General features: G+C 38.1%; 7 protein-coding genes across 28 annotated transcripts; 4 read left to right on the top strand and 3 right to left on the bottom strand.

Moving 5' to 3' along the window:
* Positions 1-24,036: 24,036 nt before the first annotated feature.
* On the top strand, positions 24,037-24,845 carry LOC117273343 (secreted RxLR effector protein 161-like). The gene is made up of 2 exons (XM_033652560.1): positions 24,037-24,239; positions 24,380-24,845. Exons 1-2 carry the CDS (start codon positions 24,037-24,039, stop codon positions 24,843-24,845), a joined length of 669 nt encoding a protein of 222 aa, XP_033508451.1.
* A 27,753-nt stretch (positions 24,846-52,598) lies between these two features.
* On the top strand, positions 52,599-53,757 carry LOC138907252 (uncharacterized). The gene is made up of 2 exons (XM_070197799.1): positions 52,599-53,094; positions 53,198-53,757. Exons 1-2 carry the CDS (start codon positions 52,599-52,601, stop codon positions 53,755-53,757), a joined length of 1,056 nt encoding a protein of 351 aa, XP_070053900.1.
* A 10,649-nt stretch (positions 53,758-64,406) lies between these two features.
* Positions 64,407-66,754, bottom strand: LOC104088641 (phytochrome A-associated F-box protein). Its single transcript, XM_009593349.4, has 2 exons — positions 65,893-66,754; positions 64,407-65,136 (listed from the first exon to the last, which is right to left on the bottom strand). Exons 1-2 carry the CDS (start codon positions 66,468-66,470, stop codon positions 64,713-64,715), a joined length of 1,002 nt encoding a protein of 333 aa, XP_009591644.1. The 5' UTR covers positions 66,471-66,754; the 3' UTR covers positions 64,407-64,712.
* Positions 66,755-68,030: 1,276 nt separating this feature from the next.
* Positions 68,031-73,872, bottom strand: LOC104088642 (serine/arginine-rich-splicing factor SR34). Of its 15 annotated transcripts, none has more exons than XR_011411881.1 (17): positions 73,711-73,867; positions 73,231-73,319; positions 72,873-72,938; positions 72,698-72,772; positions 72,489-72,603; positions 72,365-72,411; positions 72,195-72,252; positions 70,785-70,834; positions 70,609-70,665; positions 70,404-70,531; positions 70,220-70,318; positions 69,610-69,676; positions 69,390-69,522; positions 69,174-69,267; positions 68,690-69,088; positions 68,425-68,519; positions 68,031-68,337 (listed from the first exon to the last, which is right to left on the bottom strand). XR_011411881.1 is itself a non-coding variant. In XM_009593350.4 (14 exons), the coding sequence occupies exons 2-14, from the start codon at positions 73,312-73,314 to the stop codon at positions 68,334-68,336; spliced, it is 912 nt and encodes a 303-aa protein (XP_009591645.1). In that variant the 5' UTR covers positions 73,315-73,319; positions 73,711-73,872; the 3' UTR covers positions 68,031-68,333. The 15 variants fall into 15 exon arrangements, 6 of the variants coding, with proteins under 6 accessions (XP_009591645.1, XP_070044172.1, XP_070044176.1 ...); XR_004504932.2 differs by having other exon boundaries at positions 69,457-69,522; XR_011411877.1 differs by having other exon boundaries at positions 68,690-69,267.
* A 13,215-nt stretch (positions 73,873-87,087) lies between these two features.
* On the top strand, positions 87,088-89,112 carry LOC104088644 (mitochondrial zinc maintenance protein 1, mitochondrial). The gene is made up of 2 exons (XM_009593354.4): positions 87,088-87,424; positions 88,668-89,112. Exons 1-2 carry the CDS (start codon positions 87,175-87,177, stop codon positions 88,742-88,744), a joined length of 327 nt encoding a protein of 108 aa, XP_009591649.1. The 5' UTR covers positions 87,088-87,174; the 3' UTR covers positions 88,745-89,112.
* A 3,203-nt stretch (positions 89,113-92,315) lies between these two features.
* Positions 92,316-110,204, bottom strand: LOC117274828 (replication protein A 70 kDa DNA-binding subunit B-like). 8 transcript variants are annotated; one of them, XR_011411871.1, is made up of 11 exons: positions 109,954-110,195; positions 106,392-106,534; positions 99,722-99,829; positions 97,961-98,227; positions 97,754-97,844; positions 96,361-96,485; positions 96,203-96,281; positions 95,151-95,284; positions 94,658-95,056; positions 92,569-93,740; positions 92,316-92,479 (listed from the first exon to the last, which is right to left on the bottom strand). XR_011411871.1 is itself a non-coding variant. In XM_070188049.1 (5 exons), exons 1-5 carry the CDS (start codon positions 96,665-96,667, stop codon positions 93,721-93,723), a joined length of 693 nt encoding a protein of 230 aa, XP_070044150.1. In that variant the 5' UTR covers positions 96,668-97,736; the 3' UTR covers positions 93,394-93,720. The 8 variants fall into 8 exon arrangements, 4 of the variants coding, with proteins under 4 accessions (XP_070044150.1, XP_070044158.1, XP_070044160.1 ...); XR_011411865.1 differs by lacking the exons at positions 92,316-92,479; positions 97,754-97,844; positions 99,722-99,829 and having other exon boundaries at positions 93,394-93,740; positions 95,155-95,284; positions 106,392-106,451; positions 109,954-110,187; XR_011411864.1 differs by lacking the exons at positions 92,316-92,479; positions 97,754-97,844; positions 106,392-106,534; positions 109,954-110,195 and having other exon boundaries at positions 93,394-93,740; positions 95,155-95,284; positions 99,722-99,832.
* Positions 110,205-126,979: 16,775 nt separating this feature from the next.
* Positions 126,980-129,736, top strand: LOC104105903 (pentatricopeptide repeat-containing protein CRR2, chloroplastic). Its single transcript, XM_009614333.4, has one exon. It carries the CDS (start codon positions 127,302-127,304, stop codon positions 129,327-129,329), a length of 2,028 nt encoding a protein of 675 aa, XP_009612628.1. The 5' UTR covers positions 126,980-127,301; the 3' UTR covers positions 129,330-129,736.
* Positions 129,737-144,179: the final 14,443 nt, after the last annotated feature.

Genomic DNA, 144,179 nt, shown 5'->3' with positions numbered 1-144,179 from the left:
AATTTTCTTTATAGTTAAGTATGAACTTGACGGGGATGTAGATACTTATTGGATTTTTCATCATTATAAGGCCATTAATCACTTAGTTGAATTGGATAGTTCAGGCCTCGAAAGTTCAAGTTACCCACGACATTTGCTGGCAGCAAGTTTTAATTGTTAGGACAAATTATGATATAATTGGTTTTATAAGTGTTGATAACCTGTAAATCCTTATAGTTAAATCACACATTTCCTCCATAATAATATTCATTCCATAATTTCGGATTTACAATAAATCTCAAATTAGTTTAGAAAAAAAAAAATAACTCTTAAAATAGCTAGAAGAGCTTTACATGCGTTTAATGTGCTAGAATGCTTTAGGCGCACTCTTAATTAATTGAATCATCATAATTATGTATATGTTCGCGTGACATAATTATGATTCCCAAAATTAAAGGCAAAGTATGCATTCGCGCAACTTTGACAGAACAATCTTAAAAATAATAAAGTGTTATTAATTGTGTACACGTACGCGTGACATGATTCATAACACACCAAACAAAATGAATACACGTACGCGTGATTCGTTTCAAGATAATTCCATAATTACAAATAATCAAGAAATTAAAAGCGGTTTAAGATGAAAGTGCACAAAGTTCCCTAGAACATAAAATATCCAGAATTGGTTATGCCAAGTATAATTATTAAAAGCGACCGTGCTAAAATTACAAAATCCGGGAGTGCCTCACACCTTCCCCCGGGTTAACAGAATTCCTTACCCGGTCTTCTGTATTCGCGGACCATAATTCGGAGTCAAAACTTCCTTGATTTGGGATTTAAAAATAAACTGGTGGCTTGGGACACCATAAATTATTCCAAGTGGCGACTCTGATTAAATAAATAATCCTATTTCGAATAATGTTACTTAAATTAGAAAAACTCTCTTCTTCCCTATCCCTAGGGAAAAAGGAGGTGTGACAGCTCTAGCGACTCTGCTGGGGAAAAGAACCTAGAATTTTTGGTTCAGGGTTCAGAATTTGAGCTTGTAATGTGATTTATACTTGCCTTTATTGATTATATGATATTTGTGGGCCTAATGTGCTAATTGTTGCTTATTTACCGCTTTGATACTATTTGAACTGTATTAAATTGTCTTCTTACGCCTCCCTTCTGAGTCTTCTGAATTTATGATGTACACGTGCGCGTGGCCCACTTTTCTGTTAGAAGTCATACCAATTAGAACGAGGCTGGGTCAGTAACTAGGCCGGGTAGACTTTCGTGCTCCCGGTACATTACCCCCACCTCGGCTCGAGCTGTCTGCTTGGGTAAGCCAGGTCTAAAACACTAGCCTTATGATTTAAACCTAGAATAACATAGCCTCATGCCGGATCCCTAGTAGGAACGTTTGTTTGCATCATGTGCATTTGACTTTGGGGACTCAACACAGGGGTTGGGTCCGTCTAGGACAGGTGTACCCGAAATTACAAGACCATCCTGATGCATCTTATGTGCTACTTGTGCATTATGTTTGATTTGGCTTGTGCATGTTGACCGGTTTCTAAAATAAAATAAAAATATAAAAATATTGAGGGAAAACCAGAAAGAAGAAAATATGAGGGAGAAAATTTACCCGATTTTCGAAAAATTCAGTATTTAACCCCCAAAAAAAAAAGAAAAAAAAGAAAAAAAATAAAGTGTCATCCTATTCCTGAAATTTCTATGAACTACGCGGGTCTGATTCTCACCGGATGTGAGATACGTAGGCAACCTTCATAGGGTTCGGCCCCATTTTTATAAAATAACTAAAAAAAGAGAAAGAAATGTGTCTAGTGTTTTTTTTTATCAAAAAACAAATAAGCAGACCCAACTTCGGTTAATCCCAAATCGTTCCTGTCGGAATAGCCTTAGAACATCTTCAAAATTGTTGAAGGGCTGTTCTCGCAAGAACGGACGTGTCTGTCAATTAGGCATCACTTTTACCATAATGCCCTTCCCCGGCCCTAAAGCTATCCTTGAAAGTAAGAAGCGGCCATAGTTGCGAAAATAACCACCCTTTCTTTGGTCACAATTACAAAAATAGCCCCCCTTCTCGTTGATTTTTCTTAAAATTGAGTTATTTACAAAAAAAAATTGTTTTGCAAAAGGAGTGCATTGGTTCTGTCTCTTGAGACTAGTGTCAACCCTAACCTTAACCACCCACAGGTACAAAATGAGCACTGTCCAGAACACACCATTCACAGTTGTAGACGAGGCTCCACTTCAGCTTCAGATGTGGTGGTATGATTTAGGAGAAGATGGTCAGAAATGGGTCACCAAGCACTTGGGAGCCCTTACAGATATTATGAAAATTAAACCACGGGACGATTTGATTGAGGCACTAGTGACTTTTTGGGACCCCGTTCATAATGTCTTTCGCTTATCCGATTTTAAGCTAACTCCCACTTTAGAAGAGATAGCTGGATATTCTGGGTTTGGCAGGGATTTGAGAAACCAGGAGCTCATATTCCCAAGGGCTCTTTCTGTACACCGATTCTTCGATCTTCTGAACATCAGTAAGCAAATTAGAAAGACCAACGTAGACGAAGGGTGTTGTTCTTTCTACTTCTTGTACTCTAGGTTCGGGCAGCCAAATGGGTTTGAAATGCATGAAAAGGGCCTTAACAACAAGCAGAACAAAGACACATGGCAGATTCATCGTTGCTTCGCCTTCATAATGGCGTTTTTGGGAATTATGGTCTTCCCAAATGAGAAGCGGACAATTGATACCTGCATAGCCAGGGTTGTACAGGTCCTCACTACCAAAGAACATCACACTCTTGCCCCGATCATTCTATCAGACATTTATCGGGCGTTGACTTTGTGCAAGTCCGGGGCAAAATTCTTCGAAGGGTGCAATATTTTGTTACAAATGTGATTGATTGAGCATCTCCGACATCACCCCAAGTTCATGAGCTATGGTCCGAGCAAGGACAATTTCATTGAGAGTTACGAAGAAAGAGTAAAAGATTACAACTCTCCAGAAGGGGTGGAAGCCTGGATATCCCACCTAAGATCTTTAAATGCAAGTCAAATTGAGTGGACTTTGGGATGGCTCCCGATAAGAGAGGTGATACACATGTCGGCCCTAAAAAGTTATTTGCTGTTGTTGGGTTTGAGAAGTGTCCAGCCGTATGTGCCACACAGAGTTCTAAGACAGCTAGGAAGGTACCAAGTAGTACCTAAAGATGAAGATTTGAGTGTGCAAGTTATTGAGCTACACCCCGAAGCCCCACTCCCCGAAGCTTTAATCCAGCAAATTTGGAATGTTTGTCACTACTTGAAAGATGATACTCAGGTGCCAGATCCCGCGAGAGGTGAGGTAGATCCGGGTTATGCTATATGGTTTGGGAAGAGGTCTCACGTGGATGATGTGCCAGAGCCTAAAAGGCCCACAAAAAGGCCGTATGTTCAAGCATTTGATGATAAAATCCAAGAATGGTTGGCCTGGGGTGAACGGGAAAAGGGATACAAAACAACTATTCATGCCTTAGAAGAAAGGCTGAGAAACCTCAATTTTGAGAAAGACTTGCAAGAACAAGAAGCCGAAGGGGAAAAGAATAGTCTGATTCACAAAAATGAAGACCTTCGTGCTCAACTTCAACAGATGAAGAAAGCCTCTGAAGTGCCAGTGAGAAGTTGGAAAGACCAGAGAACCATTGCCAATCTGATGGAAAAGGTGCAAGATTATGATTCCCTCTTGGCAAAGACTGAAAAGGCATTGGACAAAGCCAAGGAAAAGATCGTACAGCTAAATGAGAAGGCTGAATCAAGTAAGGATCACCAAGTAACAAAATTTGAAGAAGAGAGGGCTCAATTCGAGAGAGAGAGAAGGCCCATTGGGTACGTTCAGAAGCTCAGCTCCATGCACAGTTGGAAGAAATGAGAAGGTACAATAGAGAATACCAGCATGCAGATTTTGATAGGGAGATGGCTCAGGCGAGACTCGAGCAGGCTAGACTTCGGGCTCAGTTGGAGTCAGCCTTAGATCGTGAGGGCCACATAAGGGAGATAGCCACCACTCGCCAGCAGCAGTTACAAGATCGAGACCAGAATTTCTAGTACTTCAAAGAGCAAGTCCATAATTTGGTTGTTTATACCGCTCAAAGTTATGTAAACTGCCAAGGGATGGATTATGAGAAGTTTTTGGAGCATGCACCTACTTTTGCCCGTCATCTTGCAGCAGAGTTAGAAAGGATGTACTGTTGCGACCAAACACACTCACGCAAGTATACGCGGTCGTCAAGTAATAAAGTGACTAAAAGTCGGATGTCGAACCCACGAGGACTTATGATTAACTATTAACTAAATTAGCCTATCTTAATTATCTAAATAAGAATTAAATCTAAAAATATTTTATTCTAACTAATTAAACAAGAAAAATATAAATAATAGACTTTGAACAGAGAAAGAGCAGATTTTAAGGATCTCAATGTAATGAAAACGATCTAGGGTTATGGGCTATCTAACAATCCTATTGTATTCTTCAATTGAATTGACCGACTAATTTATCTAGCTTATTGGTTGACAGGGTTAATGCTCATAAGAATCTGTCGAGTTCTTACTCGCCTATTCAAGCTAACCTAACGCCTATATGTCTATGGAGTTAGAATCAACAAGAACGCATTTATAATTCCTGTAAATCAACCAAGCAAGGCAATTAGGTATATGTCTATCCTAACTACGAATCCGTTCCCCGATGCCCGAGTTCAAGAACTTGCCCTACTCAATCCTATATGCAATATAGAATTCCCACTTTCGAGTTCAATTCTAGATTCGTAGATAATATTCAATTGGTGATCAATCAATTAAATAATTAAGTGCAAGATTGAATAAATAAACTAATATGATAAATCAAGAAGTCAAAATCAATATCCGAATAACAATAGTCATGAAAGAACCACAACCCTAGAACGTGAAGTTTAGCTCCACATAGACATGGTAGCCAAACAACAAATCATATAAAGAAACATAAAAATTACTAAGTTTGGTGGGAGAAAGATGGAACTTGATGAATTCCGGCCTCCACAGCTTTTTCCTGGCTTTTTCCCTCTTCCCAATATGTTAGATAACCTAAAAGAGGCGTTTTTAGCTTATATATTGCGTACAAAAGTCGTGGGCCAAAGCTCTCCTATTCCTAGTCCAATTCGGCTTCAGGGATTGATGCTAAGGTGGATGCGACGCATCCACCTTGTCCTCCATTTCAATTTTTCTTCTGCGAAGGTGGATGCGACGCATCCACCTTGTCCTCTATTTCTCAGCTTTGCACGCGATGGTGGACGCGACGCATCCAGCCTTCTCTTCTACTTCCCAGTTTCGCACGCGATGGCGGACGCGATGGCCCAACTTCACTGCTAAGGTTGCATGCAGGATTATGTTTTCCTAGGTTGGATGCGACGCATCCAACCCTTCTTCCTCTGGCTACACCACCTTTTCTTCATATTTTGCACTCCGAACACCTTAAATCGTCACACATAACTTAATTAGTCATCAAACCAATAATTACACCATGTTGGGTGTTTTAAAGATTAAATAACATCAAGAAGTGGTTAAAACATGGGCAAAGTAACATCAACACATATCGAAATATGCCAAACATCACTACCCCACACTTAAACCTTTGTTCGTCCTCGAACAAACCATCATATAGTAGACGAAACAAAATTAAGCTCTTATCATTCAAAGCACACTACATCTATGACCATGGTTATTTGCTACAATTAGGCTCTAGACTATGCATCACATACACTTCCCTTTACTTATGCCCTTCTTTAAACATATTCGAACAAAGACAACATGCTCACAACAACCCTAACCTCAAAAACCGACTCAATGTCACTATGTACTCATGGCTTGAACACCCAACATCATAGAGAAGTCTAATAACGTTACCTATCCCTCGTGAAACCATGTGCCCTCACAACAAGAACAAGAGAGCGAGTTCAATCCACACATTCGAATCTCATGATCAAATATATTTTAATGACTCACATATATCAAAGAAAATCGCTCACTCTCACAAAGAAGTCACATGCATGAAATTAGTACCATAGGCTTGCCCTTAATGTAAATCTCTACTAATGTAAGCTCGCTCGATCTAAAATCAATTAGGACTTTTTCATGGTTGTAATGTGGGCTAAGGGACGGGTAGGATATATTTAAGGAATAGTGACTCACCCTCCTAAGCACTTTAATACATCACAAAATTACTTTAAGCATTTTTTTTCTTCAACCCCACTTCAATTTCACAAACAATATCACCCCCAAAACAGTCCCTTTTTCTTTAAGCACTACTTTAATTCATACCCACTAGCAAGAATAAGACAACAATTTATTCCTCTATATTTTTCTTTCTTTTTTTTTTTCTTTTTTTTTTCTAGTGGCGTATTATTTTACAAAATAAGTGCACCCTTTTTTCTTTCATTGGTTCCACTCAAAAGTCACCCCACACTTAGTCCCTTCTTACTTCTTTTAGCGCTCATCTACAATTAAAGTGCTTTAAGAGGTAAAAGGATCAAAACAATGTTCAATTAAGAATAAAAAGGGTATAGGCTTGTAATGTGGGTACCAAATAAAAGGTCTACAGGCTCAAAAGGGTTAACTAGGGATAGATTCTATTTGTGATAAGCAATAAGCTCAAAAAGATCAAAGAAAGCCTAAAATCATTTTTCAAACCGAGCATCACCTAAAATTTCGCTTCAACTCACATACCGGGCAAGTTCTAGACACAAGTACAATACATGGACTACACAAAAACCTCACCCTCCTGGCACATGGCTCATTAAGGATGGTTACATTCCGACTCTCAAGTAATGCAAGTATTCACGGAGCCACGAGATATTAAGCATTAAGCGCAAAGTGAACACAAGTCAAGAAAATGAGAAATAGGCGCCACAAAACATGCTATCCATTTTAACAAGGCATCATCAATAATTTCAAATCATACAGAAGATACTACACATGCGAAAGTATAAATATGTTACTATCAAACAAGTCAAGGGCGCCTAGGTTCATCATTCTTGCTCCTTTTATTCCCTAAATTCCTAATCTACTCGGAAAGAAAAAAACTACCCGGTTCAAACTACATCCCATGGAAAAGAACCGAGGCACAAAGAAAAACCACAGGGGATTATTACTTCCTAAAGAAAGCTAAAAGATATATTTTGGATTTTTGTTTTGGACTTTAATCCCTCAAGAAAACTGTCTAGGAGATCAATCGTCGGGAAAAGTCCAATTTTTCATTTTTTTTTCCTTCACAAAAGCTACTACACTTAAGAATGAGTACTACAACTAAGCTAAAATAGCACAGAAACTTATCCAAACGATCTCCTCACCCCACACTTAAAATTTTGCAATGTCCTCAATGCACATTATAAATAATAAGAGGGTAAACGAGACTCCCTGGTAGGCCAAAGGCCGAAGCAATAGCGGCTCACGAGGTACTCAGACTTCCCCCAGGCATCGTCCTTTGTGTGGGCACCCCACACTTAGTCCTCACCATCTAGCTCGCTTTTGCACTCTTCTAATGGCTTTGCTTCCTATGCTCATAATCCTACAAAACAAAAATAAATACTACAAAATAATAAAAATAAAATAAAATAAAAAGTAAACAAAAATAAAAGAAAGCAGTAACGCTGGGTTGCCTCCCAACAAGCGCCTGATTTAACGTAGCGGCACGACGTGAACCACTTTTTGCCTCCACCTCGAACTTATGAATTGAGCCCCTAACATGGCATCCAGTTTGCGGCTATGCTCCAGTGGTGGGGCTACAAAGATAACCAGGCCAAGTAATAAATTTTTCACTCTACACTTCTCGGCCTTTAGATGAGGAATGTATTTTTTGCTTTTTGGCATGACAAATTCAAAAATATAGGCATCATGTTCCTCTTCCATTGACTCCTCCAAAGGCTTAGATGACTCGATTTCCATGTCATCATCCAAATACAATGTCGAAAAATGTTTAGAATGAGGACCAACACGCCCCAACTTTAGAATTGTATTACTATTTATATCCTCATATGTGCACACATTAGAGTCTTCAAATATAACATTATCTGCTACCTCGCATGGCTCTAGTGTACTTTTCTCAACATGGGCATCATCAACAGAAATATGCTCGAATGATTGGCTCTCCACTTTTAGCTCCTCAATTTGGCGTATAAGCTCCTTTTCAGCTTCTGACAACTCATTACTATTTTGTTGGGCGATAGACGCAACAACCTTTGCATTTAATTTATCTTGCAAGTCGTGAATAGTAGTGACAAATTTATAGATCCCTTGTCCCAGTTTAGATCTTCCCTCTATAAAGTGTCTCATCCCATCAGTAAGTTCCTCATGTTGAGCTTCATATATTTCTAACTTTTCAGCCTGTTCTGCCAGCCAAGTTTGGCTCAAAATCTCCTCTTTTTCAAAAATTTTCTCTTGCTGGTACTCGCTCTCTTCATTCAATTCTTCCATATTGGCCTTCATTCTTGTGATTGCTGCCCTCATTCTTTTCATATCTTTTTTGAGTTCATCCTGTTGCTCTGCTACTTGCCTCAGAATATCCCTAATATATGCATCAGGCTCCATATCCTGCACTTCATTGCCCCTATCAAACTCAGAAATATCATTAGAAAGATCATAATAAGGGCTCAGAGAAGGATGAACAAAATTAGGACAACCATCCCAATGGCCATCTTGACCACCACACATATTACAAATATTCCACTCAAAGGATTGAGATTGTGCGCACAACTCGCTCCTGGGAACATTCTGACAATTTTTCCACCAGTGGGGTCCTCCACAATATGGACAAGGATCATCAAAATAAGAATAACCATCATTCGAACAATTTTTATTCCAAGATGCCATGCTAAAATAAATAAAAAATACTAACTAAAATAAAATAATAAAAAAACATGAATAGATAAAAAAAATGTCTAATCTAGAAAAATAGCAAATTTCTAAGTCCCCGGCAACGGCGCCAAAAACTTGTTGCGACCAAACACACTCACGCAAGTATACGCGGTCGTCAAGTAATAAAGTGACTAAAAGTCGGATGTCGAACCCACGAGGACTTATGATTAACTATTAACTAAATTAGCCTATCTTAATTATCTAAACAAGAATTAAATCTAAAAATATTTTATTCTAACTAATTAAATAAGAAAAATATAAATAATAGACTTTGAACAGAGAAAGAGCAGATTTTAAGGATCTCAATGTAATGAAAACGATCTAGGGTTATGGGCTATCTAACAATCCTATTGTATTCTTCAATTGAATTGACCGACTAATTTATCTAGCTTATTGGTTGACAGGGTTAATGCTCATAAGAATCTGTCGAGTTCTTACTCGCCTATTCAAGCTAACCTAACGCCTATATGTCTATGGAGTTAGAATCAACAAGAACGCATTTATAATTCCTGTAAATCAACCAAGCAAGGCAATTAGGTATATGTCTATCCTAACTACGAATCCGTTCCCCGATGCCCGAGTTCAAAGAACTTGCCCTACTCAATCCTATATGCAATATAGAATTCCCACTTTCGAGTTCAATTCTAGATTCGTAGATAATATTCAATTGGTGATCAATCAATTAAATAATTAAGTGCAAGATTGAATAAATAAACTAATATGATAAATCAAGAAGTCAAAATCAATATCCGAATAACAATAGTCATGAAAGAACCACAACCCTAGAACGTGAAGTTTAGCTCCACATAGACATGGTAGCCAAACAACAAATCATATAAAGAAACATAAAAATTACTAAGTTTGGTGGGAGAAAGATGGAACTTGATGAATTCCGGCCTCCACAGCTTTTTCCTGGCTTTTTCCCTCTTCCCAATATGTTAGATAACCTAAAAGAGGCGTTTTTAGCTTATATATTGCGTACAAAAGTCGTGGGCCAAAGCTCTCCTATTCCTAGTCCAATTCGGCTTCAGGGATTGATGCTAAGGTGGATGCGACGCATCCACCTTGTCCTCCATTTCAATTTTTCTTCTGCGAAGGTGGATGCGACGCATCCACCTTGTCCTCTATTTCTCAGCTTTGCACGCGATGGTGGACGCGACGCATCCAGCCTTCTCTTCTACTTCCCAGTTTCGCACGCGATGGCGGACGCGATGGCCCAACTTCACTGCTAAGGTTACATGCAGGATTATGTTTTCCTAGGTTGGATGCAACGCATCCAACCCTTCTTCCTCTGGCTACACCACCTTTTCTTCATATTTTGCACTCCGAACACCTTAAATCGTCACACATAACTTAATTAGTCATCAAACCAATAATTACACCATGTTGGGTGTTTTAAAGATTAAATAACATCAAGAAGTGGTTAAAACATGGGCAAAGTAACATCAACACATATCGAAATATGCCAAACATCATGTACCGTACATTAGGGGGTCAACCAGGGCAAGCCCCACCATGAGCAGATGTTCCAGTGTTTGAAAGTAAGAAGATTGTGGAGTTGAATTATAGTCGTAGTTGTTAGAACTTTTCATGTAGTAGTTATGTTTTAGTTTGAGTCATTGTTGAATCTTTAAAATTGATGTCTTTTAGTCTTGTCAGAATTTGGTAAGTCATTTTCAATGTAATGTCCGTTCTATTATTGTATTATTTTGTTTTGTAAAAAAAAAAAAAAAAACACTACTATTATTGTTTTTCCCTGAACTACGTAATGGTCTGATTCATGCGGCGTCATGATACGTAGGCAATCCTCATCGGATGCGATCATAACCATAATTAATCAAAAAAAAATGTTAAATTCAAGATAAAAATAAACCAATAAATCAATAAGCCGGGATGAAACATAAAGCCTTCCAAGATCATTGTAGAAATGAAAATGGCATTAGGTGCATGACATATAATGTGTGATTAATATCTGCAAAATGCCTAACTCTAGCACGTTTGTTGTTTGTCATTTTAAAGATAAAGTAAAACAGAGGTGGTTGGTTTGTGGTTTAAACTGGCGACTCACCCTTACAACACGAGATCAAAAGGAAAAACTAGAATGGCAAACAACAGTGAGAATGAGTCAGATAATGATGATGTCCATGGACAATTGGTTGAACAAGGTTCAGGACTGGTTGAAGAAGTAAGAGTGTTGAAGCAACAATTGGCAGAGATGTACCAAGCCTGGGTGAATGGACAAGCACCGCCCTCACTACCCATAGGGGCTTCGGATAATCTTCATAATGCGTCAGTTGCCACTCAAGTGCCTATCTCTATAACAAGTAACCCATTGTACCAACCTGGATTCAGTCCGAGCATTAACCTTCCCACTATCCCCAGTACCTCCATTCCACGTCCTCCAATCGCACCTCTCAGAAATGACCCACCTACTATACCCATTGTCCATACTTTCACTGTCCCTCAACCGGCTCTTGCTGAAAAGTCCAATAATGATCCACAGCTGGATGCTCATGATGCCCAACATTACTCTCCAGAACTGACTTTAAAGGTTCCAGATTCATACAAGCACACTCCTCATAACGTGTTCCCAATTGAGATCGAAAAGCCCGAAAAGAATATGGAACAAGAGGAAATGACCAGAAAAATGAAGAGCTTGGAACAAACCATGAGAAACATACAGGGTTTGGGGGCCACAAGAGTGTTTCGTTTAATGATCTATGCATGTTTCCCCATGTTCATTTTCCACCCGGCTTCAAGACCCCCAAGTTTGACAAGTATGATGGGCATGGTGATCCCGTTGCCCATTTGAAGAGGTATTGTAACCAATTAAGGGGAGCGGGAGGCAAAGAAGAATTGCTCATGGCTTATTTTGGGGAAAGTTTGACAGGAATTGCTTCAGAGTGGTTCATAGATCAAGACATCTCTCACTGGCACGTTTGGAATGACATGGCTCAAGATTTTGTCCAACAGTTTCAGTACAATATTGATATAGTGCCAGACCACTCCTCTCTCGTCAACATAAAGAAGAAACCAACAGAAAGCTTCAGAGAAGAATATGCAATCAAGTGGAGAGAGCAGGCTGCTAGGGTCAAACCACCAATGAAAGAGGCAGAAATGATTGACTATTTTCTCCAAGCTCAGGATCCTGATTACCTCCATTATATGTTGGCCGCCATCGGTAAACCTTTTGCTGAGGCGATTAAGATTGGTGAAATAGTTGAGAATGGCATGAAGTTAGGCAAAATTGTGAGTCAGGCAGCCCGTAAGGCAACCACACAAGCAATTCAAAGCGGGTCAGGCAATTTCGGAAATCGGAAAAAGAAGGAGGAAGGATCCATGATGGCATCTGGGTTCGGGGAAGTTCAAAGAGGAATAGCTCCTTCTTACGTGCAACTCCAACAAGGACAATCCAATTTTCCTCAATATTATTATCCGCATCAAGGTCCCCGATACTCAGTTCCCCTGCAACAATACACAGTGTTTAATGCTCAGGCTTATGCTAAGCCTCCCAATCACCAACAATGGCGGGCACCGATTCCACAAGGTTCCCGTCAACTCCGGCCGAATTTTCAGGCACCATATAATCCTCGTCCCCGACAAGAATATGTGAGAGAACAGGAGCCAAAGAAAGAGTTCACCCCAATTGGAGAATCGTATACAAGCCTATTTCTAAAGTTGATGCAGTTGAAGTTGATTGAACCTATTATGCCGCGTTATGTGAATCCAAATTCAAAAGGTTTTGACTCAAATGCAAGATGTGAGTATCACTCTAACACCCAAGGGCATAATATTGAAAACTGTTGGACATTAAAGAAAGCCATTGAAAATTTGATTGAAGCAAAGGCAATTGTGGTAACAAACAATGAGGATACTCCTAATATCACAAACAATCCGCTCCCAACTCATGATAATACACATTTTATTGGGATGATTTCTGATGATCGGGATTATAAGCAGTCTGGCAAGACAGAGATGGTTGTTAGAACCATAGGGCCAGAACCAAAAGTGATAGTGAGCCCGCCGCAATTGGCACCGTTGATGGTGAAAGGCGCGAGTTCTAGTTTGAACTTGGCATGTTCTGAAAAAATGATTCTCTATGTTCCTGGAAGCACAAAAAAGGTTTAGGTTCAATTTGGTGGGCCAAAACTTTACATCCCCGGGGGCATTCAAAAGATCATTCCGAATAATAGTTTGAGGAATATAACAGAGCCAGTCGTGATCCGACCTGTTGCCCAACTCCTAGTGACAAACACAAAAGCTATTCCCTGGAATTATAACAAGACTGTCATGACATACAAAGAAAAAGAGATAGTTGAAGAAACATGTGAAATAGGGGGCTTGACCCGCTCTGGAAGGTGTTATTCACCAGAGGAATTTAGAAAAGCTAAGCAAGCCAGGGAAAGTCACTTGCCAGTGAAAGAACCCGTTGCAGAAAAAGAAGCGGAGGAATTCCTTAAGAAGATGAAATTGCAAGACTACTCAATCATTGACCAACTAAGGAAAACTCCTGCTCAGATATCTTTGTTATCTCTGCTTTTTCATTCAGAAGAGCATCGTCGTGTGTTGATCAAAACTTTGAACGAGGCATATGTCTCAGAAAAGACAACGGTGAATCAGCTAGAAAAAATGGCTGAAAGATTCTTTGAAGTAAATAGAATTACTTTCAGCGATGATGATTTGCCTGAGGAAGGGGCTGGCCACGATAGAGCTTTGCATCTTATGGTCAAATGTGAAGGGCACTACGTAAAATGAGTCATGATTGACGGAGGCTCAAGTGTAGATGTGTGTCCTCTTTCTACTCTACAACAGCTGAACATCGACAATAACAGAATTCGAACCAGTAATGTTAGCATCAGAGCTTTTGATGGTTCAAAAAGAGACACTATTGGGGAAATCGAACATCGGCCCGGTTGATTTTAACATTGTCTTTCAATTGTTAGATATGGAAACTTCTTATAATTTTCTTTTGGGAAGGCCGTGGATCCATATGGCCAGAGCTGTACCATCCACCCTACATCAAATGGTCAAATTCGAGTGTGACGGGCAAGAAATTATTGTTCATGGGGAGGACGACTCATCCGTCTATAAAGACCCATCCATTCCATATATATCGAGGCCAAGGAAGGATGTGAATCTATCATATATCAAGCATTTGAGGTGATTGAGGTGGACCAAGTGGAAGAAGGAAAACCAATTCTGCATCCTCGTCTTTCAGCCACATCTATGATGGTAGCTTCGCTGATGTTGAGGAACGACTATGAACCAAGAAAAGGATTGGGATCCTCTCTACAAGGAATTGTGAACCCCATTGCTCCATTTTCGAAGAAAAATACCTTTGGCTTGGGCTTTAAACCAACATCAGCTGACATAGACAGAGCCAAGGCCCGCAAAAAGAATGGTTGGAATCTGTCCAAACCAATCCCTCACATTGCCTACTCTTTTGTCAAGCCACAATTTGAAGAAGTCCAAAATCCTTCTACTCAGGATGACATTGACGGAGTTTGCCAGGGTCTCAAGGAGATGTTCTATGAGATCAATATGGTTCAAGTTGGGGAGGGCCCTAGCCGTGCAAGTGTTCAACTGATTGGTCCAGATACTTCACTCAGCAACTGGGAAGCAACTCCTCTTCCCATCAGGAAGGAGTCTGGGTAGCCTGTTTTGTTGTTTTTTTGGTATTTGGATTATTTTAAGGGTTGTAATCCAGATATTTTAGTTAAATTGCTTTGCTGTGATGTTAACCCTTCTATCCTTTCAAATTCAATGAAATGAAGTTCCATTTTCGTAGTAAAATTCTATCTTTTTTCCCCCCTAATTTTTGTTAATTTCTTATCATTTTCAGTTTCGATAATGCTGGCTTTAAATACATGACATGCACGCAGAATTCATGCCCAGATCTTAAAAAGCTGTTTAATCTCGAAATAATGAATTAAGAAGTTGAGTATGACGAAGATGAGGCTTTTAGAGAAATAAAAAGGGAATTGGATCAATTTGAGAATAAACCTAAGCCTAACTTAAATGAAACTGAGGCAATTAACCTGGGAAGTCCTGAAGAAACTAGAGAAACAAAAATAAGCATTCATTCTGAACAAAAGACGAGAGATGCCATAATTCAAGTTTTGTTTGAGTACAAAGATGTATTTGCTTGGTCGTATGATGACATGCCGGGTTTGAGTGCCGATTTAGTGGTCCATAAGCTTCCCACATATCCTAATTTTCCACCAATCCAGCAAAAACAAAGGAAGTTTAAGACAGATATGAGTGATAAGATTAAAGAAGAAATCACGAAGCAACTAAGTGCAAATGTGATCAGGGTCGTCCGATACACTACATGGTTAGCAAATGTTGTGCCAGTGCCAAAGAAGGATAGGAAAATCAGAGTTTGTGTTGACTATAGGGATTTAAACAAAGCAAGTCCAAAGGACAACTTTCCCTTACCCAACATTCATATCCTTGTTGATAATTGTGCTAAACATGAGATCCAATATTTTGTGGATTGTTATGCCGGATATCACCAAATTCTGATGGATGAAGAAGATGCAAAAAAAACCGCCTTCACAACTCCATGGGGAACTTATTGTTATAGGGTCATGCTATTCGGTTTGAAGAATGCAGGGGCAACTTACATGAGAGCCATGACTACCATGTTCCATGACATGATGCACAAAAAGATTGAAGTGTATGTTGATGATGTGATCATTAAGTCGAGAACACAAGCTGATCATGTGCAAGACTTGAAAAAGTTCTTTGAAAGGCTACGAAGGTACAATCTCAAACTCAATCCAGCCAAATGTGCATTTGGAGTTCCTTCTGGGAAGCTTTTGGGTTTTATAGTTAGTCGAAGAGGCATTGAGTTAGATCCCTCCAAGATAAAGACCATTCGAGAGCTGCCTCCCCCGAAGAACAAAACAGAAGTCATGAGTTTACTCGGGAGGTTGAATTACATCAGCAGGTTCATCGCGCAGCTTACAACCACATGTGAGCCTATTTTTAAGTTGTTGAAAAAGAACGCCGCTATCAAGTGGATAGATGAGTGCCAAGAAGCTTTTGATAAGATCAAGGAATATTTGTCAAATCCCCCTGTTTTGGTCCCGCCGGAACCTTGTAGGCCTCTGTTTTTATTTCTGTCAGTAATGGATAGTTCCTTTGGTTGTGTTCTGGGTCAACATGATGTCACAGGAAAAAGATAACAAGCAGTATATTATTTGAGCAAAAAGTTCACCACTTATGAGGCCAAATACACTCTTTTGGAAAGAACATGTTGCGCCTTAACCTGGGTCGTCCAGAAGCTTAGGCATTATCTTTTGGCCTATACAACTTACCTCATATCCCGAATGGATCCCTTGAAGTACATATTTCAGAAGCCGATGCCAACTGGCAAATTAGCAAAATGGCAAATCTTGCTCACAGAGTTTGATATTGTTTATGTCACTCGCACTTCCATGAAGGCACAAGCTTTGGCTGATCATCTGGTAGAAAACCCGATTGATGATAAGTATGAGTCTTTGAACACATATTTCCCAGATGAAGAGGTTAATTTAGTTGAAGAAGTAGTCCAAGATGACAGTCAAATTTGGAAACTATACTTTGATGGGACTGTCAACATCAAAGGCGTAGGGATTGGGACAATTCTGGTATCACCTACTGGGCAACATTACCCTGTTACGACGCGACTTCCTTTTTTTTTGTACAAATAACACAGCAGAATATGAAGCTTGCATCATGGGTCTGAACATGGCAATAAATCTAAATGTGCATGAATTGTTGGTGATGGGCCTAAGAATCTTCTTGATGTTCTTATTCGCAGCTTCAACAGCTCCATTAGCTTTGGGACTGTAAGGAGTAGAATTGCAATGCTCAATTTTAAATTGTTCACATACCTCCTTCATCAGATAACTATTCAAATTAGCAGCATTATCTGTAATAATGGTTTTTGGAATACCGAAACGACAGATAATGTTGGAGTGAACAAAGTCTACTACTGCTTTCTTGGTAACTTCTTTCAATGTAATAGCTTCCACCCATTTGGTGAAGTAATTAATTGTAACCAAGATGAATCTGTGCCCATTTGAAGCTTTTGGCTCGATTGGGCCAATGACGTCCATTCCCCAAGCAACAAAAGGCCAAGGAACCAACATAGGATACAACTCTGAAGGAGGCGAGTGTATCAAATCACTGTGAATCTGACACTGGTGGCACTTGCGAACAAAACAAAAGCAATCTCGTTCCATAGTAAGCCAATAATATCCTGCCCGAAGGATTTTCTTTGCTAGAACATATCCATTCATGTGCGGGCCACAAACTCCCAAATGCACCTCATTCATAATTATTTCAGCTTCTTTGGCATCCACACATCTCAACAAATTCAAATCCGAAGTTCTTTTGTATAGGATTTCCCCACTAAAAAAGAAACCATTAGAGAGTCGCCTAACAGTTCTCTTTTGATCCCTATTAGCATGTTCCAGATATTCTCTTGTTTTCAGAAACTGTTTAATATCACGATACCATGGCTCACCATCTGGTTCTGCTTCAATTGTATTGCAATAACCATGTTGATCCCGAATTTGAATTTCTAATGGGTCAATGTGAGTATTACCCGGATATGGAAGCATTGAGGCCAGGGTGGCCAAGGCATCAGCTAATTTATTGTGAAACCTGGGAATGTACCTGAATTCGATGGACTTGAACCTTTTGCTAAGATCCTCCACACATTGTCTATATGGAATGAGCTTGATCTCTCGAGTCTCCCAATCACCTTAAGCCTGCCGAATAAGCAAATCTGAATCTAAGATGATCCAAGGGTCTAGACAATAGCACGAGAAACTGCCTTTTGCTCTTTTGGGATACCGGACAACTGTCCGTACATCAGTTGGCGCAACGCCCTACTTATTGGTTTATGGAATTGAAGCGGTCATACCTGCTGAAATTGAGATTCCCTCTCTCCGAATCATTGTTGAAGCAGGGATTGAGGACACTGAATGGGTGAAGTCCCGATTGGAACAGTTGAATTTGATTGATGAAAAGCGTTTGGCGGCAGTTTATTTTGGTCAGTTATACCAACAAAGAATGGCACGCGCTTACAATAAGAAAGTGCGCCCAAGACAATTCGAGGTAGGACAACTTGTTTTGAAACTTATCTTTCCACACCAGGAAGAAGCAAAAGGAAAGTTCGCCCCAAATTGGCAAGGTCCTTACCTCGTCAAGAAAGTATTGTCAAAAAGAGCTCTACACTTGGTAGATATAGAAGGAAAGGTGACTGATATATCCTTCAATGCAGATGCGGTCAAGAGATATTATGTATGACATGGCTATGTTGGGGCATTCTTATATTTAGCATTCTCAGGTTGGGATGACGAAAGGCTATCATTCTCGCTACCCAAACACTGGTCAACCCTAGTTATCCCTTTGAAGCCTTGTTTATATTTCTTTGTTTTCCCCTCTTTTGGAACCAATGTACTAAAAAAAAAATCATCAAATTAAGTACATGTTATTTGAACTACGTTCGACCTGATTCCGAAAGGATACGTAGGCAGCTTCACTCTGGGGTTCGGTCACACCAAAACAAAAATCCACATTTTTCCAGTATTCAAAGAAACTGGGGCATGATTTTATTTTATTTTCGATGGTTGTTCCATCAAAATGGTTCCAAAAGTTGTAATTCAGTTGAATAGTTCTTTTTACCTTTCCCTGCTAAGACCTTCTTATCAACTTTCGAGAATGCTAAGTCAGTATACTATGGGTAAAGCTTCAGCCATTGAAGAGAGAAAAAATAAATGAGAGAGTCTTATTAGTGAAAACCTTCACGGGCACTATAAGGCAATTGTGAGTTAAAAGAAAGGCAAATGAGAGAGGTTAATTGGTGAAAACCCACAAAGGGCATCATTGATCGATTTAAGGCTTCGTATATCCCGACACAAGCATGGTCAAGGCAAAGAACTTAGTTTCAAAGTTAAGTTTACAATAGATTTTGAGAATTAGACGGTTCAAACGGATCAGGCATCCAGTCCAAAGTGCATGTCATGTTCATTGAAGTCAGCATATTCCTCCAGATAAGTCCTTTCTTATTTTATTTTATTTTATTTTATTTTTTTGTTTATTTTTTTATTTTTTCTTTTTTTCCCTAAAAGGGACACTTCTTGATTAAATCATAATACCTGTTAGTTCACCTTCTTATTTTCGTTCGCATTACCTTTTTGAGTCCCTTTCAGTCTAATTTTGTCAAAGCAAAGCAAAGAAAAGGCCGCAAAACTGGTTACAGTTTTCCCGTTATATAAAGCAAAGATTGCTGGGCATAAACCGTATGGGCAAAGGCATAAAGCCATCTGTGATTTTTCCTGACGAACAAAAGGCTTGAAGGACGAAACAATGCTTCAAGGTTCAACAAAAGTTACTCAGTTAAAAGTTATTTTGGGAGCAAGGTTGTTTGCATCATAAACACAAGTGGTGATAGGCGCAAAATAGTCTGGTTTTGATGTTGAGAAAGAAGATCTCCAGAAAGTAAAGACAGAATCTCCCGGCGATTTGTACGACCATCGATAGAGTCAACTTTTCTAACAAGTGTAATGGACTCGAGGTCAAGTCACCCAAGAAATCAAGGCCACAAACTGACCACCATTTTAAAACTAACGAATCTTTCTTTGTTCAGAACAGGAATATAACAATTTTAGGAAACAGTTCGTGAAAAGACAAACACCACCAAGTGAAGTTCTCAAATACTTGATTTCCTTCCAATATACATGTAATCATGTTATTTTTAGTTTCATCATAGGGAATCAATACCCTATCTTTACCTCAGGGTACTACATCCCCTGGTTGCATTTTTTATTGCTAACATAGGGTAGACATTCCCTAGTACCATCTCAGAGAGCCACATGCCTCATCGTTTTGCCAACATAGGGTACGACATTCCCTAGTAGCATCCCAGAGTGCCACGAGCCTCATCTTTTTGCCAACATAGGGTACGACATTCCCCAGTAGCATCCCAGAGTGCCACGAGCCTCATATTATCACAAACACAGGGTACTATATCCCCTGGTTACATTTTTGTGCCAACATAGGGTACAACATTCCCTAGTAGCATCTCAGAGAGCCACGAGCCTCATCTTATTTGCAACACAGGGTACTACATCCCCTGTCTGCATTACTTTCTGCCAACATAGGGTATGACATTCCCTAGTAGCATCCCAGAGTGCCAAGAGCCTCACCTTATTGCCAATACAGGGTACTACATCCCCTGGCTACCTTACTTTCTGCCAACATAGGGTACGACATTCCCTAGTAGCATCTTAGAGCGCCACGAGCCTCATCTTATTGTCAACATAGCCTTCCTTCTTATTAACATAGGGTACGACATCTTTTTTTCAATTCTTTATTCTGCAATAGCAAATATAATTTAATGAATTTTCAATAACTCACAAAAATTTCCTAGAGCAAACTGGGGCAGAAAAATTTTGTTCGTTTTGTTTGTTTCTGATGGCTTGCAGGTTTTTCTGCAAAGTACAGATTGGATGTGCAAGAAAAGACTCTATCTCTCGCCAGAGAAAGTGGAACGTTTGATCTCAATACCATCCGCAACCAGCTTTGACATAATGCATGCAGAGACATAGGATCTCAAGATCCATCTTCTCATCATCTGATCAAGAATCAAGCCTCGGAGAATATTTCATAATTTGTTACATCGAGAGCATCAAGTTTCAGTCTAAAGTCAATGAGGGAAGCAAGTCAAGAATCAAGACAAGACTCCAGATGACATTTAGATAGAAATTTTGTAACTCTTAGATTTCAAGAGTATGTAATTTTCTTTTTATTTTGATGTAATAGTAGGAACCGCGGATCTGAACCTCGATGGAACTTCACTCGACTCTCCCTCTAAGCATACTCCATCACTCTTCTTTCACTTGAACTACACGTGACCTGATTCCCTTATAACCCGGGATATGTAGGCTGCCTAAAACCAAGGCTCGGTCACATAACTTTCTTTTATCTTATTTTTTATTTTAAATAATAGTGAGGTCAAAAATCAGTCACGTTGTTCATTTTTCTTTGCCTGAAAACGCTTCATGTTTTCAAGCAAAGAGGGGCATGCTGTGAACACCTAATTTTTGACCACACCCAAATTCTATACTATTTAGTATAAATATTTCTTTTAGGTCTAATTTTGATATTTTAAACTTTTATCTTACTCTTAATAGGTTTTATTTGAAAAAAAAAAATTAAAAAAAAATACAAAAATATTCATATATATATATATATATATATATACGTTTTCTTTTAATTAGAATTGTAATAAGTAAGCTATAGAATTTTCTTAGTATCATTTAAAGTACGTGTAAATATTTAGTTTTCCTATATTATAAGAAATGTTGGTTAATCTTCTTATCTTTATAATTTAATTTATCATTTTAAAATTAAAAAAAACAAAAAAAAAAATCTCTGATTTATTATCTTTAAAAATTAAAAAAAAAAAAAAAGAAGCTCATTTGCACGTTTTTAAACTTCCCTCTCTCTCACGTCTCCTATCCACAACTAACCCCCACGATTCCCTCCTCCCAGCCCGATTACCCACTCTCTCACGTATTCCCCCCACATATCCATCCCACACCCCAACTTCCTCACATGATAGAGCACACACTTGCACTCTTTATTTGGAAGAACCCAAAAAACATAGTCCCTGCAAGTAACAGACACGATCACTTTCTCACAGACACTGTCTTACATAGACTCTATAAAATAACCCTTACACACATTATTTAAGGAGGAGGAGAAATCTGGGGAAAAAAAAAGGGTAGTAACCAAGGCAAGATTCAAAAGAAAAATTTGGTTGAGTTTTGAAGTTCCGGTTGTGGTTCTCTGTTGAAGTTCCAGTATCGTTTCTACTGTAGCTGAGTTTTGTATTTTGCTGGATTAATTTTCAAGCAAATTTTCGCCTAAAGGTCTGTTTCTTCAATTAGTTTTAGTTTTTGAATGCTTGGGTTATTTACTCTTCATAACTATGTGTGAATGAAGGTATAATTTTAGTTTATTTTAGTTTAATTGATTCTCTGTCTTCTTTGTGTTAGGATTAAAGTTTCTTTCATGTCTTTCTCGTTGATGTTTATCCTTAATTTAAAACAAAGTATCAGCTATTAAGTTTAGTCATTTCTTTAGTTTAGATCTTTGAAATTTGAGTAGATAACATTTCTCTATATGTATAACTTTAAAGATTTTTTGAATTCACTGTCTTACTTAGTTTAACTAGGAATATAAGTCATAAAATTAATTTGTGTAATACCATATCCGTAATTTTCCTCTTTTATTAGTAAAATAAATCTTTTGATGTATAATGGATAGATATGAAGAGAGTAGGACCATATGAGGTTTAGCTTGGACCTAAAATGAAGGTCCGTTAATCTGATTTTTTCTAATATTGAGTAGGTTTTTTTTTGAATTTAATTATTTTTTACTCTTCTAGTTCTTGCTAAGGTAGCCTAGTAATAATCACAAGAGGCCATATCATGCATTTTGGGCGAATATTTCTTTCATTAACATTCTGTTTGTGTAGCGTTAAATGTATTTACTTTAAATGTGAATGTTTGAGCTATATTTGTATCTTTACTTGCTGAATTTTCTTTATAGTTAAGTATGAACTTGACAGGGATGTAGATACTTATTGGATTTTTCATCATTATAAGGCCATTAATCACTTAGTTGAATTGGATAATTCAGGCCTCGAAAGTTCAAGTTACCCACGACATTTGGCTGGCAGCAAGTTTTAATTGTTAGGACAAATTATGATATAATTGGTTTTATAAGTGTTGGTAACCTATAAATCCTTATAGTTAAATCACACATTTCCTCCATAATAATATTCATTCCATAATTTTGGATTTACAATAAATCTCAAATTAGTTTAGAAAAAAAAATAACTCTTAAAATAGCTAGAAGAACTTTACACGCGTTTAATGCGCTAGAATGCTTTAGGTGCACTCTTAATTAATTGAATCATCATAATTATGTATATGTTCGCGTGACATAATTATGATTCCCAAAATTAAAGGCAAAGTATGCATTCGCGCAACTTTGACAGAACAATCTTAAAAATAATAATGTGTTATTAATTGTGTACACGTACGCGTAACATGATTCATGACACACCAAACAAAATGAATACACATACGCGTGATTCGTTTCAAGATAATTCCATAATTACAAATAATCAAGAAATTAAAAGCGGTTTAAGATGAAAGTGCACAAAGTTCCCTAGAACATAAAATATCCAGAATTGGTTATGCCAAGTATAATTATTAAAAGCGACCGTGCTAAAATTACGGAATCCGAGAGTGCCTCACACCTTCCCCCGGGTTAACAGAATTCCTTATCCGGTCTTCTGTATTCGCGGACCATAATTCGGAGTCAAAACTTCCTCGATTTGGGATTTAAAAATAAACTGGTGGCTTGGGACACCATAAATTATTTCAAGTGGCGACTCTGATTAAATAAATAATCTCATTTCGAATAATGTCACTTAAATTGAAAAAACTCTCTTCTTCCCTATCCCTAGGGAAAAAGGAGGTGTGACAGATAGTCCCAATTAAAGAGTTCAACCTAGAGATAGTAAAATCCGACTTGAGTATTTTATCAATTATTTTGTTCAATACCCATTTAGACTTGAGAATGCCAAATTAGTAAAATCACTCTCTTACTGAGAGGTACTGAGTGGGTATTTGAGTATTGATTATTATAATACACCCAGACCAACAAAATAAGCTTTAAAGTTTACAACCTGATAGGCAAACACCTAGGTGAAGGTCATAGCTCTGAGCCTTTTATATATTTGAAAACCATCCAAAAATAATATTCTCTAGTTTTATATCTTTAGAATTGTAATCCTTAACGTACTTTTAGAAGTAAAAACAAAACCATATTTGTGAAAGTGCAACCAAGATACTTCACGTGGTTTATCCAAATATATACCACTAATTCCATCTCAGCTCCCTGTAGATTCGATCTCGACTCCTTGTTGGGTATTATTATTACAATCGACCGTTTCACAATCCCGAATAGAGGTGTGACTTGGACGAGATCAGCTATGATGCATCACATTCAAGTCCTAGCTTATTTGTTAAAAAATAAGGAGACTTGCATATGGTTGTTCTTTTGTACGTGGATGTTATGATAATAACAGGAAATAATAAAGATGAAGTTGTTAGGCTTCAAGATGAGCTTTGCATAAGATTTGACATCAAGAAGTTGGGAGAGCTATACCATTTTCTTGGCTTAGAGGTGACAAACATGAACAAACAGATCTTTGTCACTCAAAAAGGATATGCCAAGAAACTTGTTGTCAGGTTTGGATTGAAGCAAATCAAAACATGTTCTACTCCTCTTGAGATAAGTACAAGGTTAAGGGAGACGAAGGCTCACTTCTTGCAGATCCCAAGCCTTTTCAAGCTCTTGTTGGAAGTCTCATGTATTTGACTATTACAAGGTCGGACATTGCCTTCTCGGTGGGATATGTCAGCAGATTTATGCAAAAGCCAAGAAAGCCTCACTTAGAAGCTGCAAAGAGGGTTCTAAAGTATATCAACTCAACATCAGACATGGTCTTGTTCTTCAAGAAAAAGAATAATTTGGTATTAGTTGGTTATACGGATGCTAATTTTGGTGGTGATTTGGATAACCGAATATCTACATCGGGCTATATTTTTTTCTATGGTGGAACAAGTGTTTCTTGTTGTAGCAAGAATCAAGACTCAATTTCCTTGTCAACCACGGAGGCGGAGTATAAAGCAGTCGTTCTTACTGCTCAAGAATGTGTATGGGTACAAAGACTTGCTGAAGACTTGCATCTACCTATATCAAAGCTAATTGTTATCTTTGGAGATAATCAAAGTGCCATCAAGCTTGCAAATAATCTAGTATTCCATGCAAGAACTAAACACATTGAGGTGTAACATCACTTTATTCGGGAAAAGGTTCTTGATGGAACTATCAATACTTTGGAAGTGCGAAGTCAGGAGAATATTGTTGATATATTCACCAAGTCACTTGCTAAAGCTTCATTCGAGTTCTTTCGTGACAAGCTTGGAGAAGTTTTCAAAAAAATCACTTTAAGGGGGGAGTGTGAGGAAAATAAAGAAAAGCTGATTTTTTTGTAAAAACATAGATTTATCTAGAATTTCCTAGTATAGTATCCTTAATATTTATCTAGTAAACACATCTAGATGTTCTAGAATGTTGTGGGAAGATAAGGTTATTTATTAGACATATCTAGATATTCTAGAGTATTGTGGGAAGATAAGGTTAACTAGATTTTTCATGTACATGTTCTAGAATATTATCTAGAACCATTCTTAGATAAGTATAATAGGGGAGGCCTTAGGCATTTATAACTAAGCCAAAAAAATCAAGAAAGTCTTCTTTCCTAAACAAAGTTCTCCTTTCCAAAACGTTCCTTCTCTTTTGAAAGCTTCCTCTTCCTTAGTTGAATCTTCCTATTTTAATTAACGATCTTAGGCTAGCAGAAGGTCTCCAAATTATACTTTTCTTCTGCTATTCTAAATCAATGTTCTAGGATTAAGTGATCCAGAGCATGCATTTAGGTATTTAATGAGAAAATGAGATAGAGGAAACCATTTTCATGAATATATATGGGTGGATTGCCATAAGCTTGCTTGAGATATTCTAATACTCCTTGCAGACCCAGATGTGTCACTGGATACTCAGTTTGAACAAAAATTGCCAATAAAAAATTAAATTAAGCTAAATAAGGTTAAGTGATTGTAGCTTGATGCATGTCATAAGCCTCACCTGACTTGGTGGAGAATCATCATCCGTATCTGCATAAATTCATAAAATTATGAAAACACAAAAAAAACATTGAAGTAATGTATATTTTATATCACTCTAATATATAAAGGAGAAAAAAATTGATTGGCATCAGCTTGGTAAAACATTGGTGTTAGTTTAGTTAGCAAGATTTTGCACCTATTTTAAAAGATTATCTTGATCACCAAGCTTAAGATGACTGTTATCCTTCAAATGTCAATTAAACAGATAAATTTATCTTTACCTAAAAAGCATTAGTCATTATTCTTACATATAATTTCAAATGCTCCATCAATGGTGTAGTCCCTGATTTTACTTTCCAAGCTGTTGGGGTTGTATTTGAAAGGAACTTTTTTATAATGATTCGATGCTATGAAGTCTATAGCCCCTTTAACTTGCGCAGATTCTTGTCTTATGAATTTGGGCGATCTAGAGTTAACATTCCTCTTTATTATATCAGGATAGTCTCCAAACATTAAGGAATTGGCAAATCTGCAGTGACAAAAGGAATGATACAGAACCAGATAAGCTGACCCATATTCTACATGACCTTAGAAGGCCGACGAGTATTCAGTTCATTAGTGTTGAAAGTATGAGATTGTGGAGATGTTAATAGGCCGATAAACTTTTGCATCTTACCAGCCTAGGTAGAATTCATAAACTTGTTGTACTGTAACTATATTAGCCATGATATTTGTATAAGGATGAGGCATATATGTAAAGAGATTTAATCCCACAAGACCATGTTGAGTTGACTGCATTAGAATATGCATACTATTAGCAATCATTTGGGGCTTGTAACACTAGTAATGTCTCATACAACATTCTATATGATGTTTAAAGGTGATACCATGTATTTTCTCCTGTAAAGTCTCACGGCAGCTGAATGGGCGAGCAGTATATTATGAGCTACTATGTATGGCACGGTTGAAGAGTTGCCTACGGAGTAGAGTAAAATTCAGAAAGGTGGAGAAAAATGATTTGGCGGTGAGATCCCATTATCATAAGCACCTATAGTGAATACATTAACTTCATTTAAGGTAGTCCAATACAAAACCCTATCACCAAATTCCTTTAAGCACACATCCGCATAGACAGTAAAGTCATTGCTAAAAGGAAAACATGAACAATTAGTATTTGTGCCCGGTCGTGGCGTCAATCATTTGATCGATGTTGGACAGTGGGAAGGAGACTTTCGGGCACGCCTTATTCCAGTCCTTATAATCTATACACATTCGAAACTTGTTATTCTTTTTCGGAACTACAATTACATTAGCTAGCCAGTCGGGATATTTTACCTTCCGGATTGAACCGATGTCAAGTAACCGAGTTACCTCTTCTTTAACAAACATGTTTCTAACCTCGGCTATTGGGCGTTTCTTCTGCCTTACCGGTGGGATGCTTGGGTCCAAGCTTAGCTTGTGTATGGCCACCTCTAGCGGGATACATATCATATCCGCGTGCGACCATACGAAACAATTAACATTAATTTTAAGAAAATTAATAAATCTTGACCTAAGCTCGGGGTTGAGTCATGTCCCCTAGTAAACTTTTCTCTATAGGAATTTTTCGAATAAAGCCAATTATTCGAGTTTTTCTACTGTGGACTTGGTCACATCTGTTTCTTCCAGTACCTAAAAATATCTTGGTACCTGGTGGGATTCCGACGACTCCTCCCCTTTGTCATCTTCGCTTGGTTCGGGAGTAGGCGTCGATTCCTGTAATTGCTATCTGTTTAGTTCCTTCCCTTTAATGTTGGAAACCGATACCGCATTCATTTCCCTTGCTTATGGTTGATCACCTCTTATTTGTTTGATTCCCTCAAGAGTCGGGAATTTCAGCAGTTGGTGATATGTTGATAGTACGGCCTTTATCTAATGTAACCATGGTTTGCCGAGAATTATGTTGTAGCCCATGTCGTTGTCCACCACTTCAAATAAGGTGGTCTTCATGACCCCTTCGACATTCATGGGCAGCAAGATCTCCCACCGGGTTGTCACACTTATTAAGTTGAACCCGACGACGAGCTTTGTTGCCAGAATGATGCTTTCGGTTAGTTTGGCTTGTTCCAACACTCTCCATTGAATGATGTTGAATGAACATCCTGGGTCAACCAAAATACGTTTAATCTTGAAATCTAGAACGTTAAGAGAAATTACCAGGGCATCATTCTACGGCAGAAAAAGTCCATCTGCGTCTTCTCCCCTAAAGGTGATGGCGTCTTCGGCGACTTCCCGGAGTGTCTTGCTATGAGTCACTAATACCTTTGTCTTCTTGGCTACCGAGAAAGTTACACCGTTGATCTCGTTTCCCCCGAAAATCATGTTGATAGTCGAGGAGGGTCAGGGTTCTGTGTTGTCCCGGTTGCAGCCGTAATTGTTCTTGGCTCGGTCGCTTAAGAATTTCCTGAGATGGTTGTTCTTCAACAACGGTACCACCTCCTCACGCAGGTGTCAACAGTACCATGATATTTGCATCATAAATTAGGATCCCTCTCACTGGGATCGGATCTGATCGGCCTCGGAAACTGTGCTTCCTTGATGTTTCTCATTGCCAATACCAGCTCCACTATGCTAACGTTGAAATTATACTCTAATAGCATAGTATAAGTATAATTCTTGGAACCCGATACCTCTTTGTCCTGCAACAACCTGCTGTTTCGACCGCGGTCAATTCTTCTATGGGGGTGAATCTATTCGCTAACCGAAACCCTTTGTTGCCTTGTACTTCGGCCCTTAGAAGGTCGCCAATTTGCATCAAAATCATCTTTAGATTTATCCCTTTTCTTTTGGTTGATGTCGGGACCGAGCTGATCATCTTCTATCCTTATATTTGATTCATAACGGCTATGGACATCCGCCCATGTGGTTGCTTGAAAATCGAGCAGACTTTCTTTCAACTTTCGGGAGGCGTCGAAGCTCCAAGGGTTCAACCTCTTAGTAAATGCCCTATTTGCCTATTCATATGGAACGGTCGGTAACAATATCCTTTCTTTCTGAAATCTGATCACGAACTCACGCAACAACTCGGATACTCAGTTTGAACAAAAATTGCCAATGAAAAATTAAATTAAGCTAAACAAGGCTAAGTGATTGTAGCTTGATGCATATCATAAGCCTCACCTGACTTGGTGGAGAATCATCATCTGTATCTGCATAAATTCATAAAGTTATTAAAAACACAACAAAACAAACATTGATGTAGTGCATTTTTTATATCACTCTAATATATAATGGAGAAAGAAACTGATTGGCATCAGCTTGGTAAAAAAATTGTGTTAGTTTAGTTAACAAGATTTTGTACCTATTTTAAAAGATTATCTTGATCACCAAGCTTAAGATGACTGTTATCTTTCAATCAAATTTCAATTAAACAGGTCAAATTATCTTTACCTAAAAAGCATTAGTCATTATTATTACATATAATTTCAAATGCTCCATCAACGGTGTAGTCCCTGATTTTACTTTATAAGCTACTGGGGTTGTCTTTGACATGAACTGTTTGATAATGGTTCCACGCTATGAAGTCTATAGCGCCTTTAACTTGCGCAGATTCTTGTCTTATGAATTTGGGCAATCTAGAGTTATTATTCCTCTTCATTATATCAGGATAGTCTCCAAACATTAAGGGAGTGGCAAACCTGCAGCGAAAAAAGGAATGATACTGAACCAGATAAGCTCACCCATGTTCTACATGACCTTAGAAGGTCGGCGAGTATTCAGTTCACTAGTGTTGAAAGTATGAGATTGTTGAGATGCTAATAGGCTGATAAACTTCTACATCTTACCAGCCTAGGTAGAATTCATAAACTTTGTACTGTAACTATATTAGCCATGCTATTTGTTTAACGATGAGGCCTATATGCAAAGAGATTTAATCCCACAAAACCATGTTGATTTTGACTGCATTAGAATATGCACATTATTAGAAACCATTTGGGGCTTGTAACACTAGTAATGTCTCATACAACATTTTATACGATGTTTAAAGGTGATACCATGTATTTGTTATTCCCGCCAATATTGCTGTATTTGTAAATAATAATTCTGCAAAATATAAGTTATCGTAATGAAACAGTAATTAATTCGAGCCCACTGAATTCACAGTGTTTCCTTAAGGAATTTAATCCCCTCCTAGTATCCAAGGTAATGGATTATTTCCTCCCAGGATAGAACGAATCACACACTGGTGTAGCGGTACTTCAAACCCCAGTGTTTCAGCAAACACAAAGTTCGGTAGCAAATCACACTTACAGTTGCTTTGTTTGAAGTTAAAACAATGCAGAACGAAGGAGTAGAAACTCAGAAAATCGTATGGAAATGCTGAGAGGAAGGAGTGCAATGTATAGCCAAATCTGTTGAGCGATTTCAGTTTGTGTCTTGTGTATTGTGTGTTGTGTGTCTTTCTTCAACAGCTACTGCACATATATATAGCAGCCAGTGTTGAAGAAGAACAATCGTCCACCCTCCATGGTGGAGCAAGCATTAGCTTGTTTGTGGAGCAAGCACATTCGTGGTGGGAAGAGCATTAGGTGGCTGCCTTGTGGTCAATACACGGATTGAAAAATATCTGTTACAAATGCGGATAATCTTACGTTAATATTTACTATTAACAAATAAATTTGATCCAAAAAATTAATCAATCAATCATTTGACCAAATCCAAATCCGAAGCCGAAGCCGTAGCCGTAGCCGAAGCCGAGCCGAGCGAGCGACGACGACGACGGCGCGAGGCTTGCTTTCTTCTTAACTCTTTAAGAGCTACAAGAAGAGCAATTATATATATACCCACCAAAAATGTCTTCCACTTCCAATATGGGACAATGTCTCATTGTTAAGAGGGGGAAACTTAAAATTTTACTCAAAATTTCATTTTCCCTCCATTTCCCATTCACCCTCATTTTAAGAATATTACATCTTAAATTAAAACCTCAACAATCCCCCACATGAATGGGGAATGGCTATATCATGGAAGTATGCATGGAAAAACTGTGTGATTTACAAGCAAGGATTAATCGCATCTGGATAAGTAGGTTTCCCTTTGAACTTTCCGTAGTAAACTTATGTCGGATATACTCGGTCAATCGGTAGATTTGATATCTTTGAACCGTCGATCTTTGGTGTATACCTAGACAATCATAAGTCACACAATCAACCCTTAACCGTCTTTGGTTCTCATTGTTGTGTTCGTTTCAGCCATGAACACCGCCTGGTTTCATAAGTGCGTAGAGAACTGGCCTTACAAAGTTCTCCTTGAAGCGGCTAACACTTCACACTTACATAGGTGATTTCTAAATGTGTCATCCTGTAGATACACTATTTGATATACCCCGTATCAAATTTAGAAATCATTAAAAAGCCTTAATACTTTATCCTTGGTACTGAACATTGTCTCATCACGAGAACGGACTAAAATTTTATTTGACAATGTTGAACCGTCATTAATGACTTTGTTTGATCTCCTTGAACCTAGATCTTGGGATCTCCAGTCTTCTAGGTAGAGTTACCGCCACAATGACTTGTTCTCGACCATAGCCCCATTCCCCTTGATGATTTCTCAACTACCTCTCTAGTTAGGCCTTTTGTAAGTGGATCCGATACATTATCACTTGACTTTACATAGTCAATCGTGATAATTCCTCTAGAGAGTAATTGCCTAACGGTTTTATGTCTTCGTCGTATATGACGAGATTTACCGTTATACATAACGCTCCCAGCCCTTCCAATTGCCGCTTGACTATCACAATGTATGCATATTGGTGCCAACGGTTTGGGCCAAAATGGAATGTCTTCCAAGAAATTCCGGAGCCATTCAGCTTCTTCACCGGCTTTATCTAAGGCTATGAATTCAGCCTCCATTGTAGAGCGGGCAATACATGTTTGTTTGGACGACTTCCAAGATATCGCTCCTCCACCAATAGTGAATACATATCCACTCGTGGACTTAGAATCAGTTGAACCGGTGATCCAATTTGCATCACAGTATCCCTCAATCACCGCAGGGAAATTACTGTAGTGCAATTCAAAGTTCTGGGTATGTTCTAAATATCCCAAAACTCGTTTCATTGCCATCCAATGAGATTGGCCTGGATTGCTCGTATATCGACTCAGTTTACTTATAGCACAAGCTATATCTGGTCGTGTACAATTCATGATATACATTAAGCATCCCAACACACGAGCATAATCCAATTGTGATATGCTTTGGCCTTTATTCTTTGCTAATGCAAGATTCACGTCAATTGGAGTCTTTGCAACTTTAAAGCCCAAGTGCTTGAATTTTTCAAGTACTGTCTTAATATAATGAGATTGTGACAATGCCAGACCTTGAGGAGTCTTATGGATCTTAATTCCCAGAATTAAATCAGCAACTCCCAAGTCTTTCATATCAAACTTGCTATTGAGCATACGCTTAGTAGCATTTATGTTGGCAATGTCATTACTCATTATCAGCATATCATCCATATATAAGCAAACAATGACTATATGAATTGGAACATTTTTAATGTACACACATTTATCACATTCATTTATCTTAAAACTATTTTACAACATTGTTTGGTCAAATTTCGCATGCCATTGTTTGGGTGCTTGTTTTAGTCCGTAAAGAGACTTAACAAGTCTACATACCTTCTTTTCTTTACCTGGAACCACAAACCCTTCAGGTTGTTCCATGTAAATTCTTCCTCCAACTCTCCATTTAAGAAGGCCGTCTTAACATCCATTTGATGAATTTCAAGACCATACACTGCAGCTAATGCTACTAACATCCGTATGGACGTAATTCTTGTAACTGGAGAGTATGTATCAAAATAGTCTAGACCTTCTCGTTGTCTATACCCTTTGACTACGAGTCTTGCCTTGAATTTATCAATAGTGCCATCATCTTTGATTTTTCTCTTAAAAATCCATTTAGAACCCAAAGGTTTATTTCCAGGAGGAAGATCAACCAATTCCTATGTATGGTTGTTCAATATGGATTCTATTTCACTATTGACTGCCTCTTTCCAAAATAATGATTCCGAAGAAATCATAGCTTCTTTAAATGTTTGAGGCTCATTTTCCAATAAGAAAGTCACAAAATCTGGTCCAAATGAAGTAGACGTTCTTTGACGTTTACTACGTCTTGGATCCTCCTGATTACATATACTTTCTTTTGTTTCTTCCTCCGAGGTCATTTAGATCCTTCACCAAACGACTCACATTCCTTTTTATACGGATATATATTTTCAAAAAACTCAGCATTATCTGATTCTATAACCGTATTATTATGAATGTCGGGATTTTCTGATTTATGAACCAGAAATCGATATGCTTTACTATTTGTCGCATATCCTATGAAAACACAATCAACGGTTTTCGGTCCTATCTTTACCCTTTTGGGTTTAGGAACTTGCACTTTTGCCAAACACCCCCACACTTTAAAATAATTCAAGTTGGGCTTCCTTCCTTTCCATTTTTCATATGGAATGGATTGTGTTTTGCTATGGGGCACTCGATTTAATATTCGATTAGCCGTAAGAATGGCTTCCCCCCACAAGTTCTGTGGCAAACCAGAACTTATCAACAACGCATTCATCATCTCCTTTAATGTGCGATTCTTTCTTTCCGCAATCCCATTAGATTGGGGCGTGTAAGGGGCTGTTGTTTGATGAATAATTCCATATTCTAAACATATTTCTTCAAAAGGAGATTCATATTCACCACCCCTATCACTTCTTATCATTTTTACTTTCTTGTTAAGTTGCGTTTCAACTTCATTTTTGTATTGCCTGAATGCGTCTATTGCTTCATCTTTACTATTCAGTAAGTAAACATAGCAATATCGAGTACCATCGTCAATAAAAGTTATGAAATACTTCTTTCCACCGCGAGATGGTATTGACTTCATGTCACAAATATCTGTGTGAATTAAGTCTAAAGGATTTGAATTCCTTTCAACTGACTTATAAGGATGTTTAACATACTTAGATTCCACACATGTTTGACATTTTGATTTTTCGCATTCAAACTTGGGCAGTACTTCCAAGTTAATCATTTTTCGCAAGGTTTTATAATTGACATGACCCAAACGTACATGCCATAAATCATTTGACTCAAGTAAGTAAGAAGAAGCTGAAATATTATTATTGTTTTCCACAACCATTACATTCAGATTGAAAAGGCCCTCGGTGAGGTAACCTTTTCCTACAAATATTTCATTCTTGCTAATGACAACCTTGTTGGACACAAAAATACACTTAAAATCGTGCTTAACAAGAAGTCCAGTAGAGACTAAATTCTTTCTCATTTCGGGAACATGAAGGACATTGTTCAAAGTCATGACCTTGCCAGAAGTCATTTTCAGAAATATCTTCCCATATCCTTCAACTTTTGCTGTTGAAGTATTTCCCATATAAATTGTCTCTCCGGGTCCAGCAGGAGCATAAGTAGCAAAAGCTTCTCTAACTGCACAAATATGGCGAGTGGCTCCTGAATCAAACCACCACAGTTTAGGATTTCCCACCAAGTTACATTCAGAAAGCATGGCACACAAGTTATCAACATCATCATGCTTTACTACCATGTTTGCTTGACCCCTTTTCTTGTCTTTCTTCAGAGCACGACACTCCGTAGATTTGTGTTCGGTTTTCCCACAGTTGTAGCAGTTTCCACTGAATCGCTTCTTGCTTGGGTTGTATTTCGGACCAGAAGCCTTCTTCCTCTTTTTGTTATCTTCAACAATATTTGCTCCCATTATTGTTGAATTTCCACGGCCTCTCCTTTCAGCAGCTTTATTGTCCTCTTCGATTCTCAACCGAACAATGAGATCTTCAAGGGACATTTCCTTTCGTTTGTGTTTCAAATAATTTTTGAAGTCCTTCCACAACGGAGGCAACTTCTCAATCATTGCTGCTACTTGGAATGCTTCGTTGATGACAAGACCTTCAGCAAGTAGATCATGAATAATCACTTGCAATTCCTGGACTTGGGTAATAACAGATTTGCTATCTACCATTTTGTAGTCCAAATATTTTGCGGCAACGAATTTCTTCATCCCGACATCTTCAGTTTTATATTTCTTTTCAAGCGCATTCCACAATTCTTTTGACGTCTCCACGCTACTATATACATTATACAGATTATCATCCAGTCCGCTAAGAATATAATTCTTGCATAAAAAATCAGAATACTTTCACGCTTCAATCACGAGAAAGCGTTCATTCTCTGGAGTTTTATCTGGCAGATCAGGAACATCTTCCTTGATGAACTTTTGTAGACATAACGTAGTTAAGTAGAAGAACATCTTCTGCTGCCAGCGCTTGAAATCAATCCCGGAAAATTTTTCGGGTTTTTCTGCCAGTGCCAATGCCGGTGTTCAGCTTGTCGATGCGTTGGCAGTCACCATCGGAACAGCTTGGTTTTCGCTTTCAATCGTCATTTTTTTTTCTGAAAAAAGAAATGACACAAACATACGTTTAATACACGTTTTCAAACTGGAGTAAAAATCACGTAGATTTTAATCTCCAACAAAATGCCACGAAGGCTTTACTCTCCAAAACGGGAGTACACAAAACCATAAAGGTTTTAGTTTGCAGAATAATAAGAATAACACAAATATAGAAATAAATATTAAATTCCTTAAGATTGTTATTCCCGCCAATATTGCTGTATTTGTAAATAATAATTCTGCAAAATATAAGTTATCATAATGAAACAGTAATTAATTCGAGCCCACTGAATTCACAGTGTTTCCTTAAGAAATTTAATCCCCTCCTAGTACCCAAGGTAATGGATTATTTCCTCCCGGGATAGAACGAATCACACACTGGTGTAGCGGTACTTCAAACCCCAGTATTTCAGCGAACACAACGTTTGGTAGCAAATTACACTTACAGTTGCTTTGTTTGAAGTTAAAACAATGCAGAACGAAGGAGTAGAAACTCAGAAAATCGTATGAAAATGCTTAGAGGAAGGAGTGCAATGTATAGCCAAATCTGTTGAGCGATTTCAGTTTGTGTCTTGTGTATTGTGTGTTGTGTGTCTTTCTTCAACAGCTGCTGCACATATATATAGCAGCCAGTGTTGAAGAAGAACAATCGTCCACCCTCCATGGTGGAGCAAGCATTAGCTTATTTGTGGAGCAAGCACATTCGTGGTGGGAAGAGCATTAGGCGGCTGCCTTGTGGTCAATACATGGATTGAAAAATATCTGTTACAAATGCGGATAATCTTACGTTAATATTTACTATTAATAAATAAATTTGGTCCAAAATATTAATCAATCAATCGATCATTTGACCAAATCCAAATCCAAATCCGAAGCCGAAGCCGAAGCCGTAGCCGAAGCCGAGCCGAGTGAGCGACGACGACGACGGCGCGAGGCTTGCTTTCTTCTTAACTCTTTAAGAGCTACAAGAAGAGCAATTATATATATACCCACCAAAAATCTTTTCCTCTTCTAATATGGGACAATGTCTCATTGTCAAGAGGGGAAAACTTAAAATTTTACTCAAAATTTTCATTTTCCCTCCATTTCCCATTCACCCTCATTTTAAGACTATTTCATCTTAAAAATAAAACCTCAACAGTATTTTCTTCTGTAAAGTCTCACGGCAGTTGAATGGGTGAGTAGTATATTATGAGCTACTATGTATGGCTCGGTTGAAGAGTTGTCAACGGAGTAGGGTAAAATTCAAAAAGGTGGAGAAAAATGATTTGGCGGTGATATCCCATTATCATAACCACCTATAGTGAATACATTGACTTCATTTAAGGTAGTCCAATACAAAACCCTATCAGCAAATTCCTTGAAGCACACATCTGCATAGGCAGTGAAGTCATCGCTAAAAGGAAAACATGAACAATTAGTATTTGTGTCTGGCCGTGGCGTCAATCATTTGATCGATGTTCGGTAGTGGGAATGAGACTTTCGGGCATGCCTTATTCAAGTCCTTATATATGCACATTCGAAACTTATTATTCTTTTTCGGAACTACAATTACATTAGCTAGCCAGTCGGGATACTTTACCTTCCGAATTGAACTGATGTCAAGAAACCGAGTTACCTCTTCTTTAACAAACATGTTTCTGACCTCGGCTATTGGTCACTTCTTCTGCCTTACCGGTGGGATGCTTGGGTCCAAGCTTAGCTTGTGCATGTCCACATCTAGCGGGATACATGTCATATCCGTGTGCTACCATACGAAATGATTAACATTAATTTTAAGGAAATTAATAAATCTTGACCTAAGCTTGGGGTTTAGTCCTGACCCCAAGTAAAAATTTTGCTCCAGGAATTTTTCGATCAAAGCCACTTGTTAGAGTTCTTCTGTCATGGACTTGGTCGCATCTGTTTCTTCCGGTACCTAAAAATATCTTTTTACCTGGTGGTATTCCGACGACTCCTCCCCTTTGTCATCTTCGCTTGGTTTGGGAGTAGGCGTCGATTCCTATAATTTTTAGGTGTTGAGTTCATTCCCTTTACTATTAGAAACTGATACCGCATTAATTTCCCTTGCTTCTGGTTGATCACCTCTTATTTGTTTGATTCCCTCTAGAGTCGGGAATTTCAGCAGTTGGTGATATGTTGATGGTACGGCCTTCATCTCATGTAACTATGGTCTGTAGAGAATTATGTTGTAGCTCATGTCGCCGTCCACCACTTCAAATAAGGTGTTATTCGTGACCCCTTCGGCATTCGTGGGTAGCAAGATCTACCCCCGGGTTGTCATACTCACTAAGTTTAACCCGACGAGGAGCTTTGTTGCCGGAATGATGCTTTCGGTTAGTTTGGCTTATTCTAGCACTCTCCATTGAATGATGTTGGCTGAACGTCCTGGGTCAACCAAAACATGTTTAATCTTGAAATCTAGAACGCTGAGAGAAATTACCAGGGCATCATTGTGCGGCAGAAGAAGTCCATCCGCGTCTTCTCACCTGAAGGTGATGTCGTCTTCGGCGACTTCCCGGAGTCTCTTGCTATGAGTCACTAATACCTTTGTCTTCTTGGCTACCGAGAAATTTACAATGTTGATCTAGTTTCCCCCGAAAATTATGTTGATAGTCGAGGAGGGTCTTCCCATATCTTTGAGGGATCTGCGTTGTCCCGGTTGTAGCCATAATTGTTCTTAGCTCGGTTGCTTAAGATCCTGAGATGGTCGTTCTTCAACAACGTTACCACCTCCTCACGCAGATGTCAACAGTCCCATGATATCCACACCATAAATTAGGATCCATCTCGCTGGGATTGGATCTGATTGGCCTCGGGAACCATGCTTCCTTGATGTTTCTCATTGCCGATACCAGCTCCACTACGCTAACATTGAAATTATACTCTAATAGCATAGGATAAGTGGAATCCTTGGAACCCGATACCTCTTTGTCCTGCAACGACCTATTACTTCGACCACAGTCAATTCTTCTATTGGGGCGAACCTATCCGTTAACCGAAACCCTTTGCTGCCTTGTTCTTTGGCCCTCTCGTAGGGCAAGAATCAGCCCTTAGAAGGTCGTCGATCTGCATAAAAATTATATTTAGATTTATCCCTGTTCTTTTCTCGATCTCGACCCTTGGTTGATGTCAGGACCGAGCTGATCATCTTTTTTCCTTATCTTTGATTCATAACGGTTATGGACATCCGCCCATGTGGTTGCTTGGAAATCGAGCAAACTTTCTTTCAGCTTTCGGGAGGCGTCAAAGCTCCTCGGGTTCAACCCCTTAGTAAATTCCCTAGTTGCCCATTCATCTGGCACAGTTGGTAACAACATCCTTTCTTTCTAGAATCTGATCACGAACTCACGCAGCAACTCGGACTCTCCTTACGAAATTATGAATATGTCTGCCTTTCGAGCATGGACCTTCTTGGTCTCAGCATGGGCCTTGATGAAAAAAAATTTGAGCATCTCAAGGAATCTATTGAATGTTCGGGTAGGAGTGAATACCATGTTAAGGCCCCCTTCATGAGGGTTTCTCCGAATTTCCTTAGCAGTTTGACTCAATCTCATGTTGGGCCAAGTCCTTTACTTTCACCGTCGTAGTTGAATTTGTAATATGCTCATGAGGGTTTGAAGTCCCATCATACTTTGGTATGTCTGGCATTTTAAAACGTTTCTGAATCAATTCTGGTGTTACGCTCATTTGAACAGTAATTGGGTGTACTTCTTCGAGTCCGGGCCTTTCAACATTGGTGGTACGCCTGGAATTTGGTCCAATCGAGCGTGAAACTCTTTCACGTTCTGATCCATCTGCTCGTTCATTTCCCTCATGAATCTCATGAGTTTAGTTTTGAAGAGATCGTTGTCATTACCGGATTCGTTGCTGATCCCCCCATCTCCGTCGAAGCCGACCTCGCCCTATCAACTCTTTAAGATGTTTATTTTGCAGGAGAGTTGGGAGGAACAAGGCCTTTTCCATTCGCGTTGTTGGAAGCGCCTGATAGTGCCTGCTTTAGTTTAGTCATGACCTGGTCTTGTCTTGAAAGATGGCCCATGATGGCCTTTTGCTGCTCTCTCAAAATCCTTACTTCTTTTTGCAATGTTCTCATCCTCTGCGTCATCAGGAGTTGTCTCCCGCACACGTCGGGGATATTGCTTGCCATGGACCAGAGTTGCTAAGTCTCCCTCATTGCGAGTGTCTCTCATTGAATCCTCATGTTAAGGAAGATTTTCTTGTGCTTCAAGGTTCTTTGTGATGTTGACATCATTAGTTGCCATTTTTTCCGATTTTTTCTATGAAACAAGAATCAAACAAGTTAGTAATAGATGCAAGGATTAACTCAATTACGCAGTTGTCTAAGCCCCCACGGTGGACGCCAAACTATTTACCCGTAAAATGGTAGAGTTGAATTTGTTGCGTGGTTTATAGGCAAACGAACTGATTTGGCCTAATAATGTAATCCCTTAAGATTAATAAGACCTCTTCCATCTACGAAGTAAGCAAAAACCACTCATGAAAATAATAATCACTCATGAAAACCAGACCTTGTATTTGTGGTATGCATCACAAGATACATCTGCCGTGGCTCCTCCATAAATACCTGAAAATTTAGTGTACTTGGTAAAATTTATGAACAGAGCAAGTATACTTGTCCATCCTGAACCATAATGATCCTTGAAAATAATATTTGCAAAGGAAAAAGAAAATATGTGAGGTAAAAGAAGATTTCGGTTACACCAAATTACAACACATAATGAACCCCACACCAGTAGGGCATATAATTCACAATTTGTTATTAATTATCTGGAAATTACATCAAAACTTACCGAAATGGGTAACAGAAAGCCACCTTTAGCCTCACAACTCTTATTAGTGACCAACATGGAATGATAGGAGTAGTTATCTCCATAGAATCTCCCAACAGAAGTAAACACATAAGTAGATTATAGAATCACGAAACTCACTCATAAATGGAGCACAATCGGAGGACTTGTTTCGATACTCAGAACCGAATCAAGTTAAGGAAATTATTCCTATATATTAAATCGAAGTCGTACCTGTAGACACCATCTGATGTAGCAACCTCCGCCATACCATAAAACAAATATAACAACGGCTGGGTCTCCACCTCTAAGACGCCTTCTACCCGCCTGTCCTCCACCCCTAACTGATCGTGTGGGTGGTGTAGTAACTGCAATGGGGAACGTAGCCTGAGTGCTTTGATGAAATATATCTCTCCCAAGTTTGAACTAATTTTCTCATTATGTGCCTGGTATCGCCGTATTCATAACAACCCCTTTGTAGGTTTGACTGCTCATATTGAGTCTGTGCCAGATAACTAGAATAACCATTTGTAGGAACTCATGTCGGTGGTGCAGTAAAAGAACTTACTGGAGCACCCCGGGTAATCCGATGTGCAGACTGGGCTGGCTGACTACCCTCCCCCCAGATCCCCCGCCATAATGATTTATACCTGCAGAGTAGAATCCACTGAATCCCCCAGAAAGACATCTTGGTCTCCTTAGTTTCCTTTTTTTTCACCCCAAACACGTTCTAATATTTTGGCAATTTCTACCACTAGCGAAAATGAAGTATTAGCCTGTAGCTCCCGAGTCGTACAAAATTTTACGGCTATAATTGGGTACTTCAATGAGTCTGTGGACTCGCTCTCTGGCTGTAGGAAGCAAAGTAGGAATATGACGGGCTAACTTATTGAACCTGATGGCATATTATGACACTGTCATGGTGACCTGACGCAACCGTTCAAACACTATGCGCCACGCATTACGGAGAGTCCGGGAATAAATTCTTTCAAAAGTGTTCTGAGAACTGAGCCAAGTGGGCGGTGTTGTATTGGCTGGTATGCCCTCTTCATAGGCTTGCCACGGACACCTGTGGAGAATTATCTCTCCCAAGACCAATTTCTTATTTTGTTATGTTGACTCAACACTGTTGAGCTGACCCATATCTTAACATACTCTTCGATTCTTCTCAGAGGTAACCCTTACCCCTATTTAAACACAACGATCACAAAAGTTGAGCTCCATACAGATAAATCTTGGCACGAACCACATAGTCCAGAATCTCGTCAACCACTGTACTTCCTCCGAAGCACCCCAAAATCTGCAACCATGACGTCCACGCTGAGTATACCTTCTGTAAATTTAAAGTTGTTTCTCTAACTACTTTGGTACTGAAGTATAGGATTACTAAGTAGGCGTACATACCGCAAGTCCCAACCTTATCCTCTACAAAATCTCAAGCCTTAAACATGTATAAATTTTGGGGAACCTTTCAGTACCACATATATACATTTCAGGCCAAAACTAATATAACACATAACCCCGCAATCCATCCATTGATAGTGGACTCCCCCACTCGACGCGAAGTCATAGTTCACCACGCCTGATGATCCATAATATAAGCCTTCACAACTCGTATAAATCAACCAGATGCCAAGGTCCGTTGCACTCCCCACATGATTCATTGGGTGGTCTCTCAATGCGCCCGCATCTTCAGTGGGAACCACACTTTGAGGCAATGTTTGAGCATCTCTGGCTCTCTCGTAGTCCATCTGGGCCATCATGAACCGTTGACGCACAACTGATATCGAATGCACAATGTCATACACTAGTGGATCCTAGTGATTTTTACTCTCATTTTGGAGACTAAAATCTTCGAATTTTCCACTCCTTGGTTGAGATTAAAATCTTTGTGACTTTATACTCAATTACGAGATCAAAATCTTAGTGATTATCTACTTGTTTAGTATTTGGTTTCAAGGTCAGTGAACGCCGATAGATCTACCTTGAGTCTCTGGATAGCGGGTCCAACAGCTAAAGTCTCGATCAACCTGAGCCGGTACCAAAATCTGCACAGAAAGTGCAGAGGGCAGTATCAGTACAACCGACCCCATGTACTGGAAAGTGTCGAGCCTAACCTCGACGAAGTAGTGACGAGGCTAAGGCAAGGCACCTATAAATCAACATGTGCAATTTAACAGTGTATATACAAATAAAAGTAATGAAGAGCTAAACAGGACACATCGGGAGGGGGAAACATGCTGGGGAAAATACGAGATAAAGAACTACAACAGAATGATAACTGGAACAGTCAATACACTATGAATCAACAGGAATAGTGAGTACAGTAAACAAAAAAGGCACGGCATCACCCTTCATTCTTTTACTCTCAATCTCACCATAAAAATAATAGAAACGGCACGGCATCACCCTTCGTGCATTAACTCTCATATCATGGCACGGAATCACCCTTCGTGCATTAACACTCACAATATGGTACGGCATCACCCTTCGTGCATTAACACTCACAATATGGCATGGCATCACCCTTCGTGCATTAACACTCACAATATGGCACGGCATCACCCTTCGTGCATTAACACTCAAAATATGGCACGGCATCACCCTTCGTGCATTAACACTCTCCCTTACCATAATGCAATGCATAAACAACAACAGGGAGATAGAATAACAAGTACAAGCCTTACTTCAACATTTGGTTCCACAATATCAATCTCAACTTTGAAATAAATACTCGATTATCACCAGAAAATCCGTAAAGATGATAAGAACGATCAATTTAATAACACTAGTATAAACACGTAGTAATTAGGCATAGGAAAAAGACAATATAAGAAAAATGGGAGAAACTAGGAAAACATGTAAATTGGCGTCGTATAAGTACTCGTCACCTCACATATACGCCGCTCACATGAATTTCACATAACAAATAGTCTAAGGTTCCTAATTCCCTCCAGTCAAAGTTAGACACAGCACTTACCTTGTTCCGAAGGCCACTTAATTCTCAATCAAAGCTTTTCCTCTAGAATTCACCTCCAAACTACTCGCATCTATTCAAATATGACTCAATAATATCAAATATTGCTAAAGGAATCAATTATATTGCATAAATTAAATTTCCCAAATTTTCCTCTAAAAAGTCGAAAATCGACCCCGGGCCCACTTGGTCAAAACCCGAGGTTCGGACCAAAATCCATTTACCCATTCACCCCCGAGCCTGGATATATAATTGGTTTTGGAATCCGACCTCAATTTGAGGTCTAAATTTCCAAATTTTCGAAATCCCTAGTTTCTACCCAAAACCCATAATTCCACCACGAAAACCAGAGATTTTAGGTTGAAATCTTGAAAAATGTAGTGAAAGATTGAAAGAAACTAGTTTAGAATCACTTACCTATGATTAGGGGAAGAAATGGTCTTTGGAAAATTGCCTCTTGTGTTTTAGGTTTTGAAGATTTGGGAAATGAATCAAAAATCTCGTCCAAAAGTCATTTTGATCAGCTGCAGATGACGTATTTGCGACCTGAGCTTCGCAATTGCGAAGTTCGCAAATGCGAGAAAGGTATCGCAAATATCAACCTGTCGTATTTCTGCTTCTGTCGCAAATGCAAACATTTTTTTCACAAAAGCGGAACCGGGATCGCAATTGCGACCCCTTTCTTCGCAAATGCAAAAAAACCCTTCCCAGACCAACTTCGCAAATGCGAAGGAGTCTTCGCAATTGCGAAGACTGTATGGCCCAGCTACTCTTCGAAATTGCGATGAGTAGCTCGCAATTGCAACACTGTCAGACTTTGCAATTGCGAACTCTGGTCTCGCAATTGCGAGATTCGAGGCCAACACTAGAGCTGGAACACCAGCAACATTTCTAAGTCCAAATTTCACTCTGTAGCCTATCCGAAATCCACCTAAGCCCCGGGGCTCCAAACCAAACATGCACACAAGTCCAAATACATCATACGAACTTTCTCGCGTGATCAAATCGCTAAAATAAACTACGAATTTAGCACCAAATCGAATGAAATTCTCAAGAACACTTTAAAATTTCTAGTTTCTCAACTAGACGTCTGAATCACGTCAAACCAACTCCGTTTCTCACCAAATTTCTCAGACAAGTCTTAAATATTATAATGAACCTGTAACGGGCACCGGAACCAAAATACGGACCAGGTACTAACAATTCCAAATATTAATCAATTCTTAAAAACTATTAAATTTCAGACCTATAATTTTCATCAAAAATTCATAACTCGAGTTAGGGACCTCCGAATTCGATTCCGGGCATACGCCTAGGTCCCATATTTCGATACGGACCCATCGAACTGTCAAAACACGTATCTGGGCCCATTTACCAAAAATGTTGACTGAAGTCAACTAAAATTAACTATTAAAGCAAAAATTCTTATTTTTATCAATTTTTAGCATAAAAGCTTTCCTGAAACACGCCCGGACTGCGCATGCAAATCGAGGAAGGTAAAAATGATATTTTTAAGGCTTAAGAGCGCATAATCTAGTTCCAAAACATAAGATGATCTTTTGGGTCATTACATTCTCCACCTCTAAAATATTCGTTCGTCCTCGAACGGACATAGAAAAGTACCTAGGCTACTGAAAAGGTGGAGATATCTACTCTGCATATCGGACTCAGACTCCCAAGTGGCTGCCTCAACAGGCTGACCTATCCACTGCACTAGAACTGAAGGGTAACTCTTTGATCTTAACTGGCGAACTTGCCGATCTAGAATAGCTATCGGCTCATCCTCATAAGTCAAATCTTTGTCCAATTGAACTGAGCTGAAATCTAACACATGGGACGGATCACCATGATATTTTGGAAGCATGGATACATGAAACACCGGATGAACCGCTGATAAACTAGGTGGTAATGCAAGCCTGTAGGCTACTTCCCCCACCCTTTCAAGAATTTCGAAGGGTCCTATATACCTAGGGCTCAACTTGCCCTTCTTTCCGAACCTCATTACACCTTTCATAGGTGAAACCTGAAGCAATACTCTTTCTCCAACCATGAGTGCAATATTACGAACTTTACGGTCGGCATAACTCTTTTTCCTACACTGAGTTGTGCGAAGTCGATCTTGAATAACCTTGACCTTATCCAAGGCATCCTATACCAAATCGGTACCTAACAACCGAGCCTCTCCCGGTTCAAACCATCCAACTGGCGAACGGCATCGCCTCCCGTATAATGCCTCATATGGAGCCATATGAATGCTTGACTGATAGCTATTATTATAAGCAAACTCCACAAGTGGCAAGAATTGATCCCAAGAACCTCCAAAGTCTATAACACAAGCGCGAAGCATATCTTCCAATATCTGAATAGTGCGTTCTAACTGTCCGTCTGTCTGTGGATGAAATATTGTACTCAACTCAACCCGTGTGTCTAACTCACACTGTACAGCCCTCCAAAAGTGTGAAGTGAACTGCGTACCTTGATCAGAAATGATAGACATGGGCACACCGTAAAGACGGACGATCTCACGAATGTAAATCTCTGCCAACCGCTCCGAAGAATAGGTAACTGCCACAGGAATGAAGTGCGCTGACTTGGTCGGCTTGTCCACAATGACCCAAACTGCATTGAACTTCCTCTAAGTCTGTGGGAGTCCAACAACAAAATCCATAGTGATACGCTCCCACTTCCACTCGGGAATCTCTATCTTCTGAAGCAAACCTCCAGGTCTCTGATGCTCACACTTTACCTGCTGGCAATTTAGACACCGAGCTACAAATGCAATTATGTCTTTCTTCATTCACCTCCACCAATAATGCTGCCGCAAGTCCTGATACATCTTGGCGGTGCCCGGATGAATAGAGTACCGGGAACTGTGGGCCTTCTCAAGAATCAACTCACAAAGTCCATCCACATTAGGCACTCAAATATGACCCTGCATCCTCAAAACTCTGTCATCTTTAACAGTAACCTGCTTGGCACCACTGTGCCGCATTGTGTCTTTAAGGACAAGTAAATGAGGATCATCATACTGCCGATCTCTGATGCGCTCAAACAAGGAAGACCGAGCAACTGTACAAGCTAGAACACGGCTGGGCTCAGAAACATCCAACCTCACGAGTTGATTGGCCAAGGCCTGAACATCCAATGCAAGAGGCCTCTCACCAATTGGAATATATGCAAGGCTACCCATACTAGCTGACTTTCTACTCAAAGTATTGTCCACCACATTGGCCTTCCCGGGGTGATACAATATGGTGATATCATAGTCTTTCAATAGCTCCAACCACCTTCTCTGCCTCAAATTGAGCTCCTTCTATTTGAACAGATACTACAAGCCCCGATGATCCGTGAATACCTCACATGGCACAACATAAAGATAGTGCCTCCAAATCTGCAGCGCGTGAACAATGGCTGCCAGCTCTAGATCATGAACAGGGTAATTCTTCTCGTGAACCTTCAGCTTCCATGAAGCATATGCAATAACCTTGCCACCCTGCCTCAATACCGCACCTAGACCAATACGAGATGCGTCACAATATACTGTATAAGATCCTAAACCTGTGGGTAACACCAATACCGGTGTCATAGTCAAAGTTGTCTTGAGCTTTTGGAAGCTCGCCTCACACTCGTCTGACCACCTGGACGGGACACCCTTCTGGGTCAACCTGGTCAACGAGTCTACTATGGATGAAAACCCTTCCACGAATCGACGGTAGTAGCCCGCCAAACCCAAGAAACTACGGATCTATGTAGGTGATGTGGGTTTAGGAAAGTTCTGAACTGCCTCAATCTTCTTAGGATCCACCTTTATGCCTTAAACCGATACAACATGCCCTAAAAAAGCAACTGAGTCTAATCAAAACTCACATTTTTAAAATTTGGCATATAACTGATTATTCTTCAAAGTCTGAAGCACACTCCAAAGATGCTGCCAATGCTCCTCTCGACTGCTGGAGTAAATCAAGATATCATCAATGAATACAACCACAAAAGAACCCAAATAGGGCTTGGACTCCCGATTCATCAAATCCATAAGTGTCATTGGGGCGTTGGTAAGCCCAAATGATATTACTAGGAATTCGAAATGCCCATACTGAATCCGAAAAGCTGTCTTATATACATCAGATGCCCTAATCTTCAACTGGTGGTAACCAGACCTCATAATTATTTACCCGAATTAACGATTCACATTTAACGCCATCTGGGCAGGCACATATCTCGCAGGTTAAAACTCAATAATTACAACACAAATTTGGCAAGTATGCACAGAGAATTTCATACAAGAATTTTCAATTAGGCCTAACAGGCATGACTTCCCATTATTGCTATAGTACAACTTTAATTTCACAAGCGAGAACTTAAACACAAGAATTTTCCTCACAAGGATCTCGTCCTTATATAACTTCCACCACAGCTCGCAGCTCGCAGCCTGGTTTAAACATATCAATTTATATTAAACTGCGATGATCTCGTCCTCAGTTCTGAATCACAAGTAATATAGACATCATGCCAATCAGATATTTCCATTTTCTTCTTTTAAATAATCTCGGTTACACAAAATTACAACACATAATGAACCACACACCGGAAGGGCATATAATTCATAATTTGTTATTAATTATCTGGAAATTACATCAAAACTTATCGAAATGGGTAACAGAAAGCCACCTTTAGCCTCACAGCTCTTATTAGTGACCAACATGGAATGATACGAGTAGTTATCTCCATAGAATCTCCCAACAGGAGTAAACACATAAGTAGATTATAGAATCATGAAGCTCACTCATAAGTGGAGCACAATAGAAGGACTCGTTTCTATACTAAGAACCGGTTCAAGTTAAGGAAATTATGCCGTTATATTAAATCAAAATTGTACATGTAATGACACCATCTGATGTAGCAACCTCCGCCATACCATAAAACAAATATAACAATGGTTGGGTCTCCACCTCTAAGACGCCTTCTACCCGCCTATCCTCCACCCCTAACTGATCGTGTGGGTGGTGTAGTAACTTCAATAGGGCACGTAGCCTAAGTGCTTTAATAAAATATATCTCTCCCAAGTTTAGGACAATTTTCTCATGATGTGCCTGGTATCGCCGTATTCAAAACAACCCCTTTGTAGGTTTGGCTGTTCATATTAAGTATGTGCCAGATAACTGGAATAACCATTTGTAGGAACTCATGTCGGTGGTGAAGTAAAAGAACTTACTAGAGCACCCCGGGTAATTCGATGTGCGGACTGGGCTGGCCGACTGCCCGAGCCCCTGCTATAATGATTAACCTGCAGAGCACCATAATAATTTATACCTGCATAGTAGAATCCATTGAATCCCCCAGAACCTCGAGACGTCTTGGTCTCCTTAGTTTCCTTTTTTTTCACACCGAACACGTTCTAAAATCTTGGCAATTTCTACCACTAGCAGAAATGAAGTATTAGCATGTAGCTCCCGAGTCGTACAAAAGTTTACGATTATAATTGGGTCCTTCAATGAGTCTGTGGACTCGCTCTCTGGCTGTAGGAAGCAAAGTAGGAATATGAAGAGCTAACTTATTCAACCTGATGGCATATTATGCCACCGTCATGGTGATCTGACGCAACCGTTCAAACACTATGTGCCACGCATTACGGAGAGTCCGATAACAAACTCTTTCAAAAGTGTTTCTGAGAACTGAGCCAAGTGGGCGGTGTTGCATTGGCTGGTCTTCCCTCTTCATAGGCTAGCGACGGACACCTGTGGAGAATTATCTCTCCCAAGGCCAATTTCTTCTTTTGTTATGCTGACTCAACACTATTGAGCTCACCCATTTCTTAACATACTCTTCGATCTTTCTCAGAGGTAACCCTTACCCCTATTTATACACAACAATCACAAAAGTAGAGCTCCATACAGACAAATCTTGGCACGAACCACATAGTCCAGAATCTCGTCAACCACTGTACTTTCTTCGAAGCACCCCAAAATTCGTAACCATGACGTCCACGCTGAGTAGACCTTCTGTAAATTTAAAGTTGTTTCTCTAACTACTTTGGTACTGAAGTATAGGATTATTAAGTAAGCGGACATACCGCAAGTACCAACCTTATCCTATACAAAATCTCAGGCCTTAAACATGTGTAAATTTTGGGGAACCTTTCAGTACCACATATATAGATTTCAGGCCAAAACTGATATAACACATGACCCCGCAATCCATCCATTGATAGTGGACTCCCCCACTCGACGCGAAGTCATAGTTCACCATACCCGATTATCCATAATATTAACCTTCACAGCTCGTATAAATCTACCAGATGCCAAGGTCCGTTGTACCCCCCCCTCCCTCCCCACATGATTCACTGGGTGGTCTCTCAATGCGCCCGCATCTTTAGTGGGGACCACACATTGAGGCAATGTTTGAGCATCTATGGCTCTCTCGTAGTCCATCTGCGGCATCATGAACCGTTGACGCACAACTGATACCGAATGCGCAATGTCATACACGAGTGGATCCTAGTGATATTTACTCTCATTTTGGAGACTAAAATCTTCGAATTTCCACTCCTTGGTTGAGATTAAAGTCTTTGTGACTTTATACTCAATTACGAGATAAAAATCTTAGTGATTTTCTACTTGTTTAGTATTCGGTTTGAAGATGTCACGACCCGAAATTCTCACCATCGGGACCGTGATGGCGCCTAACATTTCACTTGATGAGCAAGCCAACGTTAGAGAATCATTTAAACCAATCCTTATTCCATTCAGTAAATAACATCAATTAGCTAAGATAAATTATAGTGAGTGCGGAATAATATAAAGAAACTGCATTAATTACTACCACCCGGATCTGGAGTCACAATTCACGAGCATTCTAGAATTTACTACAAGAAATAGTCTGAAAGAAATACATCTGTTTGAATAAAAGAAATACTAAAACATAAAAGATGGATGGGGACTTCAAGGTCTATGAACGCCGACAGATCTACCTTGAGTCTTCGGATAGCGGGTCCAACAGTTAAAGTCTCGATTAACCCGAGCCGGTACCAAAATCTGCACAGAAAGTGCAGAGTGCAATATTAGTACAACCGACCCCATGTACTGGTAAGTGTCGAGCCTAACCTCGAAGAAGTAGTGACGAGGCTAAAGCAAGGCACCTACAAATCAACATGTGCAATTTAACAGTGTATATACAAATAACAGTAATGAAGAGTTAAACAGGACACATCGGGAGGGGGAAACATGCTAAGGAAAATACGAGATAAAGAACTATAGCAGAATGATAACTGGAACAGTCAATACACTATGAATCAACAAGAATAGTGAGTACAGTAAAGGAAAAATGCCAGACATCACCCTTCGTGCTTTTACTCTCAATCTCACCATAAAAACAATAGAAACGGCACGGCATCACCCTTCGTGCATTAACTCTCATATCATGGCACGGCATCACCCTTCGTGCATTAACACTCACAATATGGCACGGTATCACCCTTCGTGCATTAACACTCATAATATGGCACGGCATCACCCTTTGTGCATTAACACTCACAATATGGCACGGCATCACCCTTCGTACATTAACACTCACAATATGGCACGGCATAACCCTACGTGCATTAACACTCTCCCTTACCATAATGCAATGCATAAATAACAACAGGGAGATAGAATAACAAGTACAAGCCTTATTTCAACATTTGGTTCCACAATATCAATCTCAACTTTGAAATAAATACTCGATTATCACCAGAAAATCCGTAAACATGATAAGAACGATCAATTAAATAACACTAGTATAAACACATAGTAATTAGGCATAGGAAAAAGACAATATAAGAAAAATGGGAGAAACTGGGAAAATATGTAAATTGGCGACGCATAAGTACTCGTCACCTCATATATACGCTGCTCACATGAATTTCACATAACAAATAGTCTAAAGTTCCTAATTCCCTCAAGTCAAAGTTTGACACAACACTTACCTTGCTCCGAAGGTCACTTAATTCTCAATCACAGCTTTTCCTCTAGAATTCACCTCCAAACCACTCGCATCTATTCAAATATGACTCAATAATATCAAATATTGCTAAAGGAATCAATTATATTGCATAAATTAAATTTTCCAAATTTTTCTCCAAAAAGTCAAAAATTGACCCCGGAGCCCGCTTGGTCAAAACCCGAGGTTCAAACCAAAATCTATTTACCCATTCACCCCCGAGCCCAAATATATAATTGGTTTTGGAATCCGACCTCAATTTGAGGTCTAAATCCCCAAATTTCCAAAATCCCTAGTTTCTACCCAAAACCCCTAATTCCACCACAAAAATCATAGATTTTAGGTTGAAATCTTGAAAAATGTAGTGAAAGATTGAAAGAAACTAGTTTAGAATCACTTACCTATGATTTGGGGAAGAAATGGTCTTTGAAAAATCGCCTCTTGTGTTTTAGGTTTTGAAGATTTGGGAAATGAATCAAAAATCCCGTCCAAAAGTCATTTTGATCAGTTGTAGATGTCGCATTTGTGACCTGAGCTTCGCAATTGCGAAGCTCGCAAATGCGAGAAAGGTATCGCAAATGCGAACCTGTCACATTTCTGCTTCTGTAGCAAATGCAAATATCTTGTTCGCAAAAGCAGAACTGGGATCGCAATTGCGACCCCTTTCTTCGCAAATGCGAAGAACCCCTTCCCCAGACCAACTTCGCAAATACGAAGGAGTCTTCGCAATTGCGAAGACTGTATGGCCCAGCTACTCTTCGCAATTGTGATGAGTAGCTCGCAATTGCAACACTGTCAGGCTTCGCAATTGCGAACTCTGGTCTCGCAATTGCGAGATCCGAGGCCAACACTAGAGCTGGAACACTAGCAACATTTCTAAGTCCAAATTTCACTCCGTAGCCTATCCGAAACTCACCCGAGCCCACGGGGCTCCAAACCAAACATGCACACAAGTCCAAATACATCATACGAACTTGCTTGCGTGATCAAATCACCAAAATAACACCTAGAACTATGAATTTAGCACCAAATCGAATGAAATTCTCAAGAACACTTTAAAATTTATATTTTCTCAACTGGACGTCTGAATCACGTCAAACCAACTCTGTTTCTCACAAAATTTCACAGACAAGTCTTAAATATTATAATGAACCAGTAACGGGCTCCGAAACCAAAATACGGTCCTGGTACTAACAATGCCAAACATCAATCAATTCTTAAAGACCATTAAATTTCAGACTTTTAATTTTAATTAAAAATTTATAACTCGAGCTAGGGACCTCCGAATTCGATTCCGGGCATACGCTCAGGTCTCATATTTTGATACGGACCCACCGAGACCGTCAAAACACGGATAGGGGTCCGTTTACCAAAAATGTTGACTGAAGTCAACTAAAATTAACTTTTAAGGCAAAAATTCTTATTTTCATCAATTTTCAACATAAAAGCTTTCCGAAAACACTCCCGGACTGGGCACGCAAATCTAGGAGGGTAAAAATGAGATTTTTAAGGCTTAAGAGCGCAGAATCGAGTTCCAAAACATAAGATGACATTTTGGGTCATCACAGAAGATATAAAATCTTCACCATGGTATTTAATCTGTTTCTGTTAAAGTTTATTCGGTTCGAAGATTTTAAATATTTCACCGTTAATTAATCTTTTGTTTATGTTTTGTGACTAAGAGAAATGACAGAAATAGTAACCCCCGTGGTTGGCTCAACGAGCAATGTTGCTTCTTCCAGTCGTTCTGTGCCAGCACCGGCTCCGGCGAAAAAGCCTATAAAATTTTCCGGGATTGATTTCAAACGTTGTCAACAAAAGATGTTATTTTATTTGACTACTTTGAATCTACAGAAGTTCATCAAGGAAGACGTTCCGGTTCTTCCAGAATCAACTCCTGAGAATGAACGTTTTATTGTGACTGAGGCATGGAAGCACTCAGATTTCTTATGCAAGAATTATATTCTTAGCGGACTGGAGGATGATCTTTACAACGTCTATAGTAATGTACAAACTTTGAAAGAACTATGGGATGCATTGGAAAAGAAGTATAAAACTGAGGATACCGGATTGAAGAAGTTTGTTGCAGCCAAATTTTTAGATTATAAGATAGTAGACAGCAAGCCTGTCATTACCCAAGTTCAAGAGTTGCAAGTTATAATTCATGATCTCCTTGCTGAAGGTATAATCCGAATTAATGTTTTTTGTTGAAAGTATTAATTTTGTTACTAATTATGAATTTTTCATTGAAAGTTTGGTCATCAATGAGGCATTTCAAGTTGCAGCAATGATTGAGAAGTTGCCTTCTTTATGGAGGGACTTTAAGAACTACTTGAAACACAAGATAAAGGAGATGAAACTCAAAGATCTCATCGATCAATTGAGGATCGAAGAGGACAATAAAGCTGCAGAAAAGAAGACACGTGGAAACTCAACAATTATGGGAGCAAATATTGTTGAGACTGCGCCAACTAATCCGAAAAAGAGGAAGAAGTCTTCTGGACCAAAGAACTATCGCAGCAAGAAGATATTCAAGAAAAACTGCCACAACTGTGGAAAGCCTGTACACAAGGCTGTAGAATGTCGAACTCCAAAGAAAGAGAAGAAAAAGGGTCAAGCAAATATGGTTGAAACAAATGATGATATTGATGACTTGTGCGCTATGTTGTCTGAACGCAACTTAATGGGAAATCCTAATGAGTGGTGGATTGATTCTAGAGCCACCCGCCATATTTGTGTTGTTAGAGAAGCATTTGCTTCATATGCTCATGTTGGACCTGAGAGACCATTTTTATGGGAAATTCTGCAACGGCCAAAATTGAAGGTTATGGAAAGATATTCCTGAAGATGACATCTAGCAAGATGGTGACTCTGAACAATGTTTTTCATGTTCCTGAAATAAGGAAGAACGTAGTTTCTATTTCACTTCACGTCAAGAACCGGTTTATGTGTGTTTTTGTTTCAGACAAAGTTGTATTAAGTAAGAACAAGATATACTTAGGAAAAGGTCACCTTACTAAGGGCCTTTTCAAACATAATGTAATGGTTGTTGACAATAATAAAATTTCAGCTTCTTCTTACTTACTTGAGTCAAATGATTTATAGCATATACGTTTGGGACATGTCAATTATAAAACCTTACGAAAAATGATCAATTTGGAAGTATTGCCTAAGTTTGAGTGCAACAAATTAAAATGTCAAATATGTGTGGAATATAAGTATGTTAAACATCATTATAAGTCAGTTGAAAGGAATTCAAATCCTTTAGACTTTATTTCACACAGATATTTACGACATGAATTCAATACCATCTCGCGGTGGTAAGAAATATTTCATAACTTTTATTGACGACAGTACTAGATATTGCTATATTTACTTACTTAATAGTAAAGTTGAAGCAATAGATGCATTCAAATAATACAAAAATGAAGTTGAAAAGCAACTTAACAAGAAAATCAAAATGATAAGAAGTGATAGGGGTGGTGAATACGAATCTCCTTTCGAAGATTTAGAATATAGAATTATTTATCAAACAACGGCCCCATACACGCCCCAATCCAATTGGATTATGGAAAGAAAGAATCAATCATTAAAGAAGATGATGAATATTTTGTTGATAAGTTCTGGTTTGTCATAGAACTTGAGGGGGGAAGCCATTATTATGGCTAATCGGATACTAAACCGGGTACCCCATAACAAAATGTAATCCATTCCATATGAAAAATGTAAAGGAAGGAAGCCCAACTTGAATTATTTTAAAGTGTGGGAGTGTTTGACAAAAGTACAAGTTCCTAAATCCAAAAGGGTAAAGATAGGACCGAAAACCATTGATTGAATTTTCATAGGATATACAATCAATAGTAAAGCATATCGATTTCTGGTTCATAAATCAGAAAATTCCGACATTCATAATAATACGGTTATAGAATCAGATAATATTGAATTCTTCAAAAACAAATATCCGTATAAAAAGGAATGTAAGTCGATTGGTGAAATATCTAAACGACCTCGGGGAGAAACAAAAGAAAGTATGTCTAATCAGGAGGATCCAAAACGTAGTAAACGTTAAAGAACGTCAACTTCATATGGACCAGATTTTGTGACTTTCTTATTGAAAAATGAGTCTCGAACCTTTAAAGAAGTTATGTCTTCTTCCGAATTATTATTTTGGAAAGAGGCGGTCAATAGTAAAATAGAATCCATACTGAATAACTATACATGGGAATTGGTTGAACTTCCTCCCGGCAATAAACCGTTGGGTTCAAAATAGATTTGTATGAGAAAAAAAAAAGATGATGGCACTATTGATAAATATAAGGCAAGACTTGTGCTCAAAGGGTATAGACAACAAGAAGGTCTTGACTATTTTGATACACACACTCCAGTTACAAGAATTACGTCCATACGGACATTAGTACCATTAGTGGTGGTATATGGTCATGAAATTCATCAAATGGATGTTAAAACGACCTTCTAAAATGGAGATTTGGAGAAAGAAATTTATATGGAACAAACTGAAGGGTTTGTGGTTCCATGTAAAGAAAAAAAGGTATGTGGACTTCTTAAGTCACTTTACGGACTAAAACAAACACCCAAACAATGGCATACAAAATTTGACCATATTGTCAAATGGTTTTGCGATAAATGAATGTGATAAATATGTATACATTAAAAATGTTCCAAATCACATAGTCATTATTTGCTTATATGTGGATGATATGCTGATAATGAGTAATGATATTGCCCACATAAATGCGACTAAGTGTATGCTAACTAGCAAATTTGATATGAAAGACTTGGGAGTTGCCGATTTAATTCTGGATATTAAGATCCATAAGAGTCCTCAAGGTCTGGCACTGTCTCAATCTCATTACATTAAAACAGTACTTGAAAAATTCAAGCACTTAGATGTTAAAATTGCAAAGACTCCAATTGAAGTAAATCTTGCACTTGCAAAGAACAAAGGCCTTGCATATCATAATTGGATTATACTCGTGTGTTGGGAGGTTTAATGTATATCATGAATTGTACTCGACCAAATATAGCTTGTGCTATAAGTAAATTAAGTCTATACGCGAGTAATCCAGGTCAATCTCATTAGATGGCGATGAAACGAGTTTTGGGATATTCAAAACATACTCAAGACTTTGCTTTGCAATACAGTAAATATCTTGCGGTGATTGAGGGATATTGTAATGCAAATTGGATCACCAATTCAACTAATTCTAAGTCCACAAGTAGATATGTATTTATTATTGATGGAGGGACGGTATCTTGAAAGTCGTCCAAACAAACTTGTATTGCCCGCTCTACAATGGAGGCTGAGTTCATAGCCTTAGATAAAGTTGGTGAAGAAGATGAATGGCTCCGAAATTTCTTGGAAGATATTCCATTATGACCCAAACTGTTGGTACCAATATGCATACACTGCGATAGTTAAGCGGCAATTGGAAGGGTTGGGAGCGTTATGTATAACGGTAAATCTCGTCATATACGACGAAGGCATAAAACCGTTAGGCAGCTACTCTCTAGCGGGATTATCACAATTGACTATTAAAGTCAAGTGATAATGTTTCGGATCCACTTACAAAAGGCCTAACTAGAGAGGTAATTGAAAGATCATCGAGGGGAATTGGACTATGGCCGAGGACAAGTCATTGTGGCAGTAACTCTACCTAGAATACCGGAAATCCCAAGATCTAGGTTCAAGGAGATCAAACAAAGTCATTAATGACGGTTCAACATGGGCAACTAAAATTTTGGTATATTCTCGTGATGAGAGAATATTCAGTACCAAAGATAAAGTATTAAGGATTATTAATGGTTTCTAAATTTGATACGGGGTATAACAAATAGTGTATCTACGGGATGACACGTTTAGGAATCACCTATGTAAGTGTGAAGTGTTAGCCGCTTCAAGGAAAATTTTGCAAGGCCAGTTCTCTATGCACTTATGGAACCAGACGGTGTTCATGGCTGAAACGACGGTTAAGAGTTGATTGTGTGACTTATAGTTGTCTAGGTATATACCAAAGTTCGACAGTTCAAAGATATCAAATCTACCAATTGACCGATTATATCCGACATAAATTAACTACGAAAAGTTCAAAGGGAAACCTACTTATCCAGATGCGATTAATCCTTGCCTGTAAATCACACAGTGTTTCATGCATATTTCCGTGAGATAGAAATTCCCCATTCATGTGGGGGATTGTTGGGTTTAAGCTTGTTATAGCTTAAAATAGAGTGAATGAAAAATGGAGGAAAAAATGAAAAATTTAAATTTTCCTCTTTAACAAAGAGACATTGTATTGGAGGAGGAAAAGAGTTTCGATGGGTATATATATAATTGTACTTCTTTAAACTCTTAAAGAATTGAGAAGAAGGCAAACATCGCGTTGTCGTCGTCGTCGTCGCTCGGCTCGGCTTCAGTTTCGGCTTCGGTCAAATGATTTGATTGATTATTTTTTTGGACCAAATTTATTTGTTAATATTAAGATTAACGTAATATTATTTTAATCTAAATTAGCCTTTTTTGTAATAGAATTTAAATTTGACAGTTTGCGTAAATGGTCGTTTTATAAAATATCCATTTTGAGTTGCAGCCTTTAAATGAAGAGTTGCAACTCTTCGGTATTACCCAGCTTTTTGGCTATAAATATATGATCTTTCCCAAAGATTTTTCTTACTAAAATTCTGATTTCTCCTTCTTCTTGCTGCATTGTTTTTAACAGAAAGAAAGCAGTAAGTGAGATTTGCTACCGATCTTTGAGTTCGTTGGTCACTGGAGTTTGAAGTACCGCTACACCAGTGAGGGTAATCCGTTCTATCCTGAGAGAAAATAATTCAAAACCTCGGGTACTAGAAGGGGATTAAGTTCTTTAAGAAAACACTGTGAATTCAGTGGTCTCGGATTAATTTTCTGTTTCTTCTACATTTCTGCTTTTACTTTGCTTCTGGTTCTTTGAATATATTTTCGAGTACATATTATTAACAAGCTTAAGGAACTTAATTTTTTTCTGTATTCATCTTATATTCTATTTGTGGGAGACTAAATCCTAGTGATTTTTACTCTCATTTTGGAAACTAAAATCTTCGAATTTTCTACTTTTTGGTTGAGATTAAAGTCTTTGTGACTTTCTACTCAATTACGAGATTAAAATCTTTGTGATTTTCTACTTGTTTTGTATTCGGTTTGAAGATATAACGTCTTCACCGTATTATTTAATCTGTTTCTGTTAAAGTTTATTCGATTCGAAGATTTTAAATACTTCACTGTTAATTAATTTTTTATTTACGTATTTGCTTTTTCCAGAATACTACAAGGCAAAGTCGAAAAATTATCAAGATTGATAACGAATTTATATCCACACAAATATTATGGCAGGTTTCAGATCATAAGTTTCAAACGTTTTACAGCTCCACAAATGTTATGGCTTATTTAATACTACATATCTCTAAAGTCTCTCTTTTATTATTAAAGTTTATTTTAAGTCAAATTAAGACAATCTTTTTAAAACGGAGAGCACATAAACCAAAGCAACCAGTATAAGCAACCAGTATTTGTTATTTTATTTATTTTCTAGAGAAAACATGTAATATTTCATAATTGCACGGTTCTTGCTTTAATCAATAAACTATTTAACACAAATCAATGTCGAAAAGCACAAGGTTGATGCGATGGTATCAATGAAACGCATCAGTACCATCGCCAAAAGTTGGGCCATTAAGGACGAAGTTTGCTCCACTTCTGATCCGTTCCCAAAATTCTTTTAGGCTTTCAGTCACAACAAAAAAAAAATTATATATATATATATATATATATATATATATATATATATATATATATATATTTTATTGACTATATATACGAGTATTTTCTTCTCATTTGTCTAAACCTTGATAAATACATATACTGGTGAAGGATAACTGGTAGGGGTGTCAATGATTCGGCCCGACCGATTATTTTATAAAATTTGTATTATGTTAATTTTTCGGTTATTTTTTTTATGTATAACCAAAATTAGACTTTTAGAAACAGTACCAATCATGTCGGTTTCTCTTCGATATCGGTACGATTCGGTTAATTTTCTGAATTGTAACACCCCGAAAAAATTTTTAAGTATTCTAAGACAATCTGCGTAGGCTACGCAGCCAGCCTACGCAGTTCATTTTCTTATAAACAGGGGAGGTTCGGGGAGAGAGAAAAACATAACAATTTTGGCTAAGTTTTGGGTTCTAGAGAAAAGGTGGAGCATCCTCAACCCAAATACACATCAAAGGTAAGTTTTATGATATTTTTATAATGGATTAACACTAGTTAATGGTAGTATTAACATCTACATGGATTGAAATTCATAGGGATTTCTCTAATCTTCAAGAATCATTCAAAAGTCAAAAGGGTTCAAGTTAGGGTTTGAGCTACAAGAGGCAAATTCTCCACCCTACACTTAAATACAACTATGGATTAAGTATTTGGGATGTATTGTGAAGTAGAAAGTACCAATTGGTTGAAGAATTATGATAATCCTTGAAATGGGTATTGTGAGTTAGGGTTCTTGAATGGAGAAGAAGATGAATAGTGAATTTTTGAATCTTGTTAGGATGGTTGGTGATTCTAGTGCTTCAATGGCTTAATAATGATTAACTATTGAATCATATAACCTAGATTGGGGCTTAAAGGCTAAGGATGAAATCTATTACGGATAAAAGGGATATGCATGGGTGAATTGGGCTTGTTGAAGACTTTAATTGAAGATTTGAGGGTCGAGTTGATGTCGGAATTTGGTAAAATTTGTATGGTTGGACTCGTGGTTGGATGGGCGTTCATATTTTGTAACTTTTGTCAAGTTCCGAGACGTGTTCCCCACAGGCGATTTTTGGATGAAATTTTGGGTTTTTATGAAAAAATTATATTTTCATATGGAACTAATTCCTACAATTTTTATTGACTGAATCGAATTATTTGTGGCTAGATTCGAGGCGTTTGGAGGCCAATTTACGAGGCAAAAGCATAGCAGAATAGGAAATTACACAGGTTGAGGTAAGTAACAGTTTTAAATCTGATCCTAAGGGTATGAAACCCCGAATTATTGTATTATGTGAGTATTCTGGAGGTGACGCACATGCTAGGTGACGGGCGTGAGGGCGTGCACCATAGGAATTGGGACTTGGTCCATTCCGCAAAACTGTAGAGTTGTATAACTTGTTGGTAGCTATATGATCTCCATGTGTTATAGATATTTGACTGCAAATTATGTTATAAACCATGTTTAAGTTATATGTTGGTCGTGTACATGTTGAACTACCTGCGTAATGGTTGTTTTGTACTCAGTCACAATTTACTTGTTTATTTTATCTCAGTCTCTATTGTTCATTATTGATGTATCATATCATTGTTGTTTGGGCTGATTTCATGATTATTGAGAGCCCGAGAGACTGGAGAGATTTGTGACTGAGTGAGGCCGAGGGCCTGATTGTGAGATATTATATTATAGCACGTGAGTTGTCCGTGCAGTGAGTTATTCGTGCGGGATATTATAGCACGTGAGTTGTCCGTACAGCGCATGAGTTGTCCGTGTGGATCCTTGTATTATACTATAGCACGTGAGTTATCTGTGCGGATCCAGATATTTATACTATGGCATGTGAGTTGTCCGTGCAGCATGTGAGTTGTCTATGCGGATCCAGATATTTATACTATGGCACGTGAGTTGTCCGTGCAGCACGTGAGTTATCCATGCAGATTATAGTGCTTGGGTTGTAGGAGCCCCTCCGGAGTCTGTATACCCCCAGTGAGCGCGGGTACCCAGTAAGTGTGAATGCTGAGGGCTGAGAGCCGAGTGGTTGAGCTGTTGTGACGAGTTGAGTATCTGTTGCCCTGAGAGGCTGTACTTGTTTTTCATTTGTTGTTGCACTTAGTTGCTATCTGTCATTGATGTGAAATTATCTAAAAGATTTTATATCCGGATTACATGAACTTGAACTGTATAAAACTGATTTGACTTAAACTTTTGGAATTGAAAGCATGTCTACTCTCTGCTGGAATTACTGAAAATGAACTATAACTGTGTAGCTCGTCATTATCTTTAGTTCCTTATTTATTATTGTTACTTGCTGAGTTGGTTGTACTCATACTACATCCTGCACTTCGTGTGCAGATCCAGGTATTTCCGGACATAACGGGTGTTGATTCTCTCACACGGTTGATTTTTTGGAGATTTAGAGGTAGATGTCGTGTTTCGCAAACCTTGTCTCTCCTTCCCTATCTCCTTGTTACTGTATTTGGTCGCATACTATCATAGACCGTATTTTTCAAACTTGTATTCATATTAGATGCTCATGTACTCAGTGACACCAGGTTTTGGGGAGTATTCGTATCAGTATTTGTGGGATTTTGTATTGTATTTAAATATTATGTTTTTCAAACTTAAAGAAAATCGGGGATTATTGATGTTATCGGCTTGCCTAGTTTTGAGATAGGCGCCATCACGACAGGTCAAATTTTGGGTCGTGACAGGTATTTTTTTAAATTTCATTTAAAAGTCACTAAGAGAAGCATAATAAAATAAAATACGTACTTTTATATGACTTAGCTAAACTCTCTAGACATTTTTACTATTTAAAGAGTGATGAATTAAGAAAACATGAAAGATGGTCAGAGTATAGATCCATCAACTATTCTACAGCAATGCAAAAGAAACTAAGAAAAGAAAATATAAATCACACGACTGAAAAAATATTAAGCAAGTTGGGACTCAAAAATAAAGTCTATAGAAGATTAAATATTTAAAAATATAAATTTAAATCATACGAAAGGAAACATATTCAATATATTATAGTTTGCTACTCTCGCTAGAATACGTTGTGTATTGCTAGTGAATATGCTAAAAATAGTTTAATTTTAATAAAAGTAGTATAATAGGTTTGAGAATTAGGATTTTGAATCAGTTACTTATTGGCTTGTAACCGTTTTCATAATTTCAAGGCCCAAGAAAAAATTTAATGATTTATTATTTTTAAACTTTAATATATAAATATATATTTTTTATGTAAATTTATTCGGTACGGTTCGGTATTTTTCGATTTATTTTTATAAAATAAAAAATCAACCCTAATTATCGGTACGGTTATAGATTTATATAAAAATCTACGGTTTTATTAAAAGAAACCTAAAAATCGTTTCGATACGGTACAGTTCGGTCGGTTTAGTCGATTTTTAAATATCTACTGACACCCCTAATAACTGGTAACCAACAGAATAGTCAAGGTGTATACAAACTTGTGTGAACACACTACCAAGACTAAAGAAAAAACTTGAACAGCATTAGATGGAGTTTCTTACAAGCACCACAAGAATGGCAAAACATGAAATTGCTTCTGCTATTTATATCTATACTTCGCCAATTTGTTCATTGTAAATTTATAAATCTGTACTCTACTACTATGTACTGGAATGCACTTGTAATCATCTCATTTTTCTTTTATTTTTTTAATTCAAACTTTCTTTGCCTAATAATCCAAGAAAGTGAAAAATAAAATTATATCCCTAGTAGATAAATAAATACTTTGCATATTTTCTTTTTTATAAATAAATATTTAGTTTTATATTACAATTAATTTTTTAAAAAAAAATTTCATATAAAAACATTCATCAACATATGTTTCTTTTAAAATATAAAGTGATGGACTGGTTATGAGGGTATATTTGTAAACAAATAATTCTTTAAGAAATTGTGCAATGTTTTAATACATCAAACCAAACAATAGATAAGAAATATGTCAGCATAACTAATGTCAGTATAACTAATGCAAGTCACCCTATTCCGCATTATTCTTATGCACTCTACCAAACGACCCCAAGGCCACTACATGAAAGAATCTCAAGTAGGATCAATTTATAAGCAAGTGTGCTTTTCGAAAATATCTTAAATGGATTTGGCCTTATTAAGTTGGCAGAATAGCCTGGGAGGCCCCTGTATTTGTCCAGTTTTGTCATGCCAATGTTCGTACTTACAAGTTTGCCAACCAAACCCATCTACCCTTAAAATCTGAGCATTTTAATTCTCGCTCATCCTATGTGGTATTTTTTACTGAAGTGCGTATTCTACACTCGTTTAAGGAGCGTGAGGCCTATTAAAAAGGTACCAATAGCCATTTTTTGGTTGTCATCTTCTTCCCGATTGTTCAACCTCCATTGTTGAACAAAGGAGGTGAGCTTTTCTTCTTTGCTTCTCTCTCTATCTCTCTCTCTCTCTCCAACATTTTCTGTCCAATTTTTTTCTCTCTCTTCAATATTTTCTGTCCAATTCTTTCTCCCCTCCCATATCTTCTTTGTTCGTTTCTTCCCTCGAATCTGAAACTTTATCATGAATTTAAAATCCTCTGGCCAATAATTCAGTTCTCTTTTAAAATTCAATTATATGCCCTTTTTGTAGAAGGAAAACTCATCAAACTATTAAAAATACCAACAAACCAAAAAAAGGGTCAACCGAAAAATTCTCAAAAATCACCACACCTCAAAATTAACCCATAAAGGATTTTGAAGCACAAATTATACATCTTTTACCAATTAATACTTTAAAAGATTAGAGCTTTTTAAGAAAATTTAACCCCCAATTTTAAAAATCAAACAAGGCAAGATTTTTTTCCTAAATCAGTAATAATAATAATAATAATAATAATAATAATAATAATAATAATAATAATAATAATAATAATAATAATAATAATAATAATAATAATAACAAATTATTCCCCCATTTTCGAGCTGGACAAAAAATGGACCACCGAACTTCTTCTCCGCCACCTAATGCCTTCAGCCATGGAAATGGACCACCGAAATTCTTCTCCCACTTTTCGATCTGGAAAAAAAATTTACTCGATTTCTTTTCTTTATTCATTTTAATTTTATTTCGATAATATAAAATGGGAAGAATTGGAAGGGGAGAGGAGGAAGAACATGAAGAGAGAGAAGCGAGATGGGCAGGAGGAAGAACATGAGGGGAGAGAGAAAAATCAATGAGGGAGGTGATTAGGAGATTAATGTTTGAATTTTATTTTTAATTTTAATTTTTAATTTTTGATTTTAATTATTTTTAATCTACCATGTGACATGATATCTACTTATTGTTATTTTTTTACGTGGCAACCAACGTGGAGGAGATTGTATTACACGCAATGGAGATTGTATTACACGCACTGGCAGCCTTCTGTCATAAGCATTTATTATACACGGTTTGAAGGAGTGTAAGTGTTCAATTGATAAATTGTTAAGTTTGAGGAATGGCAAAGCGGCGCAAGTAAGCGGCACAAGTAAGTGACATTTAGGCCATTCTGCCTATTAAGTTTCCTAAGAATAGCATTTTGTGTAATGAGAATAACTGACGATAGCAATGTGATCTTTAAATCAAATCTGAAAATAATTCCAAAGCGCGACCGACCAGGTCAAGTTGAGAGAGGTTTACTGAATGTCTCAGAACCACAGGCCACAGCTATTCAATACTAGGATTCACGCCTTCACTATAAGTAGAAGAATCAAATGAAGAGAAACTCATACAAATATAAATACTCCACCTACAAACTCTACAACAACAAACCCACTAAATTCCCACGACAGGGGTCTGGTCCACCTACAAACTTTCTATTGAAAATATGGCAAATTACTATTGAAAGCAATCACAACATACATAAAATCCAAATAAATCAACCAGCCTAAAATGGCAAAAGAATAATCAAATGCCACTCACAAAAACAAGAAACTATCAAATTCATGTTAACACAGATTAGCCCGTAATTGAGTCAGGTATACAATGGCCAGTCAGTCCATGCTCCAGAAACATGGCCATTCTCACAGACATAAGCTCGAACAACTGGTTCCCCATCATCATGGAACCCAAAATACCTCCTCAAACAGAACGCCGAATGCAGATCCCACGTCTGGTTCGACGAGCAAAACGCGCAATTCAGATCAATCTTCTTCCTGTTACCATCGTTTATCGTCCTCCAAACCCTCGACTGCTTGAAATTCTTGAAAATCCCCCGAAATAGCATGTAATTCCTCTTCTCCTCAATGTGAATACAACCAGGCCAATCACATATGTACAAGCAATCCCCTTTAAATCTACTTGCTAGTAGCTTATTCCCCTGCTCACGGCTCAAGTTCCATACCCCGGATGCCAAATGAGAACAAAGCGATCTATATATTTTCCGCCTCTTAGAAACCCTGAATTCAGCCAAAGGAAATTAACAATTATTTACACATAGAATCAATACGTATATACGCAATTTGTTCTAGTTTATATGATACTATTTTTTTATGGTAAAACTTTACCTGCACGCAATGCTAACACCAAATCATAAATTTTGGCTTCAAAACTAGATTCAAATTGTCCCATTATTTCAACTTCAAACTTGAAACATAGATTGAAGTTTGAAAAAACAAGTTTTAGGAGCTTTTCAAGTTTTCGACTTTTCGCTCATGAATCATGATATAGGCGAAATCAAGATTTGAAATTTATAGAATCTGAACTTACCATCGAACTCATAACTCGTCTTAGTTATTGGATTCACAATTAAATATTTATACACATTTAATGGATTTCCTAATATAAATACATGATCTAAGCAAAAGCTACTAAGTTAGTCTGAATCTGTACCTAATACTCTAGCTTCGTCCCTAGTCACGGAACTTTAACTTTATATTCATGTGCAAACACAACTTCAACTTTCAAATGCATCTTTCTACTTCAACTTCAAATACTACTTTTTTTCCCGAATCTCAACCAAATCATATTCAAACATCTATTGTCACACAATTATGTAATGTTTAACATCGCAAATTTCAAAAGCCTTCACTGTTTTTCTTAAACTACAAGCAAATCAAACTATGTCACATATTGAGGGAGTAACAAATTGCATCCAGTAACTAAATTGCATATCTAACCAATAATTTGATGTAAAGACTGAGTAAAATTTTTACCTTGAGGGGGTCACAACTACGTTTTGGGGCGGCTCCACGACCTCAGGCTGATTTGGGGTTGATTCAGAAGCATCATAAACAGTATCAAACATAAGATCGTCAAACAAAGACCAACCACAATCAGTTACTACTTCACCAGAATCAATTTGGTTATTACTCGACGAAGGCATTGGCTGAGACTGTAAACTACTACCGGATTGGGCCAAGGCCCGATCTAGGTAACTCTCATCTGGGCCGAGCTCACGTTCGAGCCCAAAATCGGAATTCTCCAAAAGAACACCAGCTTGGTGAAGACCAGGGCAGCATACGGCTAGCTTGTAAAGTGAAGCCCAGACCACAGGTGGGGTGGTTGAAGTAGAAGATGGTGTGCTAAGGAGATCGGAAACAACTGAAGAAATGGTCAAAGAGCATTTGGATTTGTAGCAGATATTGTGAATCATAGAAGAAAATTTTGTAGAAACGCAAGATAAACGAGCCCAGTTTCTTGGGTCATCTTCTAGCTTGTAAAATATGTTGAGAACAAGATCATCTGAGAGTTTTGAGAAAAACCCATCAGAGTACATACTCGTGTTAGACATTTGAAGGTGTTTAAACCAAGATCTGAGTCGTATATAATGATTAAAGATAGAATTTATTATCACTTGTTCATATATTTAAGAGGGGAAATTTTATCCAGAAGGAGGAATTGTAATTGTGATTGGGAAGAGAGTTGAGAGGAAATGGTTTTGTATATGTGGCGGTGGTTGTAGAAAAAGGCAAAGGGGTAGTTTTGGTGTGCAGCGGTGAAGGCTTTTTGGCAGTTTGTGGAGCAGTGGAGGATGACTTTCAGTGCCTGGTTTGTTAGTTGTTTATCAAGATTCCTTATATGAAAATTTTAGATATATATTATATACTTGGTCGGTTTTGAATTACGTGTATGAATCCCATTCTTTTTTCACTTTATTTTGATCCAAATTACAAGTCTACTAAATATTATTTTATAGGTTTTCAAAGAAATTTATTTTATATTGGTTTGGCGACATAAAAATAAAAGTATGTTGCTTTTTACTAACAAATGGAGTATCAAATAAACCATGTTTCAACTTTGCTCATAATAGTAGTCTTAATAGTAAGTTAAAAGTGGAGAAGGAAATTTAACCAATTTGAAGGGGACCTTGTTTCTAATTTTACCCTTTCCTTCAATATATGCTGGAGTACTAGCCTACTACTACTATTTGCCAGGATCCATATGAGACTGACATTAAATGAAAAATCGCTTCAGACATACACAAACAACTGCAGATCTTTCAAATTTCCCATCGTTCTAAATAATGGTGGATAGAATTATATGGTGGATTAGCCGAAAAAGTGCAGATAACACTGCTATTAGAAAAAGAGGAAAAGAAAACTAAGCCACATACTGACATGGGGAGGACCTACTTTCTCCAGTATTCAACATTGCACTTGTATGGTTCCCAATTGGGCCAACATCTCACTAATTCTCGTCCACACAAAGATGAGGCCCCTCAAGAAATGGCCACACATATATTATATTCTCTTCGCTGTTTTAGATGAAACAACTGTTTTAGGGACAAACGTATCTTTATATATTCCCATTTGCCAACACAAGATCATATAGTTTGCCTCCCCTGTATCATTTGAGTATGCTCTTTTAATTCTTGAAATTTCAGTTCTTGGAAATCTTAGTTTTGGGAAAAGGTTGTGTGAAAATCAGCTTTACTTTCTTTCATAAACCAAGAAATAGGATTTCCTATTGTTTTCAAATGGAGTAACATTTTTTATTTGATTTTGAAAACCAAAATATGTGTTTCAATCCATCGTTGCTGTCGAAAAATTTTCTAACCAAACGTGGCTGATCAGGCCAGTAATAGTACTTCACTTGAATAGAAAAGTATCGAGATGAAATCAAGTTTTTCTTTGTCAAAATTCAAGCCTGATCATAAGGAAGAATTACTCAAAGCTACTTTAAATAGTATTTTGTAACTTCATTTTCAAATCATTTTTAAACTTCCAACTCAAATGTTATCCCAATGCATATTTGAAGAATTGTGATAAAAAAAATTGTTGGCCACATATAAATAGTACAAGTGCTTCTAAAAATGAACACCACGGACCCAATTTGACGAACAAGGACAATCTGCAAATCAAGGAAATTCATAATGTGAATGTGAAAAAGGAAATTAGTTCCATCTCTTACCATCACGCAGCTAGAAAGCCTATTAAGTTCTACTATAATATTGCAGTCTTTACCAAGTCTTAAGAGATACCAAGTTCAGTATAACAATTATTATCGTCTGGCGTTCAATAATACAGAAATCCTTTAATGTAAGCAGAACAACACTCTTTCGGGCACTTGGACTCCCCGACTATGCAGCTAATCTTCCGGGCATGATGGAACTCGCAATCACAGCAACCCAAGTCAAGAGATGACTCCAACAATCTTAACTGTCAAATAGCAAAACTTCCAATAAAATATCCATCCAATCACTAAAATGATCAAACATAACATATCACAAGGATCAGAAGTAAGACCTGGATAAACCTCTGCTCCGACTACGACTCCGGCTCCTGCTCTGGCTTTGGCTGGGACTGCGTCTTTTTGGACTTTTACTCAAACGTTTTGGGCGCTGCAATTAACCAGTTGAGAAAAAACAAAGAAATGTAGCCAAAGAAAAGAGATTCCAATTTAAAAAGGCCAGGTATGCCAAAAACAACGACATAGTAAGACAAGACGGATGATCCCGACATGTTTGATTTTGAGGTATCCAGTTCACTTCAAAACAGAGATTTAACTTACAGATGGTGCTGGCGATCTGGACCTTGATGGAGATCTGCAAAATTTCCAGAAAGAACTTAATTTAATATCCCAGTCCTGCCACTTAACAATTCCTCCAACTGCCTCGATTCCACTTCCACATCAGCATGACCATTATCAAAGTAACATTGTGGGCAGAATCCAGAGTGGAAAATATGGCATGTATGAAGCAATGCAATTTAGCCAGTTAAGATTTAAGTAATAGTTCAAATTTGTGCAGTCAAAGAGACCAATAACCAGGAATGAAAAGAATGAACTAGAGTCTTTCTTCACTTTGGTAGAAAATGCATCTACCACAAATAGGTGGTGATCCAAATTCAGGTGGCAGTTAGTTCCCCAGTCCAGCTCCACCATAGAATCCATGATCTTCATGATCCCAATCTAGCACCCACGGAACATTTCACGATGCTCATTAGATCAGAGACATCATAAAGGACCCAAAGTTGCCATCTAGAAAACATCGTACCTCCACAACCAAAAAGAGTTGCAGGCAAGACCATATGCATATCCACTCAAGATCCTAATATGCAAATCCACAAACTGCCGCATATATCCAACATCTATAAAAACAAACAAGGTGACTTTTCATACTTATAAAGGAAATGACAATGCAGTACGTTTTCCCTACAACACAGTTCCAAATTGAATTAAAGGAAATGAACCAACTATCCCCTCAAAACACCTTTTATATTTCTTTTTTGCTCAGCCCCAAACCTTTTAAATTTCTAGTTTTGCTTGAACAGACATACACTATCATAGTGACCAGTCTCTATTGAATGGTTGCACATTGAATTGGCGAGCAGAGTAAGAAAATCCTGAAATAGCAGGAAATAAATGAATATGAATTCTATTTTCATAGGGGCAAGAAAAAGGAAAAAGTTTAACATCTGTAATGTTCGTACTCATTTGGTTCATTCTAATGGTTTGCTAATGCCATTGCAAGCACTAAACCCCCCTCTAAAATCCTGCCTGAAGCAGAAGAAAATAACACAAATGTAACTATTCATTCCCACCAGAGTATGCAAAACTACACATTACCATGAAATGCAACCTTTGCAAAAAATTTGGCCTACGGGCTACGACAACTTACCATTCACCCGATGTACCACCATTTGACAAATTACCAGAAGACTCATACTGATACTGAAAGGACTATATAACTCAAATACTTAAAAGTGGATTCGGCAGTTTTATGCATGACATGCGAGACAACAGCTTCTCGCTGCTATATTTTTCAGAAAGACAAAAGGAGAGGCCACTGAGAACCAATTAAGCAAAGAAGACTAGAGCATCAAGAGTCAATATCAAGGTGAGTTTTTCAGTGAGCACATCAAACTAACAGGATAGAAGATAAAGGGCAAAGTGTATCACACTGCAAGAGCACTTTAGATTCAAAGATCTTACATCAACGACAATTCCAGTGTAAAAGAACTTGAGAAAATTGGAAATATTCTAATCAACAAATAATGAATAAAAGACTTGCAAGAAAAGAAAGGGTTAGCAGAATATTACCTTGAGATAGAACGTCCTTTTGACCCAGAACGGGACCGAGAAGAGACGGACCTTGAACGAGATCTTGAGCGCCTTGAAGATTTAGCTTTAGGAGATTTGCTGCTATGGAAAAGATACCAATAAGGCCCATAATTGCATTAAAGTAAACCACTAGTCCAAACATAAATGTGTAATGTGTTATGACCTTTTGCTCCTGCTACGACCGACACTTCTACTTCGGCTACGGCTTCTACTGCCACTCTTTCCTCTGGAGTAAGAACGGCTGCGGCTTCGACTGCGGCTTTGGCTGCGGCTGTGGTCATATTCCTTAACCTACAAGAAGTAGGTTTCTAGAATAACCAAAAGAAGGCATCAAACGGTATAATTCAAGTAATAGAAATGTGTCATACCCGAATTGTTGAACGAGAAAAGGCATTCCGAAACTCAGAGTCATCAAGCTTTTTGATCTATACATATGAAAAGATATTAGCTGCACCTCTTAGTCATATAATGGTATATCAAATATTATGAACAGCATCAAGGTTAAGGAAACCAAAAAAAGGGAAAAGAAAAGCAGATGACTTACAGCATATTTCATGTCATTGTAGTTTGTATAATCCACAATACCAGTAGTCCCTGAAAGTCCAATCAAATTTCCGACATCAGAATAAGTTACAAAATAGAAATGACACAGTAATATGAAAATCAATATGCTTCCTACAGACTGAACGGAATTTCAGACCACCTATTATATCATTAATCTGATATATGGAATGTGATTAATAATTTCACTAACAATCACATCCTCCTCGGGACGAGTTATCCTGTCCTCTGTAGAATCACCAAAAAACGGCTCAACCAAGTTACTCAGCTTTTAGCATGTCGAAGATGGCCAACTCTTTCACATTATCAAGCATAGCAAGCACCAAACTCACGAGTATTGGAAGACAGTACAAATTTTGTCTAGACAAAGGAAGATATATCAGCTTATATAAGAGGTAACAATAGAGAGGGAGACTTGAAAACCCAAATTATGAATCCATAGTTCTTTTCTCTGTATTTTTCCAAGTTCATTGGATGTACCGAGAACCCACAGTTTTTTTTTTATGACCGAGAAATCCGTCTGGGGCCGATCCTTTGGACCAACCGCAGCCTTCGAAACTCGGTGGATAATGGGCCCGCCCCTCTACCCTTCTCCACTTAAATACCAGGCTTTTGCTTTGCATGGTGTGGGGGCTTGAACCTGTGACCTAAGACACAAATCTACCACCCTTTGCCACTTGAGCTAGGCCCTGGGGGCAAAACTCAAAAGGGATGAACCCACAGTTATACTTATCAAAGTTCTACACATCAAAAGAATGATACTAATAATCAGCAACAGTATGCTTGCCCTTAATGTTCTACTCGATTATGAACTCATTACTCTATGATAAAAAGAAAATTGTATCCTTAACCAATTGCTATGACATGTAAACCACAATGAGCAGGAAGAGGAATACTGTGTCAGTGTAAAATTCTCCATATTTTGGTCTTTTTCCAAATCATATCAGTACAATGGTTGTGCATATCATAGTTCTCTTCTCTGTATTTTTCCAAGTTCATTGGATGTACCGAGGTATGAACCCACAGTTATACTTATCAAAGTTCTACACATCAAATGAATGATACTAGTAATCAGCAACAATATGCTTGCCCTTAATGTTCTACTCGATTATGAGCTCATTACTCTATGATAAAAAGAAAATTGTATCCTTAACCAATTGCTATGACATGTAAACCACAATGAGCGGGAAGGGGAATACTGTGTAGTGTAAAATTCTCCATATTTTGGTCTTTTTCCAAATCATATCAGTACAATGGCTGTGCATATCATTGTAGGTTCCCATGAGAAACTCATTGCTTTGTGTGTCATCGTAGGTCCCCATTGCACATGGAGCAGTTCTTGGCAATTTAAAGAGAGAAAAGTGAATCTAGCTTTAGCTGCTTATAATCTTACCCCTCCGTTCACGGAAAACTTGGGAGAAACAAACATCCCCAGCTCGACGCATGTGATCCTACATAAGAAACACAGGTTACGAATATTCAAAAATTAAAGGACAAAGTTGAGGGGAAAAGGAGGATCTCGGTATGGTCCCTATATTCACAACTCAAAAGACACCAACTCACCTTGAGATCCTGCCACGACGCTGAATGGGGTAATCCTGTAATCTTCACTGAAAAGCAACAAAAAATATCAAACAACACAAAATGCAATGCAATGTACTACAATATACAAAACCATGAGGCACACCTCGATAATCAGAACGTCTGGACACTCCACCACGGTGACCACGACCACCACCACCGTCGCCACCACCATAACGATCGTTTGACGACTGACCACGTCCGCCATGTGCAAGCTCAACCTGCCAGTATGAGCAATTTTAATAGAATCAGCATCCAACAAGGAAGCAACTAGTGAGTTTGTTTAGACAATAAGCTAATACACATTTGACCAACCCTCAGACGGTGCCCATCAAAATCATAGCCATCACGACCACGAATAGCATCTTCAGCATCACGAACTTCTTCAAACTGTTAAAGTTTGCCACCAATATAAAGGTCAGAGTAGCTAAAAGGGCGTAGGCAGGCTGATTTAACGAAATATATTGGAACCAAGGCAGCTCAAACTCACCTCAACAAAAGCATAACCAGGGGGTCTTGGTGGAATTTTCAGCTCAATATGTGCTATTGGGCCATACTGCACTCACACATCAAAGAGTTTATAAGTTTCTATGAGCTGAAATCTTAAAAATTGCGGCAGCAAAATTACACACATACACAAGCATTCCGAAGCGTACAACAATAACAATGATACTCCACAATCCCAAACTAGTTGGGTTTCGCTGTAATGAATTCCCTATATACATTCTACTCTATTTGGGCCCACTTTACTCAAATGCTTAATTTTGTTTTATTGTATTGTTTTCTTTTTGTCTTTAAGCATTATGAAATCACATCCAATAATGTAGGAATCCAAGTAGAGCATGCACCTTATAAAACAGATCTTCCACTTCACGCTCACGAATATCGCCGGGAAGATTGCCAACATAAAGTGTCCTACTCGATCGACTCATTGTCCCTGAAAAAGAAAACTACATTCCCAGTAAAACCAAATATTCTGCCAGAAACACACAAACACAAAAGGCCTAACAGACAAGAATAAGAAACAAGCACCTCTTGCATCTAATTGAAACTAACATCAATTTAGACAATTCATACATTCTTTGCAGGGACAAAAAGGGAACAGGTAAAAGAGAAAAACTTTTACACTCTTGTAATTATTCAGTTGCAAAACAACTTCAATCACAAAAACATAGCTTGATCGACAGGAACAAGACACAACGTAACTTCGCACTAACTGACATTAATTTATACAATCCCAACACTCTTTGCATTGACAAGAAGGGAAATCGGAAAGGATATAAAATTAGAACAACCTGTTTTATGTGAATATATGTAACCGAACATACCTCAGAAGATCGAGAGCAGACTAAGCTACAATCCACAGCGCAGAAGCGAGAAATGTTTGAAGATTAGGGTTTTAAGGATTAAAGGAGGGTGGGATACAGTGAAGCGATATTAGCGTGCTCCTGAGTAAGCATTTTGCATTTCACTCCTTCATGTTTATTGTTTTAACAGTTCCACCCTTGTAGTAACCCAAATAAATGATTATAAGAATCTACTCATATTCATATTTATACCAATTTACCTAACCCACTTGTTAGATTAAACTGGTAATGTTACTAATTACCAAACCAATGTATTTACTAAATTTAAAAAAATAAATATTAGTTAACTATAGTTAAATGATAAAAGAGTATGCAATAGACTTATGTTCTTTTATTGTTGGTTTTGTAAACACGAATTGCGGTAAGTTTTTACTATAAATAAATATTTTTTTGTTTTAATTTGCCTAGTATAGTTTGTCTATGTACTAAATCTATTCAAGAGTCTGATCTTAAATATGTCATAATATTATTTTGATTATAAAAGCTTGAAATATATAAATATATTAATTTTTTTATTAGATAAGAAAATAGTATTTAATAAAGTAAATTAGTATGAGTATATTTTTACAAGAGAAAAAATCTAAAATCATACATTATCTTTGGTTTTACACTTAAAATCATACATATTTTTTCACATGAAGCACCAATAATCCATTTATTTTAATAAAATAGTGCACTTTTAGTCGTAACCCAAACACCATTAGTTTTTTAACGGAAACCTCTTTATTCCCTGCAACGGATTACCTACCAGTCTTCCTGTCGTTTTTTGCCAAGAGAGTAATACCAGGAAGGAGCTAAATTATTTGAAAACCAAGTTGACTTTTGGAAAATTCGAGATATTGCCGAGGTTTTCTTCGCAAAGTTTCATCATATTTTCAATAACAGTTCTCACCTGATTTTCGAGCTCTTTGACTGTAATCAACCTTCTTTTAATTTTATTTTTCTCTAGCGTGCAGCGTCGCTTGAACCAAGAGCTTATCAAGATTGATAGATATCATCAGCTTTGTATACTATTTTAATATGAGTTTTGCCGACAAACTTCTTCCAGTGCTTGTTGTTGCTTTGAGTTTTTGCGGCATCCTCTATAGCTAGGAAAGCATTGAGGTTTTTAACTTTTTTTCACCAGATGTTCAAGCTCTTCCTTTGCACCGGCAATTAGCTTCACGTTTTAACTTATTGTCTGCAACAGGTTTTCCAATAAAAGATTCAGCACTGCACTTATTATCTTTCTTTCTTTTGGGTAAGCAAGAATATAAATGAAATACTAGATAGTTTCTCAGCTCTTAGACTTTCTTTAGATATATATAGTTGTTATTCATTTGGAGGGAACAAAAATTATGTGACAGGCCTCTATAAAAAAACTAACGGTGTTTAGAGTTACGATTAGGGGTGTTCGTGGTTCGGTTTAGGTCGATTTTTTCTTAAAAAGAAACCAAACCAAGTAAGTTGGTTTTTTAAATATTAGAACCAAACCAAACCAATTAAGCCGGTTTTTTATCGATTCGGTTTTTGTCGGTTTTTTTGGTTATTTATCGGGTTTTTTCTTAAATATGAGATATACACTACCAAACGCATATTCCGGCGACTATATTTTCAACGTAACACTATCAAATTAATTGCTCTTTGAGAAATCTATCATTTACCAAGATATATTGATGAATAATTTAAGTACTCAATTAAAAATCGATTATTTTTGACATGAAATAAATTCTTGTACTTAGCAAAAGAAAACTACCAATCAAACTAGAATGTAAATACAAGAAATTATATTATTATAATAGCAAATAACTAGACTAAAAATAATGACTAATATATACCGTAAAATTTTAAAAATTTTATATAAAAATATACATATATATAGGTGTAATAATAAATTTAAATAGCTACTTTTATAGTCAGTTTGGTTCGGTTTTTTCGGTTATCTTTTTATTAAAACTAAAACCAAACCAAATTTGATTGGTTTTTAAAATTCAAAACCAAAACCAAACCAAATCTAAAAAGTATCTTTTTTTCGATTTGGTTCGATTTCGGATTTTTATGAATACCCCTAGTTATTATTAAAAGTGCACCACTTTGTTAAAGTAAATGGACTATTAGTGCTCTGTGTGAAAGAATATGTATGATTTTGAGTCTAAAGTCGAAAATAATGTATGATTTTGAGCTTTTTATCATTTTTATGAGTACTATAAAAGTTTAAGTTATATCAACTGAAAATATAAAAAATATTTACATTATCACGTAACTTAAAAAAGTAAATAGAAATCACTTAATTTAATAATCACATTGATGTAATATAAACAATTGATAAATAACATGTCATAAAAATTCTGATTGTGTGTGGGTAAAATCGGGGATAACTTTACCCCCAATTTTATGATAAAGAAACGAGAAGACAGTGCAGTCCGATGTAGCATCGGGTAAAGCCGGGGGATCCCACATATCAGAGTCCGGGGAGGACGAATGGTGCGCCAAGAATCCTACATGGCCAAACATGGGAAGAATCGAGTTCAAGCAAAGTGAAGAACCAAGGCTAAAGGAAAGACGGTTAGAAAAGACAAACGAGGGGCCGAAATATCCACCCTCAACCGGATATTATGGCACAAATCTCGCCCAATATTAACTGTGTATCACGATTTACTAGAAGAAAAAGATTTTTACCTTATTTAGATTTGTACTAGGATTGAAACTCCCTCACTATATAAAGGGGAGAACCCTTTCATTTTCAACCACTGTTTGCACGCATATGAAAGCAATAAGGTTTATTTTAGTTCTCTAACTATTGTCCAAAGTGTTTTTCAACTGCTTATTTATTTAGTTGCAGCCGAGATGGTCTCGAGGGCTTGATCGGAACCAATTTTCAGTATTCAACTTAAAGTCAGGCTCAATTACCCATCGCGTTTGATTTGATCGTTATATTTTCCTTTAATTCAATTATTTGTTATTGTTAGATCATCCATGTTAAATTAAATCAAGTATCCTTTAAATCGCGTACAAATTTAATTGTTACTCATTTTAAGGGTAAACAGTTTGACGCTCGCTGTGGGGCTAAGGATAATAATGGTGATTTAATATGAATCTCTGTAACACACCTTATTTTACACTTGTTCTTTGAAGTTTGATTTCAGGTCCATTCAAAATTTTAAATTCTCAGTCTGCTCACTTGAACGTTGACACCGAGTCAGTCCACCACGGTGAAAATAATAACATAGTACCAAGCAATGGCATGCCCTCTATTGATCCTAACGGTGTCCCAATCGTTGACCCAATCGATGCCAACTCACAAGTTGCCATCAATATCAACCTGTCAAACTGATCCCAAAAATAGCATTTGCAGGGCACCCCGGCTATCAGCTCGAGAAGTGCCCGAAAGGGAAGGTGATGGAGTTAGCTTACGATTGATTTTTGAAATGCTATAAGATTAGCAAGTAACAATAGCACAACTGCAGAGTCAAAATCATGCACAAAACATGGCCGAAACCGAACGCATTAGAGAAGATGCTCGGAGAGACGAACAGATTGTCACAGAACCAGATGAGTTCGAACCCGGTGAGACTTCCGAGGTGATGAAAATGCTTGAAGGACTAACGAAACGGGTGGAGTTTGGCGAAAAGAAGATAGAGGCAAATGGCAAGAAGGTGGAGACTTACGATTCAAGGGTCGATCATATCCCGGGAGCGCCTCTAATATTAAAAGGACCGGATTCCGAAAAGTTCATTCAGAAACCTTTCCCCCTTAGTGGAGCACCAAAGCTAATTTTGAAGAGGTTACGAATGCCCGATATTCCCAAATGTAATGGGACCACAGATCCAAACGAGCATGTAACCTCTTACATGTGCGCAATAAAAAAGAATGACCTAGAAGACGACGAGATCGAGTCGGTGTTGCTGAAGTAATTTGGGGAAACCTTATCCAAATGAGCAATGATATGGTATCATGACTTACCTCCAAATTCTAATGATTCATTTGACGACGTTATCAAGGGTGATACGAGGAAATCAAACCTCTTCAAAGTCAAGCAAAGGGACAACGAGATGCTTAGGGAGTTCGTGTTGAGGTTCCAGATGGAACAGATGGACATGCCCCAGTTGTAGATGACTGGGTCGTTCAAACGTTTACTCAAGGACTCAAGCCCTGAAGTTCCGTTGCTTCTTAATAATTGAAGCAAAACTCGGTAGAGTACCTAGCGGTTACTTGGGCCGATGTTCACAACAGGTACCAATCAAAGATAAGAGTCGAGGACGATCGGTTGGGGGCTCCCTTAGGGTTTGTTTACCCCAATAAAGTGAACTACATGTCTAAAAGAATTGTGGATCAGGAGCCAAGGCCACCCCGAGATCGATACCAGCCATACAGCTAGAAAAAGCGACCAAGGTTCTAGCAATCGAGGTCTGATGAGTAAGAATGGTTTCGACAGATCACTCAGGGGCAGAGAAGTCCCGAGACTATCAGAATATAACTTTAACGTGGATGCAACGAGTATAGTATCGGCCATCGGCCACATCAAGGAGACTAAATGGCCACGGCAACTCTAGTCTGATCCCGCACAAAGGGATCACAGCTTGATATGTAAATACCATGGTACTCACGGTCATAAGACCGAGGATTGTTGAAATATAAGGGAAGAAGTGTCTCGTCTATTCAGCAATGGGCATCTTCGAGAATTCCTAAGTAAGCGATCCAAAAATCATTTCAAGAACAAGGAAACAAATTAAGCAGGAAGAACCTCAACATGTTATCAATGTGATCATTGAGGGAGTAGATGTCCCACATGGGGCAATGATAAAATGCACCAAAGTTTATATCACAAGGGGAAAATGCACTCGGGACTATGTTCTGGAGGGGTCCATCTTGTTCAGCGATGAGGGCGCCGAGGGCATGATTCAACCTCATAACGATGCATTGGTAATATCCGTATTTATTAATAAATCTCGAGTTAAGCGTGTGTTAATTGATCTAAAAAGCTCGCCCAACATCATCCGATGGAGAGTCGTGGAACAACTGGGTTATTGGACCAAATTGTACCGGTAGTACGAGTATTGAACGGGTTCAACGTGGAATGAGAGACAACGAAGGGTGAAACACCCCTACCGGTAAACATGGCTAGGATCGCCCAGGTAACAAAATTATATTCAATCGAGGGGGGCATGAGATATAATGCCTTGTTCGGGAGGCCATGGGTCCACAGTATGAGAGCAGTGCCTTTGACCTTACATCAGGCATTGAAGTTTCCCACCCTAGGCGGAATCAAAATAGTCTACGGGGAACAACCGGCCGCAAAGGCAATGTTCATTGTCGAGGAAGTGATCCCAGTGCCCGCAATCACAACATCACAAGGTGAGGTACTGTTGAAGAGAAAGGCACCAAATAGCAATCACCGGTCCTTACCCCGACCGGGCCGGAGAAACAAGAGGAACAATTAACAAATAAGGAAGATAATTTTTGGGTCCCGAGATCCTTCATAGTAACTGATGATACCGATGCCTCCAAATCGACGATCGAGGAACTGGAATAGGTCATACTAATCGAGTATATGGACCTAAGTGACCAAGAGAAAACTTCTTTTATAACTAAATTCGGCACCTATTGTTATAACATTATGCTTTTCAAATTAAAAAATGTCGGTGTCGCATATCAACGCCTAGTTAACCGAATGTCCAAGGAACAAATAGAAAAATCAATGAAGATTTATATTGACGATATGTTAGTTAAGTCCCTGCGAGCAGAGGACCATTTGAAACATTTGCAGGAAACCTTCGACATACTGAGGAAATACAATATGAAGCTGAAACCAGAGAAGTGTGCCTTCGGAGTCAGCCCAGGCAAGTTCCTCATTTTCATGGTGTCTAACCGAGGAATAAAGATCAACCATGATAAGATAAAAACCATAGAAGATATTACCATAGTTGACAACGCCAAGGTGGTACAGAGACTGACCGGGCGAATAGTCACACTGGGTCAGTTTAGTTCGAGATCATCGTATAGAAGCCACCGATTTTTCTCATTACTAAAGACGAAGAATGACTTCTTTTGGACCTAAAAATGTCAATAGGCTTTAGAAGAACTCAAACGATACCTATCAAGCCCTCATTTGTTGCACGCCCCGAAGCCGAACGAGCAGTTATACCTCTATTTGGCAGTCTCTGAGATCGCGGTAAGTGGTGTCCTGGTCCGAGAAGAAGAAGGTACGCAGTTTCTTATCTATTATGTTAGTAGAACCTTAGGTGATGCCGAAATGAGGTATCCGCACTTAGAGAAATTAGCGCTCACCTTATTAAGCACATCTAGGAAACTAAAACCGTACTTTCAGTGTCACTCCATATGTGTCGTGACCTTGCACCCGCTAAGGAATGTTATGCATAAACTCGAGCTCTCGGGTCAACTTGCAAAATGGGTTGTAGAAGTTAGCGGGTACAATATTGACTACAGACCCTGAACTGCTATAAAGCCTCAGATTTTAGCAGACTTAGTGGCCAACTTTAACCCGGCCTTGGTCGAGAAAGAATTATTACTTGCCTCGAGGGCTAGCTCGGTGGTCTGGACCCTATTCACAGATGTAACTTCTAACACGAAAGGGTCCGAGTTGGGAATCATATTAAAACCACATACGAGTAATGTAATAAGGCAGTCTATTAGAATTGTGAAATTAACTAACAACGAAGCCGAATATGAGGCTATGATTGCAGGTCTAGAACTGGCTGAGAGACTAGGGGCTAAGTGATTGAAGCCAAGCACGACTCTCTCCTCGTTGTTAACTAAGTTAAAGGGACATTTTAAGTAAAGGAAGACCGGATGCGGAGATACTTGGATAATTTGCAAGTAACATTACATCAATTCAAGAAATGGACATTACAACATGTACCCCGAGATCAGAATAATGAGGCCGATGCATTGGCTAATCTAGGGTCGTCAGTCGACTCCGATGAATTCAATTCCGGAGCGGTGGTGCAATTGATGAACTCGGTGATATAGGAAGGTCACGCCGAGGTAAACTCAACAAGCTTGACTTGGGATTGGAGAAATAAATACATAGACTACCTTCAGAAAGGGAAATTACCATCGGATCCCAAAGAATCAAGGGTCATGCGAACTAAGGCTGTCAGGTTTAGCTTGGTTAGAGGAAAACTATAACGAAAATCGTTCTTCAGATCGTTAGTAAGATGCTTGGGTCCCCGGGAGACCGACTACATGATGAGGGAAGTCCACGAGGGTACTTGCGGAAACCATTCGGGAGCAGAATTCTTGGTTTGAAAATTGATCAGGACCGGTTATTACTGGGACGAGATGGAAAATGATGCGAACGACTTTGTTCAAAAGTGTAACGAATGTAAAAGGCATGCCCCGATGATCTACCAACCGGGAGAGATGTTTCACCCGGTCCTTTCCCCTTGGTCGTTCATGAAATATGGAATGGACACCGTGGGTCCCTTGCATGGGCACCCGACAAAGCCATTACATCTTACTTATGACCAATTACTTCTACAAGTGGGTTAAAGCGCAAGAATTTGAGAAAGTTAGGGAAAAGAAGGTCATCGACTTCATCTGGGATTATATAATATATCGGTTCAGGGTACCGACCGAGATCACGTGTCACAACGGGAGGCAATTCATCGGTGACAAGATTAATAAGTTTTTAGAAGATCACAAAATTATAAAGATTTTATCAACACGTTACCACCCAAGGTGGAACGGTCAAGCGGAGTCAACAAACAAAACTATACTGCAGAACCTAAAGAAGAGATTGACCGACTCAAAATGAAAATAGAAAGAAATTTTGCCCGAGGTCCTATAGAACAATTTCGAAGTCGAGCAGTGGTGAAACACTGTTCTCTCTAATCTACGGCGCAGAAGCTTTGATACCAGTAGAGGTAGGAGAACCGAGCCCGAGGTTCTAATATGCTATGGAGGCGTCAAACGACGAGGCCATAACCACGAGCTTAAATTTAGCAGACGAAAGATGAGAAGTTGCCCTAGTCCAGTTAGTGGCCCAAAAGCAACGAATGGGGATATACTATAACCGAAGGGAAAACCTTCGACATTTTCAAGTCGGGAACTTTGTATTGAGGAAAGTTACACTGCATACCAAGAACCCGAATGACGAAAAACTAGGCTGGAACTAGGAAGGACCGTATAGAGTCACCGGTATAACCGGGAAAGACTCATACCAGCTTGAGTCCGGGAATGGCACACTTAAAGCGATACTACCGCTAAGGTATGAACACAATCATCTATGTAGTTTATTACGCTTTGAACTAACCCATGCATGTACTCAGTCAGAGTCAAATCTAAGGATTAGGTATGAAAGCACGTGTTGCACGATTTTTCCCTTGGACCGGTTTTTTTTCGAAATGGATTTTACGGTAAGGTTTTTAGCGAGGCAACCGTAAGCGTGCTACCCTAGTTTTGAAGACCGATCTAAGACCGAGGACTGCAGATCGTCCATATAATATCAATTGTATTCGATCCCTCAAAATTTAGTCTCGGATACTAGGGGGCCATCACACCCTAAGTAAAGAACCGAAGTCCTAAGTTCGAAAATTTAGAAGGCATTCTTATTCGATATTGAAAGACAAGGCTTGAATATTAGGATTAATTGTAAGGGTCAAACGGTCAAACGAACCGTGCCCGCACAACTTATTCTCACTATGGCAGGTAGCTTTTGTACCATCGAATATTTACAAGATATTCAAAGTAATAAAAGAAATTTACCTTCTATGTTCCATCGGTTCACATTTGCACAAGTAATATTATCGTTAAGTTACTTAGAATAAATATTGGGTTCAAAACCCTTAAGCCTGCGGGCCTCTCCGAATCGGGGACTGCTATCCGGCGATAAGATCAGTAAATTTAGGTTCTTAGATCCCGGAGGCACCGATCCTACTAGGCAGGGTCTAAACATAAACGGCTATGGCAAACTTAAACGGCTCGGAGTTGTCCGAGTCCGTAATTAAAAAGTAAGGTCCTTACATATTATAATCCACAAAAAGATTTCTTTATATCCGATCAAGTTACTCGGTCTCGAATTACGACTATGAAAAGAGCCACATTCGACAAAGTATAATTGTGTCCGGTTAAAACATTCAAAAATTTTAACGAAGACTTTATTTTTTATCGGGTCCTCCGAAGTCAAAGCAACTCGGAGTTATTACTTAATCCAGACCTCATCCGGGCTTTGGGGGAATGAACAATTTAAGTAATGTCAAATTCTATGCTAAGGCATCGATGGCATATTGTGAAGTCCAAAACACAAGTAGTAAGTCTTAAAATAAGTAAATGCAGAAAAAAGGTACACAATGTATAACCATATATATATATATATATACACACACACACCAAAAGGTATTTATAAAGGCACTATGAAACAGACCCAAAGTACAAAATATGCGGGTTCAAGGAAGAACAAAAAATAAACTAAGGCATTTCCTGCCTAGTCTTCGTCAGAGCCCAACTCGCTGCCTGAACCATCGGGCTGGTATCTCGCTCTGGCCTCAGCATCAAGCCTCTTCGATCTCAACTGCTAGGTCAATCCCCCGGGCATGGATCCTCTCAAGGGTCTCTCTCCGAGACAGCCACTTCACGTACTCGACCTTCGTTATTACACGAGACTCAACTACCTCCACACTGTTCTTGTATTGGGCCAATATGTCCTGAACTTCGAAGGCCTCATTCGAAGACACGTCCAATTTGGACTTCATCATGGTGTATTCTTGGTCGAGAGCATCCCCTTCTGTAATGGCCGAGTCAAGTTGAGTACGGAGCTTTTCATTTAGCCGAGACCATTTGTCAGCTTTTTCTCTCATCACCCGGAGTTGTACTCTGGTTGATGCCAAATCTTCTTTGGTGGCATCCCCCTCCGAGGCTAGGAGGTCCATTTTGCTCTTTGGCCGAGGCTTTGACCTCATCCATCTCGGCCCTAAGCTGGTCGATCAGGTCTATCTTCTCTTGGACTTGCAAGGTTACGGCGTTAACACTTGCGCTTAACCTCTCGTTATCAATTTCAAACACCCTTACCTTTTCAACTAGAAGGGCGTGTTCCTATTTCACATTTGAGGCCTCATTTTGAGCTTTTTCCAGCTCGACTTGGAGGATGGAGTGGTCCGTGAGGACTTTATCTTTTTGCTCACAAAGAGCTTTGTACATGTCCTTTTACCGGACCTGCTCCTTGAGCTCGAACTCGAGGTGACTCACCTCCATTCGGGACCGGTGAAAGCTCTCATGATGAAGCACCAAGGCCTGATGCATAAAAGAAGAAAAATCGATAAGATCCGCTAAGGAAAAATAAACTCTTTGAAGATGTGATGGGGAGAAAGTATACCCCGTTCAGCGCATTTTGTGCCTTGTTGAAGAGGCTTGGCCCATCTACCTTGTTCATTTTCGCTTGGTCCTCTTCGGTTACCAAGAAACAAAGGTAACTGGCCACACCGACAGGCCCGGATAGCATCTTAGTATCCGTCGGTACTGTGAACATGACTATCTTCTTCCGGTCAGGGTCCACACTCGGGACAGGGAACTGCTTCACGAGCTTTGGGCTCGAACTCGGCCTACCTGACCCGATAACACATCCCTTTTTGGGATCTCCGGATGGCCAAAACTGGAGTAGTCTTTCAGGATGCCGACGTCTACGCCTTCGAAAAATAAATTGAGGGCTTCGTCCGTAGCCCGTGACACCTCGGTCGATTTTTTTGTAACGACCTGAGCCTTATCGAAAAGAGGTTCCGTGTGAGATGATGACTTCAGAGTGTCAATGACGTCGGTGGACTCTTTTGGAATCGAAATAGCTTCTTGAGGAGCAGTGGCCACATGTTCCTCCTCGGGCTCCCGAGTTGAGGAGGATTCAGATTTATGATCACCCCTTCTAAGGGTGCCAGCTCTTGTGCGGTGTCGATCGGCTCGTGGACGACGAACTCTATGTCATCATCCTCAAGGTAGTCCCTGAGCCGATAAAGAGAGTCAGGATCCGGGACCCTGACACGAGTAATTCTTTTGGTACTCTTTCTGACCCTGACCACGAGCCTCTTCTTCTTGGCCTCGGTGGGAGCGTCCGAGGAGTCAGAGGACCTTTTCTTCTTTTGTTTTTTCTCCTCCTTCTTCGTAGTAGCCTCGGCAGTAGGTTATACCAAAGCGGATATTTTTTCAGGTGGGGATGAGGACACAACCTCGGTAATTGCCCGAAGTTCGGTGGTATTGGGCAAACCTATGAAAGGAAACGACTTGGTCAAAATCACAAAGTAAAAGGGGATTTCAATAGGGAGAAGGGGGGCACTCACCATGAGAACGAGCCTCACATTTGCCTTTGGAAAGCTTGCGCCACTCGCGCTCGGAATATGTAAGTTATTTGCAGATACCCTCGATCCACTCCCTAAAACAGGGGACTACATTGGGGACTCGGGCGACAACTGCATATCAGAAAAAACGAGTAATAAGAAAGAAGAGTAAATTCAAAACGTTATTTTGACAATTTAAGAGGAGATAGACTTACATGTTGAGTTCCACTTCTTAGTGAACGACAAGAACCCGAAAAGAATGAGATCTTCAGTCTTTATCCGAACAAACCTCTCCTGACAGCCTCAGTCCCTTTCCTCATCGATGCTAGAGAAGGGAGCCTTCTTTGCCCGTCGGGCAAGCTTGATTAACCCTTCGAAAGATTCAGGGGCTGTAGACACAGAGCAAATAGTCGATCGTAAATCGGGGCTCCTCCATGTTGTTAGCACCTCCAAAAGGATGGGTGGATCTACCCGAGACAGATCTCGTACCTCTTACAAAAGTCAAGGACCAATTTGTCTATCGGATCGAGCGTGAAGGGATACATATAAACGATTAATTATCCCTCCACGTGAGTCGTAATATCCTCATCAGGACCAGGAATGACTACGTTTTTGCCTTCCCATTTGCAATCCTCCCAGACCACTTGGAGCATTTTCTCGGTGATGGAGCAGATATACCTTCACGCCTGCTCACCTCGAACTCCTTGTTTGGATGCTTTTTCGACCTTAAAGTCGTTATCTATGGAGCAGCCCCCGGGGATAAGCTCTTTAAGAAGAGGTTTCGAGGCTGCTACCGGAAGGGTCGCCTCGGTATCTGCTGTCGGGGTAGATGTTGAAAGAGCAGTATTTTGAGGCACCGATTTTGAGGTTTTTGCCATCTTGATATCAGAATATTAAGGCTTAAAGGTTGATATGGAGGTTTGAAGATTGATATGAAGATTTGAAGATCTAGTTTGAAGATTTAAAGGCATAGTATGAAGATTTGAAGACTAAAGATGAAGAAATGAAGACGTGGAGAACAATTTGTGAAGATTTGAGGGAGTGATGGACAAGTAAAAAAATCGAGAATAACTCAAGAAGATTCGAAATTGGGAAGTAAAAAAAGTGAAAAGAGGAAACCAGAGCTTTTATAGGAAGGAAATAATGAATGCGTGACGTTTCGCATTCGATGCCTACCGAGGATGGTCAACCGGCGGCTGACACGTGTCTGAAGTCAGAACGACGCGACTGATGGGATGTTTCGGTGACTTGTCAACTCACTTGTGGCGTACGGAGGAAGGAACTAGAGTCAGTTAATCACTTCTCGTTGTTTCTATAAATCTACTATCCGAAAAGTGAGGGAGTTATCTCTGTACGGGTAAAATCGGGGATAAAGTTACCCCCAATTTTTCGATAAAAAATGAGAAGACAACACTGACTGATGTAGCCTCGGGTAAAGCCGAGGGCTCCCTATAGATCAGAGTCTGGGGAGGACGAATGGTGCGCCAAGAATCAGACATGGCCAAACATGGGAAGAATCGAGTTCAAGCAAAGTGAAGAACCGAGGCTAAAGGAAAGACGGTTAGAAAGGACAAACAAGGGGCCGAAATATCCGCCCTCAACCGGATATTACGACACAAATCTCGCCCGATATCAATTGCTTATCACGATTTACTAGAAGAGAAAGACTTTTACTTTATTTAGACTTGTACTAGGATTGAAACTCCTCCGCTATATAAATGGGAGAACCTTTTCATTTTTCAATCACTGTTGGCACGCATATGAAAGTAATAAAGTTTATTTTTATTCTCTAACTATTGTCCAAAGTGTTTTTCAGCTACTTATTTATTTAGTTGTAACCAAGTCCGTCTCGAGTACTTGATCGGAACCAATTTTTAGTGTTCATCTTAAAGCGAGGCTCAATTACCTATCGCGTTTGGTTTGATCGTTTTATTTTCCTTTAATTCAATTAGTTGTTATTCTTAGATTATTCGTGTTAAATTAAATTAGTTATCCTTTAAACCGCATACAAATTCATTTTAAGGGTAAAGATTGATGTTAAAAGATTTACACTTATCAATTCATATAAATTAAATCTCTTATACATAAACATTTCTCTAATTCAGGGAGAAATTATAGTCGCGGGGTTATCAATTAAGCTCACTGAGACAACGGAGAGAGGAAAATGGCGAGCGGGAGAGCAGTTGAAGCACTTCGAGCCTACAGATCAGTGCTGAAGGCCACTCGGAAAACCTTCGCCGGCGACGGTTTCATGCTCCAAAAATCCGCCGCCGAGGTCAGAAATAAGTTCGAGGAGAATCGTCACGTGACATCGGAGGCCGACATTCAGCGGCTGTTGGATGACGCACGTGATGCCTCTGAGTTCATCTCCACCATGATCGTCCAAGCCAAATCCAGCCCCTCTGGTGCTTTCGGTAAAAAAATTATGCTCTTCTTCATTGCCCCATTATCTTAATCCGATACATCACTGCATTTATAAATTTCCTGCGCTATTATTTTTCCCCATTTCTGGATCATACGGAGTACTGAATTGGCACACACCAGGTGTTTGTTTTATTGCTGCAAAGGCATTTTTCTTGATGACAATCTTACAAGATGAGAATACCTAGGAGAACTTATTTTAATGACCTGATGCAAATCTGAGGGACAATATGTTAATTATTAGAGCTCATTTCAACGTGTTCCTAGTCTTCGTAAGTTGTATGACTGCTTACAACTTTCACAACCAGTTAAATTGCACAATTGTAAAGAACAAGCTCGAACCATAGTTAACCATTATTCAAATGGTATCTTTTTGTTGCAATCTCGGTGACCTTTGGGTTAAGTAATCCAAATAACTATAACCTGGAGAATTCTGTTTTGAACAACCAAAATGACCACAGTAACATTCCATGAAAGAATGTGATTGTTGTCAATTGTTTTAAAAAAAATAGGCTAGTACGGTGCAGCTAAACATTAGAGGCTGAGCCAGCGCCTAACTGCAGACTCTCTGAATGTTGGTTCTTCATAACAGTTCCTAGGCACTAATCGATAGTGTCCATGTGCACACTCTGAAGTTTTAGCGCTTGGGCATTCTCTAATGCGTTTGAATCCTTATTCCTTAACAGTGCCTAGGCGCTAGTTATTTGGGGCCTAGATGCTTGATGCTTCGAATATGCAATTCTTTTAAAGATCTTTCACACACAACAATATCAAAAGGTATTTTCATTAAGACATATCTGCTTGTAATGACATGACCATTCAGTAGTGTGTTGTGAACTTGTTGTTGAGACACATCTCTTTGAAATTGTCTAATTGGTGGTCTAAAATATGTAAGTTAAGCTTTAATAAATGATTTTGTCAACTTGTGATTAAGTCCAAGTACCACAACCTTCAAGCATGAGCCTTGGGAACTTTTCGATATCACAAATGAAAAACTCAATCATTATATAGTCAAGATGAATAACATTCTAAAATTGACAATTCATTAAATCTTGAATTCTTACTTTATTTTCGTTTACCATGCAAATTTCCTTAATATCGTAATGAATATCAGCTTACACTAATTGAAAGTATGTTCTGTATCAGCTAAGTTCCATGATATTCTGTTATGTTTCTGTGGATCGATTAACTTCTGCAGCTTTTTACACAAATTAATTGGAATGTTGTTTGATGTAGTGGTGAAGCCTGAGAAAGAACATGCGGGGGCAACGCTCGAGATTCCTTCTGAAGAGATTTTGAAAAAGTCCGTTTGAGCATATTAAGGGAGGATGCGGAGAGCATTTAGACTGCTGTATGGGCATTTTATCTTTCATAAACCGTGAGTTTGTCTTTGAGGTATCTTCACTTGGAAGTTTCTTGGAGATTCTGCTTTCTCTAAGGTCTTCGAATATCAGTTTTTTCCTTCGTTGTTAGATTTAGGCCATAATTGTTGGATATTGCATCTCTCCATCTCTTTCTCTTGTGTCGCCACAACCACTTTAGAAAGCAAGCAGATGTCCAACTTTGCTTAAACGTGGTTATATTGATAAATGATTGAAGTTAGCTGGGCTAATTATGACCTTTGTTTTTATTTTGACAGTGTAAAATATTTGCACAATGAGTGTAATATGCCTTGCTCCAATAGTGTAGAAATCCTCTTTCCACCAACTAACGCGCAGTGTGAACAAATACCTATAATTGACCTTTAGGCGATCCACTTGTGCAAGTATTTTTGTTTGATCAGCTGATAAACTTGAGATAGAATAGTAACCCAAAGACTGCTCAAATCTTTTGTTTAATGGAACCGCGAACATATATTCTTAGAACTTTTACGGGGACATCACTTACATTCACCTTGTAAAGATGATCTGTTGACAAGCTCCTACTTTCGTACAGTTCGTTTTTAAATTATATGATTGTAAATAATTTTTATATGCCAGCAGATAAGCTCTAGAGAAAACTAGTGTCCCAAAAGATTACTCCATTGTTGGCCACAAATACACAAATTGTTAGAGCTTGTACAGGAACATTGGTGCCATTCGCCTTTACAGATGATCATGTTGACAAGATCCCAGCGCTTTAGTTCATCGGCATGGGTAGTACAGAGCGAGATGTGTAGTAGGTACATGCCACGAATATGAACCTGGTCGTTGAACTAAGTTTAGAATTCAAGTAAAGAACATAGTGTTAGATTATGTAGTTGGAGAGACTTTAGCCAGCCAACAATGCCAAATAGCCTCTACTGGTGTTCAGATCTCGTTCGCAAAAGCATAGTGTTAGATTATGCATAGACAAGAACCATATGTGCTGTGGAATAAATGGCTTGAAATTTTCTCTATGTTTGTCCATCTTACGTCCTGGACATTGTAAGAAGGCAAGCTTCATCAGGTGTGAAACTTGGGACCTTCCCATGCTTTGGCATTTGCTAAGCATCATTTATATTTCATTAAGTCCATGAACCGATTTATCTCATGTTCTGATATTTGGATCTGCTAGCTCTGGGTTTCCAAGCTTTTCCGGAAATATTCTCAAACCAAAGCCTTTTCTTTTTTGGTCTTTTAGAAGCCAAACAAGAATGTTTTTGGGTTTTAGAAAATTTCCCAAAACATGTCTTACCCCATGCCTATAGTGACCGCTTAAAACTAGTGAAATTTACGTGGCTATACTATAATAGAAACTTATTTACCACTTTTCTTTAGGTTCCTTAAAAATTATATTCTCTATCTATATTTACTATTTATATACAAAACCTTAATAAAGAGAGCATCCTTAAAACTAGGATGTAACTAATACAGCCCTTCCTCTCCCCTCCCCCACGTCACCCCCCCCCCCCCCCCCACTCTCATGTATATCAGTTATGCAGCCCCTAAAATCACGTTTTATCCCATTTTCAAAAAGATTTTGAAATATTTATCTCTTTCATACAAATTAATCCAAATCTCATCCTCTTCACACAAATTCATCGACATTATCTCTAAAATTGCAGTAGCAAAGAGTTTTCCATTGACAATCATTAAAAAGTTTCGAAACTTTGAATTCAACATTTGGGTTTTATGAATTTGTGATTTGTTTGGATTGGCTGCTCTTGCAAACGATTGAGAATATAACTTGGAGTTTATATCTCAATTATGAGGGAGATTGGTTAAGTTTAGAGTTATTTTTAGGTAAAATTTCATATTGAAACTCGAAGAAGAAAAGTTTCTGAATTGTATCACGATTGTATGATAATTGTATCATAATTGTATCACAATTGTATCAAAGTTGTATTTGACTTGTATATGATATATCATCAATATGTAAAATAATACCTAATACAATACTAATACAATTATAATACAATATTGTATCATAATTTAAGTTTAGAGTTGTGATTGAAACTTGAAGAAGATGAAGATCAGAATTGTATCACGATTGTATCATAATTGTTGCATAAATTGTATCATAAATATATGATAATTGTATACCGTGATGAACAATTGTAAGTTTGTGACCAATTTCACATTTCGATTGTGTATGAGCCATTATCCTATTAGTAATAATTTTGCTAGAGTTTAACAATTTTTGAATTGTTGAAGAAACTTGTAGCAATTGATTTTTTTTTTTTTTTTGTCATCTTCTATGTCGTGTGTATAGATTTCTAACTGCAAAGAAAAGGTATCTTTTTGGTATCTATTATGGAAATCAGTTATGTATTATTGGATTTGTTAGATTAAGTATCACTTTCCTAACATTATAAGGATAATAGGAACATAGAATATGTAGTATGACATTATATCTAGTATTTGAAGGTTCCAACCAAAATCATTCAACAACTGAAGCAAAATTGCCAACTTCTTGTTGAAGACGTGCAACTATCGAAAAAATTAGGACACATGAAATGAGCAGAAGTGTGAAAAAAGGAAAGGATATAATTGAATCCCTTAATTGAAGGTATTAATCATGGGATAAGAGCTTTTTAAGGGGCAATGTATACAATTTGTAAGAAAAATCTAGATACTTTTTGAAAACTACAAAGCCTAGAGAAAATAATTTAATAAGTTCCTATCATAGTGTATATATAAGAAAAACTCCCTTAAAACTAATTAAAATGAAGTACAGGATTGTCCTATGCTTTAAGTGGGCGTTTGGAAAGAATTGTAAAATTCCGGAAAAATATGAAAAAGAATTCAAGTGAAAATGGTATTTGAAAATTAGATTTGTGTTTGGATATAAAAATTAGAGTTGTGTTTGGACATGAATATAATTTTAGGTTATTTTTGAATTTTTGTGAGTGATTTGAGTGAAAATTTTGAAAACAGCATTTTGGAGTTTTTTAAATTTTTAAAAAATTCGAAAATTCATTTTCAAGTGAAAATAGAAAATTTTCCGGCCAAACACTGATTTCGAAAAAAGTAAAAAACATTTCATGGCCAAACGGGATCTTAAATAAAATCTCGTAAAAATGAGTAGTTTTGCAATAATAGTTTAATAGTTTTTTTTAAAGGTAGAGTAGTTTGAGGTATCAATAAGATAAACATGGGACATCATTTCAATGAAAAATGAATTAAAATTTTTGGAACAAAATAATCGAGTTGCAACGAGAATTGAACGTGATACTTACTAGTATATAGTGTAGACTAGTGGGAATACTTCATAAAAATAGCAACTTACATTAATTTGTAAAGAAAATAAATTATTTTCTGTTGGGAGCAACTTGCATTTTGATCAATTATGTATTGAGATATATGAGTTGATTTGTTAAACATTATGGTATCTCAGACGAAGAGCGTCGTGATCACTTTAATTTATCCTTTGGATGGCAGTAAGTTTGTTTCGATTTAGTCTTAGAAAGTTGGATATATAGCATAGCGAAAAAAATAAATTCAAGCCAAAAAAGAGGTCATATTTACTGCTAGTCTTTCAACCCACTATTTACATCAGTTACAACACCAATATGTTTTACCGGCTAACAAAAATATAAATGTACATGCCAGTAAGTTACACAAAGCGAAGTGCATGGTCCATATTTTCTGCAATATTGGAAACAAAAGGACGTCAGAAACAACAAGTGGCAACATGTTTGGTAGCTGAAAAAAGTAGGGGTTGTCCTTTGCATTACATGTCAAACACAAGCTAGCGATCTTCAAACACGTATGTACATAGCAGGAGAAGACGTATGTACATGCATTTTACAAGAGTTATAACACCCCGCGAACAAAACAGACGTAAAATCTACAATGATGCCTTTTTTCGTCAGCTAAAAACTTTTATCAGTGAATCACAATTTATATTGAAAAATATGTTACATAATCTTAGTCAATTATACCAGTACAAAGGAAATAAAAGTGCAATGTAGAAAGTATAAATCAATTCAAGCACAAGAATGTCTTAGAAAACCTGTACATATAAAGTAGTACTAAAAAGTGTAACAATACTGAAATGAACAAAATAAGTCCGCCAATGCAACAATTATGTAATATATTATCATAGGAACTTAGAGAATTTTTTTTCTATCAATGAACACTAGAATATTACTGATGTTTAATGAAAGGCAGTGCACTTGAAATTTAGCTAACAATGGGTTGTCAACATTATCAACACAATAATGTATGCTAATCAGCAGGCAGATTAGGAGTCGCATGAAACTATTACTTTCTCTGTCTGTTCTTTTTGGATTGGCTGCTGGAGGACGTTCTTTGGAGAGAATGAATGTGAGCGAATTAGAGCTTATGAATGAATATAGAATGGAATGGAATATGCAATAGCCTTTTTTTTTATAATTATTTAAAGTTTCTTTTGAGTTGTTTGTGCTAACTATAATCTGCTACTCTTACGTCAATAACAAGCTCCTAAAAGTTTATCACCTTTAAGTATGGAAAAAAGTAATGAAAAAATAGAAATAAAGTTTATTAACCTTCATTTTTTCTGTGTGTGGGGGGGGGGGGGGGGGGGCTCCAGTTCAGTTTGTTGCCTCTTGGTAGAAGAGCCACCTTCTGTAGTTAACTCGTTCTTCAGCTCTTTTCTGGGTGTAACTTGTTCCACATTCGAGTGACTGCTGTCTTCATTTTCTATCTCTTTCTTCAGCTCAACATTTTCCAATTTAGTGTTACGGCTCTCTCCAATTTCTTCAGAGGCGACTGGTGCGGGCAATTGAAATAAATTTTCCTTCACAGAGTAGGACACGATGAACAACCGCATGTCAGAAGTTCTAGAAAATATTTGTCTCAGTTGTATCTTGAAGAGTTTATGAGGAAGACATTATCGAACATGTTCAAGAGGTAATGGTTGTTCCTGCAGGAGAGAAAAAGATAAATTTAACACATCGAGATAGTGGTCAAAAATAATATACTCTGAATTAAATTGGATGTTTTAAGCCTATAAAGTACTTCGGATGCAGAGGCCTCAAGCTTCTATAGCCTTTAACTATCTTTTCATTAATGATGAATTTAAGAAGCCAATTGTAATATTTAAGCGACCTAAAGGAGATATTTTAGTTTTCGACAGGCATGTGGAAATGGAGGTATAAGCAGACATAATCAGTACTTTAGTAAGAAAATTATTGACAAGCTCTCTGCATCGACAGTAACTAACATTGCCAAGCAGTACAAGTCGGATGATGAACCAACAAAGCAATAATGAATAGTCGGGTAACAACTTAGGGTTAGTCAATTAACAAGAATGCATTGCTGGGAACAAAAAAGTACGTAGTTGTGTAAGGTAACATAAGTCAACATCATTTTGCCTAATACAAGCAAACAAAATCTCATTTTTTCATCGTTTTGATGCTCTTCTTGTCTCTCACTCTTTGTTTTTTCTCTCCTTTTTCATCTCCAAAGAAATAATCAAGAACTCATCTTTAGGTTGTAATTTTCAGTTACCAGTGAGATTTAATCGAAGAATTTTCAAAGGGTTAATGTTAATGTCCTTTCAAAACACTTTCTTGAATTTTTAGAAGGGAGAATAAAGACATTTAAGAAGAATGGTTTGTTCTAATCACACTTGAGAAAGTATTGGATGATTTGCAGTTCTGTTTTTTTAGTGTTGGTGTCTGGTCCAATTTGCGTGCAGGTCAATTAATTAATTGAGATATCAGTTATCTCCTACAAAGGCAAACATCAAGGAAGACATAATTGGAAAAATTAAGAGTAAATTTGTTTTCACGATATCATAGTTTTAAAAAGTTTCTCCTATCGCCATCAACAAAGTACCTTAACTGAGATTATTTCACAGATATATGCGGCGGTCATATCAAGAAATTTCTCTCCTAATTCGCCTAATAATGTTGCAACAGCTGATCCACTGCCATCTGTCATTACAACCTCAAAGCGAGCCCTAATATGCAATTAATTTACGTTATTTGATTTTCATAAAGCCAATGACAGAAACCTTTTTTTGTTTGAAGATGTCGAACAAACATATTTTATTAAGTTCGTAGTCGAAGCCGCAATACCGGATGTTAACATCGTACGTTGCTTGCAGCTCGCACAATGAATAATTTTTGGCGAATGAGTTCTGTACTGCCGCCCGCAGTGGGAACACAGTAATTCATAGAAATCTTGGTCGTGAGTCGGCAGTGATAATTTACCTTCCACGTAAAAGAGTTGTATCTGTGAAAGAGGGAGATAGAAGTAGATTTATTGAGTTGGGACAAAAATACTAAAGTACTCTATATGTACACATATTAACATGCATGAAATACACATACGTGAGGTTGTGACTGGATATCAGCAATTGGGACAGTATCATTGTGTTCTGCCGCAGGCACCAGAGACCAATCAACCGCCAAAGAATTTTGCTGACTGTATCTCATCAATCTTGGTCGGTTGTCTCTGACCCTGTACGTGTATAGAGGCATTTCAATGGCAACAAAATGTGAGGTAGATTTAAAATGATACAAAAAGGTTGTGACAAACTTTAAAAACGTAGGAAAAAGTAGGAATAGGCTGTTTCAGTGACAAATTATTGTGCAGATTACACCAATAACACGGAAAATGAACAGAAAGTACCCAAAAAAAAAATTACATCTTTTATTTGACCACAGTTATAATGCATATAACATAATTTTTCAACTGGCCAGAGCTCCAACACATAGTACATATATGGTATGTGGACATATAGTGTAGACAAATTGTAAGAATACAGATAAGAAAATATGATTATTAGCCTCAGTGACTGCAGCAGTTCCTGTTCGAAGAATAAGTTAATTTTGCAGAAATCTAGTCAACATTGAACAATGATATCACCTTATTTGTCATATTGTAGAGCAACTATCCCCAACAACCAACGCGGTGCAGTGCTATTTCATAGCTGATCAAAGGGATGCCAGTAAATATCGAAAGCTCATACAAGTACTGGTTGTTCTTACGAATGTTACATATACCATACCAAAATACTCATTGAATATGAGGGCAAAGTCACACATCCCCAAGTAATTATTTTGGTGAGAAAATTTGCATATAAGCTCTAAGATTGTAAACTCATAATGTTATATTGTAAAATGAGATGCAATGTAGTTCAAAACCATTTCAATGAAGATACACTTATATCAAGTTGTTATAAACTTGTAATTAACTGAGAAAATCTTTGAACTTATAGCTTGCTAAGTATGTCCCTTTTTTTGAGAAGAAGGGAAACACAGTAGTACAGTAGGGAATTGCATATGTTGGACCATCTAGTTTTACCCGCACATGTTTAGTTTGCATGAACTGATTAACGAAATATAAAATTTGATTATATCAACATTTGTTCCATACCAGTTTAGAAGTCTTCCAACTTGAGGATATGGTGAATTTATCAGTATGACCGAGTTGTACCTTGTCGACAATGATAATCCTATATGACACATTATGTTGATAAAGAATTCACAATAGACCTCTTGCAGTACTAAAAAAAAGTGTAATGTTTTCCATACCAGCATAGTTGGTTCGCGTAATTCGTTTTGCTACAATTATTGGATATTCAGCAACCTGTGCAGCGAGGATGCTTCCATCAGCGTCGGCGAAGTCTTCCCACAGCGTAAGGATAGTAGGCCTCATACTATAGTAAAAGAAATGGACAATAAGTGACACTACCCAATAAAAAAAATACAAGTCTAACAATGTCAACAAGAGTAATAAAGCTATAAGAAGTAAGTAACATGTTTGCGCAGGAGAGCGAAGGTTGGCAGAAGAGTTTTTTAAATGATGCATCTTGCGTGTCTGAGCAAACAAATGCAGCATGACCTATACAGTTTTTTTCGGTTTGGAACTAATGACTTCTGGAGTATGTAGTTGTCACTGTATTTTCTAAAATCTACGCAGCGAATTCATAGTAAAAATATATATTTTAGGGCCCAAAAAAGAGAACAAATAATTACCTGATAGATTGCCGAGTATAAGGATTGAGAAGAGAATTTTTCTGGCTATATAGGAACTTAAGAACTTATCTAAATATTTTTTCATATGTTAATATATTGCACTTTATCATTCTTTGTTAAGTTTTTTTTGTCAACCAAATTTCTACAAAAAGTTGTAACTGACGTAGAAGAGGAAATATTGGAGCATTTGAAGAAATGAGACACGTTTATCTAATATATTAGAGTTAGCTGTGCATTAAAATCTTTTCCAATGGATGATCTTCTAAAATGAGTAACAAACTTTCTTAACACATATTATATATGAATCATGTTTTAGCTACAAAAATGACATGGACAATAGAAAAGGAGGAGTTTTGATCTCCCACTGAGTAATGAAGTCTTCTTGACTAAGATGTGTCAGATGATAGCAGTCAATGTTTACATTAAAAAAGGCAGCAATGGACACATTAAAATAAACAGTGATAGACACATTTCAGACTTCTTTGCATTCTTTTCTCGTGAGCAGTGCTGGATTTTACCTAGGCCAATATACAAAATAAAAATTTGTACTAAACCATGGTGATCACTGAAATGTTGTAGTTCAAAATGTCAAGACAAAAAAGCTGGATTATGTCTGAAAGCCTATACAATTTCTTTTTGGAGATCTTATGCCTTATTCTATTCATAGAATGATTAAATTTGTTGAACAAAACGGTAAGGCAAATGGCATAGATCAATCTCAAGGTGCAATACTTCCTGCCAACTTTAGTCGAAGAAGGTGACACCGATGAGGAGATGGCTGAGATTATAATCTCATGACATTATAACTTCTTAATTGAAGGTATCTAACCAAAGTAATCAAGTGAATAAGACGACATCGTCATACAGTATCTGGCTATATATTTGTAGCAATGTTTTTTTGCAAGCTGTAGCGAAAGTAATAAAGTAAATAGAGTGCCAACAGACTTACTCGGTATTCATTACGATGATTTCACTACACTTGTTACTATTAGCGCCAGCATACTTTATCGAGCCACAATTCACCACAATGGCAATTATGTCTGTTTAGTGGACATTGCAAGCGGCTTATAATTTAAACCAATATATACAGTCTCAGAATGTAAGGATACAAATAAATTTAGTTGTCAGAGGGTTCTACGCGTGAAATAATGGTTACCGATCGTTGTTGCTCGTGCAAATATGCAAAGGGTACAATATTGAACCTCGTCGGCGGTGGGAGCGGTGGGTCTTGTATGTTATCATCTTTCACCTCCTCGACGACAGTAAATTTGTCAATAACCCATTCAAAACGGTTGATAGGTACTCCGTAGGGTAAAGGAACCCTCACTTTTGAGGTAGATATCAAGTAAGTGGAAAGCAGGGTAAGCTTGTCTGCATACTTTTCTATGTCTTCCCCGTACAGAACATCGACTACTTGCTCTTCCTGCATTTTGATAGAATGATGACTTACTCAACTACTCTTGCAGAAGTGTATCCATATAAACATATGGGGACATACAAATGCAAAATATTGAAATATTAAAATAGTAAACAAGTACAGTATGAGCAGCCTCAAACTCATGAAACACAATTGATAACTAATCTATACAGGAATTGCAATTTGTAGAGCGCTACCAAAAAAGGGGCCCGAGGAGGAATATTAGTCAGTCATAAAGCATAGCTAAAATTGTTTCATACCATTGACCTAAAGTCAGCTCGACTCTTTGAACTAAAGAATGTCCCATTCTCAAATGTAGATCTCATTCAACAAAACTAAAGAGAATCCACTGTGTTGCATCACAAAATCTGGAAAATAATTATATATGTCTAAAACGTTTAAATGAGAGAAGAAACTGACTCGGGAAACTTTTTGTGACAACCCCAAAAAATCTATAAGTTTTAGCCAGTAGCGGATCCAGGATTTTATGCAAGCAGGTTCAATTTTAGAAGTATATAAATTTAATCGTAAAATAATAGTTGTCAAGTGGGTTCAAATAAAATATTTATGCAAAATTTAAACAGCTTTAATCCTAATTTATACATATACACAGTATTATTTTTTTTGTGAAGCGGATTCAGTTGAACCCGCTAGCCACTGCTCGGGTCCGCCACTGGTTTTAGCTACTTCTGTTATGAGGCCAATATTTGTACAATGATACTACAAATCAAAATAAGTCCCATAAGAGACGATTATTGTTCAATATATTGTGTAGCTACAACACAACGGAACAAGTGAGCATACAAACATAGAGCAGCTACAATGATATTTCTTTAGATCTACATTTTCGCTCGATATATTAATTGGTGCAAAGTGCCTAACTATATTGTTTATACCAATATACGGAGAGATGCAAAAAACACACATGTAAAAAATGGTAAGCATGCATAAAATTCAAATGATATGATGACACATGCAGTAATTATTTTCAAAAAGGCTTCCTAAAATCCAAACCGGTAGCTCCCAGAATGTATAAAATTTAGTAGAACTGGTTAGTCATGTTAGTAGCTAAAAATAATTATATGTAAATGAAGGAAAATTTCGAACGGGGCAAGTGCATAAAGTAATGCAAAAATATCCTTTTAGACAAATCAAGGGTTAAATGGGCGGAAGTAATTAATCCAAAACAGAAACGCAAAAATTTGGTAATCCAAAGAGGCTGGGCAAGAAAATATCAAGCATGAGTGAATGGTAAATGCGTAAAATCTGACTTCAGAGAGCTCTTATAATATTTACTTCTTAACATATAGTTTGCGCAAGGAGAAATAAAAAACTGTATGATAACTTAAGGTGATAAGTTTCTTTCTTTAGTTTAAATTAAAAAATAATGGTGATGGCAATTATATTTCACACAGTAGAAGAAGAAATAGCACGGTAGAGAGAAAATTATATTTTCGTCTTGGACAACAGCAATCTGGAATCGGGTCTTTCCATCTTTACTTTTCCTTGGCCGAGGTTTCTCAATGAATTGTACTTTTGAGGTCCACTCTTTTGTTTGTGGAGTGATCTTATCTATGGTTAGTCTGTACTCCATATGTTCTGTACACTCTGCATTGGAAAAGAAGAAGAAGAACAAAAAATAATAAATCATCATTTACTGAAAGATATGTTGAGGTTTTATTTTAAGATGTAATATTCTTAAAATGAGGATGAATGGGAAATGGAGGGAAAATAAAATTTTGAGTAAAATTTTAAGTTTTTCCCTCTTAACAATGAGACATTGTCCCATATTGGAAGTGGAAGACATTTTTGGTGGGTATATATATAATTGCTCTTCTTGTAGCTCTTAAAGAGTTAAGAAGAAAGCAAGCCTCGCGCCGTCGTCGTCGTCGCTCGCTCGGCTCGGCTTCGGCTACGGCTTCGGCTTCGTTTTTTGGACCAAATTTATTTGTTAATAGTAAATATTAACGTAAGATTATCCGTATTTGTAAACGGATATTTTCCAATCCGTGTATTGATAATTTGGCAGCCGGATAATGGTCTTCCCACCATGAAGTGCTTGCTCCACAAACATGAAGTGCTTGCTCCACAAACATGTAATGCTTGCTCCACCATGAAGGGTGGACGTTTGGTCTTGCACTCCTTCTTGGCTGCTATATATATGAGCAGCAAATGTTGAAGAAAGATACTAAACTCAACATACAATTCGCTCAACAAATTGGCTATACATTGCATTCCTTCCTCTCAGAACTTCCATACGTTTTTCTGAGTATATACTCCTTCGTTCTGCATTGTTTTTAACTTCAAACAAAGCAACTGTAAGTGTGATTTGCTACCGAACTTTGTGTTCGCCGAAACACTGGGGTTTGAAGTACCGCTACACCAGTGTGTTATTCGTTCTATCCTGGGAGGAAATAATCCATAACCTTGGGTACTAGGAGGGGATTAAATTCCTTAAGGAAACACTGTGAATTCAGTGGGCTCGAATTTATTATTATTGTTTCATTACGTTAACTTATATTTTGCAGAATTAATATTTACAAATACAGCAATATTGACCGGGAATAACAAGATAAACTATAGACACCGACAGATAGTAAAATAGAAGAACTGTTAGGACGCTATTTCTGTATAAAGTACACGCCATGACAATTAGAACACGAATTTGGCACCATGAGTTACAAAAGACCATTTATAGTAGTCTTACTGTACTAAACACTCACGTTGTGTAAACATTTATATTTTTTTAAAAGATAAGATTACTGCTTGTCTAAAAACATTTCTGGGATCTTCCTAGACTGCAAAAATTACATATAGGAATCATTTTCTACCAGCATATGCGTATGTTTCTTAGCTCTTGTCCCCTACAGAGAAGTGTCACTTTTGCGGATATTACTTATTAATATTAACGGCATGTACCAGATCTGCACCCAAGTGTCTCTGTATGACCATGTTAGCCAATATTACAGCCCATTGTTGTTTTGTCTTGGGTCAAAACAATCATGTACAGAGAAGATATCCTCTCTAGTCTGCATCACTTCAGTGAATGCATTCTGATTGCTACGAACCAGATTGCATATCAGTAGTATTTTGTATCAGCTTCATCATAGTTTTTTTTAGCTAGGATACTGTGTGCTCTAGTTGCAATATCCTCATAAAATGCCCTTTTCAATAATTTCATTGTACACAATATTTTCTGTGCAGTGATCATCATAGTTACCTGGTATAGTGGGTCGAATTAGCACTTTCGCACAGTTCGAACTCTTTGCTCTACACAAAGCAACATAAAGTTGATCGTGTGAAAAAACAAGTTCTCACAAATAAATTTCAACAAAATCCAATGTCTGACCTTGTACTTTATTTATTATCATGGCGAAGCACAATCTTACAGGAAATTGTGTCCTTTTAAATGGGACAGGCATTTTTTTCGTCCTGGGATGATAGTAAGGGTATTCTTGGGATAAACACTTGTGTATTTTTCAAGTCACCCACTGAAATATTGGCGCTAATGACATGCGATTTAAAGTAGCAGCAAGTCAAACGTGTACAGTTACATAAACCCTCACACGGATTTAAATTTCGTAATAATATAATTGGACAATTCTTTTTCAATGTTAATTTGTATGGCGGCAGACCAACTGGATTTAAAGTATGCAGTAAATCTTCATATTGTGATTGATCAGTAGGTTCAATGGTTTCATCAATGCAAACAAAATTTTTTACTTCCTCTGGAAAGCGAGCAACAAACATGTCGTTAATCTCATAAACAAAATCATTCTTAGTTGTTAGGATAACACGGGAGCTTGTGCAGGATGAGGAAGAAAAAATATATGCAAATCTGGATAAGTTATCGCGAACAGTTTATCCAAAGATTCCTTTTCAGTTGTGTAAGGAATGATGAAGGATGCTGGAATTTCAATCTTATTTGTTGAGGTCACTTTTTCTTTTCCATTTCCTACTCTCAACAAATAATTACAAAATGAAGGATCATCTTTTGCTCTCATATTTTCAAATAACCGCAACCTTTCAAGTTCTTTCCAGATATGAAAATATAGTAAACTTTCATTAATGAAATCTTCTTTTTCTCTGTTTTAAACTACCGGAAGTGTTTGTCTGAAGTCACCTCCAAAAACTACAACCTTCCCACCAAATAGGATCGTTGAATCTATTAAGTCCTTTAAAAGTAAATCAAGCAGTTCGATCATTCTTTTTTTCGCCATAGATACTTCGTCCCATATGATTAATTTTGCATCCTGAATCAAACATGCTAGTGAGCTTTGTTTGCTGATGTTGCATGTGACATTCTCGTCAATATTTATTGGAATTTTAAAACGTGAATGTACAGTTCGTCCACCGGGAAGTATAGAAGCAGCTACACCAGAAGTGGCAGTTGCCAATGCTATATATCCCGGACTGTCAATAAAGAATGCTCCCGCTTTGTTTGCAAAAATTCTCTATGTAATTATATTGTACGCTTTGAGTTGATCTTCATTCAACTTTTTGTGTAGTAGTATATCCTCTTCAGTGACAGTGATGGTCCTTTCATATATACCTCTTTTGCGTCTTTTGCAACTATAGAAGACCTTATTGTTTCTGGAATGAGATGATATTCATTTATGTCGCCACCCATAGAGTGCCATATGTCGTTAATATGGTTTATAACCATGTATCGTATGTCTCTTTTGTGAATATTAGGTAACAACCTATAATCCTCGGACATGTGCTCTTCAAACTTCTCCCAAAGTTGTCTCGGGTTAGTTGAATTGCAATAGATCAATAATATAGCAAATAAACGTCTCAAACTGTATGACATTTGGTAACTTGCTGCTTTAGACATGCATTCTGTCAAACTATTATCACTCTGTAGCAATCCGCATTTTTCCACAGATTCTCTAAAACTGCTGCAGCGTTCTCCGTTAACAGTTAGTAAATTCCTATATGATTTTGGTCCTCTAATATTCATTACTCACATTCTAAGATAGTACTGCTCTCCTTCTGTTGGATGACATGTTACTACACGACCAATAGCACATTGTTTTTTTCCGGCGCATCCACATTTTGTCCGTAGCAGACCAAACAAAATGTTCGGGGAATTCTCGGTATAATAGGTTGAGTTCTCCGGCGTCTGTGTTTGTTCTATTCATTTCAAAAAATTGTGTTAACATCATCTGCTTAATCATCAGATTATTTATAAGTGTATCTATATTTGCGTTGCTTTTAAATGAAATAAATTATTGTCCTTTAAGGTGAAGCTGAAGAGGGCATACACTCGGGGACATTTCACTAATAGCGAAACCGTACAACCGCCACATAGCTTCCGGAGGCAAGACCCATCTAACAGACTGAAATTCTTTTATCTCGTCTATTACTTCTGTGTTTGTGTCCTTATTGTGTACAAAAAATACAATCTTATCATGTCATTTACATATATACTTATAAAGATACTTAACGACCTTAATATCAGAACATATCTCAACATTCACATGGCAATCAAATTTTCCAAGCAAAAAAGGATTATATGGAACAACCCATGAGTTATCCAAGTATCGTTCTCTTATTTTTACTACCAGTCCTGTATTGCGTCTTCTATAAATTGGATAAGATTCTGTTCCTTTTGATGTCTGATCCGCAAAGCTTTTTGGGTATTTGAATTTACAGTAACCCTTTTTCTTCATACAAGAATTTGTTGGGTTTAAATTACCGCACAGACCATGCATCATATATTTAAGAACAAGTGAATATAAATCTGGTTCTGCTTTTTCATCAGGTATTTCTGCACTAATAATATTATCGTAGGCCTCTAGAGTAAGTAACTTGTATTCATTAGTTAATATTATAAGAAAATGGGCATGAGGTAAACCTCGCTTTTGGAACTCTACAGTATACATAAAAGTTGCAACTTTCCCAAAGATATTTCGCTTTAGTATATCCTTTTTGAATTCTTCTATTTTCGCTCTAAATACTCGGCTGATCAAATCAGGCCTGTTATGTGCCTCATCAGTTGAGATTAAATGTTCCTTTATTTCCATCCAGGAAGGATTACATATCATTGTTATAAATAAATCAGGTCTACCGAGATGCTGCACGAGCGCAATAGCATCTATGTACCGTTGATGCATATCCCGGGGCCCTCCAATAAAAGAACTTGGAAGGAAAGTTTGTTTCCCGATATTAGAAGCATCATGTTCTCCTAATCGCAAAATGTCAAGAAGTCCTTGTAACATAGCCATTCTAAACAAATCTTGATTGAATACTGCGAAATCCAACCTTTGAGTTTCAAGTTTAATGTACTCATCAACTGAATACTGCTGAAATATTCTTCCAGTATGCAATATTTCATCTTAATCATCGTTTCTCATTTGTAGTTTGTAACAATATTACTCACGGACAGAAATTGTATCCCTTCGTCGCTGTCCTTTTTTTAGAATTTCAGCTTCCATTTCATGATATCCGTCAAGGGAGGTAACGTTTCATATGCTTGGTACTTCTTCGTGTTACGCAATTATTGCGTATGCATGGCAATTTGCTGGGAGCTTCTTAATACCACAATGCCATCCACTTTGTCCTAGCGGAAACAATAGGGAATATTGCAGTGCATCATAACATCCATAGTAGTAATTCACTATTTGTGTTCGATTAGTGTGAGGGTAACTTTGAATATGTGGTGCATTAAAGGCTGCACCGACATTTTCCTCGGTCCATATTGCTGCAATTTCAGATGAAGTTGGCAAATTATATACTCTTTGGTCCAAGTCTAAGTCACATTTGAGAGCTATATAGAAATCTCGTAGGTTCGGTATATGTACCAAAGATACATTTGAGAGCTATATAGAAATCTCGTAGGTTCGGTATATGTACCAAAGATTGCAAAAACACAGAGTATGGGTTTATTGATAATATATCTATCAATTCCTTCACTACCGATTCATGTACTCTCTAAGAACATGGCATCTTATGTGTCAGCGCATTGCTATTATCATAGAAATATAATTGTATGTTTCTTGGTTTGTCATCGGTAGGGTGCAAATTATTTATCCAATGGTACATCTTTCCTTGTACTCTGAAGGTGTAAATACCGGAGTTTCTTTTTGCTAGATCTTTGTCATACTTTATACCAAGTGACGTGAATGCAAAAAGATTATTATATGTTCTAATGTATGTTCGAAAGTGCTTAGATGCCACACTATTTCCAAGATATAGATTATGCAATTTCACAGGTATTTGATGAGAAGTTAACTTTACTATCCCAGTAAGACAACAGAATGCAGGAGGTTCATATTCAAATCTTTTTGCTGAGCAAAATTTGCAGATTGGAACTTTTTGAAGCGAAACATAGTTTGAATGCAACCGACTGATGTTTGGAGTAAACTTTGTGGTTGTTGTACCATCTGTATATTCAAAATGGATCGTTAAGACTAAGGCAAAGCAAAAGCAGTCATGACTGCTAATGGGAGACCAAAAATTGAACAGACCTTTGGGTGTAACTATGTTGTAGACTTTGTTATGTAGTTCATTGGATACAATTGACGTTGAACCTAAAACAAAGGTAGGTGGTCTTTAGATGGAACTAAATAGTGGCAGCTATTTTAAAAGCGAGCAAAGAAGGTGGCATACTCACCTTTTTCATAGACAGAGAATGGACGTGTTTCATCTCTTTCTTTACCAGCCATTGTTCCAATCAAGGGAACAATAGTTATATTCTCCGAATGCGTATGTCTCTTTGACTCTTGGTATTTTAGTCGACGTTGTAGCAGTAACTTTTGCTTTTTCTCTACAGCCATCTCTTTATATTTTTCACGTTGACTAACATTTATATCTGTCTCTGAGAGGGGACGTTTAGTTTTTTGTGTATGATCCATCAGAGTCGTAGTTTGTACTCCTAAATGAAGTTTTGCAAACTATCACACAACCCTTTAGCAAGATATCAATTTCTATTAGCGAGTATGTGGAAGCACAAAAAGATACTTCACCTTGATATATACAGCACCCGCTGTGAGCACCAACAACGGCTATCGTCAAACAACATTACAGATAGACACAATACCACAACTTGTAGAAACAAAATTAGTGCACAACATTAACGGTTAGCAGTACAATGGGCAGGAGAAACAGAGAATGTATTAATAGGAGCCTGCGTTTACAAATATATAAAGATAAGATAGTTGGTTACCTGTAAGCACGTTGAGCAACTCTTTTTGTCGTACCAAATGTAACAGAAGCGTCAGTAGTTCTTCAAAGAAAGAAATAAGTTGCAGTCATGGCCAGCATCAAGTTCAACACAGTGTGCATTGAAAATACTCGCAAAAATATTCTCTACAGAAAGTGTAATGTGACTGTCTTAAAATGAATGGTAAAGACAAGAAAGAAGATCATTGTAGTAGGCTCTATTACCATACCAAATATGTGAATCTGCAGTAAAAGAAAGTAATGAAGAAACTAAAAGTTGTGATTTATTCTACTATTTCATGCGCATCAAGTGAATGTTACTTGCTGTTATTTCGTTCGAAATATCTTCCCCTTCAACTTAAGAAGACAATGTCCACCGATTAACTATGGCACTGAAGTTGTTTCCATACAATATCCTACTGCCAATATGTTTTCTCATTTTAAATAAATAATTAGATGGTGATAATGACTGATAGACCTATTTCCACTTTTATTAATATTTCTAAATCATAAGAAGAAATGGCACGAGCTAAGCCAAAATGGATTAGTACACATCCAAAGCCTAATTAGGTAACAACGGTCAATCATAACGAAAAGATAAATATCACAAGTTGTGGTCATTGATCTAGCACACAATGATGAATCATTGTTTAAACCTATAAAGGCTAAACTATTAGCTCAACTTGAGCTCTTGCAACACCAACCAAGTTACTTTTGAGACGTGACATTAATGAGCAAAATGCTTTGTTCTTTTGTTATACCTCAATTATTTCTTCAATGATTGAAATATTGAAATTGTACAGTATAAACAGTTTAAGATGCAAGTTGCTCTCTCTGTTACAACACAAAGGGTTTTGAAAGTGAATCAACCTTGCTGGCTTCAATACATTATTTTAGCATGATGAAGTCCTACTGTAGAGGGACACTTCTCCTAATCCTAAACGGCTGAGTATTGCGAAAGAATATGAACATCTAGTTCAAGACCTTAGGACAGTGCGTAAAGTAGCCGAGGATCATTTACACTCATTTAAAACCCTTACACAATCGATGATGGATAAATGTAGTATTCTCTGACGCCCTTAAATTTGATTTTCTTTTTGCTGCCTTTTATTTTTTGTTTTGAGTATAGAGAGAGAGGAGGATGCTCAACGGGAGTGGACATTGAGTAGCCATAGACATTTTAGGCTCTTCATATGAGGCTAATTATTTGAAGCCTCTTGTACAGGTAAATGAATTGTTATCATTGTAAACTGTAGCGGTATGATGAAGAATTTTAATTTTTGATTAATATATCCTGCTACTAAATATCTAATTGCAGGATACGGTATGAGTAAAACTCTAATGGCAATAACACTTTCAAGATGAAGCCCACAGATCAAAACAAAGCTGGAGCAGTTGAACCCCATATCAACTTGCTTCAGAAATAAACAGAAGACTTCAGTTACACATATTAACCCAAGTTGTCCTCGGGGTGTTGGTTTACCGATGTGGACACAACGGCAGAGGTATAGATAAGGTGGACGTTACAGGTTTGAACTCTGCCAGTAATAAAGAGCCTGGTATTTTTATGCGGGAAGGCTGTATTGTCTTGAGTTTTAAACCGATGGGCCAACTAAGTCTCAAAGAATTCCTCGAGTAAAAAAAAAATTAAGCCTAAAGACTGTAAACTTTTTCACCCCATGATTCAAGAATCTTTATTCTCCCAGTAAGATAAGCAACTTTTCTCTTCGATTGCTTCTTCACTTAATAAAATTTAACCTTCTGCAACCTGTGCTAAGTAGAGATTGTAAAATTTCTTCATTATTTTCTAGAAGAGCTTTGCTGATCCTCTTAGATCGCAAAAATCACTGAAAATGCAGAAGTTTCACCTTTTCTCGCACAAACTCCCTCTCACTACCACAACTCCAAAAAGCAAAACTCAAAAGAGATAGAAAGTAATCAATTATGAAATTATATGGGGACAAGACCAGTAAAAAGTATCGGAAGACTAAAGATAACATATATGTACCGATAAACAAAGCAAAGTAACTGTTGAACCATATTTACTGCTAAGCTGAAGGTTTTTCTTGTGGCAAAGAAATTGAATGTACTATAGAAGCACATAAGAATTTCTTTTACATGCTAACAGTGCTGTAACTAAAGATACAAATTCGGTTGTTTTATTCTTTGGCATAAAATTATCGAGTTGTTTATGGTTAAAACTAAAATAATTTAACAATAGTAATAATATAAAGACATATACTTCATATTTAACATGCATCAAGACTGCAAATTAGAGAGTACTATTAATAACTCGACCTTAAAAATTCAAATTCTGCAACAAAGGGTCAATGCTGACCATCATTACTGAAATTGAAATAACAAGATTAGGCTAAATAACTTGTTGATAAACATATAAGATTGTTGGAGCCAATTTTGATAGGGCTAGATCTATTCCTGCTTTTACTGATATATCTAATCCGTAAGAAGTGCAACAAAATAAGTTAAGATAGATTAGTATTTAGATAGTAAGTCTTAATGAAAACGTAAGTTTAGACAGTTGATACATCACTAAAAGTTTTCCCTGCTTATTTTCTCTAGTGGTTCCTTTTGGAAGCATATGGAGTCCGTTCGAAAGATTATTTCAATTCCTTATTGAGAATCAAATAAACTCTATCTAATACGAACCGAAGGTAAAAGAAAAAAAAGAAAACTTGATATAGCATTGCGAGTGTTCAGTGAGTGACAACTCGAATTTACAAAGAAATTCCCACAAGACTATAGTAGGTTCAAACATAACCGTAACAATAAAATAGTTCACAATTTGATAAAAGGGAAGACTGTTTTCTCAGACCAAAGAATCAAAAAACAAGTAGAGGAAGGGAAGACTAAAGTCTTTCCCATTAACAAGTTCCATAACCAAGTGACTTCAACACACAACAACTTGAGCAAGTCTGATTTTCTTATTGTAATTAAATCCACCGAAGGGAAAAACAGAGCAACTTACTTGTATAGTCCTTTATGTATTTCTATCAAAAAAAGATAGTAAGTACTTCTAATAAAGATACTTTTTCAATTAACTCAGGCACACAAACGAGTACGTTCCCTAAAATCTTATTAACTACTACTCCATAAACACTTTATTTCTACTTTAATGCATTAGTTTCGGTCTGCCATGCGAGTTCTTCTAATTATATAAATAGAGTTATAATGTTTGTTTCTTCGTAATCTGTTGACTTTGCTCATCAAACAATCACCTTTAGTTAACACGATAGTTTTTAACCCTTTAACTTTTATAACTAGTAATTAGTAAACATCAGACAAGTAAAAAATTCAACAAGTTGTCTAAACTAATCTCAAAATTATAAATCAAACAAAGTAATAACCTGTGAGTAAATGAGCACAGAGACGAAAAGGTGAATAGTGGAGAAGCGGAGCTAGAAATATGGAGAGAAAACCCAAGCAGAACAAAGTTTAATCCAGAATTTATTCAGCTGTCATAGCTAAACAGTTCCATAAAGTGTCAAATATAACCTTAAAAGTGAAAATCAGATTTGCCAAAAAAGAGGGCATCGAAGTAATCTAACCTGAAGAGATAATGTTAACCCAAAATATATCGTTGATCCCATGAAAACCTGAAGAGATAATGTTTAACCCCCAAAATTTATTGTTGATCCCCATCAAACACAAGTGTTGGCAAGCTAAGAAAACAACTCAAATCAGCAAAATCAAGAGGAGCTTGATGTTACACGTTTGAGAAAAGAAAGAGCCGCGTATTATCCTAGAGAAGAGAGCCTGAACGGAATAGTGTAAAATAAAATATGCTGAAAAGAAAATTTTTAGGCGTACAATCTGTCTAAACTATGGTGAAAACACTAAAATACCCCCAGACGGCCAAGAGCACCTTATTCTCGCTTCTAAAGAGGTAGAAAAATGTCACGACCCAAACTAACCTCTGCCGTGATGGTGCCTATCGTGGAACTAGGCAAGCCGACTCATTTCCAAAATAAATCGATATTTCCATTTCAAAGATAATTTCAAGGTTATTTAACATAAAACCTCCATTTAAAGAGTTCAAATTAAAGAAAAATAGAAGTACGGAAAAGAAAAGCCCGACATCGGGGTGTCAATAATCATGCGCATATACTACAATCTGTCTAACAATATCAAGGCTAACTCAGCCCGGAAAATAGCTAAATACAGCTAGATGAAGATAAGAGGGAGAGGAGCAGGGGCTGCGATCGCCAAACAACTACCTTGCTATCTCCAAGAAAATCTGCAACCAAAACACTCAATAACTGCTACCGTGTCCAGCTACACCTGGATCTGCGAGTACGCCAACTCAGTAAGTAACAAAAATAAAAAAAGACTGAGCAGTAGTGACGAGCAATAAAACATAAAGCGTTCATATCAGGAAATCTCAGTAAAATACCACAAGCTTTTAAAATCAGGATTTGAATCAAACATATCGTTTAAACCCAGTTCCAGTAAAAAAAAATTATTTTAAGACATTTTTCCAACAATTTTTCAAACAAAGGCTCAATGCAAAGGTGAGCAAAAATTATGAAATCATAAACAGCCCCTCGGGCAAAACATCATTCATATACAGCCCCTCGGGCAAACCTCACAGTCACTCGTGTCACTCGGGCATATCTCACAATCACTCTTTCCACTCGGGTATACCTCACAATCACTCTTGCCTCCCAGTCACTCAGCACTCGGCACTCACACTCAGTAGGTACCTGCGCTCACTGGGGGTGTGTATAGACTCTGGAGGGGCAGTCATAAAGTATACTGCAGGCGGGCAGCCCCGATCCACACTCATCCTCACCAATCAGGCCCTCGGCCTCACTCAGTCATTAATAACTCAAGCCTCTCGGGCATTTTAGTAAAACAGGGCATTCGGCCCAAAACATTTATATGCATCAAAATAGAGTCATAAAACTGAGTTATGCGGTAAAAAGTATAAACATGACTGAGTATATATTTTTCAATCGAAAACAATGAGAGGATGGTAAGAAACAGCCCCTAAGGGTCCAAACAGCTTTGGCGCAAGGCCCAAACATGGCATTCAGCCCAATTTATAGAAATTCTTTCTAAAACATATAAGTATCAAATGGTTTCAACAAAGTATGCAACTTTACAGTTGCTACGGGATGGACCAAGTCATAAATCCCCAACAGTGCACGCCCATACGCCCGTCACCTAGCATGCGCGTCACTTCAAAATAGTAGAATGATGCGAAATTCGGGGTTTCATACCCTCAGGACTAGATTTACAATCGTTACTTACCTCAAACCGGTCAAATCTCTAGCCTGCAATGATCTTGCCTCTGGACTCGGCCTTCAAATGCTCCGAATCTATTCACAATCAGTACAATACCATCAATACGCGCTAATAGGATGAATTCCACAAGAAAAACTACAAAATTAGACCAAAACCCGAAATTGGCTCAAACCCGCCCCCGAGCCCACACCTCGAAATTCGACAAAATTTACAAAACTAGAAAGCTCATTCACTCACGAGTCTATCCATACCAATTTTACCAAAATCCGACCTCAACTCGACCCTCAAATCTACAAATCTTATTTCCAAATTTCTAAGTTCCAATCTCAGATTTACACCTCAAAATCATGTAATCTAGCCAGATTATTCGATGATAATTCAATATTATGGAGTAGAAATGATCACAAGGGACTTACCTCAAGTTTTTATTGAAAATATATCAAAAATCGCCTCTCCTCAAGCTCCAATTTGTCAAAAATGGCAAATGGGACGAAGTCCCTATTTTTTTAAAATTCTGCCCAGACATCCTTGGTTCTGCCTCGATCTTGGCCTTCGATCGAGGTCCTCGGTCCTGTCCCTCGATCATGGTTCTCGATCCTGGCCCTCGATTATGTCTTCGACCCGGCCTACGACCGTGACCCACGACTCTGGGCTCGATCATGGCTTCGATCGTGGCCCTTGACTCTGGGCTCGATCATGGCTTCGATCGTGGCCCTTGACTCTGGGCTCGATCATGGCTTCGATCGTGGCCCTCGACTCTGGGCTCGATCATGGCTTCGATCGTGGCCCTCGACCCTGAGCTCGATCTGGGCTTCGATCGTGACCCTCGACACTGAGGTCGATCTGGGCTTCGATCGTGGCTCTCGACCCTGAGCTCGTTCTGGGCTCACATCTGGGCTCGATTTCTGGGCAGAAGCAAATTTCCAACATAAGGAAATTGCAGCACCTGTTCTAGTTCAATTTTTGATCCGTTAATCATCCGAAACTCACCGAGGCCCTCGGGACCTCAACCAAATATACCAACAAGTCCTAAAATATCATACGAACTTAGTCGAATCCTCAAATTACCTCAAACAACGCTAAAACCATGTATTACACCCCAATTCAAGCCTAATAAACTTTGAAATTTTTAATTTCTCCAAATAACTCCGGAACCTATCAAATCACGTCCGATTGACCTCAAATTTTGCACACAAGTCCTAAATGACATAATAGAGGTATTCCAATTTTCAGAATCGGATTCCGACCCCGATATAAAAAAGTCACCCCCCGGTTAAACTTCTCAAAAATAAAACTTTCGGCATTCCAAGCCCAATTCCTCTACGGACTTCAAAATAATATTTCGGACACGCTCCTAAGCCCAAAATCACCATACGGAGCTATTGGAATTATCAAAATTCAAAAATGAGGTCGTTTATACATAGGTCCATATCCGATCCACTTTTCTAACTTAAAATTTTTAATTATGAGACTAGTGTCTCATTTCACTCCGAGTTCCTTCCGGGCTCGAACCAACTAACCCGATATAACATAATATAGCTGAATAACACAAAAAGAAGTAGGAATGGGGAAAACGGGGTTATAACTCTCGAAACGACCGGCCGGGTCGTTACATCCTCCCCCTCTTAAACATCCATTCGTCCTCGAACGGGTCTAGAAACATATCTGGAGTCTCGAATAGGCATGTATATCTGCTCCGCATCTCCCGCTCGGTCTCCCAGGTGGCCTCCTCCACAGGCTGACCTCTCCATTGCACCTTCACTGAAGCTATATCCTTTGACCTCAACCTTCGAACCTGCCGATCTAAAATAGCCACCGGCTCCATATCATAAGTCATATCACCCTCTAACTGGACAGTGCTGAAATCCAAAACATGGGACGGATCTCCGATATACTTCCGGAGCATGGAAACATGAAACACTGGATGCACACTCGACAAGCTGGGTGGCAAGGCAAGCTTATAAGCCACCTCTCCTATCCTCTGAAGCACCTCAAAAGGCCCAATGAACCGGGGGATCAACTTGCCCCTCTTCCCAAACCTCATAACACCCTTCATGGGTAATACCTTCAGCAAAACCTTCTCCCCAACCATAAAAGATACATCACGGACCTTCCTATCCACGTAGCTCTTCTGCCTGGACTACGCCATGTGAAGCCGCTCCTGGATCAATTTCACCTTATCTAATGCGTCCTGGACCAAGTCTGTACCTAAGAGCCTAGCCTCACCCGGCTCAAACTATCCAACCGGAGATCTACATCTCCTCTCATACAAAGCCTCGTACAGAGCCATCTGAATACTCGACTGATAACTGTTGTTATATGCAAACTCCGCGAGTGGCAGAAACTGGTCCCATGAACCCCCGAAGTCAATGACACAAGCACGCAACATGTCCTCCAATATCTGAATAGTGTGCTCGGACTGCCCATCCGTCTGAGGGTGAAAAGTTGTGCTTAACTCAACCTGAGTACCCAATTCTCGCTGCACGGCCCTCCAAAACTGCGATGTGAACTGAGTACCCCAATCTGAAATGATGGAAACTGGGACACCATGCAGGCGAACGATCTCTCGGATGTAAATTTCAGCCAACCTCTCTGAAGAGTAAGTAGTACCAATTGGAATGAAGTGCGCGAACTTGGTCAGCCGATCCACAATAACCCAAATAGCGTCGAACTTCCTCGAAGTCCGTGGGAACCCAACTACAAAGTCCATAGTGATCCGCTACCACTTCCACTATGGGATCTCTAACCTCTGAAGTAAGCCACCCAGTCTTTGATGCTCATACTTAACCTGCTGACAGTTTAGACACCGAGCCATAAACCCAACTATATCCTTCTTCATCCGCCTCCACCAATAGTGCTGCCTCAAATCCTGGTACATCTTCACGGCACCCGGATGGATGGAATACCGCGAGCTGCGGGCCTCCTCAAGAATCAGCTCTCGAAGCCCATCTACATTAGGCACACATATCCGACCATGCATTCTCAGCACCCCGTCATCACCAATAGTCACATCCCTAGTATCACCTCTCCGAACCCTGTCCTGAAGAACGAGCAAGTGATGGTCATCATACTGACACTCCCTGATACGGTCATAAAGAGAAGACCTGGAGACCACACAAGCCAATACCCGACTAGTCTCTGAAATATCCAATCTGACAAGCTGGACTGCTAAGGTCTGAACATCTAATGCCAAAGGTCTCTCTGCTGCTGGAAGATATGCTAAACTCCCCAAACTCTCTGCCCGACGACTCAAAGCATCGACCATCACATTGGCCTTCCCCGGATGGTACAAAATAGTGATATCATAATCCTTAAGTAGCTCCAACCATCTCCGCTGACGCAAATTAAGATCCTTCTGCTTTAACAAATACTGCAGACTCCGGTGATCAATATAGATCTCACAATGAACCCCATACAAATAATGACGCCAAATCTTTAAGGCATGAACAATGGCTGCTAGCTCAAGATCATGGACATGATAGTTATTCTCATGGGTCTTCAACTGGCGCGAGGCATAGGCAATCACCCTACCCTCCTGCATCAAAACACAACCAATACCTATCATCGAGGTATCACAACACACGGTGTAAGAACCTGAAGCTGATGGCAGAACTAACACTGGAGTTGTGGTCAAAGCAGTCTTGAACTTCTGAAAGCTCTCCTCACACTCATCCGACCACCTGAATGGAGCACCCTTTTGGGTCAATTTGGTCAAGGGTGATGCAATAGATGAGAATCCCTCCACAAAGCGACGGTAGTAACCCACCAAACCAAGAAAGATCCTAATCTCCGTGGCTGAGGACGATCTGGTCCAACTCTGCATCGGTTCTATCTTCTTCGGATCCACCTGAATACCCTCACTGGACACCATGCGCCCCAAGAATGCTACTGAACTGAGCCAAAACTCGCATTTGGAGAACTTTGCTTAAAGCTTCTCCTCCCTCAATCTCTGTAATGCAATCTTCAAATGCTGAGCGTGCTCCTCTTGGCTACGAGAGTACACCAGGATGTCATCAATGAATACAACGATGAATGAGTCCAAATAAGGCTGGAATACACTGTTCATCAAATGCATGGACGCTGCTGGGGCATTGGTCAGCCCAAAAGACATCACCAAGAACTCATAATGGCCATATCAGGTCCTGAAAGCTGTTTTAAGAATATCTGAATCCCGAATCTTCAGCTGGTGATAACCGGACCTCAAATCGATCTTGGAGAACACCCTCGCTCCCTGAAGATGGTCAAATAAATCATCAATACGAGGCAAAGGATACTTGTTCTTGACTGTGATCTTGTTCAATTGCCTGTAATCAATACACATTCTCATGGAACCATCCTTCTTTTTCACAAATAGAATCGGTGCACCCAAGGTGACACACTAGGCCGAATAAACCCCTTATCAAGGAGTTCCTGAAGCTGTTCTTTCAATTCCTTCAACTTTGCCGGTGCCATACGATACGGTGGAATAGAAATGGGCTGAGTGCCCGGCACCAAATCAATACCAAAGTCAATATCCCTGTCAGGCGGCATGCCCTGCAGGTCTGCAAGAAACACATCTGGAAAATCACGTACCACCGGAATAGAATAAATGACAGGAGTCTCTGCACTAACATCCCTCACAAAAGCCAAATAAGATAGGCAACCCTTCTCAACCATGCGCTGAGCCTTGAAATATGAAATCACCCTACTTGGTACATAATCTACAGAACCGCTCCACTCAACCCTCGAAATTCCCGGCATAGCCAACGTCACCGTCTTAGCGTGATAATCTAGAACAACATGACATGGAGATAACCAATCCATACCCAATATCACATCAAAGTCAACCATACTGAGCAACAATAGATCTACTCGGGTTTCCAGACCCCTAATAGTCACCACACATGACCAATATATGCGGTCCACAATAATAGTATTGCCCACAGGAGTAGATACATGTACAAATGAAACTAAGGACTCATGGGGCATATCCAGAAAATGGGCGAAATACGAGAAAATATATGAATACGTGGAACCAGGGTCAAATAATACTGAGGCATCTCTGTGGCAAACTGATACAATACCTGTAATCACAGCATCTGAAACAATAACATCTGGTCTGGCAGGGAGAGCATAGAAATGGGCCTGACCACCCCCTGATCTGCCTCTCCCTCTAGGGCGACCCCTAGCTAACTAACCTCCACCCCGAGCTGACTGGGAGGGTGGTGAGGTAGTTGGTGCTGTAGTCGGAGACTGACTCCTCTGCTGAGATAGACCTCCATGACGACGAGGACACTACCTCCACATATGCCTAAGCTCCCCACACTCAAAACAACTCCCTGGTGCTGGCGGTGGAAACTGAAGGGAACCCCTAGCACCGGGATGACTGGTAGAAGAACCTGGCATGGAAGAGCCCTGAACAGGTGGAGCACGGGACAAACTCTGAACTGGAAGGGCACTAAGTGATGAGTGGCCCTGATGAGAACTGTGAGAACTATGGCCAGATGATGCACCCCGATGAAATGGCCGAGCTGACTGAGCCTATTTGAAATGGCGACCTCTACCGTGCTGGAACTGACCCCCAAAAGGAGCACCGCTGAATCCACCCTGACCATGAGGCCTCTTGGCCTCCCGCTCAACCCTCTCCTGACCGCGAACCATCTCAATCTGTCGAGCAATGTCAACAACCTCATCAAAAGTAGCACCCGAAACCCGCTCCCTGGTCATGAGCAACTGTTGCTGATAAGTGAGGCCATCAATAAACCTCATGATCCTCTCTCTATCCGTGGGAACCAACCAGATAGCATGAAGGGCCAACTCGGAGAACCGTATCTCATACTGCGTCACAGACATATCACCCTGGCAGAGCCGCTCAAACTGTCTACGCAGCTCCTCTCTGCGGGATCGAGGCACGAACTTCTCCAAAAAGACCACGGAGAACTACTGCCAAGTAAGGGGTGTTGCGCCAACAGGCCTACGCCTCTCGTAAGTCTCCCACCATTTAAGTGCAGCCCCAGAAAACTAAAAGGTAGTGATTGAGACCCCACAAGTCTCCAAAATACCAGCAGTACGGAGTATCCTCTGACACCTGTCCAAAAAGTCCTGAGCATCCTCTCTTTCTGTGCCACCATAAGGTGGTGGCTGAAGTCTCCCAAACCTCTCCAACCTACGCTGATCATCCTCAGGCATAGCAGGAACCACATAATCCTGAGCAACAGCAACCGGCTGGGCTGGTGGTAGCTCTGGTGTCTGAAGTCCCTGAATAACCTGCTCGGGTGTGCGAGCGATGGGAGTCTAGGTGCCTCCCCTAGCCTGAGAAGTGGTTGCGGCCGTCGAAATAGAGACCGCCTGAGCAAGGCCAGTACACGCTGTCAGAATCTGAGCTAGGGCCTCCTGAAGGCCTGGAATCACAATAGGCACATGTGGTGCCTGAGCTGGTGCATTAATAACTAGAACTTGGTCCTGATCTGGGACAACCAGTGGATCTGTAGGTACTACCCCAACTGCTATATGGGCTGCACCTCTGCCCCTACCACGGCCTCTACAGCGGCCTCGGCCTCTCGCGGCCCTAGCTGGTGGTACTGGTGGATGGCCCTCCTGACCGGTAGTACGAGTCCTCACCATCTGTGAGAGAATGAAACAACAGATGTTTAATTACTAGAATCAACAAATTTGCACGACAAGAATCCAAGAATGTGAAGTTTCCTAAAGGTTATGCAGCCTCCTGAAGATAAGTACAAACGTCTCTGTACCGATCCACAAGACTCTACTAAACCCACTCATGACTCGTGAGACCTATGTAACCTAGGCTCTGATACCAATCTGTCACGACCCAAACTAACCTCTGTCGTGATGGCGCCTATCGTGTAACTAGGCAAGCCGACTCATTTCCAAAGCAAACCGATATTTCCATTTCAAAGATAATTTCAAGGTTATTTAACATAAAACCTCCATTTAAAGAGTTCAAATCAAAGAAAAACATAAGTGCGGAAAAGAAAAGCCCGACATTGGTGTGTCACTAGTCATGAGCATATACTACAATCTGTCTAACAATATCAAGGCTAACTCAGCTCGAAAAATAGCTAAATAAAACTAGAGGAAGATAAGAGGGAGAAGAGTAGGGGCTGCGATCGCCAAATAGCTACCTTGCTATCTCCAAGAAAATCTGCAACCAGAATACTCAATAACCACTACCGTGTCCAGCTACACCTGGATCTGCACACAAGGTGCAGGGAGTAACGTGAGTATGCCAACTCAGTAAGTGACAACAATAAATAAAGACTGAGCAGTAGTAACGAGCAATAAAACATAAAACGTTCATATCAGGAAATCTTAGTAAAATACCACATGCTTTTAAAATCAGGATTTGAATCAAACATATCGTTTAAACCCAGTTCCAGTAAAAAAAAAATCATTTTAAGACATTTTTCCAACAGTTTTTCAAACAAAGGCTCAATTCAAAGGTGAGCAAAAATGATGAAATCATAAACAGCCCCTCGGGCAAAAAACATCACTCATATACAGCCCCTCGGGCAAACCTCACAGTCACTCGTGCCACTCGGGTATACCTTACAATCACTCTTGCCACTCGGGCATACCTCACAATCACTCTTGCCTCCCAGTCACTCAGCACTCGGCACTCGACACTCGCACTCAGTAGGTACCTGCGCTCACTGGGGGTGTGTACAGACTCAGGAGGGGCTCCTTCAGCCCAGGTGCTGTAATCCGCACAGACAACTCACGTGCGATAATAATAAAGTATGCTTCAGGCGGGCAACCCCGATCCACACTCATCCTCACAAATCAGGCCCTCAGCCTCATTCAGTCATAAAGTATACTGCAGGCGGGCAGCCCCGATCCACACTCATCCTCACCAATCAGGCCCTCGGCCTCACTCAGTCATAAGTAACTCAAGCCTCTCGGGCATTTTAGTAAAACAGGGCATTCGACCCAAAACATTTATATGCATCAAAATAAAGTCATAAAACTGAGTTATGCGGTAAACAAGTATAAACATGACTGGGTATAGATTTTTCAATCGAAAATAATGAGAGGATGGTAAGAAACAACCCCTAAGGGTCCAAACAGCTTTGGCGCAAGGCCCAAACATGGCATTCAACCCAATTTACAGAAATTCTTTCTAAAACACATAAGTATCAAATGGTTTCAACAAAGTATGCAACTTTACAGTTGCTACGGGATGGACCAAGTCACAAATCCCCAACAGTGCACGCCTACACTCCCGTCACCTAGCATGTGCGTCACTTCAAAATAGTAGAATGATGCAAAATCCGGGGTTTCATACCCTCAGGACTAGATTTACAATCGTTACTTACCTCAAGCTGGTCAAATCTCTAGCCTGCAATGATCTTGCCTCTGGACTCGGCCTCCAAATGCTCTGAATCTATTCACAATCAGTACAATACCATCAATACGCGCTAATAGGATGAATTCCACAAGAAAAACTATAAAATTAGACCAAAACCCGAAATTGGCTCAAACCCGCCCCCGGTCCCACACCTCGAAATTCGACAAAATTTACAAAACTAGAAAGCTCATTCACTCACGAGTCTATCCATACCAATTTTACCAAAATCCGACCTCAACTCGACCCTCAAATCTACAAATCTTATTTCCAACTTTTCTAAGTTCCAATCTCTGATTTACACCTCAAAATCATGTAATCTAGTCGGATTATTCGATGATAATTCAATATTATGGAGTAGAAATGATCACAAGGGACTTACCTCAAGTTTTTCTTGAAAATATATCAAAAATCGCCTCTCCTCAAGCTCCAATTTGTCAAAAATGGCAAATGGGACGAAGTCCCTATTTTTTATAATTCTGCCCTGACATCCTCGGTTCTGCCTCGATCTTGGCCTTCGATCGAGGTCCTCGGTCCTGTCCCTCGATCCTGGTTCTCGATCCTAGCCCTCGATTATGTCTTCGACCCGGCCTACGACCGTGGCCCACGACCCTGGGCTCGATCATGGCCCTCGACTCTGGGCTCGATCATGGCTTCGATCGTGGCCCTTGACCCTGAGCTCGATCTGGGCTTCGATCATGGCCCTCGACCCTGAGCTCAATCTGGGCTCACATCTGGGCTCGATTTCTGGGCAGAAGCAAATTTCCAACATAAGGAAATTGCAACAGCTGTTCTAGTTCAATTTTTGATCCGTTAACCATCCGAAAGTCACCCGAGGCCCTCGGGACCTCAACCAAATATACCAACAAGTCCTAAAACATCATAAGAACTTAGTTGAATCCTCAAATCACCTCAAACAACGCTAAAACCATGAATTACACCCCAATTCAAGCCTAATGAACTTTAAAATTTCTAATTTCTACAAACAACTCCGGAACCTATCAAATCACGTACGATTGACCTCAAATTTTGCACACAAGTCCTAAATGACATAACAGAGGTATTCCAATTTTCAGAATCGGATTCCGACTCCGATATTAAAAAGTCAACCCCTGGTCAAACTTCTCAAAAATAAAACTTTCGGCATTCCAAGCCTAATTCCTCTACGGACTTCCAAATAATATTCCGGACATGCTCCTAAGCCCAAAATCACCATACGGAGCTATTGAAATCATCAAAATTCAAATCTGAGGTCGTTTACACATAGGTCCATATCCGGTCCACTTTTCTAATTTAAATTTTTTAATTATGAGACTAGTGTCTCATTTCACTCCGAGTTCCTTCCGGACTCGAACCACATAACCTGATATAATATAATATAGCTGAATAACATAAAAATAAGTAGGAATGGGAAAAATGGGCTTATAACTCTCGAAACGACCGGTCGGGCCGTTACAAAAAAAAATATAAAACCTTGAATTAGATTTGCTTTAAAAACTTTGAACTGAATTTTTTGTGAATATACTTTTATTCCTCTGTTTAAGAATTTTCATTCTAGAGATCACTGGTTATTGATATTTAATGTAGAGAAAAATAGCATATCTTAAACAAACTATAAGCTCAAGTTGAGAACCAACAAGTTGCAATATTTGGTTATAATACCAATTCGGTCAATTATATAGATATTGTTATAAAATAAAAGTAATTTAGTAAAACATGAACAAGATATGTTGTTATGAAATAAAAGCAATTTAGTAAAACATGAACAAGAAATGGAGATAGAGAGAAGGAAGAGATTTTCTTCTTCAATTGTGTGTATTTTCTTATCTATTACAAGGCCTTTATATAGGCATGAAAAGTGAAGAAAAATATGTCATTGAATGTCATTAAGTATAAAAATATATCATTAAATATGTCATTAAGCATTTGAGAAGATCACGGAGGAATAGTAGACATCCACCATAATTTGATTTTTCTTATAACACTCCCCCTTGGATGTCCATAGATAATGTGGCTCGTTAAAACCTTATTAGGAAAAAGCCCTATGGAAAAAAATTCTAGTGAAGGAAAAATAGTACACATGTTTAGAAATACGCCTTTTGGTTCCCTCGTTAAAAACCTTGCAAGGAAAACCCAGTGGGACAAAATCTTGTAAGGAAAAAAGAGTACAACGCGTATTAACTCCCCCCGATGAGAGCATCAATTCACATCCTTGAGTCTTCGCATCCCAATCTTGTACACTAGTTTCTTGGAGGTTGACGTCGGTAGATATTTGGTGAACAGATCAGCCATATTATCACTTGAACGGATTTGTTGCACATTGATATTACCATTCTTTTGAAGATCATGTGTGAAAAATAACTTTGGTGAAATTTGCTTTGTCTTATCCCCTTTATGAATCCTCCCTTCAATTGGGCTATGCATGCTGCATTGTCTTCATATAAAATTGTGGGTAGTTTGTCACACTTCAAACCACATTTGTCTCGAATAAGGTGTATTATAGATCTCAACCATACACATTCTCGAAGTAGCCACAATTGATTGCTTAGTCGATCGCCAAGATATGACAGTGCCTCCATATGTAAACACATAGTCTGTTTGAGATCGAGCCTTGTGTGGGTCATATAAATACCCAACATCAGCATAACCAACAAGATCGGGACTGCAATCATTGCCATAAAATAATCCCATATCGGAAGTCCTTTTTAGATACTGCAATATGTGTTTGATTCCATTCAAATGTCTCCTTGTAGGAGTAGAGCTATATCTTGTTAAGACATTAACTGAAAAAGTTATGTCAGACCTTGTAATGTTAGAAAGATACATTAGTGCACCAATTGCACTAAGATATGGTACTTCGGGACCAATTAGCTCTTCATTATTTTCATGAGGTCGGAATGAATGTGCTTTATCCATATATAATCGCTTTAAAATCATTTTAGTATATGCTGATTGATGGACAAAAATTCTATCTTTCATATACTCAATTTGTAGACCAAGATAAAATTTTGTCTTTTTAAGATCTTTCATTTCAAATTCTTTCTTTAAATAGTCTACTGCTTTGGGAAGCTCCCTAGGAATTCTAATAATATTTAAATCATCAACATACACGGTAATTATAATAAATTTAGATCTAGATCTTTTTATAAAGACATAAGGACAAATTGAATCATCCTTGTACCCTTCTTTCAACAGGTACTCACTCAGGCGATTATATCACATGCGCCCTGATTGTTTCAATCCGTATAAGGATTTTTGAAGCTTTATTTAATAAATTTCTTGAAAACCTTAATATGCTTCAGAATAATTTAAATCCTTCAATGATTTCCATTATACGCATATCACGTTTTTCTTGTATTATCGGATTAAAACCTGAAATGATGACATCCACCACATAAGAACATGTCTCTATATTATCAATGCTAGGATATTTACAAATTTTCTTGTGACACAAGTCGTCTTTATGTTTATCGACTTGACCTTTTTTTTTCGGTACAAGAACACATTTATACCTCCACTGGCTTTATACTTTCAGGTGTTGAGACTATCCGTCCAACTTCATATTTTTCAGGTGAAATCAATTTTCATTGCGTATTTTTCTTTTGGCCAATTATTTATCTGTCCAAATTTCATGACAAATTTGAGCTCAAGATCCTCGTCAATATTAATAATATTGAGCGCTATATTATATTAATAATATCGTCGACGATCATTTTATATCGATTCTACTATTACCCAATAAAGACATAACTTATTGAGATCTCTTTATCTTATTATTTTCAGGTACCTGAGCCTCTCCCATGAGGTCTTATGAAGTGTTATGTCGTGATACTCTTCTAGAGCACTTGCCTCCTTATTATGACTATCTTGAACATTTGTTCATCTCCTTATTCAAGGAGTTTTATCTTTGGAACCGATTAGTCTATTATGCTTCATGCATGCCATAAACTCTATTCATTATGAACTTTATTTTATTTGGAGCATTAGCAGTTGAATATGATATTTAGTTTTTGGTCAGCAAATACGCCTGGCAATATTTTGCAAATGAATTATCACTTGAACTTCAAGTTCACATTTTCTCGTACGAGGATCTAGATGTACTCATAATAATTCATTACATGCATTACTTTTTCAGCTGCTCACTTTCTCCCCCTATTGTTGGAATCACCAACATATATCCCTAGCCTTATTTGGGGATCCATCTTTGTGCTTTGTGGTGGAACAATTAAATCATATAGCACATTCATATTTCTAGATGGAAATTATTTGGTTCCTGACCCTGAATCGATTGTGTTAGGGAGAACTTATCATAACTTGGCTAGATGCGTACAAGTGCTGTTGTATATTAAATAATACATCACATACCAAATTTTATTTTGGCAATTTTGTTCTCATAATCAATGGTTTAGATATAATTGGAGGCATAAAATTTCTGCTAAACCAACTTGAATTTAAACCAGTATTATCAAGATAAATCATCATAATTTATATTCTGGAACTGTGCTCTAATAATTTGAGCAATCAATCTTTCAAAAATCCAAACTGCAAGTTGATACAAATGCACATGTGACCATAGAATAGATGCATCTATTATAATCATATAATAATAAACGGTTCACATGGAAGGTGACTGGGCCTATATTCGTTCCATAAATCAAGGGATTCAATCCCAACCTTAACTGGTATATCATGAGAATAAACAACAGAAGAGAATTCTTGAAGAATCTTATATTTCTTCAATATATGCCAATGTAATTCTCAATTAATTTTTTGCATCATAATTGAACCGAGATGGTCAACCGGTCATGCCAATTAATATTTATTTCAGTAAACTTCTAGTTTACTTGTGGCTTGTGATTGCATCATCATGCTTATACTTGTGTAGTACAAATAGAAGAAAAGTCAGGTAACCTTTCATATTTACCCGGTATGATTATAGTAATATAAAGATATTCAATCTTCTTTTTATTTATAGTCTCAATATGCCAACCACTTTGGCTAATATATTTTTAAATCAAAATGTTTCTTTTGAGACTTACTACAAGATTAATGTCATGAACAATTTCATTCATTCAGATAGTAACAAATTAATTCTTTCAGAGCTCTTAATTGCTTTTGTACTACAAGATCTTTTGTCACACCATCCATATAATGAATGTCTCCTTCACAAAGAGAATCATATCATAATAATTATCATGTTCAAAATCATCATAAGCAAAATAATTTCTTGCTTTAATTTTGCTTTTAATAACTTTCATAAGGCTTAATAAAATATTTGGCGTATCACATGTATGCGACCAATGATATATTCATGTAACTACACAATAATATTTATTATCTTTCGTTGTCTCAAACCTCCCTTAGAGGTGAGTTTTAGTATTTATCCAACCATGCACAAGTACATTATTATGCATAATCTTTAACACATATATATTTTCATATTCACTTTCAGGAATAAGTATGCATTATCAATGTTTATCACAAGTGACATCCTCTTCAAAGAATGGAGTATAATCATACAATGTGCTTTATTTTTTTTATATATACCAATTTGATGGTAAACATTGTCTTGTTCTCCCTTTTTATAATTACCATAGTGATAACTATTATTACTTTGGCCTTTCGCACGCCCACATTCATTGGTCAACCACTTGTCTTTATTTAGACTTATCATGCACTGCTATCACATTCACTTCAAGAATAGAGCAAATCAAGTGGGACAAGCTTAATGCTTTTTCATGAAAAATATAATATTTTTTCTTTAGTTATTATTATTATTATTATTATTACATTATTTTTTCTTTAGTTATTATTATTATTAATATGGTGCATTAGGACTCAAACCCAATGCCTTACCCATATAAAGGCATGCTAGGCCATAATGCGTTGGAACTTGAATCCAACGTCTTTTCATCAACATAGTACGTTGGGACTTGAACCCATCGTCTTACTCTCAATCTTTGGCATAATAGGCCAAAATTCACTAGGAATCGCACTCGAGCCTTTAAAATATTATTACTTTATAATTATAGGCATAAGTAAATTAACTTTCAAGAAGACATATATAACTATTTCAATCTTGAAACAGTTCCTCTGCAACAAAAATGCTAGTTAGGATATATGCCATTTAAAAAAAAAAATGATACAATCACTTTTACATTTTAATAAATTAATTAGGGGAAAGGTGCAGATAACCTATAACCACTTATATTTCAAAGACTATAAGAACTTCACCAAAAAAAATCCAATATGGAGGAATGGGCCTTATGTTTCCAGCAAAAATATTTAAGGCTTAATGCATAACTGTGACTATTATAAATTATAACTATAATGAGTTTATATTAATTGTATATTCGAATGCCAAATTTTCAAGGTACTGTAAAATCGCATACATATTTGATAATTTTGCTTTCAATGAAATACATCATGTGATGGTAAAAATATTATTATTAAATTACCTTAATAATTATCTATCATAATATGTAAAAGATCAGAACATATATATACGTTGGAATATTATCTTTGTCCTATAAGAGATGTAACAAATAAAGGCATACCTTTCCAGTTCTTTATTTCAGTGGATACAATTGAATTTTTTTTAAAAACTAAATACTGCACATAAAATTAATGCAAAGATATGAAAATATGAATGAGTTTAGATGGATGTAAAACTTATCTTTGTATTATCATCCAAGATATTTTTCATTGTACTTGATCTCATTGCCTGCTTATAATTTACATAGTCTTGACGTAGAAGATCATGAAATGAGCAATTCGTGCTGATAACGTGTTATAAAATAAAAGCAATTTAGTAAAATATGAACAAGACATGTTGTTATGAAATAAAAGCAATTTAGTAAAACATGAATAAGAAATGGAGATAGAGAGAAGGAAGAGATTTTCTTCTTCAATTGTGTGTATTTTCTTATCTATTACAAGACCTTTATATATGCATGAAAAGTGAAGAAAAATATGTCATTGAGCATAAAAATATGTCATTAAATATGTCATTAAGTATTTGAGAAGATCATGGAGGAAGAGTAGACATCTACCATAATTTGATTTTTTATAACAGATATGTTTAATAAATGTTTTTAATAACAAAATTACAACCAAATAAGATCAATTTTATTCACACGCGCACATTACTCCAGAACATTGAATGATAAAAGAGACAGAGACCAACTGATATTTTCCTTCAGTTCATTCAGGAAAAAAAATTCAATATTTAAACTTCAGCGAGTTATTTGGCTCCGCAGTCCGCTGCCAGGAATTGAAGCAAATATCGAAGTCGTGATGGTGTAAATGTGGTCGCTTCAATCTCCTCCTCCATCTCTTCTTCAACTTCCTCCTCCTTCTTACCTTCCCTTCAACCTTTTGCACCAAACTAGTCCCCTCTTCACTTCTTCTTATTCATATCGTCCAACCTCAATCCACTGTACCACCAGCAATAACACCCACATTGTCAGCAACCCAAAACCCACTACTTCTACTTTTAGCCATAATTACAACGATTCAATTCAATCTCTTTGCAAAAAAGGACATCTGAAAGAAGCCCTTCAGCTCCTCTTTCAGGAGCCCAATCCCACCCAACGTACCTACGAGCTGCTCATCCTTTCCTGCTCCCAAAATCACTCCCTCTCCCACGCTTTAACTCTTCACCGCAAACTCATTGATGATGGGTTCGATCAAGATCCTTTCTTGGCTACCAAACTCATTAATGTGTACTCCCACTTGGGCTGTATCGACCACGTCCGCCAAGTGTTTGATAAAATTTCCAACCGAACCATCTTCGTTTGGAACGCCTTTTTCCGGGCATTGGCTTTAGCTGGCCATGGTGAAGAAGTTTTGGACTTTTACAGACGTATGAATGGCATTGGAATCCCATCAGATAGGTTCACGTATACGTACGTGCTCAAAGCTTGTGTTGCTTCTGAATCGTCATCGCCATCGCTCGAAAAGGGCAAGGAAATTCATGGCCACATGTTGAGACACGGTTATGAGCGTCATCTTCATATTATGACGACCTTAATTGATGTATATGCTAGGTTTGGTCGCGTAGGCGATGCAAGTTGTTTGTTCTATGAGATGCCAGAGAAAAATTTGGTGTCTTGGAGCGCAATGATTGCCTGTTATGCAAAGAACGGGAAACCTCTTGAAGCATTGGAGCTTTTTCGTGAAATGATGAGCTATGATGATATGTTGCCAAATTCAGTGACTATGGTTAGTGTTCTTCAAGCTTGTGCAGCACTGGCTGCACTAGAGCAAGGGAAGCTATTACATGGATATATACTTAGGAAAGGGCTCGACTCTATTTTGCCCGTTCTCAGTGCTCTTGTGACAATGTATTCAAGGTGTGGTGCTCTAGAATTGGGACGAAGAGTGTTTGATCAGATGGGCAAGAGGGATGTTGTTGCATGGAATTCCATGATTTCAAGCTTTGGAATACATGGATTTGGGGCCAAAGCAATTGAAGTTTTTAGAGAAATGATTCGATATGGAGTGTCACCAAGTCCAGTATCATTCGTTAGTGTATTGGGAGCTTGCAGTCATGCAGGGCTTGTGGCGGAGGGGAAACGTTTGTTTGATTCAATGTCGAGAGAACATAATATCTACCCTAGTGTGGAGCACTATGCTTGCATGGTTGATCTTCTTGGAAGAGCCAATCAGTTAGAAGAAGCGGCTATAATCATACAAGATATGCGGATTGAACCAGGACCCAAAGTTTGGGGGTCTCTTCTTGGATCATGTAGGATTCATTGTAATGTTGACCTTGCAGAGAGGGCAAGCAGAAGGTTGTTTGAGCTTGAACCCACAAATGCTGGGAACTATGTACTTTTGACTGACATTTATGCAGAAGCTAGGATGTGGGATGAGGTAAAACGAGTTAGGAAGCTTTTGGAAGCCAAAGGGTTGCGGAAAGTCTCTGGTTGTAGCTGGATTGAAGTAAAGAGGAAAATCTACTGTCTCCAGTCAGTTGACGAAATTAACCCACAAATTGAGCAAATTCATGCATTGTTGCTAAAGCTGTCAATGGAGATGAAGCAGAATGGGTATGTGCCAAATACCAGAATCGTGCTGTATGATCTTGAAGAAGAGGAGAAAGAACGTATTTTGTTGGGTCATAGTGAGAAATTAGCAGTTGCCTTTGGGTTGATTAATAACAGTAAAGGAGAGACTATAAGGATTAGTAAGAACTTGAGATTATGTGAAGACTGTCACTCCTTCACTAAGCTCATTTCAAAATATGCAAACAGAGAAATTCTAGTCAGAGACATCAATCGATTTCACCATTTCAAGGATGGGGTTTGTTCATGTGGGGATTATTGGTAGCGCTGGTCACTTGTGCGTGCTATATTTATTCTTTGGTTTAACTATGGCACCTTCCTTTTGGGGTTCTCGGTGGAGATTAGAAAGTTTTTTCACATGTACAATTTGAACACAACGTTTCCAGCCGTTACATCATATACGTTCCTTGTGATAACTTCATGACATAAAATGGAGTGGGATGATGGAATTGATGCTCACGATGATATGCGAGACTATGAGAAGTTGCTCTTTATCTTATTAATTTTCATAATAACTCTAATTGATATTTACTTCACAGCCGTGGCACAAGAAGAAATTTACTTGCTTAGTTGTAAAAAAAAATCCACATTTAGTTTTGTAAGAGAAGTGTGTCCTGCACTTGGTGTTGACGAATTTTAATAAAGTATTAGGCTGCTCGTTTCATTGCGTTACACTTTTAGGTTGGATGCTGGTATTCTTTCACTAAATGTGGGAAATGTTAACCTTTAATAAGCCTGCTCCTTTCATTTTGATCTTTAATCCATGTTTGAATCCTGGAACTAGATTATACATACTGATCGGTGCATTTGGAGGTTGCATAAGACATGGCCAGACCATTTTTAATGTTACCTCCTCTAGATTTATCCTCTATGTACACTACTTGCACATTCCACATAAATACTAACGTACTTTTTGGTTTGGATAAATCTTAGTTGTCAGCTTCTATCGCTGAATTTACTCTATATGTGACATGTTCATTTTGTAATATCCCTTGTTTTTGCCTCTTTTATGCTGTAGGTGTTGCTAGTGTCAGTACTCTAAACATCTATCTCAGTTTCTGGAGTGGCTTAGGAGTAGTATGTGCCAGTAGATGAATAAAAAGGGGAATTGACAATCTTTCAATGCTAGAAGTTAACTGAGTTTAGCAACAAACAAAAGATACTTCACCTTATCTCATGATTGTGCAATCCAGGAAGGGAATTGTATTCCCGCAACTAGCAATTGCTGGTAGCGTTTTCTGATAGTCCATTAATCAAATTAGAAAAGATTGACAAGGTATGTACTGCTTCATTGAATAGTATTAAAGAATAAATAGATAAAACAAAACAAATCCAGAATAAGACCGAACAATCTGTGAATGCTTAGGGGAAAGTATTATCAAGCATTTGGTTCTTTTCATTTTTTCTTGCCGCTTCTCGAGATATGAAGTGTGTCAGTAATTTGACTGTTTTGTTTCTCTCCCCTTCAGAGATAAAATTTTGCAGTGAAGAATACTCCAACTATAGACTTGGCTGATAGAACTGGTTGTTCTTTGTTATTTATTTTTTATAAAATATCACACTGCTCGAACTTTTTGCATGTTGTACAGATATGAAAGGGCTCACTTGCCAAAGTGATTCTTCTGAATCTATTGTTGGGTTTGGAAGAAGTTTGCAATAAACTTGCATGCTTAACTGATAGAATATAGACTATTTCAATTCCCCTGAAGGAGACTCCGAAGGTCTTCTTTTATGTACTTTTGATATTAAGTAAACTTTGGGGTCTCCTTCACTAGACTGTATAGTATCTTTGACCCATTTGATGTCAGAGTATAGAGAGACAGGAAATCTCATCTTCTTTCTTTAGTTACATCAATAAATGGAATATTTCTTATTGATCATTAATAGACTGAAACATTTTTAGTTACGCCATTAAGTGTAAGCATTTTTCTACTTCAGCAAAGAAAGTAGGCCTTGAGATTAGTTATCTGGCATACAGATGAAAGATAATAGTGGCTAATTCGATGCAACTAAATAACTAATTTACAATGTAATGGCATTTGATTAATTAGCATCTTCCTAAGAATGAATAAACTTGGACTTGCTTTTCTGCCCAGACCTCCAAAATTGTAACCTTTATAAGCCATATTATCTTCAAAATCTGGGACTACATTGCTCAATTCTTACACTTGAAATGGGATTGTAAATGTGGTGACTGCCAAATGGGAGGACATATGTTTATGACTATTCTTTTAACCCAAGTAAGATTGCTAGTTGTGTACTGTTCTCCCATGGTGTTGAATCGACTAGTAAAATCTTAAGCAAGTCTTTCCCAAACTGCCAGAGTAGAATCTGCTTAAATTTTTGTATGTAGTATATGGGTTTTTCATAAGAAATGGGAGTTTTCCAATTTTAGTTGTTAACAAGGTCTATGATGTTGGACTTAGCAACAAACTATGGTAGTGTGGCTTATGGAACGCAGGCTCATTGAAACAAACTGCAATGTTGACAGATATAGCATTGACTCAGTTTCTTTGGTATTATACTACTTGTTTGTTAAACTTCCCATGATAATGGCTTTTTTTCCATCTTGACTCATTTAGTGGTGTCCAAGCGCACATCCATTCTTAAATGATTATGAATCCACTTTTCCGTAATTAATACTTCTAACATATTCATTCAAAGGTGTCCAAGCATTCATTTATAATTATTGTGATATGTCTTTTCTTCTGTGCCTTTACAATATTCAAATCTTCCTTTCTTCTATCAGGAACAATTTGCTTACTGCTTATCCGTTTGATGTACAAGGTAATGATTCTAATGCAGAGGTCGTAGTGGCATACTGGAAACTGAGGTGCTTGGTTTTACTCTCAATTTTTTGTTAGCTTAAAGGCTGAATATTTGCTTACATGGCGTTATTTACTGCCCTCTTGCTCAAAGTATTTGACGTTTGTTTCTGTCAATTATTCATGGTTGATCTTTATTAGTGATCAAATTTGTTAGATTAGTATCCAAAATACTTAGCTAAGGAGTTCTAGTTGAGTTGATTATTCTCAGTTTGTTTGTTTGCTTAAGTAACTAAACCTGCTTTGGAAAGGCTAGTCTTGAACTGAATTTTGGAAAAACCTTTAAACCTCATTGAATGATTTCACAAAAGCTGCTTGTTACGGTCCCCTGTTATGGATCTAGTTATGGAACGCTGCAAAACCAAATCAGAATTAATTTGGATTAAATTAGGAGTATGTGAAGAGGTTTTCTTTTTGCGACCTATGGTGCTGGTTCGTTAAGAGAGAACCTGCAATCCCTTGAGTTAAAGTACTCAAAGACTAGAATAATTTTCTGCATAACTTTCACTGAGTTCAGACAACTTTAAATACAAATACTGAGGATTAACCACCTACCTAAAAACTAGGAAATAACTTCCTAACACTACTGGAAAGAGAAAGTGGCATACTACTAGTAACTGCTACAGGATATATATGAAATATAACTAACTTACTAACAGATACAGAATCATCTACTTCCTAATCTTTTTAAACTTCCCATGTGCTAACCGCTGGTAGACTACACTGCTGCACTGTCTTCATTTACCAACCAACATCCATTTCTGTAATCTTACAAATTGCATCAGGTATTTTAGTTATAGGGTTGTGCTCTCATACAGTTTTGTTTATGTACGAGAACCATTGAATTGGTTTTCCAGATATGTAGTGGAAGTTTCACAGTTGACTTGACCCGCACAGAGAATTTGGAAACCTGATATTTTCTCTGAATGTGACCAAAAATTCATCCAACTTGGCTAATCTTTAGTTTTCAAGTTCCAATGAGAAAATGAATTATTTCTGGATGTAAAAGAATATCTTCAGAGTTGTCTTAGGATTCTTATGATTGTATACAACATGCTGATTTTTGGAGGCCTCTCATCTCTGTTGATGGAAATATAGTCTACGATTTACATGAACAACTCAAAGTATGTAGAAAAGAGTTGATCTCTACAATCCAAAAACTAGAGCATCAGCTTATGAATGAGAGACAAGTTAGAAAAGAGCAGGCTGTTGGATAGAGATTGAGCATAAATTGAGTCCATATTTTAGATGCAATATGTTGAATTCTTTAGAGAACAGACATTATTTTGTAATTGCTAGCTGATCAGACACAAGATGATGATCTATTACATAAATTTTCTTCCATTTTTTTCCTCTGACACCGAAATGTTTGCAAAATAAATGTGTTTTCTTGATACACGTTATGGTATTTGTAGCGCTTGCAAAATTTTATTGAATGTCCTTCTCTCTTTTGAATATATGTTCTTAGATATCACCCCATACTCTGGCGGTTTGGGCCTTTTTAATGAGTTTGGATACAAAGATGCATAAATTGAAAGATAAAATTGAGGTTGGGACCAAGTTTGGCATTTTAGCTGAGAGCATAGAGGAACCAAACCATTATTCCTAAGTTTTGACCTTTGAAGATAAAATAACAGATTTTTCAGTTATAAGGAATAAAAATCATGTTGTGACAACAAATTACTTGGAGAGATTCTAGCCAGCCAGCAGCTCCAAATATGGTGCTCAGACCTCCTCCAGATCTCACTTGTGAGACTACACTGGGTATGCTGTTGTTGTTGGTGCTCAGACCTCATTTTGCAAGTTCCTATGCGTCGTCAAGAACCATATGTGCAGCGGAATAGCTTGAAGTTTCTGCTTTTTTATGTCCTGGACATTATAAGAGGGCAAGCTTCATCGTTCAAGTATGAACTTGGACCTTCCTATCAAAGACCGATCCAAGATTTATGAGTTTCTAGAGCAACTTCAAGTTAATATATAATAACAATTGAATTCACAATCAAATATTTAGTATATATATATATATATATATATATATATATACACTATAATTAAAGAAACCGGATTCCCGCAAAGCCATATATTGTACTCTAGCTCCGCCTCTGCTTCCCATACTTTGGCAATTTGCTAAACATCATCTATCTCATTTTGTCTGTAAATCGCTCTATCTTATGTTATCAGATATTAGAAGTCGAGCATTGTCCCTTGAACTATAATATTTATACTATCATGTTAACCATGGACATAAGATCGCATAAAAATCCACTTATTTTCGTTCAACTTGACGAATAATAGTGTTAGTAAGATGAGGCCCTGAAGTATAAAGGTACAATTATATATAGGTAGGAAGAGTTGATTTGACATACAGTGGTTGTTTACATTTGATGGATGTTTCTTCCTATAACAACCATTGATCCTATCCCCCTCCCCCCTAAATGCCACGGTAGGCCATCAATAGTCCGAATCCAAAGTATGGTTCATTTGGACTCAAGAGACACAAATAGGTTAAAAATAACTGGGCACCATTTTATATATAGCGTGGTTATTCACCGCGCTATATTTGAACTTAAAATGGGCGGGAGGTATATCGCGCATATATAAGGCGCTATAGTATAGCACCTTATATATGCGCGCTATACCCATATAAAAAATCGTGCCATCTCCTTCCCTTACCAGACGTGAACCAGCAACCCCCATTTTTAATTCCCAGCCCCCCCCCCACCCCACCCCCACCCTTTAACACAAAACAATTCCATTCAAGCCCACCGATCCCACAAAAAGTATAGATTCTCGGTATTATAGCAAGCTAACATCGGATCTAAGGCATTATCACGTAGTGGATTGCTCGTTTCGGCCCCAAATCATCAAATCTTCACCTTTCAAAAAATTTAAAATCGAGGTATTCCGACTTATTTTTTTTGTTAAAACTCATGTATAAAAAATGCCTATTAGTTATTTTTTACTGTGATATATGTTCTTTCGTGATTGTTTTGCGATACAATTAATTTGTTATTTTTTATCCGGATTAGATTATTATTGTGATAAAAAAATTAGTAAAGTAGAGAAATTATTATTTTATGAATAATTAATGTTATTAGTTGTTATAAAAAATGTTTATTAGTTATTTTTTTATGTGGTATATGTATTTTCGTGATAGTTTTGTAATTAAATTAATTTATTTATTGTTATCCGGATTAGATTATTTATGTGCTAAAAGATTAGTAAAATAGATAAATTATTATTTTATGAATAATTAATGTTATTTAGTTCCCTTTAGTGTTATGTTGTACCCGTAATTTTAATGTAGTGCCTGTAATTATAATGTAGTGCCCTTTAGCATAGTACAATGTAGTGGCCTTTAGCGTAGTATCTTTGTAGTTATTAAAATTAATTATTTAATTATCTGTTAATCCAAAAAAATATCCGAAAAAAGATGATAGTTCAAACACAAATACACTCGAATTCTAGTCAATAAATGTAAGAAAATAACATTAAAAACAACAATATTTGTCAAACTAATTATTTGTATATTAATACTTATTAATTAAATCATGTATTCATATAAAAATTAATTATTTAATTCTATTATACCCAAAAATAGGTGAATAAGAAAGAAACATATAAAATAATAAACTAACATATAAAATAATAAACAAACATATAAAATAATAAACTAACATATAAAATAAGAATCAAACATATAAAATAATAAATTAACATATAAAATAATAAACTAACATATAAATTAATAAATTGACATATAAAATAATAAATTAACATATAAAATTATAATATAGAAAATGTATCAACCTAAATAATAATATAGTAAAAATAACGATTAAATATTAATATAAAAGATATTGCAATATACTTAAAGATGTTAAGCAATTAAAAAGAAAAATACTTTATTTAATATTTTTTAATTTACAGACATCGTCATGGAGGTTCCCCCTGTGTATCACGTACCTGCATCTCTAGAGCTACTATTGCTACAAGCCAACCATAGGTCTTCATACATATGGGATGGGCAGTGCTTGTCCCAGACATTCCGCCCCAGACGTATAGATGATATGTGGAAGTTCATAGAGATCGACCGGTTGCAATTTGACCGGGCGTTGATCATGGCTATGATAGAGCGGTGGCGACCGGAGACGCACATGTTTCACCTACCCATCGGCGAGGCTACCATCATGTTTGAGGACGTGGAGGTTCTCTTCGGGTTGCCGGTTGATGGATTACCTGTAGCTTACCCGCATGCTCTTAGAGACTATAGGGGATTGTATTACCTGCATATGTTGCAGCGGCTCACCGATTTCCAGCCAGCAGAGGAGACTGCATTGAGTGGGGCTAATCATTTGCAGCTAAAGCCCGTCCGTCAGCATCTGGAGGTGATGGATGGGGCGATTACAGATGATTCACCGCCGGAGGTTATCAACCGGCACACGAGATTGTTGTTGCTGCTGATGTTTGGTGGTGTATTGTTCCCAAACACTTCCGGAAACCTAGTCATCTTGAGATTTTTACATCATCTTGAGCGGCTAGATGATTTACCTGGTTACAGTTGGGGTGCAGTTGTGCTAGGTTACCTATATAGGCAGATGTGTCGGACTAGCATGGGCACCCAGAGAGACGTTGTCGTATTTTTACCGTTGCTGCAGGTGAAAACATAGTCAATTCTTTTCATGATTATAACATATAGAGTAAAAAAAATACCTTAAATTTTACGTCCACTATCTATATTAGGTTTGGGCCTGGGAGCGGTTCCTGCAGTTCCAGCCACCTCTACCACCCATCGCTCCGGATGCACTACCTCCACTGTTACTCCCTTTAGCTTGGAGGTGGGTTGATAGGCGAGGCTACAGACGCGAGTTCGAGGCTCGACATCATCTCCCCTATTACAGGGACTTGTTGGATTTTCTTGAAGGCGCGTAGGTACATGCATACTTAAGTTTACTTGGCCTGGCCTTATATGTGTTGCGTTTACTCACAATTCATGTGTTTAATTAATAGTTCTTATGGAGGCCATACAACGACGCGCTCATAGCTCGTTTGCCCAATTATTGCTCCCGCGACCGAGCTATGTGGAGCTCTTCCGTCCCACTGATATGTCTCGATATTCTCGAGCATCATGCCACAGAGCGAGTCCTTCGCCAGTTTGGTCGACCGCAACTTGTACCTATTCCGCCCACTTGGATTAGGACACATTACCAGCGGGATGATCGTTCCAGGGTTGACTGGACATACCTGGCCTGGCTAGAGGCCCAAATTGAGGTTTGGGACCAGAGGTATGACCTGATTCCTCTACCCCCTGCACCTGAGCGTACGGATGGCAAGCATGAGTATATGGGTTGATATCGCAGCGTTATCCGACTTCTCATCGGGAATCCCGTTCATCGCGCTGGTGATCAGTACATTCCATACGCCGGGAGGCATGAAGCACTGGTATGTTATTTGTTATACTTACTTATAACGTTAAATTATCCTTCCGTAATTAATATTTTACATGTTATGCAGGCTATTGGATTACATCAGTTCTCTCAGTTAGGACTGCAGATGTTGCAGCATACTGGTGAGGGAGCAGCAACTTTGCACGAGTATGGCCGGCAGGTTACAAATCTGGCTGCCCAGACATTGAGGCGTGCCCGAGATGATGAGCGCTTAAGATACAAGGCTGCTTATGTGCCGGTAGAGGAGTACCATCATGGGCCACCAGTGGAGCCTGAACGTGGTAGACGTGGCAGGCGTGGGCAGAGAGGAAGGGATGCCCCACGAGGTCGTGGTGGTCGGCTAGGACGGGGTCCCCAGCAAGGGGGCGTTGAGGCACCGATGGACGATATTAGAGATGATTATCCGGGTGACCACTCGTAGCAACACGATGCTCATCATGACATGCCGTCATTCAGCCTTCAGTTATCGCTAGGGACTTCGCAGGTGACCCCGTCAGCTCCATTATTGATCGCGGGCATGACCATTACGCGACAAGAGTGGGATCAGTATTTTTCTGACCCACTAGAACCATCGACGGTTGCTGATTCTCGTCCGACACGAGAGGTGCATAGTGGGCGACTACTAAGTTATGTCTCATCATTGAGGGATGCTGGGGATCTAGCACATACTTCATCTACTCTAGTGCACCTCGATGTTCCGACAGAGCCTTGCGACGCTACTCATGCCCGGGTTTGTTTGTATTACTGTTATTTCTATTTGTTTTTATCTTATTGATTAGTCAGTTATATCTAGAGCATTTTTATTTTTTTTAAAGACATCAGCATCGCCCGTCACGGAGGCCGCATTGTGCGATACTGAGATGCCGGAGACGGATGATCTTATTCAAGAGCCCACTGAGACCATGGTATGACCATTAATTATTTTTCCTAACACGTACATTATTAATTATTATTTCATATAGTAAAATATCTTATTATTCTGTAGATTACTGTCAGCCCGACGACAGTTTCTACCGAGTCTACCAGCCTTACCGACGATCATGCTGCAGCGCATCCTCCGATAAAAAGGCGACGTGATAAGAATGATCCTGATAGCGTAGCCTGGCGGGATGGGATGCGCCTCAGGCCAACCAATGGTTTAAAGCATACAAGTTGTGGGACACATTGACATTTATTATTATTTGTATATATGACATTAAATAAATAATAGCCACATTATTTATGTTTTACATAATTTGCGCACAAATTTTTATTTCTCGAAATATTTATTAGTTTAACACTTCAACACACACACAAAAAAAACAACTTAACATAAAATTTAAATTTGTTACAAATTCAAGATAATACATGACACGTACAACATAAAAATAAAATACTACACTCAGCGCATCAATGTGTTTGTTTAGTCACTATCGCCCATTATTCTGCGCTTCAACCACATAAATTTCTCCTCCAACCTATTTTTTTCTTCTTCTGCCTCTTTTAGTTTCTCTTGCAATGCCGCAATTTGTTCTTGTAGTTTCACGATCTGGAGTTCGTATTCACCGGTCAGATTTTAAATGTTTAGCAAACATGATTTGTAGTATTCCTGATTAATGAGTTCACCATACCATTCATCAAAACCACATTTCTTTTCGTCCTACCAATGAGAGAATAGCACAAGACTATTAATTAACATATTATATAAAAATTATTAACAAACATTTCTTCCAAAAAATATAACTTACAACTTGTTTACACATCCAACGTCTGCAACCCAAATTGCAATTTGACCAACACGGCTTCAAAATCGCACGTTTTCCATAGTAACACCTTGGTATGTAATTGCGTCCAAACATGTCGTATTCCTTGAAAATTGAAAATTAATGGAAAGTTTTTCTATTCGTTTCGTTATGGCGCAAATAATAACTGAAATGCGCGAGGTTTTTATAGGTAGTTAAGAGTGATTTTAGGTTACATATCGCATATTAGTGAGGCGCTATATTTCGCGTGATAATGATTCTTTCGGGTACAAGTTGGTCCAGCATTTCAGGTCATCAACTTTTTCAGTCCGACAACTTTTTCAGGTCGACATGACAATACATATAGCACATATTGGTGAGCTACTATGTTTCACATGATAATGATTCTTTCGGGTACAAGTGGGTCCAGCATTTTATGTCAACAATTATTTCAGACTGACAACTTTTTCAGGTCGACATGACAATACACATAGCGCATATTGGTGAGGCGCTATGTTTCACGTGATAATGCTTCATTCGGGTACAAGTGGGTCCAGAATTTCATGTCAACAACTTTTTCAAGCGGGCAACTTTTTCAGGTCGACATGACAATACACATAGCGCATATTGATGAGGCGCTATGTTTCGTGTTCATACAAGTCGACATGCAACTTAGTTCTTCTTAACTTGAACCAAGAGATCAATATTCAAATACCATTTGAAGAACCAAAACAACATCCAATTCAGAAATGCCACTAACATTTAATAAGTGGTTTACGAAGAGGCAAAAGGTGAAGGTAGTTCAAAAGATCCAAATGGAACATGTCATAACACAGTCGATCTCAACCTTGTAAAAAATATGCTAGGTTGCTATAATGATTTGGTTGATGACATATGGTATGATGTTCTGCGTCCCTTGAAAAATAAGCCTATCAATATACACACTGATCTAAAAGTTGCAGGGTACATTATTGAGGGCGAAACGCATTCTACAAAGCCTGAAGGTATGCGAATTTGGGGTGAAAAACTATAATAGGTTCCCCTTTACTCAAAACGGTGTGATTATGAAGTACTATGTCACTGGTATGGGCTTGTTGTACCACAAACATTGTCTGTAACCTTCCAAACAAACACACACAAAGATGAACCAGAAGTGATTCAACATTTGATGAAGGAGATTCTAGAGATAGAAAAGGCACTTGTTGTTCATCATGCTATCGATGATCTTAAATACCTGGAAGGAACAGAGGATCAGTACTGGGATTTATTAGAAAATGAAAAATTGCATAGAGATAATGAGTATCCTGTTTTCTCAACAGCTGTCGAGTGGGAGGGACAACCTAAGTTTCTACCACATACGTTGGACGTAGGAGTCTCATATTGTTGTAGAAATCAAGAAAGTAATCTTATTGAAGATAGCAATGAAATACGAGAAATGTGGTTCAACTGGGGCCTAGATTTCGATACCCTTGGTCCCGAAGGGTGTGTACAAGATGTTGACGAAGAAGATGAAGACGGTGACAACGAAATAGTGCTAGACAACAATAATGGCGAATGGATTTTTTTTTATTCCTTGGGCTGTATGTTAAACTGTTGTATTGAATCTTTAATTCTAAATAACAATTAGATTTAACCCCATTAGAAATATAATTTTATTTCATACATTTTGCAACCTGAACATTTACATAAATTTAGTACAACAAAATTACTCAAATAAAATACTAAGTTTATCCTTGATAATTGGGCACATTGGATGAACTGCCACATGGTGCTGAATTACCATCGCTTCCCAAATCAGCTGAAGGACATTTACGACAGTCGTGTCCTGTTTGGGAATATATGCCACATTTATGCGCATAAACGGTATCACTAATATTCATTTGGTTCCGTATACGCGTTCTTTTTTGTACTTACTGTTGACATACATAATCCTTATTACACACCATTTTAAATGGTTCCGGCGGCCAATAATACTCAGCACCCACTGGTTGCAACTATCCACTATAGGTGTTTAAGTATGCAATAATATTATATTCTTCATCAACGTACCTCGTTGCCGTGGAACTTGTATGTTGAAAGCATTTCATGGCATGTGAGCATGGCAAGTGATAGATTGACCATCTTCAACAGGAGCATAATCTTCTGGATTCATTGACGGTGTGTGTATTATTCCCACGGTTGTGATGCAGACCATTGAGAACTTCAAAAATATATCGCTCGCTGCAATACTGCAAAAATGAATGCCACTATGCTCGCTTCATATATTTCTCAAATCGTTTCATTGGTTATGGCATAAATTGTACACCCCTTTCCATCAATGACGATGCACCTCTAGATCTTTCAACAAACCTCTCCGCCATCTTCTTGAATGACATCCGCACCAAGGTAGTGACTGGCAATCTGCGTGTAGACTTCAATAACCCATTGAAAGACTCTAACACATTTGTAGTCAGAATTCCCCATCTTCTACCACCATCCGCATGCAAAGTCAACTTGTCAAACTCATGTCGCATCAACCAACAATAGGATTCTGGGTCTTCCTGCCTAATCAATTCCATTCGCCTCCTGAATTTACACTCTTGGTGATCAGTTGCAGCCATCCACATTAAATCATGCAAGTCCTTGTTCGGATAAGCCCTCTAGAAGTTGGCCTTCAAGTGCCTAGCACAGTAATGGTGGTAGGCATATGGTTTCTGCCATGCACGCAAATTCTATACAGAACTTAAAATACTGCCATGCCGATCAAATATTAGACAAATACCTGAACGATGTTTGACAACGTGCTCCTTCAAGTGGTTCAAAACCAATGTCCATGTCTCTTGGCTTTTATTGGCACAAATAGCAAATGCTAGGGAAAATATACTTCCATTAGCATCTACAGCAACAACGATCAACAATTTAATATCATACTTTCCATAGACATGAGTGATGTCTATGCATATTACCGACCGATAGTGCACAAAACCATCAATGTCTGGTTTAAATGCCCAGAACACATATTTGAATATGTATTCAGTATTCCCGAACTCCGCTCAAGCTTCCATTCAACAATAATCCAGGGGTTAAAGTATTGCAATGCAGCCATGTATCTGGGTAGAGCGACAAATGACTTATCCCAGTTACCATAAACAATTTCAAACGCACGTTTACGCCCGAGAAATGCCTTTCTTTTGGTAATGGTACATCCATATACCTGGTAGACAAATGTTATACACTCTTTGATCTTGTACCTTATGGACGCTTCAATGTGTGAAATCAAGACAAGAGAAATCAAGTCAACATTCAAGTTAAAATGATTACCACTGAATGTGTCCATTTCACAATTTTGGGTGCCTATGTATTTCCCCACAATCCACATATTTGTTTTCAACTTTCTCGCACGCAGTATCCAATTACAACCTTGAAACCATCTACGACAAATAACCTTGTATACTTCTGGAGATGACTCATGAACCATGATCTCACGACACTCTTTTATGTTGTACATTCGCACTGCCCTACTTAAGCGCGCTTTTACAGCAAAAAGCATGCCCTTTGACAGCACCGTTGCTCTAAATTCATCCCACATTGCTGTCCGAATTTCGTCAAGATCCATTGTGAGGGCATGGACATCTGGCATACTTGGCAACTGATCAAGGTAGGGAATTACCCTTAAATGAAACGACACCTGGACTCGTACACTTTTGGTCTAACGGGAGGTGGAGCATGCTCCCTCGTCAAATCAGGTTCATAATTCTCGTCCTCATCATCATCACCCTCATCAGGGAAGGGTATGTAATCTCCATACTCATCAGCATTGTTGTCATAATCACTATCATCTTCCTGACTCGGCACATCTTCCAGATCCCTATTAAATATGTCGTCTTCGGGCAATTGAGTAAGGGTATGACCTTCAAGTTGCTCGTTTTCACTGCACAACCAATTAAATAAAGAGTTTCCCAAATTCATCCAAACTTTACATATAAACATTATCACTTAACTTACAAATCAAAACGTGTTGATATCCCATTATGCATATTATCCTGTTACTGATGACTCCCGGATGGACCACCATGATCCAACACACCAAAACTGTCACGATCCAAAATTCCACCACAGGCGTCGTGATGGCACCTAGTCTCTAAGTCTAGGTAAGTCGATTTTCATTACATTTTGAAGCCATTTTTTTTAATATGAATTAAATAGGTAATCAAAAGCAACAACGGAACAAATATAAATATAACAACCTCCCAAGACTGGTAGTACTGAGTCACGAACTCTAACTGAATACATGGAATTATCTCGAGGAGCGAATATACAGTACTTATCGAATAAGAAATTAACAGTACAATAAAATGGAAAGACTCCAAGGGACTGCGATAACCAAGCAGTCCTACTTTGAATCCTTGCGATCATACTCTAATCTCTGTCTGAATCCGATATCTTCAATACCTGGCTCTGCACAAAAATGTGCAGAAGTGTAGTATGAGTATACCACAGTCGGTACCCAATAAGTATCAAGACTAACCTCAGTGGAGTAGTGATGAGGTACAGTCAAGACACTCACTAGTCAAATAATTTGTGCAATATAGCATACAAAAATAATAAAAAAATAAATAGCAGTGATAGCAACACCAATCAACTAGTGGTTTAAACAGCAAAGCAACAGGAACACCATAAATATTACTCAAACGAATAAAAAATATTGGTACAACCAATTAATCAAGTCCCTTCAATATACATCTTTTACCTATAAGTTTTTCAATAAAAGTCTCTAGAATATAATCCTTTTCAATAAATATATTTTGAATATACTTTCTTCAAATAAATATCCTTCCGTTAAAATTCTTTCACATAAATATCTTTCGAATATAATTCTTTCAAATAAATATCTTTCGAATATAATTCTTTCAAGTAAATATCTTTCAAATATAATTCTTCCAAGTAAATATCTTTCAAATATACTTCTTTCAAGTAAATATCTTTCTACTATAATTCTTTCAAATAGATATCTTTCTAATATAATTCTTTCAAATAAAAGTCACCACGTGACACCTCATTTAACTTTCCTGGCGTGAGAAATATATTCAACATATCACATCCAATGGCACGGCAATACATTCGTGCACTTGTCTCATTCTCG

This window comes from Nicotiana tomentosiformis, chromosome 1 (genome assembly GCF_000390325.3).
Source record: "Nicotiana tomentosiformis chromosome 1, ASM39032v3, whole genome shotgun sequence".
NCBI classification, from domain to species: domain Eukaryota; kingdom Viridiplantae; phylum Streptophyta; class Magnoliopsida; order Solanales; family Solanaceae; genus Nicotiana; species Nicotiana tomentosiformis.
This window is presented reverse-complemented; position numbering and strand designations above follow the sequence as displayed.

Coding starts and splice junctions, on each gene's coding strand:
- LOC138907252 (XM_070197799.1), top strand. CDS start 52,599: ATGACAGAAATAGTAACCCCCGTGGTTGGCTCAACGAGCAATGTTGCT. Junction 53,095..53,197: donor TCATGATCTCCTTGCTGAAG/GTATAATCCGAA, acceptor TTCAAGTTGCAG/CAATGATTGAGAAGTTGCCT.
- LOC117274828 (XM_070188048.1), bottom strand. CDS start 106,080: ATGGATCATACACAAAAAACTAAACGTCCCCTCTCAGAGACAGATATA. Junction 105,757..105,839: donor ATTCTCTGTCTATGAAAAAG/GTGAGTATGCCA, acceptor CCTTTGTTTTAG/GTTCAACGTCAATTGTATCC. Junction 105,610..105,693: donor CAACATAGTTACACCCAAAG/GTCTGTTCAATT, acceptor TTGAATATACAG/ATGGTACAACAACCACAAAG.
- LOC104088641 (XM_009593349.4), bottom strand. CDS start 66,470: ATGTCTAACACGAGTATGTACTCTGATGGGTTTTTCTCAAAACTCTCA. Junction 65,137..65,892: donor GTAGTTGTGACCCCCTCAAG/GTAAAAATTTTA, acceptor GGCTGAATTCAG/GGTTTCTAAGAGGCGGAAAA.
- LOC117273343 (XM_033652560.1), top strand. CDS start 24,037: ATGGTTGTTCTTTTGTACGTGGATGTTATGATAATAACAGGAAATAAT. Junction 24,240..24,379: donor GCCAAGAAACTTGTTGTCAG/GTTTGGATTGAA, acceptor GACTATTACAAG/GTCGGACATTGCCTTCTCGG.
- LOC104105903 (XM_009614333.4), top strand. CDS start 127,302: ATGTGGTCGCTTCAATCTCCTCCTCCATCTCTTCTTCAACTTCCTCCT.
- LOC104088642 (XM_070188071.1), bottom strand. CDS start 73,314: ATGAGTCGATCGAGTAGGACACTTTATGTTGGCAATCTTCCCGGCGAT. Junction 72,253..72,364: donor CGTCGTGGCAGGATCTCAAG/GTGAGTTGGTGT, acceptor TTTCTTATGTAG/GATCACATGCGTCGAGCTGG. Junction 68,724..70,219: donor AAAGGACGTTCTATCTCAAG/GTAATATTCTGC, acceptor GAAATTTTGCAG/ATCTCCATCAAGGTCCAGAT.
- LOC104088644 (XM_009593354.4), top strand. CDS start 87,175: ATGGCGAGCGGGAGAGCAGTTGAAGCACTTCGAGCCTACAGATCAGTG. Junction 87,425..88,667: donor CAGCCCCTCTGGTGCTTTCG/GTAAAAAAATTA, acceptor TGTTTGATGTAG/TGGTGAAGCCTGAGAAAGAA.